At 36.9% G+C, this 117,356-nt stretch overlaps 5 protein-coding genes across 6 annotated transcripts in view; 2 read left to right on the forward strand and 3 right to left on the reverse strand.

Moving 5' to 3' along the window:
* Positions 1-21,713: 21,713 nt before the first annotated feature.
* On the reverse strand, positions 21,714-68,096 carry mib1 (MIB E3 ubiquitin protein ligase 1). Its single transcript, XM_042719334.1, has 22 exons — positions 66,811-68,096; positions 65,931-66,102; positions 63,141-63,270; positions 60,906-61,010; positions 60,281-60,347; positions 59,024-59,228; positions 58,397-58,580; positions 56,640-56,784; positions 55,947-56,113; positions 54,182-54,289; positions 52,370-52,567; positions 51,726-51,877; positions 33,469-33,601; positions 32,280-32,366; positions 31,649-31,807; positions 27,379-27,560; positions 27,008-27,197; positions 26,845-26,923; positions 24,839-24,958; positions 23,024-23,095; positions 22,519-22,619; positions 21,714-21,872 (listed from the first exon to the last, which is right to left on the reverse strand). The coding sequence occupies exons 1-22, from the start codon at positions 67,037-67,039 to the stop codon at positions 21,714-21,716; spliced, it is 3,144 nt and encodes a 1,047-aa protein (XP_042575268.1). The 5' UTR covers positions 67,040-68,096.
* Positions 68,097-72,875: 4,779 nt separating this feature from the next.
* Positions 72,876-84,571, forward strand: yme1l1b (YME1-like 1b). Of its 2 annotated transcripts, none has more exons than XM_042717798.1 (18): positions 72,876-73,062; positions 77,870-77,995; positions 78,182-78,362; positions 78,850-78,942; positions 79,070-79,191; positions 79,771-79,921; positions 80,153-80,236; positions 80,484-80,657; positions 80,938-81,090; positions 81,266-81,398; positions 81,479-81,541; positions 81,672-81,784; positions 81,892-82,047; positions 82,981-83,132; positions 83,289-83,415; positions 83,623-83,696; positions 84,123-84,209; positions 84,349-84,571. In XM_042717798.1, the coding sequence occupies exons 1-18, from the start codon at positions 72,895-72,897 to the stop codon at positions 84,490-84,492; spliced, it is 2,301 nt and encodes a 766-aa protein (XP_042573732.1). In that variant the 5' UTR covers positions 72,876-72,894; the 3' UTR covers positions 84,493-84,571. The 2 variants fall into 2 exon arrangements, with proteins under 2 accessions (XP_042573732.1, XP_042573733.1); XM_042717799.1 differs by having other exon boundaries at positions 79,070-79,179.
* A 3,034-nt stretch (positions 84,572-87,605) lies between these two features.
* LOC109061733 (patched domain-containing protein 3) lies at positions 87,606-94,202 on the reverse strand. The gene is given in 5 exon segments (XM_042717800.1): positions 87,606-88,986; positions 88,989-89,210; positions 92,642-92,787; positions 92,877-92,998; positions 93,475-94,202. Coding segments are annotated over 5 exon segments (2,487 nt in total). The 5' UTR covers positions 94,180-94,202; the 3' UTR covers positions 87,606-87,694.
* Positions 94,203-98,074: 3,872 nt separating this feature from the next.
* Positions 98,075-103,787, forward strand: rab18b (RAB18B, member RAS oncogene family). Its single transcript, XM_042717801.1, has 7 exons — positions 98,075-98,256; positions 99,025-99,080; positions 99,289-99,350; positions 99,568-99,640; positions 100,048-100,154; positions 101,584-101,650; positions 102,343-103,787. Exons 1-7 carry the CDS (start codon positions 98,189-98,191, stop codon positions 102,513-102,515), a joined length of 606 nt encoding a protein of 201 aa, XP_042573735.1. The 5' UTR covers positions 98,075-98,188; the 3' UTR covers positions 102,516-103,787.
* A 7,224-nt stretch (positions 103,788-111,011) lies between these two features.
* The window catches only part of mkxb (mohawk homeobox b), a 10,036-nt gene continuing 3,691 nt past the window's right edge, over positions 111,012-117,356 (reverse strand). The window contains exons 3-6 of the mRNA XM_042717802.1: positions 117,232-117,356; positions 116,801-117,124; positions 111,984-112,017; positions 111,012-111,891 (exon numbers count right to left, since the gene is read on the reverse strand). The exon at positions 117,232-117,356 is cut by the window's right edge and continues 29 nt beyond it. Of these exons, the coding sequence (XP_042573736.1) occupies positions 111,699-111,891; positions 111,984-112,017; positions 116,801-117,124; positions 117,232-117,356 (676 nt within the window). The 3' untranslated portion in view covers positions 111,012-111,698. The remainder of the gene's footprint in view (positions 111,892-111,983; positions 112,018-116,800; positions 117,125-117,231) is intronic.

Consider the following 117,356-nt stretch of genomic DNA (forward strand, 5'->3'; position numbering starts at 1 on the left):
TAAGATCTCAAGACTTTCAGGATGACACTGGCAGTTAGTTGGTTTTAAATAAAACTTTTTTTTTTTCTACAAAATAGAACACTTGTGTTGCATCTTACATTTGAGTAATTCACTCTCCTTCCCTTTACATTAAAATCTGACCTACTTACTTATGGTTTACAACAAATGTTATGGTTTTATGCCTGGCACTGTCTTCTCCAGTTGAACTAAAAGTCAGAGACTGTCATCTATTGCGAGGGACGGTCAGAGGCATATATTTTGCTGTTTGCAATAGTAGATGATTAAACAAAGAGGTGTAGGGTTGAAATTTTTTTGTTTTTGTTTTTTTATCACTTGGTTGCAAAACTTGTGTGTGTGTGTGTGTGAGTATATATATGGGGGCGAGTGGGAGAGGCCTCGATGGTAAACGTGTTAACAACCTTCTCACAGATCTTCGGTCACACCCTGTTGGAGTCATGTGATTCACTACTGTGACAACTGCATTTCTCTTGCTCTTGCTCTCAACATAAGAGTAATTCAGTAGAAATACAGAAGCACTGTAGAGGAAGTTCAAAAGAACAATGTTGTATGTCTTTTGAGTCCTTTGGCAGGTTTGTATAATAGTGAATGTAAATAATTTTAAATCACATTAAATTATTTCAAATGATTGTATTCTATATAATTTTCTGTTTTATAAAAAATCATATATAATTATTACACACATGGTTTTTAAAATCGAATTGTTACTATATCTAATATGCTACTAAAGGGTTAGTTCCTATTCTGTCATCATTTATTTATTCATTATCATGTCATTCCAAAACTATGGCTTGCTTTCTTCAGTGAAAAAAATAAATAAAAAAAAATAATAAATAAACAAACCTTGTAAAAGTGCTATATTCAAACTCTTCTAGCTAAACAAAAAGTAGATATTTCACTGAAAACATTGGTGGGCACTCTTTTGCAGGTATGCAATGACTGAAAAAAATAAATACTTGTAGAACAATACAAGAGAAATACTTGTACTTGTAAATACTGTAGAATTTACTTCCGAAAAACAAATGCCACTCCGAAATTTCTAGTAAATATCACAAATAATTACACAGAAACAGCAAGTAACATATTGAATTAAATGTGAGATTAGTAAAGTAGACAGTTTACTCATCTTTTTTTGTAAAATATACTCCAATAATCTTGAAATAGATTACCGCAATTAACATGTGATGCGATTAATGTGTGTGCGATTTCACTAAGTCACACAAACCGGCTTGACTGCCCAGATCTCAAGCCTGAGTGATGGAGCACGAGGCAGAATAGACATCAGATAGCGTTCACTGCCACTAAAACAGCTGATTCAGGGAAAAGCCGCAGTCTGTACCACAAAACTGACCTTCCCCCCTAGACAAAACACAGCCACAGCCCAACAGGATGGAGGCTGATTGGATGGTGTATGGAAAAAACAACTTGGCCCAAAGAGTGTTAACTTCATCGCGTTTTGTTTTTGGAGGGCAGCAGTAGTAGTGGATACAGACAGTAGTTGGTTAAGTAACATATTGGTTTAATTATTTTGTCTTTGTGGTGTTTTTGAAGGTTTAGAAGGTACTGAAATGTAGCACAGTGTAGTGTAGTATGAGAACAACTTGCTCATCCTGTTCATACAAAAGGGCAAGATGCTCCAGAACCCGTCAGTATGGTTTCATGTGAATCCAAGTAATCAGTTTTCAAAGACTAGAATAAAAAGCAATACAGCAAAGAAACTTGTAAAAACAATGTCAGTGTTTGTAATGATACTAAACTTGAATATATATATGTGAATAACTGATATTGTACCAGTATAAAACAAAAAAGTCATCATTGTGATATGTATTCAACAGTAACAATTTTATTTTATTTAGTTTTATTATATTTTATTTTATTACATTCTCCAAATGGCTTTTCCTAAGATGCTGGGGATGCTATTATTGATAATATTTACAATTTGTAATATTATTTCAGAATTATTTTTATTATATTATTTTGTGATATAGTGTTTTGTTGCTGTTCCTTATAAAACGCATGTACTTCTCCTAATAAAGTTTTATGATGTTAAATTCTATTAGTAGTAATAGTAGTAGTTTTATCTTTAATTATTAATCAACAGAACTCTTTCTGAAAACAGTCATCATTAAATCTGGAGTATTTAGAGAATAGACCCTATCAACTATCATGTGCAGCTCTAATAGTTTCTTAAACACTTGAATCAAATGACTAATGACTGGGACTCTTATCTGTAATCCTAGCTCATCTTTCATAGGTCCTCTATTGTGCTTGACTGCTCTTTGCTCTTCACTGCCTAACAACCCATGGAAAACTGTTTGGATTCTGACTCTCTCTCTCTCTCTCTCTCTCTCTCTCTCTCTCTGTATGTGTGTGTGTTTCTTATTGTTAAGCGTTAATTTTGTAAATCTACTGTAACTATGCTCTTACATTATTTTCACATATAATTTTTGTTGTTATTATTAATTTTTATTATTATTATTATTTTGCTGTTTCAAATGAGTGAGGCATCTCACAGAGAGCCTAATAGTTCAATATTAATAGTAAAATCCATACTGTAAATTTGCCTGGTTAATAACAACATTTTCAAATGTGACAACCTTTTCATTTTAAAAATTGTTAAAAAGAGGATTGCTTTGAGATCTTTCATTTTTTTAAATGACTTTACCTTTCACCTCTACACTGTAAAAATTTGGTAAACTGCAATTAAAAGGCTATTTATACCCGATTTAACCCATACAAATAATTTTTGTTGGTATAAATGAACATTAGCAACATTAAATAATATTTTATATTTGAATAAAATCAGTTTTTTTTTTTTTTCAGGTTACCTTTTTTTTTTCAGTGTACATGGAAAAATGTTGCCATGCCTCAGACAGTTTTCTTTCCATTTCTTTGTCTGGCAAACAAAGCTGTGCACTTTAGTTACGATAAGATCTCCCTCTGCTCTAATGGAGTGAGGTCTGAAGAAACATGAGCACCATGATATGGCACTGTTTCTCCTGTACAAATTCTTCTTGTCCTCTTGACCTCCATATACACACACACAGCACACAATCCTGGTGTTGGTCTTACTGTAAGAGCCATGAACTTAAACATGCTCCACATGTTTGAAAACATACACACAATAGAGGTGAGCCTAGTTTCTGTGGCATGACCACGGTTTGTTTAGGCAGAAAATACATAAGCATTCTACATTCTCAATTATGTTTTTATCAGGTCATCAAACAGTCAAATGGAGATCATTCTTTCAGTTTCAGCGCAGTACCAGGCACAAGAGAAGGACTCACTACTGTTTAAGTGAGTCTGGATCTGCTCTCTGCTTTGGAAAAAAGAAAGAGAGAATGAAAGCTGTAATACTTTATAACACTGAAAATGATGTGTCACTCCTTCTAATAACTTGCAGACTTATTGGTTTTTAATTTTTGTTCCTTCAGCTCTCTCTCTGTCCTATTTAAAAAAAAAAAAGTGCCCAGACCGCAGTGCTGCTGGGTTTTGTTTTTGTCCAAGGTCTTGAAGAAGCGGAACTTCAGAAAAGGAGTGGTATCAGGCAGATCTGCTGTATATAATGCTAACATTGTGAAGTGGTTTTGAGAGGCGTGGGAGATCAGAGTTCTGTGCTGCAGACAGATATACAGCACTTCCATGTAATGTCTTTACAGCACGTATGCAGACTGCTAGAACGGTCACTCTTTAAAACAGGGTATTTTTTAAAATCAATACCTTGATTTTAGCACGTACACAGCCTGAGGTAGGGGAGAATATAAAAGTGAAAACATTTTCACACAACACAAAAGGAAAAGTTGAATAGAATGTTCTTTTCCACACAATGCATCAGTTACCTTGAGCTGCAAAACTCTTAAAATGGAGAAAAGACAAACTTGTCCATATCAGTCGTGCATTATATATTGCACAAGATTAAAACCATATGACCAAAACCATATGCTTTGTTTGATGAAAAGATCGAAATTTAAGTCAACATTTGGTGAAAGTCTGCTATAGATCTCAGTTCCCTTCTCATTCATGCATGTTTATATTGCATGCTTGTTTAAAATTTGGTGCTTGAAGACAATTTTAAATAACATGAGGGTGAGCAAATATTTGGGTGAATTTTCCTTTTTTAAATTAAAAGGGTAAGTATTGTTTTTTTATGTTTACATTTTTTAAATTTAACAGATAAACCAAAAAAAAAAAAAAAAAAAAAACCTCAACTTATGGAATTTCGGGCAGAAAAAAAAATCTGATTAAAAAGTCTGTTAGCTAATATATGATCATAGTCTTTATTCAAGTAAATAAAGTCATTATTGAGTGCAAATCTGCTATAGCTCCCAGATTTCATTCAGGTTTGTTTATAACTTGATTCTTGAAGACAATTTAGAACAACATGTACAAGAAAATGACCATATTTTGGGGTGAATTGTCTTTTTAAGAGATCCTCTTATTATCTTATTAAGAGCATAGTACTTTTTTTGTTTACAAATTATTAAACAAAAAATTATTACAAATTATTGACATAAACTATACTAGACTTTATAAAACTATATAACTTATATAAATTACAAACACTAAAGAAGTCTTTTTTTTCAGTTTCAAGTCAATTAAAACATATTATCATTTCAGAAAGAAATCTGGCCAAAATTTATAAGGAGCTTTGGGGTTCATTATGGTGGTTCAAAATGGCTTGTCATTGAAAGCTTTGCACCGGCTGTTAAACACCTTTGAAATGCTATTGGTTTGTGATTGTTGGGAGAACTCTGGGGCTCCATGTTCATGGAAGTGAAAATGTTTTGAGGTTCATTTCTTCACTCATCTAAACATTGCTCCCAGTAGCATGCGTCATGATGTTCACCAACAGAAGACCATTGCTCAGGTGTTTCTTCTGTTTACCACTGAACAAAGAATTGCAAGTGTCTTGAATCATTTTCATATAGTAGTACAATTATTAATCATTAAATTACAATTACAATGTTTCAGGGGGAAAATATTTATTTTTAATAATGCAAATTATACTTTGTACAGCAGTGGAGACTTTCCTATATGATCAGCCTCATGATAGCTGTCAGTCAAAATCCCCAAAGAGTGCCAAAGAGTTAACGAGGAACCAGCACGATCTACTCCTCCCACCCCATCAATGACCCCCTAATGCCCTAAACCTACTCTCTCTAGCCTCTAAACTCTCTTCATTACTCCCCCTTGTCAGCTTTGTGGCCTATTTGTTTTGATAGGTTGATGCATAGCTGTGAGGCCTGGTCCCATTGGAGATTCATGTTTGGGGAGAACAACAAGATGCAGACTGAATAAGAAGTCTGAAGAAAGAAGCAGGGGTTCTCTAAACCTTCGATAAAGAGATTTCAGAAACAAGATATGCGTTGAGAATATAGGATACAGCTAGAGGAGTCGTATCTGCTTTGTTGTGACCTGCTCTGGCCTTGATCATTCAAATTATGATGCTAAGATGGTATATGATGTATTAGATTGAATGTTCTTATACGTCATCTTTGACACTATCTAATCATAAGTGGAAATGCTCTGATATGATTTTGACTTTTTAAATTTGGATACATTAAGGCACACTGGGAAGCTAAGCCACAGCTCCAACATATTTAACAGTTCTATAGAGTCACTAAAGCAAATTCCTCGGATGTGCAAACATACCTGGCGATAAAGCTGATTCTTATATATTTGCAGGCATGCACAATTTTTGGTATGAACCATTAGCTAAGACTTCTTTCAAAGTTTTGTCATCTGAACCAAAACGAAACATGAACTGGAACTCTACTGACGTTTCATTTTTGCCATTTCACAATGTTCCCATGTCTCCATGTTTTCTCATTCTTTAGAAGAGGGCTCACATTATCCTGTTAGAAGTTGATAGAGAAATCCTGACATAAAACATTGACCAGACGTTGTTGATTTGTTTAGTTTGAAAAAATTTTTTATGAGGTGTTGACAAACAACAGCACTGAAGCAGTTCCGTGTACCTGTGTTTACCTTTGGTCTGCAAGCCAAGCCAACAGTGGAATTCAAAGGGCACGAGCTGTAGAGCGCTCACTCTCCCTGTTACCATTGTGTAAAGCGCCCCCCACCACTAACCCACCATTAAAAGACAAAGGGCTCACTAGATAAGCAAATGTAACGCTCACCCCAAGCAACCTGAGAAGACAATATGTGATGCTGCCATAGCCTTTCGGTCTGTATGTTGAAACCAGTCATGTATGAAAAAAAATATTTCTAATACATCTATGTAACTGGAACAAAAATTCTCTTAGCAAGTATAACTTATGCTCATTTTTTGGTGAGAGGCTTATACCTTAAACTTGTTAATAATATTAATTGTTATGTTTGTGTGTATATATATATATATATATATATATATATATATATATATATATATATATATATATATATATATACAGACATCAATATGCCATTCTGTACCTGAAATATTGTCAGCATATTTTTTATGATGAAAATCTGAAAACCACAGCTACAGGAATTTTTTTTTTGTACAGTAAGTTTGTTTGTATCTAACTCTAATTTGGTTGCAACACTAGTTCTTAGATATGCAGCAAAATCTATTTTAGCTCTATGTAAGTTTAGAAGGAGTTACACCGCACTCACGATCACCAAGGTGCCAGACAAACAAGACTGAAAATCTCAAAATCTCTTTTTTGAGCTCTATGTAAGTTACATTATATAGTCAAAATAGTGGTTTTATAGAATAAATGTTCATGAACTGTATCTAAAATTATCCAGGCTATATAAATAAATATGAATACACCAAAATGGAATATGTGTTTCTGTTATAATGACTCTAGGTGATGGGGAAAGTGCATAGAAGTGCTGAGAGGTCATTTACTCTGTATATACACTGTATAAAATATGAGTTCAAATGAGTGCTGTCAATCGATTAATCGCCATGAATCCCTTCCAAATAAACGTTTTTGTTTACATAATATATGTGCGTGTTCTGTGCTATATTTATTATGTATGTATACACTCATACAGTAAATATTTTGAAAATATTTACATGTACTTTATAATTTACATATATTTCATATAAATATATTTTATATATAAACATAATTTTTTTCTTAAATATATACATGCATGTGTGTATTTATATATACATAATAAATATACACAGTACACGCACATATATTATGTAAACAAAAACGTATTAATCAGTATTTTGGGATTAATCGTTTATTAATTGTGATTAATCGGTTGACAGTACTAGTTTAAATGTCAACATCATATGTATGTTTCTGATAAAATGGGTTTAAAAAAATGATTCTGTCCCTTGAAAATCTAAGAACAAAATGGAATCCAATGGCACATTACACTTTTTGTAGGCCATGTAGAGAGAAGCTGTGAAGAGACAGGTCTGAAGAAGCTACAACGGATGGCAGTGTGTTCTCAAGACATTTGAAACATTGTCTACGGATAAGAAAACACCTGTAGAGGACAAGGCCCGGGTCGCCATGCATCTTTCAAGAACATGAGGTGTCAATCAGTAACGTGGTTATATGGGCTTGTTAATATTTAACTGGACCCCAGATTTGTGGCTCCCTAATAGAGTTGAACTGACACGGGCCTGCTGGTGGTGATTGCGGAGTGGTCTATGAGAAGAACATGAGGTGTCAAGCTATGAGAAAGCACAAAAGCATATCGTCAAGTGAATCTGAGTCTGTTGAGGGTGGGGTTGTTTGTCGATGACGGATATGGAATTTTCAGACGGGGAGTGGAGATTTTATTGGTATAAATATGGCTTTTATGAGCATTCAGGTGCAACTGTTGCTCATTTAGCCAAAAGGTAAGGAGTTACGGCACCGCCTCCCTTGCCAGGGTCAGGGGAACACGATTAAGGACTATCTATCTCCCCCATAATGGCCTTGTGGCTCCAGGCAGAGGGTGAGCAGCGCCATCCTTGACAGACACCTTCAGTAAGCTCTTCCATCCCCCCACCAACAGCCCCGTACTCCCCTGCTTGCCTGCCGGCGTGACTCCTGCCTCGGTGCTTTGATAAACACTGCCAGCGGGACTCAAACATGGGTCAGGATAACCTCCTGATGACCCAAAGGCTCCGTCTCCTGTTGTGACACACACTGCTGACCAGGTCATCTCTACTCGATGCGCCACTTCACTGTTCTTATCAAGGTTCGCAATTCAACAGTGGAGCTCTTTGCTTGAAAATACCGCTGTGTGATTGTTAATTGGTGGAAGGTGACTTTTACTAGCAGTTGATTTGTGGGCTTCACTTAGAACTGTAGAACTGGTCTTTAAAGGGATGGTTCACCCAGAAATTAACCTGTTTGACTATTTTTTCTGCTGTGGAACACATATTTATCTATACAATGAAATTCAATAGCCCCCACAACAGCACTAATCCCCACTGATTTTCATTTTAGGAATGAATAGAGTTTAAAAATTCAGTCCCACTTTATATTAAGTGGCCTAAACTACTATGTACTTGCATCAAAAAAAGTACAATGTACTTATTGTGTTCATACTGTATTGCAAAACACTTTTTGCTGCTATTGAGGGGGAATATGGGTAAGGTTAGGGACAGGTTTGGTGGTATGGGTAGGTTTAAGGGTGGGTTAAGGTGTAAGGAATGGGTAGGGATTTTAATTATAAATGTAATAACAGAAATTAATTACAGATGTAATTGGTTAAGGTGTAAGGAATGGGTCAACAGTGATGTAAAAACATGTATGTACACAATAAGTACATTGTACAAAATGATTAATTAAAATGTAAGTACATAGTAGTTAAGGCCACTTAATATAAAGTGGGACCAAAATGATTAATTAAAATGTAAGTACATAGTAGTTAAGGCCACTTAATATAAAGTGGGACCAAAAAAGCAAACAAACAAGCTAACCTAACCAGTTTAATTTTTGTGTGAATTACCAAAAGCTGAATTATGTACTTGTCAATATATCCTAAAGGATTTCAATAAAGAAAACTGTACAGGATTCTATTTATAAATTTATTTATAATTTTATCATAAAATTGATACAATTTACTTTATCATATTTTTGGGGCCATTCCATACACACACACACACACACACACACACACACACACACACACAACACACACACACATATATATATATATATATATATATATATATATTATATATAGTGTGTTAAGTCTTATAAGAATCACACTGGAATGGTTCAAAATTATGATTACAACTATTTCTCATTGGAATCCTTTTTTGACAGCTCTAATGAGGTAAATATTAGGTCTGAATATAGTCTAGAAGTTTTGTATGAATGTAGTGGATTTTAGAACAGCAGATGGACTTTTTGTATGTGGTGGATCTCAGAACAGCATATGGATGATGCATGGAGTGTGTAAACAGAACTCTTTCTATGTATGTGGTGCTGTGTTTAAAGGCCTATTCTATCTTACTACTTAAAGGCTTTTTAACTCTGGAATGTATTGTACAATTAGGAAATTAGATTTTTATTCCAGGTACTGAAAATGAGTTTCGTCTTTTAAATTTTGATAATTTTATACACAGTCTTCAAGTGCTAAGGAAGCATCGCCACAATGACAACATAAAGATAAATGACCCTTTCCATTCTTAAAGGGTTAGTTCACCCAAAAATGAAAATTTTGCCTGTGTTTTACTCACCCTCAAAGCATCCTAGGTGTATGTGACTTTCTCTTTCAGATGAATCTGATCGGAGTTTATATAAAAAAATTGTCCTGGCCCCTCCAAGTCTTTCAAATGGGGGTTAGCGGGTGTTTTAGAAAAAGAAAGTCGTGACATTTGTCAAGTATGGGTAACCCATACTCGAAATGGTGCTCTGCATTTAACCCAGCCAAGTGCACACACACAGCAGTGAGAAGTGAACACACCGTGAACACACACAGCTATATATCCAGCGCCCGGGGAGCAACTGGGGGTTCAGTGCCTTGCTCAAGGGCACTTCAGCCATGGGTATTGAGGGTGGAAGAGAGCGCTGTTTATTCATCCGACTCCCCCACCCACCTACAACTCCTGCCAGCACCGAAACTCGAACCTGCGACCTTCTGGTTACAAGTCCAAATCTCTAACCGTTAGGTTCAGAAGACATGAAATAAAGTGCGCGCATCCCTAATAAAATGTCCCTCACATGGCTCCGGGGGGTGAATAAAGGCCTCATGCAGCGAATCCATGCATTTTTGTAAGATAAATATCCATATTTCAAACGCAATAAAAAAAAAATTCTCTCTTCCGTTGACTGTCATACGCGGAAGCCATTCCGGCGGATGACATTAAAATGTCGGCGTTGCGTGATTAGTGACAAACACAGAGACAAAAACAAAACTCCGGTCACAAATTAGAAGCACAAAATGAGGATTTGGTAAAAAAAATGTCGGAGGATTTCGATATAAGCTAAGAGCAGACCGGTCTTCCTTTGCTAATTAAGGAAACTTTGCTTCCTCCTTTGCTCTTGCATATCTCAGAGGCGCGTGCACGATGCAGATGTCCTATGTCATCCGCCTGCATGACTTCCGCGTATGACAGTGTCGTGGAATTGAGAAAAATTGGTTTATTACGTTTTAATGATAGATTTTTATCTTACAAACATGCATGGATTCACTACAGGACGCCTTTATTCACCCACCGGAGCCGTGTGAAGGACTTTTTAGTGATTATTAGATCAGTGTCATTTATATATTCACTTCTTTGGACTGTTGACAAACCAACATGCCGCTTACACCCCCGGAAAGTCTTGGAGGGGAACGCAAAACGCGACAGATATATGTAATATCACGATCCGACTGGATTCCGTCCTGAAGAAAAAGTTCCCATACAGCCTAGAATGCTTTGAGGCTTGAGTAAACAACGGGCTTATTTTCATTTGTTCTGGTGAACTACACTCTTTAACTCTTTCTTTGGAAGAATCACTTTCAAACCATTCCAAAGGTTCAGCCTAAAAACTGTCGAGTATATTAATAGTATGTGTAAATTGACATTATCAAAACAGTGTCAAAGTTTTTGTGAATTGCACAACGTTGCAAGAGAAATATATCAATCCATAGCAAAAATGTACAGGTAACATTGAGCTCTGAGTACAAACCTTATTGGCGTCTGGAAAACTGATGACAAAGTCCTATAAAGGAAGTACAACAATACATAAATCTGTAATACAGAGAATCACACAATGCGCCTGGTCTACGTTGGACTTGCTAAAGATATTAACAAACGACTGCTACAAACTTCTTATAATTCTTCTTTTTTTCTTTCTTTATATTCTTTGTTGGGTAAAGTTGTGTGTGGTGCCGGACTTTGTTTTCTGCCTCTTAAAGCAAAATACATTATGGGACGTTTGAGTAAGGTGTGCAAACAAGATATTCCACAAAGAAGTTTTTTGATTAGCTCTAAAATAATGGGTATTAAAAAATACAAATCTCAGTAATCTTTTCCATATTATAATACCAAAGTTTGTCTAGCAGTAGTTATATAATTTGGTAAACATGTTTTTGTATGTATATATAATTTTTCTGCAATGAATGCCGACTGAAATCAAGATAGATTAGCATTTAGCACGAAAAACCAAATGTCCCCTTAAATAAACATAGAAATAATCAAGTATCATACAAGCTTTTTTGAGAATAGCATGTGCCCGAGCTAATTGACCTACATTCCATTCACACAAAATGCTTTAATAAATTAGTGGTATAAGATTCACAGCACTGGTGTTCTTTTTGGAGAGTTCCTGAAAAATATTTCTTTGTCTACTCTTATATGCTTTTTTCCTTAACCTTCAGAAGTTTGTTGTCTTTTGTCCTTTTATGTCACATTAGGGTCCTCGATTAGATCACATATAATCGCATTATCTGAGCGGGCAGCAGCAGCTTCATTGTCTCCAGAGCTGAAACCCACACACACACACACACACACACCACACACACACACACACACAGAAGGGCTGACAACCACACACCACACACCACACGACACACACACATAAAACGCTACACACACATATAATTGCATTATCTGAGGAGCAGCTTCATTGTCTCCAGAGCTAAAACACACACAGGTATTAGCAGTTAATGCTTTAGGTTGTTTTTTTTATATTACATATATCTGCTGTCTAACTAATATAATCATTATTCAGTATTAACATGCTACAGTGTTAATGCAAACTAGCACAATGCACCACAAGGGCGAATCAACTTAAATATAGTTTGATTTCTTGTATGAAAAAAAGTAGTGTTTTTGAAGGACAGGATTTTAAAAGAAACAGAAAGGACTCAAGAGCAGCAGCCGTAGGTGACAGCTTGATTCTCAGCCATTTTCCAGTCTGACCAACAGACAGCACTGAAACCAGGTGTTTCATTCCCACGCAGTGCAATAACCTTGACATTAGTACCGAGTTGCCTAAACTTCTCATGAATCACCAATGAACTACATTCACACTTGCTTAGAAAGAATGCAATAACAGGGAAATAAATCAATAGCTTGATTTTAAAATAAATGTACATTTTGATTTGAGAAATTTGGAATTACTATGTAATTTTAGAAATTGAAGTCAGATTTATTTATATAGCACTTTATAAAATACAGACTGTGCTAAAGCAGCTTCACAATAATAACAGGAAAACAACAGTGTTAATGTTCATCAGTTATGAAACTAATTCAATTTAAGCTGTATAGCAGCTCTACAGAAGATAATAGACCATTTCAATGCGGTGATGTCACTGACCAATGAACATTTCCTGCTTCTCATCAAACTATTTCAAAATGGTAACAGGAGGTGTTTCAGTTGTGAATAACATTAACACGGCTGTCATCAAAATAAGGATGTTTTAGGATTCTCAGAAGTTATGAAATTTAAATGTAAAACTGGAAATGCACTGGGACCATTGCATTTTATTTTTTATTGTTTAGATCCTTAAAAATGGCAAACATTGTCATTATTCAGCTCAGATCAGTGTTGATTCGGTTTAGTTCAATAACAGTCAAAGTCGCAAAGTGCATTTTATTTTTTAGTTAATCGTTTATGAGTTATGAGCTAGTTTATTTCATAAGTAGGTATAAAGATCTGAAGAACTTGATTGGGAGGAAGAATAAGTTCATTCATGTTAATTTAATGTAGTTTAATAACAGTGTTGACGTTATAAAGTTAGTGTCATTATCCAGCTCAAATTTTGTTCTTTTGTGAAAATGTCAGTGCAGTTGAATAATATTAATTTCAAATATTAATGTCTTTTCACATATTTAATCATTCACTAAAGTTTACTTATTATTTATAATTAAACATTTTAACTATATACAGTAATCTAATTATTTAAAATGAAGTATTATTCATTTAGTTTAATGACTGAAGTGATACACTCTAAATGTGCTAAGCTATGCTCCACATAAAACTGAAACACTCACTTGTTAAACTTTCAGAAGATACTCTGTGCAAGGTCTCTTTACACAAAAGAGGGTTCAAAAGGAATACAAAGACCCTTCAGACAAGAACCAAAACAAGACTGCATCTGTCAGGTGTTGCTAGCCAAATGCCAGCAACCTTGAAGGGAGTAGACCGGAATGCAGGGGCACTATCTCACCGCAGAAGTAGAATTTAAAGCCAAGTTTTCTTATTTTCTTTTCTCTTAGGGTGAGAGAATGGGTAGAGTAGAAATCAATATTCCAGAGTCCATCTTTTTTTTTTCTTCTTCTTCTTTTTTTGTGTACCTATGTGAAACTTGCAGCGTGACCCCTGCCTCAAGTTAATGGCTAACTGTGTTATCTCTCTTTTACAGGCCGGGGTTGAACCCCAAATCAATAGATGATGCACAAATATTCCAGCACTTACCGTGCTCTCACCACATTTTAGATCGTAAAATGCTACTAAGTTAAAGAAACTCTGAAATGCTTATGCTTTCATTAACATTTCACTTTTATTACATAAAAGTTTTATTTTCTTTCTTGTTAATTTAATAAAAAAATGCATGCAATCTGGGACTTTTTTTAATGCATTTGTTTTCTCTACTAAAATGTCTTTGCAAATAAGGGAATGACTATTCTAACCCCAAATCCATAAATAGTCTGTGGGATGTCACAACAGTGTTTAAGCATTTGCTAGTGATTGACACTAAATATATCAAATTGAGTCACTACTATCACAGCTTATCGTCTGTGTGATTACAGTATGTACACTGAGTCGAGAAAATGGAGGAGAACTGAGAGGAAGTTTTGATGAATGACATGCTGTTCAATGCAAAAATAAAAGCATCGTCTTCAATCTAGAAATCAAAAGTACTTCCACCAGTTTACTACCCAGGCAAAGGTTGAGCTCAAGGAGGTTTTATAGAATTATTAAGTAAGCAATTATGATAACCTGGCATTTTAAAGATAATAGAATGATAAGATTCTGCTGGAGGCGCATTATCACTCACCCCCTCGCGTCAGAAGTCAATATGTTGTTCTTGTTTTGCTTTTTTTCTTCGATCAAATCAGCGAATGTTATGTCTGCTGGGCAAATTTGTCTTCATTTGTGGCGAACGTCAGAAGCTCATGTGGACCACAGCCGAACTGAAGGAGGGTTAGCATGACCCTGCTAAGCTAGTGGTTATTTTTATCAAAGCTCATAAACCTTGAATGACTATATATTGATAAAGACTGTTTAAAGTGTGATTCGAACGATAACATTTGCACTGTAAATGCGTCCCCGGAGGCTCCAGCTCCAGCCGAGGCCCACTGATAAGCACACTGGCTCGATTCCTCACGGCATCCCCGGCAACAACAATATCCAAACCTCGACCCGAGTTTATTTACTGGGTTCAGATTCTGCCATGGCTCGAGCTGCTCATTGTGCAAGGGTGTTTTCATGATAAAAACACTAATACACTGAAATGCTTTTTTGAGATTATAGTGGAATGCAAAACCTTTTTTGATTTTAAAACGGTAAGTTACAATTATTGCCATGAAAAGTGTCACCAACTTATTTATTTATTGAGTGAGAATTGTTAGTACTATTTTTACTATTATTATTATTTCCCTTATTTAACAAGGAAAATATTCTATTGAGATACAACATCTCTTCGTCCAGGGAGTCCTGGTCAAGACGGCACCAACAACGTTAACATTTAAACATTAATGTTTCATTCAGATGAAAAATATGCGTAGTGTTAATTGAGTAGTGTTAATTTATAACCATTTTGGTTTGTTTTGTGGTGAGTCAAATTCCATAGAAAAAAAAAAACATGTATCATACTCCCACTGAACTCAGAAGTGGGCAGAATTTATGAATGTGCAGAGTGAGTGTACACTACTTCACCTCACCTCCCTCAACAACTCACTGCTGTTGAATCTGTGACAGCAAAAATTTAATCTTTACATGAAATAGAAATAAAATGAGGTCAACATAAACAGCTTTAGCTTTTACACTAATAATGCCAATAATTTTTACATTCCAGATATATTTACGAAGGTAAAATAGCCAACCTGATCAAAAGATTTTTGAACAGGTTGATGTAGTACTCTTTTAATAAATAAATAAATAAATAAATAAATAAATAAATAAATAAACTGTCTTACTTTAGATCTGCATTTTATTAATCTGTGCATTATATGGTCCTTTTCTAAAAAAATTTTTTTGCATGAAATAATTAATTTACAGATTCTAAAAGAAAGATAAATATTATATTTAAATTTAAATTAACATATTTGGTAATAATATTTATAATAATATTTGGTATAATATTTATATTTGGTAACATTGTATAAATTACTTGGGTAATTATAGCAAGCATTGTATTGTAAAATAATATTAATAATAAAAAATAAAATAAAATAAAATAAAATAAAATAAAATAAAATAAATACATTGGTTTTGTCAACACAAGTTTGTTGGGGGGAAAAAGATGTAAAACGGTAATATGTGTTGACAAAAACATATAAGATCAAGTCAAAAATACAATGCAGTATGTTAACATTGTGTTGCAAAGATGTACGCTTTCAAAGGAATGCTGGACATATTGAAGAGAAGCGTCCTTTGTGAAACTTTGGCATGAGTGCTCTGCTGAAGGTGTTTGTGCAGCGAGGCGCTTGCGAAATCCAGTGATCAAACTGTGAATGGGGAACAGGTCAGCAGTACTACTATACAGCGTGTTTATTCAGCCTATCTTTTTGACTATTTAATCTTTCTGTGCTGCGTGTCTTGGGCAGAGGTGAGGCAGACACATTTGGCCGACCTGTGTCTACACAACAAATCGCAGAATCAGAGACCTGAGACAGTATAGGGAGGAGAAATCATGGCCTCTTTATGACTCAACAGTGAGGAGTAGGGTCCGAACTCCAGAGCCCTGTGGCCTGCACGCTCTCAGCACACCCAGAAGAGTCTGTCCAGACCTAACGGCCTTTGCCCGTGCCTGTCATTAACGCCAAGCCATAAATATCCCCTGCTGCCATGAGCGAGGTGACGTGTGAGGACCTTCAGACACAAGAATCAATGTCTTCCAAACAAACAGGCACAAAAAGCTAAAGCGGGTGTGGCATCTGAAACGTTCTCAGGTAGTTCTTTTATTGGTAGCTGATGTATTGGTTCGGTCAGTCTAAATAAGGATCTTTTTTGTCTTTTGTTTGTCTGTCAAGAATCCAATGATCCTAAGTCTCCAAAAGTGAAAAAAAAAAGAACAGAAAAATAAATTATATATATAATATCCTAAAAATCAAATGTAGTCTTGGATAATTTGTGTCTTTAAGAGAGAGAGAGAGAGAGAGAGAAAAAGAGTCATATTTCTAAGGGACTATATTATTAATAATTCTAATTTCTATATATAAAATGGTGCCTAAAGAAAGGTTTCATCTGAAACTTTTGACGTTTTCAGGTGGATTCGTTTATTGGTTTATTCAGTCCAAACAAGGATATTTTTTTTTTATTATTGTGAAGAATTCAGTGTTTTCTAAAATGTAAAAATAAATAAATATTTTATTCTAAATATTAAATATTTCATATTACATCAATCAGTCATATTGCCATGTACCCAATTTATTAATTACCATATTTTCTATAGATAGCAATTATAATACTACAAATCAAAATTTGAGGGTGAGCAAGATTATTATTATTATTATTATTATTATTATTATTATTTTAATTAAAGAAACTAATATTTTTACTCAGTGAGGATGCAATACAATTTATTACAATTTACAATTTATCAAACGTTTCAGTAAAGACATTCAGTAATGTTACAATAATTTATTTTACAAATAAATGCTGCTCTTTCTATTCATCAAAGAATCCAAAAAAAAAAGAAATAAAAAAATAAAAAATAAAGTTTTCAACACTGATAATAAGTCATGTTTCTTGAGCACTAAATCAGTATATAGCTATGACAAAGCGTTTAATCTCTAAAAGAGGAATCAGACCACCAGCTACAAACTCTTAAAGCAGTGACTCTAATATGAGGCGAGAGCGGGCACTGCCACCTTGTGGTGGCTTCTGATACTTTCACTTCAGGATCACAATCAATCACTCAGACACCTCTGTCTGTAATAGCTGTCTATAGCAGGCAGCCGAGCAGAGGTGTGATCTCTGTAAAGATACAGTGAGGGGCCCGGTTCCCCCTGAAGCCGTTATCTGGCTCTCGTACCCCACAGTCTGGTGTCAGTCACTCTCAGCGGGAGACTCCGTCTGTGTCTGATGCCGAAGGAGAGAGTGACGGGCCCCAGCATTCACTCTGTCTCCCTCAGTCACTCTTTCACAAACCGAAGGCCTGGTAACCGCTGAGAAGATAATTGCTTCTAATCTACAGCACTGTCTCGGCTAACACACAACACAGTGGGGGTGGTAAGCGTTGAGTATATAATTGCTTCTAATCTACACTTGGAAACTGTGCACACAACACTCATATATTCAAAACAGAGAAATTATTTTACAGTGAGACACATATGATAAAACTGAGAAATACTGTTATTATTTATGTTTTATTCAATTTATCAAAGTCTAACAACAGGTTGGTGGATCGATCCACACTACTGACTAAAAGTTTTTTTTTTTAAAAGATGTTTTGAAAAAAAAAAAAAAAAGCTCACTTAAAGTTGCATATATTTGATCAAAAATACAGTAAAAAAAAGTAATATTGTGAAATATTATTTCAAAGAACATTTTTCTATTTTAATAAAAAAAAAAAAAAATCATATTACATGACGGCAAAGCTAAATTGTAACCATTACTCCAGTCTTCAGTGTCACATGATCTCCATTCTAATTGTTATAGAATTTTTTATTGCCAGTAATGGAAATAGTTTTGCTGCTTAATATTTTTGTTGTGATACATTACAAAATCATGATACATTAATTCAAAAGTTTGGAGTTAGAACAAAATAGGAAAAAGAAATTCATATATATACAGTATATTTTCAGCAAGGACGCATGATCAAAAGTGGCAGAAAAGACACTGTTTTATAATGTTCAAAAAGATTTCTATTTACAGAACATGCTGTTCATTGAGCTTTCTATTCATCAATGAATCCTGAAGAAAAAAAAACCCCACCAAATATTAATAAGCATTATTATTGATCACCAAATCAGCACATTAGAATGATTTCTGAATGATACTGCATAAAAGAAATCTCAAGTCGTCATCAGTCATATTTCATATTTAACTAATTTGGAATAGCCTAATTGCAGAGGTGCTGGTTCGTTCAGTGAAAAAACTATCTTTTTATAAAGCTCAGTTTAATTTTTTTTAACACTTTGCTGTTATTATTTATTTTGATGCAGGAATTATGCTACTATTCAAAAGTTTAGTATTTTTTTCCCCCAATGAAATTAATATTTTACTCCGCAAAGAACTGATCAAAAGTGACAGTGAAGACAATTATAAATCTATTACAAATAATTTGCTGCTCATTTGAACTTAATATTTATCAAAGAACCTTGAAAATAAAGTACTGAACCCTGAAAAAAAAGTAGGAGGCCTGGGGCCCAGCTTCTCCTCCTCCTCCTGTGAGAGCTCTCCGGCTGCTGCCACAATGCCAGGGCCCAAAACAAACTGATAGCAGCTCTTAGAGATATGTGTTGGGTCCCCGCTATAATAGCAGCAACCATTCACAAACTTGTCTTGTCTACTGTAGTTTCCATAAAAATGCTTAGCTGCATAACAGTTTTCAACATGGATAAAGTATAAGAATTATATCTGCAGGATAATGTTACATTGAAGACTGGAGTAACAGCCGCTGAAAATTACATTTTAATAATAATAAAAAAAAAACTAATATTGTTATATTTTAATATTACTATTGTCACTGTATTTTTTTATAGGAAAAGGGAGCCTTGGTGAGCATGAGAGATGTAGGCTATTTTAATTGTACTTTATTAATTTTAGTGACCCCCAAACGTTTGATAGTCAGAATAAATTCCGCCTCAGAGGTGTCAATACAATTCCACATCCTAAACAAAACAAACACTGTTGATGATGCAATGACCACAAGCTTGTGGATGACAGATGGCCAGCAAATCCCCCCGAGGCCCATTTCTGTAATCGGCCCCATTAAACTCTTTTCTCAGCCCAAAACGCTCTGATGACTCGTTCGGACGCAGCGCAGCTCAAAACACACTTGTGCAGCACGGGGGACATTACGGGAAGATGAGGGCCAAGAATGAAATTTCAGATGTTACAAATCCACCACTAATGCACTCTGTCAGAATCAAGGATCCGCAGGTTTTTGGAAGAAACATTGGCGCTAGCTGAGTGGTTTATGGATCTTCCCCGGTAAAAGGCCACTCCTTCCATCAGAAGATGAAAAGTCGTGGTTATGAATGAATCGGTCGATACACAGAATGTAAAAGCTCTCAGTAACGACCACATCAATGCTCAAGAGATGTGTCGTGCTGCTCTTTGGATGAGTTGAGTTTAATCTTCAAATGATTTCACACATGACCACACTGGCCCTCTTCGTTTCATCTAATTGGATTATTTCATATACACAAGACCCTAGTCTACAGAGACCCCAGCCGGCCTATATTGTGTTGTGTAGGTTCGTTTGTTGTATTTTGTTTTGTATGTTATTATGAGGAATAGAAATTAAGTTTTGTATTGATAATTCTGATATTCTGAAGTGACTTGAGTCTTGAAACAAAAGGCGTAAAGTACTCCGCTCCATTTTGTTAGGTCTTTATTCGGCAATACATTTTCAAAGCAAATTGCAATACAGGGCAAAAAGAATTTCTCCTATGATAAATGTTGCACATCATACATTAAACATTCATTCAACAACAAAAGAAAAAATGTGTTTCTTAAGCCAGGGCAGTTTTTTGCGTACTGAAAATAAGGTACAAAACAGACTGTTTGAGTAACCATGAGAATACAAGTCTACCATAAGGTATATTAGTGCATCTAGTTTTTAATGTTAAAATGATCACAAAAAGACTAATACTGGAAAAGAAAAACCATAAAACATGTGAGATACAAATCTTTAAAAGGTAAAGTATGAAACTACTTTTGCTTCCAGTAAAAATGTTGAGTCACACTGAAATGAATCAACTGTAGACGTATGTTTAGGTATCTTTAGTGATGTTAAATGGTTGGAGAAGGAAAAAGGAAAAAATATAAAATAATCTTTGAAATATATTTTGACAAGCACAGAAAGATACCAAATTGTTCATGAAAGGCTTTGATGAACAGTCCTCAACTACAAATTCTTTTTGGTCAGGCGTTCATGTGTTTGGCAGTATTTTACATTTACAGCTTACAGGTGACATTCTATAGTATATTCCAAGTCTTTCAGATTTAGAAGAAAAAGGACAAAATACATAAATTAACTAGTATGGTAAAGATAAACAGCACCTTTTTCCCAAAAGGTAATGAAATGTTTTCATGTTCTTGGAAGAACGGCACAAGACCATCAATTTCTATTCAGATCTTTTTTGCATTAAATATCTGGCAAGACAACATGGTGCATAAAGTAAAGTAGGACTGCTGGAGAACAATCCAATAATGATAGTTGTATAATAAATGAATATCCTTTTAAAGACAACAAGGATCAGTTGCATCATTTGTTGGTTGGCGGGCTATTATATTGGGTTTCGGGTTTATAATTAATGTTTTTTATGTAGTGTAGTAGAGAATGAAGTGAGGGGAGTGAAATGTTATGTTATATTAACAGTACTGCTAAAAGATGAATGTTTTATTTCACTGTTTGAACAGGACATACTTTCTTCTGTCAGTAAATGCAGATGCTTTACATTTACACTTGAACATTTAAAACTGAATGCTACGTCACACACAATGAGACTTTAAAATGAATTTCCAAAGATTCAGTGGGACAGAGTTCAGTCATGTTCTACATCTCACCATGCTGTATCGTGACTGTAGATACAACTGTTTGCATCGGGATATATGAGCATAATACACTGACATAATAAAATATGAAACATTAGCAGACCCTGACAGTGTCAGTTCATGTCTATCAGGTGTTGCTGAACTGCTCATGGCAGAAAAAAGTGGGCACTTGCATGAACAAAATGAAAAGATGGAGTAGTTTAAGCAATATTCTTCCTCTTCTTGTTGAACATAATCCAAGAAAACTGAAGTTAACTGAACAAATATCGAGCCTAAAAGATCATATAAAGATGATGTAACACTGATGAATCTTAGCTTAGCGTGGACACAGAGAGCCTTGCGGATACAGGAAAGGTGCTTATGAGAGCAGCAGCACACTCTGTGGCTGGATAGGAGGGGTGTTTATATGGGCAGGAGATATAGTAAAGTGGGTTGTGAAGTTAGATGGCGTTGTGGTAAATCGGGGCACTCGCTCATTCTGTCTCCACAGAGCTGACAAGTGCCATGACCGCACATGAAGATCATATTCTTTATGCGATCCAGACACACGGGGCACATAGTCTGAGTGGAAGGCAAACATGTTAAATGAGCAATTGCTGCATAAAATTGCATATGCAGAAAACTATTAGAATTAGGGGTTTGAATATTTGGTAAGACAGTAAATCGATTTAATTCATAGGTTTAAGCAAATTCAGAACATTTTAATTCGATAAGTCAGTCATAGAGATACTAGGAAAAAAACCACTGAATAGCCTTCACTTTAATCAATTAAACAACCACTGATTCTTATTAAAGAGCAATTGATTGCTTTTTGTTTGATTAATGTTAAGAACATACAGTAGGCAGCAGCAGGTATATTAGGCTGCTGTCACTTTAAGACCTAATGCACATTTAAGTTCACTTAAGACAACCCACTGTGTGAATACTTATCAACACAGTTATTTATTTATTTTTTATTATTCTGAGTTGTGCAAATGACACTGCACTCATCTCTATTAATTTGTGCATATTACTTATGTTCATATATTTTAAAATATTGTATAAAACATTACAGAAATGCGATTCATTCAATTTTTTACATTTTTAATAATTATTGACCAAGAATGATTATTTAAAATCCACATCAAATGCATCGGCAGAATTTGTAACCGATGCATCAAGTAAACCAGTGAATCGTTACATCCCTACTATAAACTGCAATGCTCACCTGCTCTTTGATATCCTGCAGCTGCTGTTGTAACTTCTGTACATCTGCATTGACATTAGTGTTGTCTTTGTCCCTCTGCAAGGCTGGGATATTTCCGCTGGCTGAAAGGCAAAGCAGGGACCACTGAGAGAAGTATCACCAGTTCAATAGCCACTCATGCAGTTGTTGAATTTGGAGCCCTGGGCCTCAGCATTTTTTTAAGATCCCAGAGCCTTCTAACTTGTCAAATATTTACAGAGGAATTACTTGATGATTCTAGAAGTTCTGTGCCTGTTCTGACACTTTGCATGGTTTATATGGGGGACCCTGGTGCGGAATCAACCCGCAGTACTGAATCGCAGCAGGCCGCAAGCAGGCCTACGGTCCCACTTGACAGCCTCTCCTATTTGTGTAGTGCAGGCCAGAGAGAATGACGTATGCTGGGGTGGAGATACGGACTTTGAGCCCAAAGGAGCAGGAAGGAGTTGAGGCAGGAAGAACTTGGGGTGAGGAATAGAATACTTACACCAACTTAGTGCCAGATTGTTGGGCTGGAGAAGATCCTGCGACCCCCCTGCCACTGAGTTAGAGCCCCCTGCTGAGAAGCAACCAGTCACAGTGTTATGTAATGCATGCACCCCTGCTGTTGCCTCGGGGGCCAATCCAGCCTGGCCTTTGGCATATTCTAGTTATAAATATTCTTAAGAGGAAGCAAAGGGAAGAGCAAGTTAATGTAAGTTTTTGACACAGCTGTTGTGGAAGGGAGGCCTTGTTCATCAAGGTATCCATCATTTAGGGCTGCGGAAGTGACTTTAAGTAGGGATGCACTGATATTAAAATTCTGGCTCATGTTAATAAGCCCACAAATACGTATCTATTGCCACCTAATATATATCCAATTTTGAAATGTAAACATCTCCAACAACAGCCAATAATCAATATGGTATTAATATATTGTGCATCCCTAATTTACAGTTTTCCTTCAGTGAAAAAACAAACAAAAAAACATTTACAGCAAAGATTTTAGAGGCCGCAAGAGATTTTTATGATGGATTAGTATGAAAGAAGATGACAGACTGGTTAATTTTAAGCCCGACAAGTTAAAGAAAAAATTAGATGGATATTCACTAAGGGGGAAATTTATGGCGGCATATTGAGAGACATTTCTTGGCCTCAGGGGTCGGCTAACAAGACTGGATCATTTCCACTAGGTCATTTAACAGTCCCCCAATCATAATTTCCAAAAATGATGTAGAATCTGTCTGACAGCATCATTAGTGGATGTTTCCTGTGTTCATATTCAAGTTCTCCTCAGTGGAAATAAAGTTCTAGGCCCACGTGATTGACCACAGCCTTCTGATGCCAGTTTATCACGTCCTCTTTTAGAGTGAGGAGCCTCTTGTATGTGGGGACTAAAGTGCTCTAGTCTTTAAAGTGACTGAAGCAGAAGAGAATCCCATCTATGGTGGCATTTCTCTCTCATTGCTCCGTCTACATGGAGAAAGGGGGAGTGTGTTAGGTCTACACGGGATGCTGCTTTGGTTTTGTGTGTGTGGAAAAGTGGCGCCTTACAACAAACAGAGCTCAGGCACTAAAGACAGACTGAGATAAGAGCTAAAGGCTACATTCCTCTGTTGGCTGGACTGAGTGCGAGTGTGTGTGTGTTTGTGTGGATCAGCATGTCTGTAGGTCAGCAGAGATGTCAGCGTGGATGGATGTGTTAGACATCTAAGCGAGGCTAAAAAGAAACAGATCCTCCTCTCTATAAATAAACACTGTGTACAAAAAAAAAAAAAAGTGAACTTACACCAGTATCCCTTTGAACTCAAACTAAACCAACATAAAGAACATGGGCAGTGTCATGATCACATACAAAAGGAACAAAGTTGTAACAGAGCGGTGAATCACAACTCAAAATAATATGGGACTAAAATAAATCTTGGATAGCCCCTTTGTCTTGTCCAATTATAGAAATATTCTATGTGTTCTGTGAAAAATGAATTCGGGGGATTCATTTTCACTAGTCTGTGTGGAGTGACTTCCTAAAAATCCTTATAAATTCTAGTCCATGTCACGAAGACATTCCAGAGCAGTTACAAAGCTCATTCCAGGGTGTTGATATTATGTATTAAGAGGAGGGGCTACATGTCTGATTTGAGTCATGAAAACACATTTGGGAAATAACAGATTAGTCATAACAATGGGGAGAGAAGAGCGTGGGCAATAGAAACAGAGAAGCACCAACTAAAGCCAACATAAATATTAAACATGAGAGACATGAGAACCAAGGCAGAGAGAGGAAAGAGAAATAAAAAACGGGAACGTGTGGAAGTTCACTCACTAAGGTCCTCATCATCAGTGGTATCCTCCATACCTTTCCCTCCACAGCACAAAACGAAGGGAGTGCGGCGCTCCACCACGGCCCGACACTGTACACACTTTTTCATCAGGCTGGCACAGTCTGCAGGAACACACACAAATGCAAACACACGAAGTACAGTGTTAACTTCCAATCCTATATCTGTCTCCTCTATATGTATATATATTTGACTCGCGCCTGGCGCTGAAGTGAAGTTGGAGCACCCGTCTGAAACGTCTCTGGTTTGATGTGGTCATAAAGACGTTCTGTGTTTAAATAAATGATGGTTCTTGTCAGGGTGTTGGGTGTTGAAAAATTGTTCTATAAGAAAGATGTGTTCACTGTTATAGTTTTTATTAATAACCATTCCTATATAGCTGATAAAACTGTCTAGTGCTCTTATGAATGTTTTTAGGATGATTTGTGAAAATTTAACTACTATACTGAATGCCACAGCATACACTTCATGGTTTTTGCGTATTTCATTTCATTTTGTAACCTACTTGTTCTACTGATCTGTGTACTAGTGTTAAAAGCTACTATTTTTGACAGCGTTGATACCGTTTCTTACAGATAATATCATGATTTTTTTTTCTCGTTTGCCCTATCGAATGTGGTTTCCTGTCAGCAATAAACCTGTTGTGGGCTTTTTTGATTACTGTCAGTTTAAGTGCCGGCGATGCAGTGTTGTCAGATAATGCTATTAAAAGAAAGTTTTATTATTTCAAATCTCTTGCAAATAAGATCATATAAAGATATTGCTTCCAGTAACACTTTATTTTGATAGTCCACATTAGACATGCTACTAACAGTAAATACATTTTTAACTACTGTACATGCACCAAACATACATAATTTTCAAATACCACTTCCCCATATGATTAAGCAAGCTTCTTAAATAGTTAGAAAATGAAGTAAATACTCACAGAACAGGAGGTTGCAGTTTGAGGTTAAGGCAGAAAATGGCAACAAAACCAAACTGAAAGGGAGGGTCTTGCAGACAAGTGATAAATGGTAAAATAGAGAGAATGAAACTGGTAGGAGGGATGATAGCTGAGAGCAAACAATTCACTTAGCTTCAACCTAACCTCTAAGACATTTTCATCACTGTGATGTGCTTCATTTTTTTGTTGGATTTTCCCAAGGTAGAGTTTGTTTGTTTATCCTTTAACACCATGCCAGTTATCATGGCTCTATTTGTGACGAGAAAAAATAAAGATATAGGTTTTTCCTGAAGTTTTTAAAATTGACCTTTAACTTAAAAAAAAAAAAAAAAAAAAAAAAAAAAAAAATTATATATATATATATATATATATATATATATATATATATATATATATCTATATATATATATATATATATATATATATATATATATATATATAATAATTTAAGGTAAAAGTGAATCTTAAATTTATAAAGCATTTGTCCAGGTTGTATACCACTCCAAAATCAATAAAAAAATAAATAAAAAAAAACCCAAGATATTATAATTTTGTACACCGAAAAAGCCTACTTTTAGTTGACTATTTTTGAATTGTGACATGCATGACAAGTGCATTTTAACAATACTCTAATGCATCCAGGCAATTTCCTTAAAATTACTATAATACAATGATTTTTTAATAAAATTACATCAGACAAATCATTTTTTATTTTCATTTTAAGTAATAAAAATGATACAATCTTGCATTACAGCAATACCAATTTTGCTTTTATGTCAAAAAATATTCTCACAATTATTAAAACGGTCCTATAGAGACAATTATGACCAGGGCATGTTCTAGACAAGTTTTGAGAGATTCACCCATAGTCTATGCTCATCCAGTGTGTGAACACCTAGATGTCAGTATCTGTATCAGTCATGTGATGTGTGATATTCTTCCTAGCTAGATGACAGAAAGAGTTTTTTTGTCTAGATGAGAGACAATCACATGGGGTGATGAGAGAAGAGGTGTGGTGTGGGAGAAGCAAGCAAGCTGACTTACTCTCACAGGCGCACATGTGACCACAGGGTTGGAAAAGCACAGCTGCCTTTTTATCAGAGCAAACCACACACTCCTCAATCTGTGAATGAGAAAAATAAGTTTTCACTAGGGCACATGAGAATATGCGCATGCCCAATGAAACTAGTAAGGTGTGTTTCTGTACCTTGGTTCTGGACTGGACCTGTTCCTTACAAATGAGACACTTCTTGACACGAGGCGAGCAGAGAGAGCAGGTAGAGATATGACCACAGGGGCCAAAAAGCGTGTCCCTTTTCATATCCGAGCACACCATGCATTCCTCAAGAGTCTCATTATTACTGTTTAGAGATGGGCTACGGGAGCCAACCTGCCCACTGAAGACAAGAGAGGAAGAGAGAGAGTGAACAAAATTATTGATTGAGATATAAAGAGATAGAAAATTAAAGGGTGAATAGCAAAATTAATAAATAGCAGGAAACACATCATGAAGTCAATTTCAAATGTCTGTAGTGCAAGTTTCAATAGATGCTCTACTGTTTGGGCAGATGTGCATACCTTGTCTTGTCTTTGTGGCATTTAGCAAGGGCCTTGCAGAGGCTGGGGTCGGGGCACAGGTCCAGAGGAGACTGGCCCTTCTTGTTACGGATGGTGAGCTCAGCTCCATTAGCCGCCAGGAAGCAAGCAATAGAAGCTGCACTCTTCTTCTCCGCCCCTTGAGTGCCCAGTCCCATAATTAACTGTGAAGATTCACAACAAACAAAGTCAAATACAGATTATCTATGAAAGTCACAATTACCCATGTTGAAGTTTAATTACGCAATTATAATAAGAACAGTGTAGCATACATATATAAATCTGACATCTCTTCAGAGAGAATTCCATCTTCTATATATCTATTTATAAGGCCTATGAGAATACAAACTAACTTCCTTAACTATATATATATAGGGCTAGTTAGAATAGTCCCTATAAACAGGCCACTACTATGTCTACTTAACAGACACTGTTTTCGTTTCATCACTGAATGAAAATATTTTGATTGAATCCTCAGAGTTTTATGTCCCTCCATTGAAATCCTATGCAACCAAAACTTTGATGCTTTGAAATGTTGAAGACATATAGTAAACAATCTGTATGAATTGAGCGGTTTAATCCAGGTCTTCTGAAGAGACATGATTGCTTTACGATGAACGGATTTCATTTAGGCCTTTATTCACATAAATACACTGATTACTGCACATACATAGAGCTCATCAAATATGGTACTACTTGCTTTACGTGCAACAACAGATCTACTTGGTTGCTTGCGAGACACGAGAGGACAAACCTTATTTGTTCCCATGCACAGGCACATTTGAGCTCAAAAGCAATCATGTCTCTTCCGAAGACTTTAATTAAACAGCTCGAGTCATATGATAGGGGTTGCACGACTACTGATTTCTGCTAGTCGATTACTTATTTAAAAAATACTCGAGTTACTCGACTACTCGTGGTTCATGCTACTGTAAATGAATAGACATTAAATAGTTTTTATCAATAAACGTTTATTAATTAATTAATTAATAGCCTAATGCAACAATTACATAACATACGTAAACTGTCAAAACGTAATAATTATGACATTACATATTTTAATTTTCATGTAACCAGTATTTGTATCTGTAACAAATTATTAGTATCTGTTTTCGGATAAAACCATGTGTCGTACAGTCATTTGATAAGACCGTTATGACTATCTTTTTCCCTCGTAGTTATCACTTTTTTCGTCGCGAACGTTGATCTGCCTTCAAAACACGCTAAAAGAGTCGCGCGATAACGCGCGTCATCACTACGACACGGCATTAGTTCTGGCTTTTGTTCACACAGCGCTGGTTCTGGGACTGAACCCGGCAATGTTACTAGGTCCCTGACCCGGGATTAATCCCGGAATCAATCCCGGGACGTGTTTGCTTTCACACAGAAGTCGACCCGGCAATGTTCCGGCAATTTGCCGGGTCCGACGTGCAGTGTGAAAGGGGCTTATGTAACCCCTATCATATGATTACATTCACTATATCTTAAATTTTGGTTACCTGAATTTTTTTTAATGGAGGGACAGAAAACTCATTTATGAATCTTCATTTGTGTTGAAGATGAATGAAAGTCTTATGGGTTTGAAACAACCCAATAATGTAGTGATGTATGAAGCACTGCTAACGCACAAGTACCTTTCTGTTGGTCAGTGTGACGAATTTGAGTGACCAACTTGAACAAAATTTCGCAAAGCAGATATAGATACAGTTAGCTTTTAATGGTGTTCTGAGTGTTTTTCTGAGTTATCATTTGCAAGTTAAAAAAAAACAAAAGTCAAATCACTTGACTGAAATCTCTGTTAAGCAATATAAGCAACATTAACAGTGATGCTTGTCTTAATAAACATGGCTAAAATAATCATTAATTGACTTTTGCGTAAAGAAACCCCATTCATGTCCATGATGTAATGTTGGTATAACTATTAATCTGGAGTGATGAAATGCTATAGACCATATTGAGCTAATGAAAGTGGAGATTTATGTGCATGATGTTTTGTTGGTTTGAGTGTTTTTATTGGATGGTGAAGTGTTTTCATCTGCTGCATGTGGTAAGTGTGATGGCTTGATAGGGAGAGAGATTTGTCACACTGTTTGTGTTAATAAATGGCTGACTGCTGGCCTGGAAGCAGCCTCCTGTCACACAACGCTTGATTTACGACAGTCGTGGAGAGGCGATGATGTGAACGGGCAGGGCTGGGGTCAAGCTACAAAAGCTGTAAAAGACAGGGTGCACGGGACCAGCATCGTCAGTCTGTCTGGTGTCAGACGTTATGGTGAAGAGTTTCTGACAGCTGATTCAGAGTATATTGATAGCATAATGTGTTAATGAAGATAAAGAAAGGCTGTGGGGATGGGAGGTCACAGATATGTGCTGTGAAACACCTAAGAAACAATGGCACTGATGGAAGAATTCAAGCATAACAGCAGCTGCAGATCAGTTGTTCTGATGTGATCTATTAACCGTACCATGTTTGATTTTTATGATCTTTCTACACACACACACACACACACACACACACACACACACACACACACACACATATATATATATATATATATATATGAGAGGTTGGACGTTTCAAGCTTCAAAAAGAGCACAGAAGTAGAATAAATGTATTATATAAAAGGTCTATTGTTCTTCACTAAAACCATACATTTTGTGATCTGATCTTTTAAAATGTTTAGAGTTCACTGGTTCAGTGATATATTTTCTGTGACTCTGCTGACCGGATTTATAATCTCTACACAGTGGTTAACAGCTCAACTGAAAGTGATATTATCAGTCAGATTCAGTCTGTTCCTCATACAAAACTTAGTAAGGCTTAAGAAAACCTGGGAGTCATAGACTACTTTTAAACTACTGGCCACTAGTGTTAGGCAATATGCTCAATTTTCTTATTGTCCTATAATCAGCCTGTGAGATCGCCGATACACGATACACACCACAGCTAGCTTCGCTCATTTATGTTCTGTATGAAGTGTTCAATCTCAATACTGAGTCACATGTGGCATCATTCACCTGAGAAAAAGGTTTTCATTTCATTTTAAATCTGCTGTGATAGAGTTCTTTCGCTTGGTAATTTGATTGTAAATGTCTTGATTAGGCTGCTGTCTGCCAAAGCTGTCTTCTTTCTGCTTTCTCTCCTCCCACTCAATTTTCCACAAATATATGCAATCCCAAGAATGGTGATGGGATAATCAGTGGAGAATGTCTCACCTGAAGGATTGTGTAGTATATAGGACGCTGGACTGCAGTGGAACTGTGGCTCATTGGGCCGGTTACTCATGTGACAGCAGGGAAATGGCTCTTAAAGCCGAGTATGATCTATCATTGTTAACACAGGGACATGCCGGAGAAAAGCCTTTAAAGTTGCAAAGTATCTACACTGTCTCAGTGTTTTACTACTTGTTACTTAGAGCTCTTTTTTGGGATCTGTGTCACTGTTCGACATAAACGTTTAGTTGTTTGGGTGGTGTGAAAGCGGTTTTGCACATTCAGGAAATTTCAATCAAGTGGTTTGGAATATGGTTAATGCTTCCAATCACACTTACGTCTCTGAGTTAATCATGTTTCATAAAATTATAATGTTCACTGCATGGAACGGTAGATGGATGTTTCCTTTAGGATGCTTAAACTGCAGAGACGCACACAGCATGACAAAATGGATCTGTAGGGTCCAATGATTTGGAGAGATTCGTGGCATCAAATCATAAAAATTTACTTTACAGTACAACGCGGAATGACAAAATTTGGCAAATTTTGGAAGAAATCAAAAGTAGGGCAGTACACTTAATAAAGTCATGATATGGACTAGTGTCTGTGAATATTAAAGTGCAGAAAGACAATTTAAATATGAAATCTGCATATTCTGTGTGTCACAGGGCTCTAAAAAAAGGGATTTTTAGTAAACTTTTAATAAATTGTTAAATTGTATAAATTACATTATATCAATTGATTAGACATATCTTAGGTGTTACTGAAATTAAATTTAATCACTAAACCGGAATATAAAAACCAGAAAAATGGAAAAACAACAGAATTGGAGAAAAATAAAACTGTGTGCTTTCTTTTTTTAATAAAACAAATTATTTAAACTAGTAAACTGTTTCTTGTTGATCAATCCAGTATTTGCGACTTGATCCCGCCACTTCTAATCAAGTACACTGCACTGAAAGTGTTTACTACATGACATTGTTAACCTAAAGCTTTTATTGAGAACACTGGTACTGTTTATATACTTCTCTGTACATACTGTGTTTTTGGAGGGCTCCCAGGGCTCCACTTTGCTGACGTCCTGCATGTCCTGAAGTTGGCGGAGCTGGGACAGAGTGTGGTGACGCAGGGCCTCATGCAGTGGCGTGTCTCCATCCTTGTCTTGCACGTCCAACTTTGCCTCAGCTCGCACCAAGAGCTGGACAGAAACAGAGGATGGAATTTTTACCAGTGTGTTCTCATGCATCCATATGAAAAAATATAAGTGTAATGTATGGGACACAATAAGCATGTTTGTTTGGTTATTACTTGAGAATCCTTCTCAAAAGACTATACCAATACAGATGCTTTGAAAAGAGGAGAGTTGCATTGCTCTTATATGACCACAAGATGGTGCTTTAGCTCCCATTGAGTCCCCTTTTCCACCCCCGTTTCCCATACCTCTCCTGGCGTAGTCCAGATTGCTCAGGACTAAAGTAATTCAATTGGAGGGGATAAATCTGCAGAAGTCTGTGCATTTAAATCTTTAGCTGGAGCACTTAGCTACATTGCTTCATCAATGCGTTTGTGTTGAGTAGGAAGCCAGAATACTAGGTGAGGGGGTACTGTAGATGTCAAACATCGAAAGGAAATTAAAAAAAAAAAAAAAAACAGAAGACAGAACCACTTACTCGCACTATCTGTGTGTGCTGACGTTCTACAGCAAGGTGCAGTGCCGTCTGCTGGTTAACGTTCTGTATGTCCAAATTGGCATTTCCCTATGGAAAGAGCAACACAGAGAAAAAATAAATGCTTTTGACTTTAGCCACTGTGATATTTACATTTTTATAGATACATGATATAATGCCTTACAAAGGAACACAAAAAAGTTATTGTGGGTATCTATTTACATATCACAAACATTTTTGTTTTTAACTGAGGTTCAGCAACGTCTCTCCTCAACTACTGAAGATAAATCGCTGCTCATGAGCATGCCTTCTAGCCCCATAGGTTGTGTTAGGAAATGTGAGCTAATGGTGATTTGTATTCAGATATTCCCTGACTGAAACCCCATAGCAACATCTCTCTGCACTACTGCAGTGCAGCTCTACTGTGGTTCATAGGCTGAGGCTTAAGTCGCTGGTGTGAACTTTTCTTTGTCTCTCCCTCTCTTCCATCATGGCAGGTAGTTGACAAAGGGCTGCCCTGAGCCAGCGCAGCATTCTAAAACTCTGCTGGAATGTTGCAATAACATTGTTACTGTGCCGCAACATAACACTGAGCGACAGAGGTGTGTGAAGGTTAGGTGCTGAACCAGTTTTGCCAAATTCACACATGCAGAACAGAAGAATCTTGGATGTTTAAAACAGTTCAGCTCGAGACCACCGTGTTATTGCAATGCATTGCATCCTATTTGCATTGAATTAAACTAGCCCCGCCCAACAGGGAGTTAAAGTGGAATGACAGGAAATGCCTCTTATTTGGATTTCTACTTCCTAAAATTCAAATGTGAATTCCCCTTCAAAATTCAATAAAAATTCAAAAGGCATTCTTTATTCAGTTTTCAATGATGCAAAGCTCTGCTATCAACATTATATAGAATATTTTGTTTTAAGGGGTTATCTACATGAAATATCCCCAAAAAAACATTCTATTCTCTACCTTAAAGAGTTATTGTGACTGTACAGTGCACCTAGTTCAATGTGAGCTGGGTTACTTTTTCAGCTCTTCTGGGTGCCTAATGACATAAACTGCACCAATTATCTATGTGAATTATTATCTGCACAGGCACTTGATTCTTTCACCCTTTTAGTGGACTGAATAACCTGCTGGAGTACTCCTATGGTGCAATGCATGAGTGTTCGTGTTAGAAGTGCTGACCTGGTGGACTAGGAGCTCTGCCACCTCCACGTGGTTGTTGAGGGCAGCCAGGTGAAGTGCGGTGTAACCATCATCCTTTTTCTCATCCACTATCCATGGTCGTGGCAGTTTGGATAGCAGCACGCGCATGGCACTGCAAAACAAAGATGAGAATACAAATTTCAGCAACTAAAAATATGAACTAATAAACATTTAATAAGTAACAGGCTTTTAAAAAATTGGTGAGGCTATGAATGTCACATGAAGGGACACTGAACTCTGAGATTCAAGGAAGTAACAGAAACACTAGAGTAAGGGTAATGAGGTAAGAGCAATAAAGGGTAAAAGAGCACTTGAACAACAACAAAACATTATTATGAGGAAGAATATTATCAGAATTGACCAAATCCGCCATACTGCCCAACAAACTTGGTGTGTCCTGGCCTTTAAAGAGCCACAAAACGGTTTTTATTGTTTGAGTTTCAAAAAAAATTCAAAGAGCATGGCTATTAAAAACATTTGATCTACAAAGTTGAACGCTGACTTGATGTCTACAAAAAATCTAAAAATTACAGTACATTGATTACACTGATCAATCTGCTACATACTGGCTGCTTTATCTGTCCAGTACTTTGAGTAGCTAAAATGAACATTTAAGTAAATGCACATGAACATAAACATGTATAAAGCAGGTAAAATGAAGACCACAGAGCCCTAGTGACATCAAAATGCCTTGCCACTCAGGAAAATTGACATACCCAAGCAATCATGACGCATCAAGGAAATACCACTTTATGTAGTGCTCATCTGGGTATTCACTGTGCTCAAGAAGAAATGCAGGGTTAGTATTCTCAAATGTCTTTGAGTGTTAAGGGTGTTAAAGTATCACTGGTAAAATGAGCAGAAATAAATGAGGATGCATCTAAAGGACGAGGAAAAAAAAAGAAAGAAACTGATGAATGTAATTTCAGAGAAGAGGTGGATTTGTGGAAGCCTCTAAAGTGCTGCTTTTTGCTGCAGGGTGGATTCTGGTAAACCCAAAGCCAATCTCTAGTTACTTAGGTAGTGCGGAGAGAGAGCATCAGCTCAGTACACATTTGGAGCACTGTGCAGCAAAGCAGCTGTACTGCAGTGCACACGGCATGCACACACGCACAGCCCTGTTACATCTTTACACCTGCAATGCTCATGAAGGCTTGTGGATATGCCCTTTAAATTATGTACAACTGATGCATAGGTTCAAGAAAATGTGATCATCAACAGAGTGAAGAAATTTAAAATGATCACACAATGTATACCAAGGTTTCGATATATCCTGCAACACCCATGAACTTATTTTAGACTGCACCGGCACAGACATCACACTCATGAAAGTAGTAGCCAATATAGAAAATGGTCTGCCAATGGTGCATTCTTGTATTGGCAAGAATGCAATGGATCAGTGGCAGTAAGGCGCTGGCATTGTGAGTGGCAAGCCTTTCTAGATGAGGCTTAGATTGACAGGCTTCCTGCCACGGTGGTGGAAATGGGCAGGCATTAATATTAATGCAGCTCGCTGGCAATACTGCATTGCAGTCAACATTATTCGTTGAGGAGGAGTTCAAAGAACACAAAAAATATGCAATCTGTGGCACAAACCCCTTGCAATTCCTTCCTGGAAATGATTTGTTCCACTGTGAGCAAAGGGAAACTGAGATGATGAATGATTTGTTATTGGTGGCAAATCTTTATAGGGTCTCAATAATCAACTTGATGTAGGTAACAGTCTCCATGTAAGAGGTGAAGAACAAGGCTCTGAAGAAGCAATGAGGCTGAAGTAGCTGTATGAACATGAGGGCAAATGTAAAAGTGAAAGAGAGGAAAAGGCAGGCGGGAGAGGTAAGGTGAAGGAGAAGCACGATGGAACTGGGTCACCCTGTGAGATACAAAGATCCCTCAGGAGCATGCAGACGAGGCCTGTTGTCTCTGGTAGCCAGCCACATGGTAATTTGTCACAGGCCTGAAGCTCACTGTTACTAGGAAGGAAAAGGCGAACACTACCTTACAGTAGCACAAGAGTTAGAGTAGAGTTAAGAGCTCAAATCTTTTCAATGTAGAAAAGATTGAAGCAACTATATGATAGGCCTGGATAAGATAAAACCAGTCAACTCTGGGAACACTGGAATAAGCACCACCTTGTACCATCAAGACTACAAGACTGTAAAGTTGTGAAGTAAGATAGCATGGTGTTCTTGGCATATACAACGGGTGAGAAAACTGACACTTTAAGCTCATAAAAATGAGCACTCCACACAAATAAAAATGGAGTGTGGCTGTACAAGTGGAGTGAAACCTTTTTCCTTGTCTTTATGTAAGCCATACCAAACATGATTATAATTAATAGCCTAATGAGTATAATAATGGCAACGTACCTAGCTTGAAAGAATAAATAGAATGAACAATGGCTGAAATGAGACTGAGTAATTGAAACAATTAAGAACAATCAAGACTGAAAGTGGATCTACATTCAGAGTGAAAAAGTGTTTATTATTAAGCTTGCATAATGCTTTCTTTAAAGTGACTTCCTGGCAACTTTGTCTTTATCGGACATATGGTTGTGAACTGGTTGTGATAAAATCCATTAGCATTAAAAGTGTGGTCAACTACTGAATTTTTACATTGGTTGTAACTGAATTGTCTGATATAGTAAAAGATTTTGCAAAAATGTGAGGAAAAAGGTATTGCAGAACACATTACAAACTTTCATTCAATTTATTTTTTGGTTGTAGCTGAAGTTTTTTGTGTAGTTGAGTGTTCCATCGGCATTGTATTATATGTGTTATATTTATCTATGATGTTTCTAGTGGCATATTGTTTTATCTGTGACGTAAAAAACTTCCAAATCCGGAATATTGCTGCACTCACATGGCAACAAATAATGTGATTTACATGCTACAGGAATAAAGAAACAAAAGAAACATGGTATTTCACTTAGACTATGCATGATATACAGGTGTTATGTATCAAAAAACATTAAATGGAAATACCTCCAGGGATCTAAAAAGCATAATAAAGGGAAATTGACATTTGACAGAGTTAACATTGAAAATTTTCTTCTTTGTGTAGTGAAGGAAAATTCTTTGATTGGTAGCTGACTCACTTATGGGAGTGGTAGACATCACTGCTATAAATCTTAGGCTTTAAATGACTCCAACCCCAAACTGTTTGCTTGAGGTGGTTAAATTCAATCCACCAAAGTAGCTCAGCTGGTGTCCAAGCTCTTCAGAAACAAGCAGCAAAGAAACACTAAACTAACAAGCCAGCAGACAGATGTCTAATAAGAATGTATTAAGGATACAGTTGGGTGTACTTGAAGTTAGATTCCCATTAACAGCAGGATGATGCATCGCTGACAGGTTGATTCAATGATCTGCATTGGGGTTCTATTTACTGCTTGCTCAAGTATTACGGTCACAAAATGCATGTAAAATATCTATAGGTCTTTCCAAGTAAAGAGCATTAATATTGTAGTCTAGGAGTCTGACCAAAATCTTATATCATGCTATAAATTATTTTGGTAACATTTTATTTTAAGGTCCAATTCTTACTATAAACTAGTTGCTTATTAGCATCCATATTACTAGCATATTGGCTTTTTATTAGTACTAACAAAGCACATATTAATGCCTTTTTCTGGCATGACCATATTCTAGATCCCTTAATACATAAACTTGATGACTACCTTACTATTAATAAGCAGCAAATTAGGAGTTTATTGAGGGAAGGCTCTTAGTTAATAGTGAATATGATCCCTATCTAAAGTGTTAAATTTTTTTTTTTTATTTTTTTTTTTTTTAATCACAGGAACTGCATGACATGGTTAATTTTGATGGACAATTTTGCATTATATAACCATAAATTAAATGAATGGGATGAATTATTTTTTTAACTATATAAGTTAAATATATAGTTATATACTAAATGCTATAAAGTATCATAAATTATTCTATTGCTTCACTTACTTTCTATACCCACCTCCTTTACTGCTAATCATATCATCATCCACAGTCATGTCTCCTACCATTGTGACACCAACTATGACAACTATTGGCTCAGAATAATGACTTGGCCAACCCCCAGAACAAGAGCAAGTGGTTTGATTGGGCAAAAGGCAGTTTGGCTTGTGTCAGTTTGTCCTTGGATAGTCTGGCTTGATTGATTACAGTCCTTTACCCCAGTGGAGGTGGACATATGCATGTGGGGGAAAGGTTGTAATGTGCAGTGTCCAAATAGTTTTCCATTTTTGGTAGCAATGACACCAGCAGATCGTTCTGTAGGTGATTTGTGGAAAAGTGGAATATAAAGATTTAGACATTTTGAAATCCATCCAGACAATTTAAGTTATTAATATGGCAGAGCTAGCCACCACTCCTATCTTATTAACATTAAGAACTACACAGTGAAGTCACTGTTCCTTGTCTATTAACCACACGCTTGTTTCAAACTACCTTTTCTTTGTTTACAAACATGACTCAACCACGCAAAGACACAAGTCATGAAACTGACATTTCCTGGTTGGAGCTGAGGCTATGTTTACACGACAACGGTGTTGTCAAAAACTGAAAACTTTTTCCCTTGTGTTTTTAAAAATTTCACGTATACACGACAACATTTTCAAAATGATTCACGTTTACACATATCCACGAAAACGGCCAAAAACGCTGTATTACGTATGCCAGGCCAGTAGTTGGCACTGTCACCTTGTTAGTTAACAGTACCTGTAGGAAAGTGACGATTATATGTTGTATATGATGCATCTTCACTGTTGGTTGTAATATTGGTGAAGTAAATCCACACTTTGCTGAAGAAGCGTTAGCAAACTCTTGAGCAGCAACAACAGTACCATGTACTCCGCCATTGTTATGTATGTTTGTTCGCGCTTGCCTTTAAAATCGACATGTACTCTGCACGTCTACATACCTGACACGTACTACGCACGTGCATGGTGTCACCGTTTCCAAAGATTTCCATATTGGGTGTTTACACGGAAACGCACTTTGAAACCTGTTTTCAGTCCCCAAAATGCCATGGTTGTGTAAACGAACAGTTAAAGCGCATAAAAAGTTTCCTGTTTTTGGCTGAAAACGTTGTCGTGTAAACAGCCCCTGAGGTGAGAGTTTAGAGGGGAGCAGTGGTACAGCTGAGTGGGGCTGAGTGGAACAATGGCCAAGAGCTGAGAGACCGGCTGCCACAGGCTTCCTCCGACAGCACTCAGTTCGGCCCTTCATAAATCACTTTTATGCCGTCTGCCGCTCAGCAGCTTTACCTGCTTCATGATGGAATGCTTAAAGGGCTGAGGATCGGGGAGAGAGAAATAGACCCTTGGAAAGGGTGGAGGATCTAGTGTTATAATCATGTACACTGAATATAGAGAGTGTGTTTCATCATGAAAGAACAAAACCAAATGTCTTGATTCATCCACCTACCTTAAAGTTGCATTACAACTCCAATTAAGAAATCAAATTTTGCTCTCTAGACAGGTCTGTTGTATGTAATCAATCCCATCTAGACAAAACTAATCAGACAAATAACATTAAAAAAGTAATTTGTCTTTTTGTGCAGACCCCAAGGCCCACAGTAATTAAAACCCCTGCTTAACTCAATACTTATTACCATTCCGTCAGTCAGGTACTGGTGTGATTGATGAGATCTCCTGTTACAGGGGTACCTGAACTCAGCACTTCCGGGACAACTTTCAAAACTACAGAGAATTACCCATGGGTGGTGCACCCAGTCAAAGCACTAAGTGTCAGAGTGAAGCTGAGTCAAAGTTCTCAGACCGTGTCTGGAAATTTGAGCTGTGCAACATTTGCACTGAACTGTAACTTAAACATTAATCCAGGAGGTTGAACCAGGACCTCTGTGATGGACACAGCTTCAATAACTTTTTTTTCCCAACTTGTTTTAAACTGAAGAAGAGAAGTAAAATACAACAAAGTAATTAATTATTGGCCTGCTTTCTCTGATCAATAAACGGCTCAACTAAACATTCACAATTTATGACCTGAAGGAGGAAATTAGATTGTGCATTTGTATGGTATATGCATTTTGAATATACCATACAAATGACCTTCTCCGAAGATTAATTTCATAAGGTCTCAGGTGTTGGGGTTGATGTTTTTATCAATTGATGTCAATTATCTTGAATGAGTGGTTCACTGACTGCTAGTTTTTGCAGCCCCACAAACTATAAAATGTCTTTTTTAAGGTGCTGTTTGGCTAAGGGTTGGGCCTCATGCTGATGCATTACTCAGAGTGCATTACACCTGGCATATAGTCAATTTTCGTAATGCCCATAAATACAGAGAGCATTTGAATGCCAATACGTTAGACTGTGGACACATTAATTGAATTGTACTTCACAATAATAAAAGATTCTTGCAAGCATTACACAATCTTAAGGATTTTACATCTTTTCCAGAGATGTTTTTTTTTAGTAATCTAATGCAAGTTAGAAACCTATTTTTGTAATCCTCAAAGGTTTGCCCAACACTGCCGCGAGCTATTAAAAGGTGGGAGAGGAGAAGCCTCAGGACAATTACCAACTAGAGATTTACATTATTTAACAGAGACATTACACTAAACGATGTGAAAACATTACTTTGAGAGATTAGATAGTGCCTTGAGCGCTGTAATTATCTCCGTGTGGGGGTGGGCGGACTGCAGAGGTAGCATTGTTACTGCAGGTAGAGAGACGCAGCAGTGGAGGACAAAGCTGCGAGATGACAGAGGACATTGCTGGCTAAAACCAGCTCTCCACACTGAATGATGGGACCTCCTAATTAAACATTTCTGTGGTTGTGCCTCAGGAAGCCTGAACGTGGCTCTTGAAAATTAATGAAAAGCTCAAGAGGGAAGAACAAAACTTGAACCCCTGGGGAAATTCTAGCGTGTCCCAGAACCAAGATAAATCATATGCTCAATACGAGTTTGACAGCTGCAGACAGATAGGCAAGCAAGTGTCCTTTGAAATACAGTAACAGGTTTGATCCAAATTGCACTCTAGTACTCTATAGACTTTTCATAAACCTTCAAGCACTATTCGCTCCCCCTTTTCTCTCTCACACGTAACTGCATATGTTACTAAGTATAGTGACAAGGAGAGGCAAGATCTACCATATGCAGCATGTTCTGGCACTATTTAAAAGAGAACTGAAAGCAGGATGGGGGCTGTTTAGATGGAGAGTTGGAGAAGGGGGTGGAGAGGTTGGGTGTTATAAAAGCAGGGGAGGGGAAACGAGTGAGGGAAATAAAAGTGGAACCATGAGAGACCACTTTATTTGGCGCTACTAAAAATAACAGCGAATAGCAGGCCGGGAAGCTGGTGCTTCGCTAACACAGGCTAGCTACTTGCCTTGCTGGACACACAATCGATAGGTGGAACACTGGATGGGAGACTTCCCAGAGCTTGCAGGGGGACAGCTGCCTTGGTGCAAGGAGGGGGGTTATTTTTTGCACTGGTTGACTAAATATGGTCACAGGGAGGTGAGCGAGATACCAAAGAGGAGCTAGTTCTAAAATGCTTCTCCTGCTAAAAAGTGCTAATGATTTAACTTTCTGAGATGCAACAGCTGGCTCCTTTTGTGGCTAGTGGCTTTTTGTTCACTTTCAAGAACACCAACGATGGGTCCCTGAAATCAGATGGGGCTATAAATGATAAGTCACCTCCAGTCACCTTAGGGTTTACCAAGAAAAGGTAAAACGGTTGACAACAAAAAGTTATCTGCAAGCTTCAGATAAGCAACAATGCATACTTGACAGACTGTTGCTGTACTCTGGTTTTCAAATTGAAATGGCTATATATAAAATTTGCTGGTGAAGCACAAAAAAAAATAGCATTACAGATGGCAGCGGCTTGAGGGATAAAACTGCGGTTTTCAAATGATGTTGATCAGAAATAAACTAGCCAACCACTAAAGCGCTAGAGAGATCTCGAGCAGTCATGCACATCTTCACAGAATTCACTGAGAATGCACATGTTAGAGATGGGAGGGAGGAGGGGGTGAAAGTGCTGCAGTTTTTTCTGCCTGTTTTTAGAGCAGCAGCGACAGCTCCTCGTGTCAGCATGATGTCTATCCCTGCCTTAATGTATGCTTTCTTCACCCGGCTCCACCCCTCCCGCTTAAACACTCTTGTTCCTTCTCCACAACACTCGTTCACTATCTCCCCACCCACACCCACCTCTTCGTCAGAGAAGCTGAATCAGCGAGTCGGGCATGCGATGGCTGCAGCAGCTGGAGAACTCCGGAGGTCATTATGGCTCTTCATACACAGGAGAGAAGAAAGAGGGAGGAGCAGAGAGCAGAGGAAACTGAGCTGACAGGTAATATATGCTCCCTGTGCCTTCCTCGCTCCGGACGGGAGTTTGCCCACCATGCCGGCTGGTCCGCACTGACGTCTCTGCTTTTTTCTTCTCTGTTCCGGATGCAATGGGGGTTAAGCGCATGGACGGTCAGCCGTGGTGTGCGGTGTGGTCGCTTGGAGGGAGTGGAATTTACAGCTCTGCAGCAGCATGAGAAAAACTACTTCTCTGGGAAACCTTGTGAAATAATGTAAGTGATTCCCCCCGCAAGGAAAACGGCAGAGATGTGTGAAACAGTGGAAAAGACAGGTGTAGGTGGAACGGGGGAAAGTTGCTGTCATCTGTATGGATTTGCTTGCTTGCTCACTAGAATACGGTTTCCACCTCGCTTGCTCACTCGCTCTTGTGTCCTACCTCACTCTCTCAGTGTCTCTTGCTTTTCCAGTGCTGGTCAGGCAGCTGCAGCACAACACTCTTTGGTTCATTATCTTCTCGTGGCTGCAGCACCATAGACAAGACGTCTCAGAAACTCAGTGTCCCTGAAACGTGCAGCTTTTATCTTGGATCTTTTCACGCAGAGGCACTTTCAGACGGAAAACAACTCTATCGGGATGGTTACACACTTTGGCAACTCTCAATTTTCCAGTGGCCAGTCGTATTTACTGGAGCCACGTTTGGTGTTTCAAGACAGCGGGGGGACAGGTGTATGTTAGCCATTGGTGTCACAGTGGAACGAACGTAAGTTTCAGGCCAGGTGGGGGGTGAATCAGATTAATGTAAAAACAGATGTGCTGGCATACTAATTCTCCAGGGAGGGCGGTTCAGTGGCTGCTGGATATGTTTGTCAATGAGTGAACCCACAACACCCAGGGTAGTAACCCAGTTTCTCTCTGTCTCTCTGCGTGCTTTCCAATCACTAGGCAGGGGCAGGGCTGTAGTGCTGCAGTGCCATCTCCCCCTCTCAACACTCTCATCCCTAAATCTTTACTAACACTGTGGCGCCACAAGAGTCCAGCCATACCTCGCCATCATATCTTACCCTGTCAAGCACCACAAACTCATCCAGGATTTCCACCCCTGCCCAGAATAGCCTGTCTAAGTGTCCTTCTGTTATGTTTCCACCCCTGCACCTCTCCTTTTGGCCTGGTATTGGATAGGCTCCTGAGAGGAGGGGGATGAGACAGGGCGGCGTTGACTTGTGGAATGTGTGGAGCTGAAGCAAAGATTCATTAGAGTGCTACTGAACATTTTATGCTGCCATGCAAACAGTTATTGATCTGTAGCACACAGCATCTGAGTTCTAGAGAAGCTTCTAGAATAAACACACCCAGGTCAACTCTGGGGAAAAAAGGGGGGTTCGAAGGAAAAAAAGAAAGGGTTAAAAAAGAAGAAAAAAGAAATGGGAAAGGAAAATCAGCACACTCGTTATAAATCACTATTGCTGAGTGGGCATTAGCTCTTGCATGTGACCTCTGGCCTGGTCTGTGTGGCTAAAGCCCAAATCCTGCTCACAATAGCTTCCTGTTCCACTTGGATCAACCTCATTTTTGGACCTCAGCAACCAGTCTGACATACAACTGAGAATGTAGTTAAACAAGGGAGAAGCAGATAGAAAACGGGTGGAAAGGAGATGCATACCATGTTCAGGACACTGTTACACTAGAAATGTGTCTTTTTTTTCCCTAAAGAGTCCTTTGAACTTTCGTGGATAAGAAGAAATCCAGGCAACAAGGACAACACAGGAACAACTTCCTCTATTTTTCAACAACATATTTTTACAGATTTCAGAAAAAAAAAAAAAACTATATGGCACTACTCTTTTCCAGATTCCCGATGGATACCCCAAATTCTCTTGAGGACGGCCAAGGTCAACAGACACACAGGGAACACTGTTGGGATAAGGCAAAAGAAAAAAGCGTGAAGTAAAGAATCTGTGACAGTCACCTTACGTATAATCCACAGCATTCTGCAGGATGGTAAAAAACAAAAAAAAAAAAAACTGATCTACCGACGTGATTAAATGTGTTTGGTTTAAATAAGGGTTATGTTAACCAAACATCATATCAGAGAAGGTAAGGAAACTCAGCTGTGTCTGGGGCTGCCTACTTGGTGTACATACTTCTTTATGTGCCCATATGAACATATGACAGCTATGGAATGTAAAGAAGTATGTATTCTTGGTCAGGTGCTGATCCTCAGTTTATAAAATGTGCTATGACTCTCTGCATCACTGAATATGGATACATGGAAACAGTGTGATGGATTTTGTAACTGGGATGCAGAAACTTACTGCAGCAGTGGATTCTGAGAGAAGTTGCTGCTCTTTCGGTGACTTCACCAGCAGTCCACACCGCCTCTCTCTAATTCAGCAATTGCCATGTTAGATAGTTCATTCTGATAGATTGTCATACTATAGTTTATTTCTGCAGGTAGACTAATATTAAAATAACAGGTTGTAGTGCCCACTTTCTTGGTGATAGAAAGAGTTCAGTCACTGCTACCTAAAAGATCCAATAACGGCCCGAGACAGCCCCATAGGAACAGAAGCTCCTTTCATTATTGGAGAGTTTGCTGCATTCTAAGCTTTGAATTGTGGCCAGCTGCAACTAAGATCCTGTTTCTGCAGGAGCGACATGCACCAGAACCATTAATACCTTAATCTTTTTAAACTTGCCTAGAGAGGGTAAGTTTAGGACAATTTCACTTATTTTTTTGTCCCTTAAAAGTTAGAACTTGCTACAGAGAAGCTGCTGAGGTAACAGTTCCATAAAGGTGAGCAGAGCTTGGCTATTAAAAAGGAAGCTTCTCTCACATTGTGGGATAGTACCGTTGTCTGTTTCACCCTGCCACCCGTTTCTGCCCCCATTGTTCATGTTTGCTAGGCTTGCCAAATGCTTTGCTGGACCACAGAGTAGTCAGATTAGAGCATGGAAAAGTGACAATGCAGGATCAGAGTTGGGCCTGCCTGTCAGCTGATTCCAATTGTCCTCTACAAAAGGTAAATTGGAGCCTTTAGAAGAGGACCTCTTTTTCATTTTTGGTCTACTAGTGTGCAGAAAGAATTTTTGTGAAAACAGTAGAATGAATGTACAAGTAGAACAAATGTATTATACAATGTTGAGATCAACAGGTGATGAAAACGGTCATGTAATAGAGGACAGTTATACTTTTAGGGGTTTGAATGCTTACCTACACGGAAACACCATGTCATATATCTACAGAGGTAATATTTTAATTATGGTGATGACTGAGGTCAGAGCATTACTGCAATCCTCATCACTTGTGCTACCGATCAAGAAAAATAAAAAGTATGCATTGTGTGCAAGTATACAGTAATTTTTGGTCATGACTGGAGCCTGGGAGAGCTTGTGGCCCATTTTTTTGAATGTCAGACACTCCCGTCTGTCCTCTGTAGGGCTGTGCTCTTTCCATTTTTGTGCACTGCTTGCTGTAGGGTTCTCTCCTGTCAGTCGTGTGGCTGTGTTCCCTCTTTCTCGCCTTCAACTCCAGACTGAGTGACACCCACAGCAGATGCTGACATTATCAAATGTTCAGCTGCTGTCCCTGGCTTTTGCCCTCTTATGGCCAGTGTATTTGTGGGCCGAACTTTGTCCAGAATGCCGTAAGCGAGTGGCTGTGTAGCGCAGGGAGGGGGATCTGTGGTGTAAATAGCACTTTACTGACCCCACTTTAATGAGCACCATATTGAGCAGCAATGATCCCTTATGCTTACACTCTCAGCTGGCCACCTGCTAAGGAGCTAAAGAGGCTTTTTGGTTCCATCTAAGCTGATGGACACTCGACTGCATCTTACAAAACAACACATGCTCACTGTGCATCTCTGAATTGTTTTGTGGAGTTGCTTCTGCCTCGGACTGTGACTGACATGTGGTACAAATATCTTTATTAGTCATTTCAACATTACCACATTAGCAGACTCAATCCACACTCCCTTATTGGATTAAGTGGGCAAATTAACCCTACAATTTAGCCAAGTATGACTGAATCTTTAAGAAAGTGACAACTTCAGACAGCAGCACATGCTGACATCTTGATCACCCAAGAAACACTCTGCCCTCGGCAGGCTTAATCCATCAGCTGCTGTAATTGCTACAAGACTTGCGGACACTTGACTCGAGTGCACCAGGATGGATTATTATCTTTTTCGCTGAGGACATTTCTCTTTTTTAACAAAGAGAAAGAAAACCTTTGGAGCGCAATGAAACATTTTTTGATAGTTAGAGAGAATCTAAAATCTGAAAAGATCCCATGCAACATTTAATGTCAAGTTTCACAAATTCAAGTTTTATTGCTTAAACAGTGTCAAATAAGCAGTTTTTTTATCAGTCTCATTAACACCAAACCACAATGCTTTGCTAAAGCTGGTAAAATGGAACCAAATCACCTCTTCAATGGATTTGGTCCCCTTCAACCAGCTGTAGCTATGCTTTGATGACAACATAAATGGTTTCTATCTTGCATTTTTTTGCTTTTGCAGGAACTGAGATTATATCTTCATTAATGGACAAGTTTCTTAAATAAATGTTATTACAAAGTATTGTGATTGCCTTTTCTACAAGCTGAAAACATAACTTAATAGAAAAAAGTGGGTTAAGATATAAATGCATTAGTCATCATTTGTTAAATTGTATTAAATTGGGCTAAGACAGCTGACTGACATCCACACATGGAAACGGAGAGCAAAAGTAAGTTGAGGGAGAGGGGAGAAGAACAGTTGCAGCACAAGCTCACTGCGACATGCGGGAACGGTAGCCTGCGTGCCTCTCGGTAACCCTTCTCTGCCTGCATACAGGGGAGTGGAGATATAAACCAGATGCTTCTAAGTGTGGGGGGTTTGTACACACTAATCATACACAGAAAGAGTCCACCAATTATGGCCCCCGGCACACTGACGCAGCGCAGGCATGTGGTGTGAACCTCCCTCTCCTCTGCATCAGAGCAGCATCCTTCCTTCAGTCACATGGATCGCAACGCTGCATCATAATTTCACCCATAATTACGCTGATCTGCCACCATGTCATGCTGAACCTGAGCTGCACCTCCATTCATATCACGTATCAGCTTATATATAGAGATAGTTGGCATATCTCATCCATACATTTTTTTCACATCAAGATTTTAGGTTAAAATGTATATGGTTTATGTTTTAACTGCTGGAACAGGTCACTATTTCTACTAAGATTTTCAGTTTTAGCCTCTGTTTAAGAATTGTCCTGTGTGTAACAAATTAAATGAGCTCGAAAAACAGTCAATGACAAATATATACAATAAAAAGGTGAATTAAAAAAAAAAAAAAAAAAAAAAAAAAAACTTATTTTGGTTGTTTATTATGTTTTTAAAAACTGTTCTACCATTTTAAATAAAATGTTAAATTTAATTGTTAAATGTATTAGATTCTAAAAAAAATGCGGAACCAAACAATAACATTCTTACACCTTGAATACTTGTTAGTGTGCCTTTTTAAAACAAATACCACGAATGTTTAATTTATATCAATTAATTCAAGTGATCTTGCTATGTCCAAGTCATCCCTGAAATGGTCAAATATTATATATTCCTGCATAGTCACACCATATAACATAAGAGAAAAGTAGGTAGTAAAGCAGTTAATTTTTTCCCACTAAGAAATAATAGTACAATATAAAGCCTCAAACTACTTGGTTTCTTTGCAAGAATTTCATTTTCCGGAAAACATTAACCGAACAACAACAGTAAAATTACAATACTAATGTTAATGGATTAATTTGGTTTTATTTTGGTGGAAAACTACAGGGAAACCTTAAAGCTTCTCTTTTGCTGACAACATTTATAAATGAGTGTCATTAAAAATTAGATGGTTGCAGCAAGTTTTAGAAGTGACCTAAACTCATAGCAACTGCAGAAATGGAAACATGCAGCACATTAAACTGTATATTCATATAACTATATTGCAGCCAGCATACATAGTTAGAATTCGTTTAAAAAAATAAATACTGGCTAATTGGTGAGTAACTAACATTTATATACCAGCTGTGATGTCCTCAGCATCTCAGCCAGGGTCAGAGTTCCAAACACCAAATAAAAATCAGTGTTGGTGAGTATTCATTATTCATTTTGGACTGGCTGGGATGCTAAGGGTATCCCCAACACCAGCTGCTAAATGGTGCCACTACCCCATTCATTGCCTTCAGAATGCAATGCATAAAAAATATTTGCAATCACAGCATTTTGAAGTTTGCTTAGCAATAAAGGCCATTTCAAAATTTAAATCTTTCCTACAGTGTCCCACCTCATATGGGTCATACTTCTCAGGTTTGAAAATATGGAAAGTGGTATAAATATGAAAGAAAAATCTAATTCCTGATTCTTTAAACAATGATTTTTGTTTTCATTGTGATAAGAACGAAACATCACCATACCATTTTTGACTTGCGCACCTCCTAAAACTTTCCAAACAATTTTAAATTCAGAATTAAGACATGCTCATAGATGTCTATTCAATTCTCTGTATGGCATTTTTAATGGATTTTAAATAAATTAATATTTCCAGATAAAAAATAAAAAAAAAGTAAATGACCCAAAAACCTAATGTCTAATAATTATACAAGTATTACAAAAATATTTTAATATTAATATTTTAATTTATATTGCAGTCACACAAATTATGTTAACTACCATAAATTGAAAAAAGACCAACTAATCTATGGCCCAGGTTAATTTCTATAAATAAATCTACCAAGTGGCTTAAAATCAAGCAGAAAACTTGCAATTCACCTGACAGTACAGCAGAGGCACATACAGCCCATAATAATCTGTGCTGATGGTTTGCTAAACAGCCCATAGTTTTTTATTTGATTTTATATTCAATTATTTGTTTATTAATTTTAATTTGTGCTTTGATCTGTTATTTTGATTAGTTTTAAACTATATTCACTAGATATGACTGCTGGCTAAGGCTTGAACTAATCAGCTGTAGAGCACACATGTACGCTGTAGTGCATCCGAGGGTGAGAGTCCATATGGCGGTTAACAAACAGGTTGGACCATTTGTACAGTAGTAATAGAGGCTGTGCATGGGCTGCCTCTGCAGGGCCCGTTTGTGGACTCTGTTATGAGTCATGGGCTATTAATCGTACTGTTTACAGTGCTGGAGCACAACTGCCTTCCAGCAGCCGTCCAGAGAGCCACTGAGAGGAACCAGTCCTGCTCTCAGCCTGGGACTGTCATAAACACACAGGAAGAAGAAAAAAAAAAAAAATGATGAACACTTTCAACATACCCAACCAAGACGCAAATTCGCAATGTATAGATAAACATGGGGAATGTTCAATAAAATCTTTAAAATAAATAGACAGAATGCATAAGTTCTTTTTTTTTTTTCTCAGATTAACATATTTCAAGGAGTTTAAAAACATTCAAAAGAATAAATTGCATATGCATACCAAGAATGTTTTCTGACTTTCCAACAGGTTCGTTTGATTCGTCTGGCTGTTTAAAATTCCTGTGTAAGGTTACAACTGTACTTACAACAGCCATTATTCAAGAACACCAGTTGAGAGACACATCAATGTGTTAATGACTTTAGGAAAATGTGCAAGGAAGAAAAAAGTAAAATGGTTTTCAATGTGGTATGATGTTTCTGTGATAAAATCTAACTGGTTAAAATGGTGTAAGTGAAGTAGGGGTACTACCTAATGTGTTAAGTCCAAAAAGTAAGACTGATTGCTACTTGGTTAACTGCTAGTTAGTCAATCAAGTTCTTAAGACACAGACACAGTTACTATGTTTTTGCAACCGACCCCTGAGATGTGTGGCATGTGGATTCAACAGGAAATTAAATATTTTAAAGCAGCCAACCAACAAGTTTTTCATGACCTAACCACATACTGAAAAAGGACACAAGCTTAGCACAAGCATTCAGACCTAGTAAATGCATACTCAAGTCTGCACAACAGGAGTGGACTGAAAAGTTTCAGCACAGGAAAGAAAGAGTGCTGCGCAAAGACGACTGCAGCGGTGGGTGCTTATTCGAGTATTAGATGTAGGTGATGAGCTGGAGGAGAGCTATATATCTCTAGGACTTTTTGATGGTGAAGGGACAGGTTCTACTCCCAAGCAAGGCTCTACTGTACAAGCGAGTCATAAATAATAACCCGGGGCAGTTCTTCATCCACATAGTCAATAAAAAGGATCCCCATGTTGCCATTGGAGGATTGATCATTTCACTGAGGCATTTGTAACTTACGCAGCAATTTTCCATGGCACAAAGGTGCAGCAATAATAAAAATCAATTCCCATTTTATTTGCAATGAATAAATAAATAGGTACGGTTACAATTAAAAAATTAAAGGGATAGTTCACCCAAAAATTAAAAATGACCCTATGATTTACTCACCCTCAAGCCATCCTAGGCGTATTTGACTTTCTTCTTTCAGATGAATAGAATCAGAGTTACATAAAAAAAATGTCCAGGCTCTTTTTTTTTTTATAATGGCAGTGAACGGGTGCTGAGATTCTGAAGTCCAATAAAGTGCACCCATCCATCATAAAAGGGGGAGGGGGGGGTGTTAATAAAGGCATTCTGAAGTGAATTTATGCTACGCCTGCGTCCTAAGTCATCTGCTGGAATGGCACTCTCTCATGTACACACATACAACCATTAGCGGAAGCTAGAGATTCCGGTTTATAGTTTTAAATATGGATGTTTTTCTTACATAAATGCATCGATACGCTTGAGGGTGAGTAAATCATAGGTTCATTTTCATTTTTGGGTCCCTTTAATGATTAAATGGTTAACCTGGTTAAGGCATTAATAACATTTTATGTTATATTTATTCATGGACACTTTTTATATTAAGTACTGTGCTTCTGTGCTACTTTTTATAAAGTATTAGATGCTTCACCAAAACAGAAACAATTGAAATGGCTAAAATCCACAGAAAAACTGAGGCAAGTTCTCCATGGTCCTTGCAACAGTAATATGAACAAACTAACTGAAAACGCTGTGTTGAAGTAGATAATCATACACAAATCTCACTGGATTATTACGATATTTGCAAAATGAAGATTTGAAGCCAAAATGTTACACTAGAATTGAAGATGTTTTTAAACTTTTTATATATCAAATCTGAATTTAGCAAAAAAGGTTTGCAGCTCGAAGCTCAACAAGTTTGAAATATATATTAAGGGTATATCAACAGCTACTGGCTGAGGAAAACTGAACATAAGGATGCAATTAGGGCTGCACGATCAGTCGAAATAATCGTATCTTTCAGTGAAGCACAGTTCTGTGATCAGTAGTAAATCTCCATCCGCAGGCCAGAGGGCACTCTCGCGCTGAAACTCCAAATATGCCCCACAGAAGAAAGGTAATGCACATTGTTCCAGGGTTGTGGCTAGAAGGGATACCGCTGCAACGTAATCAATGATGTACATCCGAGTATATCGAGATGGAGGGACGTTTGTGAGTGAAGGACATAAAAAAATGACCTGGAACGAAGACATGTAAAGACGTGTATTTTCTTTCATCTGCGGGGCGTGTTTGGCGTTTCAGTGCAAGAGCACCCTCTGGCCATCGGATGGAGATGTCTACTGATCACAGAACCGTGCTTCATTGAAAGATACACATGACAATCGCAGCCTTTGACTAATTGCTATTTAATTTTGATTAATCGTACAGGCCTAGATGCAATCAGAGTGCCTACTGTAGTTTAAGTTTGTATGCAAGTGGGCATCACCATTCATGAAGCAACAATGGTAAATTCGCCACAGTAAAGAAAAAATAACTTATTTTGACTTTAGGAGCCTCGAATTTGTTCCGCACAGGCCCCAAATATGAAATGAAATCATTCAATAAATTCATTGATGCATAATTCTCATTAATCACAAGCTTAATTCAACCAAAATTATGACACATGCAAATTGAACGTAGCCATACCTGGGGTTCCCTCGCAGAGCTGCATGGTGAAGGGCGTTGAATCCGTTATTGTTGGTAATCGTGACATCTGCACCTGCTTCCTGGAGCACAGAGAGCATGTCATCCCTCTTCTTGCTGATGGCATCATGGAGAGGTGTGTCCCCCTCCGAGTCCTGCAGGGGGCAGCATTAAGTTACAGGCTCTTTAAGTATGTACTGTTTTTTCTACTGAACGCAATACAGCATGATAAAGGTGTGATGTGACTTGATCTACTGTTACCACAGAATAAGCAGAAATATGCTAAATTATACAAATGCTTAGCAAGTATAATAATAAATGCTGGCATTACATGGCAATGTTTCATGGAAATGTTATTTTACATTGTAATGATATTTCACAACATTAATATCTTACTGGATTGTTTTTTTTTATATATATATATAAAATACATGCAGCCTTAAGGAGGATAAGAGGCTCTTTCAAAAGCATTAAAAAAAAAAAAATTATTCCAAAAGTTTGAACTGTAGTGTATAAGAACTACTCACTAACTACCAGCATAAGCTTAGAATGTGTTACCAAAAGTGTCAGTCAATAAAAAGCAAGGAAGTTTTCATTATAAAATGAGAGGTACTGAGACACCAGGGACTGAAACTGAAATAGTTCACCTGCAGACTGGGGTGGCAGCCAAAGTCAAGCAAAGTCTTCACCACCTGTAGATGGCCCTTGTTGACAGCGATGTGCAGAGGCGTTTGTCTGCGTTTGTTTCTGGCATTCAGGTCAGCCCCGCCTCGATGCAGCACCTCAATGACGGAACCTTCGTCCCCGAAGGCTGCATGATGGACGGCTCGGTCTCCATCCTTATCCTGAAAGAGTTGCATGTCAATCACTGTCAGAATCCTCATTTAAACACATCACTGTCTGATTCCACTGTCTGACTATAAAGCTTCTAGAACTATAACTGGCCTAGAAAAAGGAAAAAACTGAGGAGCTGAGTGTTTTTTGTGGAAGTGGTTATTTGTGAAGGTAATTACTTATGATGATGAGTATTTTCTGGTTAAACTGCCTTATAATGATGCAAATCTTCTGGTTACTTGGCCTAATAATCTCTCTGTTCCTCCAGCTGACAGTGGCAAGGCGTACAGTCTGTTTTTCTCCACTGGACCAAAATATTTCATTAAAGATTTCAATATGCTAAATATTTAACATTTACAATAGATGTGCTGACTGCATGCCAATTGCCAACATTAACTTATCCTCAGAATATGGGAATGAGGGGGTTCAGTTAACCTTACCTCAATATGCCTCTGAAGCACCTAAAGCCTTTTCTTTACAAACATACTTCACTTAGCATTCCTATTACAACAATGCAAGTCTAAAACTTGGATCAAAATTTTATTAGTGCAAGTTTCTTGGAAGATCACTCCCATGGGTTAAACCGCTCCTCTCTTTAACCGAAATATCTCTGTCTATATATATGTTTTCTCTCTATATTATGCTGGGATATTATGCTATACTGTCACAACAGTATTTAATGTTACAGGGATGCAAACTAACCATGGGCAAATAAGGTAACAAAGATGCGGGTGTCCGGGGCAATATTATTATTATTATTACTATAATTATGTGCATTTTATTAAATTGTTATCATTATAATTATTTAAAATATATATTTTATTGAATTATAACTATTCAGTAAAAAAAATATCACTGTAGTAATAATACTAATAAAAAACTTGAGTATTTAATAATTATTTTTTTGAGTAAAACAGACAAAAAAAAAAATCCAAAGAGCTTTTATTTTAAAAAAAAAAATCCTATTTTATTGACACTCGAACCAATTTAAAAAAAAAATCTAATAATTATTATTAATATTCCATTTAATCAAAATATTTATTTTATTAAATTATAACAATTCAATAAATTAATAAAGAAATATGTTACTTTTGTTATAATACCATAATGTAAAAAAAAAAACACACACATATTTAATAATGGTACATTTATTTTACAGAAAAATAGTTAAATTAAATCAAACATTAAATCAAAGAGCTCTTATTTTGAGGAAAAAATCACAGATAGAGCTTAAACCACCCCAAGCTTCTCATTTGATGACACTCCAACCAGTTTCAAAAACTGGATTCATTGGATCTACACAAATCACACAAATGAGATATTCTGGAATAGATATGGTGATTTTGGCCCAAAAAGAGACAAGTTTGCATCCCGGACCCAGGTGCATTAAAAATACACAAGGAAACATTTAACTCAATTCAATTAGCTAACTAGCTCCATGAGGTCTCTCTTAAAACAAAAACGTCTGCTTGAGGTGTCTGAACTACAAACAAACAAGGTCCAAGCGGTTTAAGGTCATTAGTCAACCAACAGCATATTATGGTTTGCACTGTTCCAAACACAATAAACTCCAGTTTGGGCTAAAGGTGACAAGATGTGGTTTGGTTGAGGTATGCAGTACATACCTCAGCCTCCAGGTCCACATTATGTTTCAGCAGCAGTTTGAGGACGTCCACATGGCCATTTTGGCTGGCTGCCTGCATGGCAGTGTGTCCTGCACACTGCCCGTTCACCTGGAAATAAAAAGACAGGGTTGATCACATCATGCTATTTGCATTTCAGATTCCATGTTTGTGTCATTCTTTAAAACGGGTTTGTATAAGCACATACACAAGTGTCTATTTGTGATCTGCAGCATTGCGGTAAGTTAAACCAGTGTGCAAAGGCATGAATATTAATGCTGGAGCCCCTGGTGTATTTGCAGGACATGTCTTGTCCTGCCGAGCATATCATTTGGCCAGTCACCCTGTCCAATTTGACTTCCCTTCTTCTCTCTCTGTGCTACAAGAAATTACTTCAGTGAGGGGCGGCAGGGCACAGGGCCAGTCCTGGCACCAACACAAACCAAAAAAGTGGGGGAAAAGAAGACTCAAACTGATCAAATATATTGACGTAAAGTCTCTATCAGGCAAAGTGACAAGCAAATCTAATGCAAATCCAGGCATTTCTAGTCATTTATGATAACTAGGCTTTTTAAAAATCACGAGATTATAAAATTATTTAATAATAACACAACTTAAGTTACACAAAAAAAATAAAGATTGGTTAAAAAAAAAAAAAATGCAAGTTACAATTTTAAAATTCCCTGGCATTTCCAAGTCTTCCATGACTGTGGGAATAATGCTAATACCAAATAACATTGCTATATCATATGTTCATTGTGCACTGCATTCCAGTGTCTAGTCTCTCTATTCCAAACAAAACTTGGATCGACCTCCTTCTCATTTCCTTTAAATTGACATGCTGTGCAATCATTGGCGTAATCAAATTTCCCATTGTTATTGTGGTGAGACCACAATAGTTCATTTTGAAATTTACACAAGCAATGTTCTTCAACTCCTCTCAAAATACTTAAATGAAACAATTGTTTTAGCAGCATGTACAGATGGCTGACAGATTAAACCTTTCTGATTAAAACTGCTTGATTGTTTTGTTCAGTCTTATTCAAAACGACTCATGTGCCCATGTCTTCATACGAACGACTGTTGAATACTTTCAGAATGTTAGAGACTAGACTGAAGCAGTTCCATATTCCATAAACTGAGAGTTTCAGGCTCATAGGAGAAAAAGAAAAAAAAGAGCAAAGGAGGTATCATACATATAAGAGCAGCCATCATTCTTTGATTGTGCGTTTGATCTGATCTGTGAGACTCCAGTTAGAACCAAAAGGTGCAGCAGTTCAAAGTGGTCTTGCTACAAATTAGAACCATTACGATGCTTGATCAAAGTACCACTCGCATAAGTTTCTTCTTTCTGACTTGCACTTTCTAAAATGTAAGAACTGCTACCTATTTGATCAGATCAAATAGTGTCTTGTAACAAGGACTTTTTAAGTCTTTAACTATTCTTTAATTTGGCGAGTTTGTGGAAAAAAAAGAAAAGAAATGGAAAATATCTCACTCATATTGACAGCAAATAAACATTATACTGAAATATTAATTTATACTGACAATTAAAAATATTAACATTGACCAAAATATTAAATAAATATGTAGGGGATGTGTAGAACTTTACGAATAATGAGAATTCTATGGAAATCTGCTGAGATTTTTTGTGGATGTGCAAATTTAGTACAGTGTGTGTGTGTGTGTGTGTGTGTGTGTGTGTGTGTGTGTGTGTGTGTGTGTGTGTGTGTGTGTGTGTGTGTGTGTGTTATGAGAGAACTCTTACATCTACATCAGGTCTCTTCAGGATGTCCTCTACTTTGGCTAGGTCACCATTGGCCGCGGCCTTCACCAGCTCTTCATTAATGTCTCCAGACTCCTGTGTCTCAAAAAGCTTCTTGAGGAGCTGAGACAGGCGCTCTGCAGGCACAGAAGGATTCTCTGTCAACACTGCTATAGTGTCACACAGAGAACACAATAACTGATGAGAAACGGATTGATGCTTGTCTGTGGTTGACTGTGAGCACTACTGAAATATAGGACATTTCCTCCATCTGGCAAATCAATTAATGCCACAATATATTGATATTAGGTCTGTGTAACGAAATAGAACTGAAATCAGAGGCACTCCCTTACAAAATCACCTGAATCATTCTAAAATTAGTATTATTTCCAAACAGAGCTTTTCAAGTCTTCTGGTGAAAATTGCAAAATATATAAAAGAAAAACAAATCATCACAATGTCAGTCTTTTCCAATAATGTGCAGCTCTAACTGAAATGAATAATTTAAACGTGGAAGTAAAATGTCACTCTATCACATTTTTTACATTTTATAAGTCACTAAAACTAGAAAATAACAAAAATGGTGTGCATGGCAATAAGTGAAGTGCCTAAATACATTGTGTGACGGTATAAAAACCATTGCGCTATCCCCATAAATCACATATCCCTGTGTGTGTGTGTGTGTGTGTGTATTACCTCCAGAGGCATTAGTAACAGCAGATCCACCAGGAGCCACTTTAGTGACAGCGGCTGGATTGTATGTCCAGGATGTCCCGCAAACCTCGACTTTGAGGTCACTGTCAGAGTAAATCTGTTGCACTCTTCCCACCTTCCCAAGGGTCTGCACAAGAGAAAACATGGGCATATGTGTGTGTGACTGTCCTAAAAAAAAGTTCTAATGCATTTAACCCATTTTCCTTTCCTCTAAGCTCTGAAACTGCAGGAATGCTAGACAGGTTTGTGTGCAAACTGCATATTACACACAGGTACAAACACCCCTGTGAGGGCAACATCCTAAGTACTGTGGAGGGAGAGAGAGAGATGTGGTCGTCGGAGAAGAAAATCAATAAGTCTAAGGTCTGGCTTTTAAAATTGAGATTGGCTCATTTAAAAAGAGAATACCCAAAGGCTCCTAGACTTGCAGGACCATATCTCATATATATATTGCTCATAACTGAAGCTATTGGAATTCTGTTAAGATTTGTCCATCGAGGACATCAAAAAGAGGGAGATGCCAGAAATATAAACCAGTCGCACAGACTCAATGCCACTCTCAGCATCTCATCCACTGCTTTAGCTTGAAAAAGCCAGTAGATAAAATAAAACAACTGTGCTATTGGTAGTAGGTTGCCAGTGGCTAGAAAGTGAATCCTCATCGGCCACTTTAAACTCAAGCACACTGGGTCTTTATTACAAAGATAGGGTCTCATCAATGGCTGGTTTTATTGGTCATTTCATTTGCAGCCAAAACAGAGAAATTTAACACGTTTTGAAAAAGTAAATGTATTTTCACTCTGGAAGTCACTCCTGCATAACTGAAAAGGGCACTGTCGATTAGTCTCTAGATTTTTTTGTGCATACTAGAGCCAGATGTCTTAGTATGGAAAAAAGCAATTATTTGATTAGATAAATCCATTACACTGTACTATAAAATAACAAAATCATTACAGAGCTCTGGCCTAGTGCTTAGTGTCGCAATGGTAACCATATGTGTGAATCCGCTTTAAATCCTGCAACTTTTTCTGATCCTGTTCCCCCTCTCTCTCTCTCTCTCTCATTTTTCAGTCTGCTCTTTTACAAAATAAAATAAATGTAAAAATCCATGTTGGTATAACAGCCAAAGTGTAATATTCATCTAATCATTCATAGAAACGGTGTCATGCAATCATTAAAGGGATAGTTCAGCTAAAAATGTTAATTCTGTCATCTTTTATTTTACCACACATTGTTCCAAACCTGTATTATTTTCAGTCTAAAAAGATATTTTGAAGAATGTTGATAACCAAACCGTTTTGGGAACTGTTGACTTCTATTATAAAAACATATGTGGTAACACTTTACTTTGATGGTCCACTTTAGACATGATAATAACTAGCAAACTTTGAAACTATGTACATGTCAACTAGCAGTCATTAGAGTATTAGCAGATTGTCTGCTTAATATATGCTAACACTTTATTTGCATGGTGCCCAGCAGACATTATACTCTAAACTAAAAGCCTACTAATACTCTAATGAGAATTAGTTGATATGTAGTTGCCAATTAATCAGAGTTAGTTCACATGGAGTTGCAAAGCTACTTATATTTAGTAGAATGGCTATGAATGTCTAGAAGTGGACTATTAAAATAAAGTGTAGCCACATAGATTTGAATGACATAAGGGTAAGTAAATGAAAACAGAATAAAATTTTTGGTTGAACTGTCCCTTTAAGGATGAGGTAGGTGATGCTCACTGGCAGCATAGCTTCAGCCCACTCTCCATGTCCTCTCTGGAGTAGTTTGATGCGGTCAATGTCATAGCAGATCTGGACCAAGTCTCCCACCATGAACTGAGAACTGCCTCCCTCAGCACCAGCCGCCACCTCTCCACTACGTACAACATTTGCCTTTGTGAGCACCGCTGGGTTAAATGTCCACCTAGAACACAGAGAAAGGTTCTGTGTTCAATTCAGTTCAAAAGTAAAGTCACAGACCTTCAACAACAGTAGTTAATATTGTTACATTTCAAAAGAAAATTATTTTCCTGATTATTATTTCAAATGTCAGGCTTTACATGGTTAATATTGTTATACTGCTTACTTTGTGGTTTTGTTTAAGCAGTTTTTAGACTACTAAGAGGACTAATGGGAATGTTACGGTCTTATGTAATATCAATTTAGGTCTTGATACACGTTCAGAAACACAGCTTCTTTTGGATTTGTAGACTGATTATATCCAAAGCTGAAATTTTTATGTATATTCTATTAATCAACATTAATATGTATAATGATTTGTCATAATTGTGAAGACTGTGACTGTCGTGCACTGAAACGAAGACAAAAAAAAACAACATTTAAGATAATATATAAAGTGTGACTGACCTGTTTCCACTGGGATACTGCACAACAATGTCATGGTCTTCATCAATGCCGCACACAGTGCCTGTGGTGGTGAGCGTTTCAAACATGCCATCAGTCCAGCCTCCGTGCCCATGCTGCAGCGACTGAACGATCTCCAGGTCCAAATCAATGTTGACCAAGTCTCCAATCTGCAGGCCTCCTGGGTTCCTGTTTCCATTCTGCTCCCCTACAGACAGTCACAGGTTAAAATATGAGATGATCTAGCGAGCAATAGAATGACTTCTCGCGATCATTATCATCTTGAGAACAACATATTCTATTGCGCTAACCATTTTTCAATGCAAACACTCAGAAATAAAATAAGAAAAAACAAACAAGCAATAGTGCAAGAAGACAAAAAAAAGAGAACTCAATTTAGTGTTCATGTGTTGTCTGAAATGAGGTTCTCTGTGCGAGATCTACTTTCCTGCAGAGTTTAGCTCTAACCCTAATCAATTACACCTGAGTATGCTAATAAATGTCTTCAGGATCATTAGAAAATCTGAGGTAGGTGAGTTTGATCACGGTTGGAGCTAAACTCTGCAGTGTATTGGCCCTCCAGGACAAGATTTGAAGAACCCTGGTTTAAACTGACAAGACTTAAAAAACAAGTCCTTATTGTCAGGCCTGGTTTCATATACAGCCTTAAAGCCTCTTCATAAACACAACTGTTTCCAAGGGTTTTCCAGTACTTAAATTTCAAAAACCTTGTAAATATAAATTGATGTTGTATATTTTTATATCATACACCAACCCCCTCAATATGCTTTGACTTAAGCTTTGTATGCATTTGTCTGCATTACAGTGCATTCAGAGTTAGAGTTAAGTGAACTTCAACAGATAGCCCTTGTTTAGTGAGTATGGAGCAGTAAACACTGTGTAGGGAGGGACTCTCTAAATTGTAAAGCACAAGACGTTGTTTTTTTTGGGAACATTTCTTAAGGTTTCAAGAGTAATTAATTTAAGTTGACCATTCTTGTATAGAACCTAACAGTATTGGCTTGGATAGTAAGGAGTCAATTATGGACTGGGGCCAAAAGAGCTTTTAAACAGGAATGTGTCATGTTTTAAGATCAGCCTCACCATACCATCTAGTGCTGACACCTAGTGGAGGCATCTCATACAATTAAGATGCAACAGAGGACCACTTGACCTACGAGGCTTAAACCCCTTTACAACTCAAATATATTCATGTAAAATATTATAAGCCTACTAGTATGATGCATCTGGAAAGCTTACCCAACACTGGACAGTGGTCTCTGTAAAAAGTGCCTCCTTTGGCATCTTGCACACACTTCAAATCCGACTAAAAAAAAGAAAAAAGACAATTAATTATAACAGTTAATCCCTAACCACAAAAGTCTAAACATTGAAACAGTCTCTGATACAACTGTCTGCATTTTATCCAAATCTAATTAATAATTCCAGTGGCAGATGGCTGCGCACACCCTCCGGATATATTGCAATCACAGACAAAAGCCGCTGCCCAACCACAAAATGATTGGCTAAAATTCAGAAGTCGCAGAATTTCGAACAGCCAATGAGTGAGCGGCCTAGCACTTCAATAACTGAGGCACGCTTTCTGCAGACCACACCCCCTGCTCTCTTTGCCTTTGGTCTTCATGTTGAATATCGCTCTCTTGTGAAGAGACAGAAAGGGAACAGACTTCTTTTATCATGCAGATAGCTCATCCAGCTGCCCCTTACAATGGCTGCCCTGCACATGGCTCTTATAAAGAAGGCCAGCTTATAGGATGACTTGTTTGTGTGTGGTGCAGTGCGTGTAGAAGGGGGGTGGGTAGCAACACAAAGGCCAGTTAACTGCAGTCTTTTGTGTATGTGTATAGTGATGGGGGTGGCTCACCATGCCCTCGAATCCCACTCGGTAGAGGTTCTTGGCCCCGTTGTCCCAAAGGACGTAGGCTGCGCTGTGGGGGCTGGCAGCACTCCAGTCCTGGATCTCTGTCACCTGAAACATAGGAGGATGGTGAGGAAGACTTACTGAACATCTTTCACTTTAGTCACATAACTGAAGCACTCTACATTTGGATTAATTCAGCTAATAAACACAATATTGAAGGGCACAAGAGTTTAGGGACCACAGACATCCCAATAAACCTTGTGTGAAACAAAAAAATTGCATTATAAAAACTAATTAACATCTTAAAGGTCAGTCCTTTGCAAAAAATAAATAAAAAAAAGTTTGCCACTGAATGGTACGTATATAGTTAGTCAGAGTGGCTTGTCTTGGACTAGACTTTAAAGTCTAGATGAAACGGTAGTAACAAAGTGGCGGCAGTTAAATGCAAGCTTGCAGGGGCCGGGTTTGTCACCAGAGTCTGCCGTTTAAACAATATGAGATGAAAACTTTTTTTTTTTTTTTTATGGAAACACATGAACAAAAGAATTGTTAACATTAAGATCTATAAGCTGCATTTAAAAAATGAAAACGATTAATTGAAAGTGAATTTTAATTTCAATCCAACTTTAAGCTTTCAGCTTGAAACAGTAACAATTCAAAGATCATCTGTGTTAATAATTAATATAAGATTTCCTCTACAACAATGTACCACATGTAATTCCAGTCACACAATAAACAAGATTTGTAAAGGTAAAAACATTGAACAAGCAGCAAACGCACTGAGAATCCCAAGAGAGTGAATGTTTTCACCACCAGACACACCAATCAACATGCCAACCGCAGTGGCAGGATGCCGCTTTAATTACGACTGGTAGATTTAACGCTCAAACTCAACGTTTAGGTTGAAGTAGGCACTTTCTCTGAAAGAAGTGTGCTTGAAAGTGCTCTTTAAATACACTTAACTGGAGTGCCCTCAGACAATTCAAAGGCCAAATGAATAGTTGACTTGTACAGTACCCTCTGGCATCACTCTTCGCTCAAATCACAGCATTAAAAATACCGGTGTTGAACTTATGGGGAAGATTAGAGAGCAGCAAACTGCCTTAATGTATACAAAAATAGTTTCTTAGTAGGACAAAATTTAAATAAATTTTTAAAATGCTGTTCCCTTTTTGTTTTGCAGGTAAGTCAATACGCAAAAGAGAAGCAGTGATTTCTTTTTCTTCAGCAATAGAGCACTATATAAATTGATTTGGCTAAAGGCTAAATACGAACAGTGATTAGCCTCATACAACACTAGAATACAATACATGTGAATAGACATCTAGTCAATTCAGATAACACTGAATAGGCTAAAAAAGCAGGGACTATAGGTAGGGTAAACACTTATTAAATTGCTGTTAAACAGCACAAGTGTGTCAATAACTGGCAAGTGGCAACTCATTTTCATTTATTTGAATGTCGCATAATTGGGGCTTTGCATCAAAAGTGTAAAAACTGGAATCAAACCAGCAGTCTTTGCACTTGTGGTGTAGGCCCTATTTGAAATTATAATGCTACATTTCTTATTTTTAATAATGTCAGTTTATAATAATGTAGCTTTAAAAGGTTTGTATATAACGTGGTTACAAGGCAATTTTCACTGTTACTGTTTCACAGCACTTTTAAAAGGAGTAGTTCACTTTCAGAATGAAATTTCTGTTGTCATTTACTCACCCCCTACTTGTTCCAAACCTGTATGAGTTTCTTTCATCTGTTGAACACAAAAGAAGATATTTTGCAAAATGTTGGGAACCGAACAGTTGATGAGCACCATTGACTTTCATAGTAGGAAAAAAAATTAAAAAATACTATGGAAGTTAATAGTGTTCATCAACTGTTCAGATCCCAACATTTTTCAAAATAACTTCTTTTGTGTTCAACAGATGAAAGAAACTCATACAGGTTTGGAACAAGTAGGGGGTGAGTAAATGACGACAGAATTTTCATTCTGAAAGTGAACTACTCCTTTAAGTTACTGCTAATGTAAGATGGATCACTTATGTTGCATGATGCAAGTTAGATGAATGCGTGTGAAATAATAATGCCTTGGCGCCATCTAATTTTGCTTCAGTGAACAGTCTTTCATGAACATGAAAGAGCATGACATAGCTGTATCTACATGATAGGTGAGTGTTTTTCATCTGATAAATGATGAGTAAAGAAAAGTGAGCAAAACCAAACATGTTGAGGCACTACCTTCCCTCTTCTTCCATTCCCGCCATCCTGATCCTCCCACTGCCAATCCACTCCTCGCACCACCCGTCCTCCTGCAAATATGCCCCGGGCGGTGATCTTCTTTGACTTGCGTCGAGATTCCAAAAGAACTCTGTGCAAACACAAAAGCAATTTCAGATGATATGCTTTGGAATATAAAAGTATAAGCTTTTCAAAAAGAAAAAGTTGTATTAAAAAATTATTGCTAAATATTAGAGGTGGAGAAGTAACTTCCTGAAACGCTGTAGCTAACAAACAAGAACCCACTGTAGGCTTGTCATCATTTATATTGCTTAGCTCAATTTTCTTTGAAACTCAAAGGTTACGCAAAACCTGCAGAATAAAAAGGATAATCCTGGATCATTTTTCTTTAATCGCTTATTGTTTGTTTCTAGAGGAGAAGCTTGTCTCCCATCTGGAAGCTGCCCCATGCTGAACCACAGCAGTTAGTTTCTGATCCTCCAGCTTTGCTGACATGTGTTCATTTTTCTTCTCTGTGCTCCCCTAACTAACTGCTTATCTCAATACAAAACATGACATTCCCAAAACATATTTCTGTTATGCAGGCTGTGTTTGAGATTGCAAACTTCTGTTAAAAAAATCTTTAAAATGCTAAAAAACTTAAAAGAATTGTGCATAAAATGATTATGTGTACCCTAAAGCAGCTGGAAACCACAGCAGGAGACAGCAGCTGCCAAGGGAAAAAGGCCTGGCTTCATCACTGTCTTTGTGTGTTGTACTTCACTAACCATTCTCACTAGGGAAATAGAGTCACACTTAGTTAAAAGGAGACCAGCTGTTGTGCTGACCTATTGTTTCTTTGAGCTCATGTTGAGGGCAGTTATGGGCGGATGCCACGAGAGACGTCTAAACAACTGCTAGACTTCTTAATAGCCTTACCATATGGAGACAGTGAAGGAGACGTTAGTCAAGCCAGTAAAAAGTAACAGAACGCAAACAAAACAGCAGCTCTATTTTCATATTCCATACAAGACCAGCTGTATTACCAATTCATGTATACCTTATAAACTCTGTCTGGTAACTAGTAAACATGTCTAATATATTTTGGTCAGACCCACATTAACCACAGATCATATGAAGCAGAAATAGAAGAGCACATATTTCCTAATAAAAGACAATTCAATGAACATTGATGCATCTTTGCATATATTTTGTAGAAAGAAACAGGCCATTTTATATTATGACCACAGCCAAGCCAATATTCAGAACAGCACAAATGACCTTACATCAACGATTAGCTACTGTACCATGCCCACTCTTAAAACTTTTGTCATAAAACAAACCATTGTCACAAACGCAGCTCGCTGATGTAGCATCACACAACAGAAAGCACATTTTTGTATCAGGGTGTTATTTTGAAACTAAATATAAAGTTGGGACAAGAAAATAGTGAAATCCCAAGGAAAGATCTACCCACGTATCAAAGAGTCAGACAGTTCAAATGTAATAAATATTGACAAATAACTGACAGCAAGGAAAATGTGTAATTGATGTTGGGTCTTTTTTTGGGTTTTTAAATAAAGCATATATGTAGTCTCTGTAATTAATAGAGAAAACAAAACAGAAGTGTGTCATTGTCAAAAGAAACAAGCCCTATTTTAAACAATTATTCCCCTTTCTAAAAAAACCCACCATACTGCATTCTACTATTGCTTTTCTTTGAGCAAACAGGGAAATAGTTTGCTTCTGGATGATTATAAAAAATTTCCAAGTGTATTTGTTCATGTGGTCTACCGCAGGGTCTGATCCAACGCTTGCATTATTCAAGATTACTGGCTTGTTTCAGGAACAAAATGAACAAAACTCTATTCACTAGCCTTTCTGCCATAACACCTTTTTACCATAATGTTTACTAAGTTAACAACAAACAGTTTACTAAGTTTGATGAACAAAACAGTGGATAACAACAAGGCTTATCAGTGCATCAATTTGACTGGATATTTGGGCTGTCAATCATTCATTTGTCATATGGTCAATTGCTAATTATATTGCTATACAACAGCCGACAAGTAAATATTATAGAGTAACTTGTACATCACACAAAAAGGGGCCAGTTAGTTCATATACATCTCCATCAAACAAGTTGTATCGCCTTTTAAATTCAACAAACTACAGCAAGAGGAAACAAGAACATGCTAAAAAACCAAACAAGCATGTTAGAAACTAGGGTCAAGTTGTTCAAAAGAAATTTGACCAGATTAGACATAAGATACTATTAAAAAAAAAAAAAAAAAAAGTAGGATATCCATTAAGCCATTAAGTACAGGGCAGAAATAAATAACCAATGTTTCTCTGAGAAACAAAAAAAAAAACAGCACAAAAGTAAGAAGATCATGGACTGCTAAACACAGGACTTCCAAATTTAAATACATTTTTTTGTTCAAACTAGGTACAGGTAGATGTGACAAAGCACAAAATCCCTAAATTTAAAAACTAAATAAAACAAGACCAGTGGACCAGCTTTAAAGTCATCCACTATGCAATTCAAATCTACAGTAGCTTGTATTTACACAGACATAAATCGCCCACATTGAGGGACATGGTGACCAATGATACAAACTGCTCTATACTATTACAGGCTGGTATTCCCACCGAGCTCCAGACAGCAGAGGAGTGGTCCACCTGTCACCAGGCAACAACATCCCATAACTGAAGGATATGTTACATGATGGGTCTGAAACTGGCCAGAGAACTACCTTAACCACAGAGGGAATAATGGCAAGGAGTCAAGACCACAGGGAGAAAACTCACCTCTCACTACCAGGAGTGGTGATGCGGTAGAACCTGTGACGCAGGTGGTGCTTATCACCATGGTAACAGGTGGTGCAGAGGTCATAGTTGGTGCACTCGGCACATTTCCATCGGATCCCAATGATGGGCTGCTGCCGACAGGTGTCACACATGGTGCCATCATGCTTGATTCCTGTAACATGGTAATTACACACATATGACACAGGAGTTGACGTCCACCTGCATTGCTTCAACTAAAGTTTGCTCTCTCTCTCTCTCTCTCTCTCTCTCTATATATATATATATATATATATGATAGACAGATAGATAGATGGATATACTCATACACATATGTGACCCTGGACCACAAAACCAGTCATAAGTAGCATTTGCATATTTGTAGCAATAGCCAACAATACACTGTATTTTTATTTTAAGCCAAAATCATTAAGTAAAGATCATGTTCCATTAAGATATTTTGTAAAAAATATCAAAACTTAGTTTTTGATTAGTAATATACATTGCTAAGAATAACTTTAAAGTTGATTTTGTCAATATTTAGGATTTTTTTTGTACCCTCAGATTCCAGATTTTCAAAAGTTTTATCTCAGCCAAATATTGTCTTATCCTAACAAACTATACATCCGTGGAAAGTGTATTTATCAGCTTTCAGATGATATATAAATCTCAATTTAGAAAAACTGACCTTTATGACTGGTTTTGCTGTCCAGGGTCACACTTATACACTCAGATATAATAAACTTTCATGACCTGAACCTGTTTTTTTTTTTTTTTTTTAGATAATAATCAAGAGCTGATGTTCAGTAATTAATGCTATTTAAAGTATCACCAAATGTATGTTCGACCTAAACAAGCTCGGTCTTGTTTTAAAGAGTCTCACCTGTGGGCGCACTGTCTAGAATCCTCACGTCATAAGCCCCGGAGCAGCGGTAATTGGCGGCGGTGCCGTTATCCCACACTACCACCACCTCCTCTGGGCTCTCAAAACTCCTGACGGTGCCGAGGTGCCCTTCTCCGCCGTCCTGTTTACCCCACTTCCAGTCAGGCCCGCGGATAACTCGAGCACCCACTCCTTCCATCATGACTCTGTTATTCCTACCGGTGGTCATTTACGAGCAAATGTTGCAATAAAAGTAACTTTTAGCTAGCCGTCAAGCCAGCTCAGAAAACGTGAGGTTTTAAATTAACCGATACGTCTTGTCTTAACTTACATCTGGGTCAACGACAAGTGAAGGAGGGCAATTTAGCTGTACGGACAAGTAAAGGGATGACCTAGTTTTCTTAAGTCATACAATTAATTGTCTATTGATATCCTGACGACAGAATTTAACTGAAGTATTAAGAACTGTGCAAGTTTGCAACAAATAAATGTAACGCTAAGTAGTTTTCGTGAAATATCTCTTACGGAGAAGTGTAACGCAAATTTAGGTTGTAATTATAATTTATTCTGGACACAATTTTAAGGTAAATTTGGCAAGCGGTTCATTTCAGTCTCTAACGGCTGGTTTTTAGCAAAGGCCAGTTAGCAAGTCTAGGCTAACCAGCTATAGCTAGCCTTACTAAAGTTGTAAGCTGTTACTTGACGATAGCAAAATGGCAACAAAAACTTTCGATTTAGAAAACACAACCGTCGTTTTTATCGCGAGATGTAAAAAAAGATTGGTGAACTTTGCTGTGCGTTCAACAGATGGTCCAACTTTGCGTGACGCGATTCAGAATGTCTGCGCGAGCTTCTGTTCGTGAAAAGCTTCTGCAAAAAAAGCAGCTCAAGCTTCCTGTGCAACTAAGCCAGTTTCAACAAAGCGTCCCGGTTTATAATAAATGGCGGTGTAATATCTGAATGAATGGCTGTAGATAAAGTAATCGCAGTTCTTCATGCCCGAAACAAATGCACGCACGGGTCTGTAAACAGCAGCCACTTCGCCACGGATGAGAAGACCTTTGTTAGTGCTTTCCCAAGAATTCCACCAGCAAAACTTAAAATTTCCTCGCCAAAAAAGATTCGGAGATCATTTCTGAAAGAAATCCTTAAAGCCTAAGCCCAGGTAATATCAAAGAGTTGGTGAAAATACGGTCTTCAGCAATGTTTCATTGAGGTGCAACTCAAGACGAACGCGTCGCCATTATTGTCAATCAGAGGAGCTCGAGCCAGTGGAGGTGGGACTGTTTGGGATCCAAGCAGTTTCCGTGGCGTAAAATGACGTCACGCCAGGATTTAAAGTGAGCAGAGCCCAGACACAAACTATTTTGTGAAATCTGGCTGTATTATGTCTTTTGTATTGTATCACTCATATTCTTTACTATGTATCTCAATATTTGTCATGAATTATATATATATATATATGTATATAAATATATATATATATATATATTTATATATATATATATATGTATATAATTCATGACAAAACATACTCAAAAAATGTTGTTATTTACATTTACATTTAATCATTTAGTAGAAGCTTTTATCAAAATGAGAATAATAGAGGCAATCAGACCAACCGGCTGCCCGTGACAAGTCTTAGTTAGTCTAGCACAGTACACATAGGGACGTTTTTTAAATTAATAAATTTAAAGAAATAGAATAGAATAGAATAGAATAGAATAGAATAGAATAGAATAGAATAGAATAGGTGAGTGCTAGGTCACGTTTTATGTTCTGTATGGAACATTTTTAAAATTATATATTAAGCCAAGCTTATAAGCAATTATTAAGAATGAATAAAGATAAAAATATTTATTTATTTATTTGTTTAATTTCTGAAGGCTTGGACCGCCAATTCTTCTCAAAGTATTAAAAGTAATAAAAAGGTTCTGCAGCACTGAGAGGACTATTAGGACCTCAATGTTATAGTTTGTCTTTTTATTATTATTATTACATTTATGCATTTTACATTTATGCATTTAGCAGACGCTTTTATCCAAAGCGACTTACAGTGCAGTCAGGCTAACATTTTTTACCTAATGTGTTCCCTGGGAATCAAACCCACAACATTTGCACTGCTAAAGCAATGCTCTACCACTGAGCCACAGGAACATTATTATTATTATTATTATTATTTATTTATTTATTTATTTTTATCCACCTTATTTTTATCCACCAACTCACTTGGATGAACTGTTCTCATTGAGCATGAGAAAGCATCCCCACCCCTTGTGCTCTCCCATTTCCTTCCTCCTAGGAGACAAAACATGGTCAGAGTCAGAGGACTGAGCAGACGGGTCCGAGTGAGTTCACGCCAGCACACATCCCACATCCCTCACTCTTCCCTACAGTGAGGGGATTCCCTAGTTCTCTTCTCTCATGAAGATCAGTGCCCCTCATAAAGACTGCTCGTCTTTTCTCTTTTGGAGGATCCAAGGAGGATGTTTCTAATGGCTTCTGATGTGTAGGAATGGTTGTGCTCCATGGAGGACCCTGGCCCCTTCTGCCAAGAGAACCAGGTGATGTCAGGCCCAGTGTGGAGAGCGACTTTATTTCAGTGTAGTGAAGTATTTCCTGCTGAAACTGAGTATAATAGAGGGTGTGGTTTTATATTTTTGTGCTCCCCCTCTCTGTCTCTCACTCACAGAAAATTAATGGTTGGAGGGGCGTGGTTAAGAATATTCTGCCAAAGCCATCAAACTGAAATCATCAAAGGAGGAATGCCATTCCAGAGCGGAAGCAAATGTTCAGATTTTGATTAAAGATTACCAAGACAAACCATTTTTTTCAGCAGATTAACGTGCAAGGATTAATTGTTCACCTCATAACTAGCAATGTGAATTAATAAAATAAATAAAGTCCATTTTGATTGCATGAGGAATTTAACCCATCCACACAGTAGTGAGAGCAGTGGGCAGCCATATTGCTGCAGAACCTCGGGAGCAGTTGGGGGTTTGGTGCCTTGCTCAAGGGTCTCACCTTAGTCGTGGTATTGAGGGTGGAAGAGAGTGCTGGTTATTCACTCCCCCACCAACAATCCCTGCCGGTATCAAGACTCAAACCCGAAAACCTTTGGGTTACAAATCCAACTCTCTAACCATAGACTGCTTCTCAGTCACTTGAAATGCCAGGGGCTCAGGATCAATTCAGCCAAGAGCTCCCTGTCTCCCAGCCAGTGAATCACTTTCCTGGGAGCAGTTCTTGACTCTGCTCTTTGAAAATTCAGAGGACTGCGGCATCATTCAAAGTAGGGCTCTCTCTTCCTATCAGGACATTCCAGAGAATGCTGGGCCTGATGGCAGCTGCCTCCTCTGTAGTTCCAATGAGCCTGCCCCACATGTGGACCCTTAAATATTTGCTGAAAGCTTGCATTCCATCCCATGATTGGCATCTGGGATGCATCCACTTCAAGGTAACCTGCAGCTGAAGGCTCCTCGGCTGTATCAGACCGGTACTCAGCTGGGTTAAACTAGGGAGTGGACATGGTCCTGGGGTGTAGTGTCTACGGGGAATGGGAACTCTACCCTTAGATGGTTTAAATGATCTGCAATGTCTTCTGGAAGGCAGAGGTTGACTTCTTCTGATTGCTGTGCTTCCTCAAGTCATCAGTCAAGTAAGGTAGGACAGATGCTCGGTCCTTCTGGTGGCCCCATTCCGGCACAACCAATGTTCCCAGGTTCCCTGGGATGGTACAGCCACTTGATCGATTCTGTAGAGGAAGGACCTCCTCTCTCAGGCAAAGGGAACATTTTGGCGCCCTCAACTTGAGTTGTGGAGCCTACATCTATGGACCCTCAATGAGTGTCTCTGCAGCTTCCCATAAGGGTCATCAACAACGTCACATTACAAATGTTAAAGAGTGCTTTTGACATCTGTATCTTTCTCTCCTTATTTATGTTCCAGCAGCAAGTGCTGTCCAGCTTTTCTTGAGTTTGGCAAGTGTCTCGGCACTGTCCCATTTGATGTTGAGTGCCTTCAAGTCTTGAACAAACATTCCCCTCCATGAGTATCCTCTTTGGCATTTGGCAAGGGGAGATAACCATGTCATTGCTGTCTTCGGGATTTAATTGTTCTGCATTTGAAGAACATGTCCAGCCAGTTTAAATCTTCTTCGGGCAACAATGATGTGGAGTTGGCATGTGCCATTCCTTCGAAGTACTTCTACAATAGTTATTATGATCATAATATCAGATTCTTTTTTAGGATTTGTTGTAGACTTCTCTACTGGAAGATGTTAAACTTCTTGTTGATACTCGCTGATGCCTTCCAGGTCTCATTGGCATATGTGGCTGTCAGGTTCACGATGGTAAATGAATGGTAATTACTAAATTTTATTCATCTTCTAGAAGATGGCTTCTGTCTTCCAGATGCATTAAATATGCTTCTGAGAGATTACACTATCCCAACCACTACCCCCTTCTCAATGCTTATCCTTCGGCCAATTTTATAGAGTAGTGGGAATAGAATGCAGCGTTGCTTGCCCCCAGTAGCAATTTTAAAACATCTGAACTGCATGATGATGTGTAATTGTTTTTGTTGTGTTTAAATATCTTTTTTTTTTCATTTAGCATTTTTGCCATTCATTTTTTTTTCATTTTTGTCGTTCAAAAGTTGCAGACGATGCTTACAAAATAAGAACAATTGATCATTTTCAAACAGTTCAAACAGTTAACATTTAATGCATTGTGTCTGAGCATCACTTAATGTTTGTGCTCTTTCTAATAGTTGTTTGTGTATGAGTCCATCAGGTGTCTTAAAAAATAGATCTTTTTGTTGACTTCACAGTTTTGACCAGCAGGCCTCATCAGATTGCAGTGTTTCAAGTGCTTCAAAACGGTGAATCATTTTGCAAAGCAATTGGTTTAATTAACTTTAAGTTTCGAAAAGGTTGTTTGTTTTGTCACATCACTATAGTTAACCACCCAATTCCAAAAAGTTAATGTTTTCTTGCCACTGCTGTACCTAGGTTTTACACTTCAAAACTTGACACATAAACTTCAATAATGGTGACAAATCAACAAATGATGAACACGACAAATAAATGAAATAACAATAATGTTAAAACAATAACGCAAGCTCGAAAAGTCAGCAAATAGTACAATAATTCGGTAACAGTAAATAATTTATTCATGGTGGGAACTCAAATATCTTTAAGAGGATCACTCAAAAATTATCAACCGTCATCATTTAATCACCCTCATGTTGTTCCAAACCTGTGTGAGTTTCCTTCCTCTGTTGAACACAAATTAAGATATTTTGAAGAATGTTCCAAACAGTAACCAAACAGTTAACAGAAGCCTTTGACTTCCATATAATGATAATACAATGTATTCCATATAATGATAATACACCTCTATTTCCTTATGTAAGCAATGCATTTTACCGTAAAGTTCCCTTTAACTTGTACATATTCTAATATATGAAAAGTACTTTCCAACCTACAACTCAGCTAGACTGTCATTGATACAATCAACTGTCCCATTATTTATAAAAGTTTTAATATTAATTTTGGTATTACTGTTAATTAAGTGTGTGTTTTTTTTTTTTTTTTTTTTTTTTTTAATGTGCTACTTTAATTGTACCTTTACTTTTACTTAAGTGTGAGGATTATATGTTTTATACACTGCAGTCATGATATGAGATACAGTGAGCAGTCTGATTCTGGTCTGTGTCCCCAACACAATTTATTATTGCTCTTTCTCATCACATTATTAAAATAATTACTTTTTTTTTTTTACTTTACTTGTAATTTCATTATATACTCTATTGTCATCCATTTTCAATTACACTGTTTTCTTTGTTATATTATATATATTATATTATATTATATTATATTATATTATATTATATTATATTATATTATATTATATTATATTATATTATATTATATTATATTATATTATAATTTTGCGCTATTTTGGAAATATGATTGTAAAAAAATATGTTACATGCAGTAATATGGCATTATTTACACCTGACTGACAGAAATGTTAAGGACTTTTATTTGGTCATCATCTAAGCCGGATGTTGTAGATAGATATGTTGATGAGTCTTCGCGGTATCAGCCCAGCAAGACTAGTTGAGCGGAATAAGACACTGGTGGAGGGCATTACATGTAACTTCAAATTAATAAACTCCCGCTGTCTTCAAGAGTTTGTCATCAACTTATCGGAAATGTTTTCTCTTTCGACTTCCCTTCAACCACAGGTATCAAATCACTGTCTTTATAGGACAGCGGGTTTCATAACTTAACATGCGCAGGCTAGCTGGTTAGCTAGCATATGTAACAAGCAGCACTTAAGGTTTGAGCGAATAGTTTTCGAACATCATCCATAAAAGGCAATGTCATGTTATATTAGTCTAGTCGTAGTTGTTATAGCTCACTTGACTGCAGTGTTATTGACGGTTTGTGTTTATAAAAATGCTGTTTTAAGACTGATTTGCGTTGATACCAATGTAAAAACATGCATCACAGCAGATTTTATTTTTTATCTCCCTTAAAGTCATGAACATTCAATCCACCACAGTATTTCAAGTGTGATTAATTATTTATTATTGTTTAATAGCTTTAGTTTTGAAAATTATGTTTTAATGGTCGACTTAACGTCAGTGATATTTTGCTAAGAATACGTTCATAGCTTTTATTCATGTATCCTAAAAACAGTCTGACAATAAAAACAAAAACAGGGCCCTCGTTTATCAACAGTGCTTAAAAAAGGTTCTATATTTTGTCCTTATATTTACACACATTCCTACATATACAGGTGCTTCTCAATAAATTAGAATATAGTGGAAAAGTTCATTTATTTCAGTAATTCGACTCAAATTGTGAAACTTGTGTATTAAATAAAATAGAGTTTAAATCTTTGGTTCTTTTAATTGTGATGATTTTGGATCACATTTAACAAAAACCCACCAATTCACTATTTCAACAAATTATAATACTTAAGACCAATTAAAAAAAAAAAAACTTTTTTAGTGAACTGTTGGCCTTCTGGAAAGTATGTTAATTTACTGTACACGTACTCATAGGGATTGGAAATGTTTGAATATAATTATTTTCTAGCGTATAATTTTTTTCAATAACGGTGATATGGTTTTTTAAACACATTATCGATATTTCGATATACCAGTGTTTCCCATGCATTGATTTATTTGTGGTGTTTGACTTTGTTGAATAAATATGAGCACTGCACGTTTCAAAATCAAAACACGTCGCGGGTGTTTTTCAGAAAAGTTTCGAAGGCATTTTCATTTTATCTGATAAAGAAGCGTTCATAAGCGCAGCTCCTTTGATTATAGCCGTTACTGGAGAAACCGCTGGGTCTACCGCACTCACAGCGCCTCCTGCTGGCAGACAATCAGTTTGCATTTAAGCCCGGCTCCAGCAACATGCTTTTTTTTTCCCTGCAGCAACTCAAGAGCACTCTTAATACTCTTCATACTCATATACTGACTAAAGCACATTTGTTTCAATCTATATCCAAAGTACTGCAAAAACAGTTAAATTTTGAAATATTTCAATATTAAAATAACTGTTTTATTTTAAAATGTAGTTTATTCCTGTGATCAAAGCTGAATTTTCAGCATCATTACTCCAGTCTTGACATGATCTTCAGAAATCATTCTATTATGCTGATTTGCTGATTATCAATATTTAAGAGAGTTGAGTACTTTTTTTCAGGATTCTTTGATGAGTAGAAAGATCCAAAGATCAGTATTTATCTGAAACAAAGCTTTTGTAACATTACATTTTGATTACATTTGATTTGATTACACTATTCCATTCAAAAGCTTTGAGTCAGCATCATTTCTTTCTTCCTTTCTTTTTTTGGAAAGAAATTATAGAAATTTTTATTTAGCAGAGATGCTTTAAATTGATCAAAAGTGATGATAAAGACATTTATAATGTTAAAAATATTTCTATTTCAAATAAATGTTCTTCTAAACTTTCTATTCATCAAGAAACCTACTCAGCTGATTTCAACAAATTATTTTTGAGCAGCAAATCAGAATATAAGAATGATTTCTGAAGGATCATGTAATCAGAGTAATGATGCTAAAAATATAGCTTTGAAATCACAGGAATAAATTACATTTTAAAATATTTCCAAATATAGATTTGTTATTTTAGATATTAAAAATATTTCAAAATGTTACTTTTCTTGCTGTATTTTGGATCAAATAAATGCAGGCTTGGTGAGCAGAAGAGAATTCTTTAAAAACATTAAAAATATCTTACTGTTCAAAAGCTTTTGACTGGTAGTAGATATTAGCCTACAGTTTGAAGTTAAAGATATTAATTTTAATTAGGTGAGACTGAAATGATTTTTTGACAGTGATTTCACATTTATTGTTTGTATGAAGGCTAAATACAAAAAAATGTTTTTTTTTTTTTTTTCAAAAAATATTAAATGGTTTTAAATGAGGTGTCAGACTTGGCAAATTAATTTTTCATAAATTTATATACACTGACATCTGTTGTGGGCATCTTGGCAGTTTTTACGAGGCTTTTTATAGTGTTCATATCGATATCGGAATTATATCGTATCGACCGAAATTAAGAAATATATCGTGATATAAATTTTGGCCATATCGTCCAGCCCTACGTACTCAATACTTGGTGGGGGCTCCTTTTGCTTTAATTGGTGCCTCAATTCAGCGTGGCATGGAGGTGATCAGTTTGTGGCACTGCTGAGGTGGTATGGAACACCAGGTTTCTGTGACAGTGGCCTTCAGTTCATCTGCATTGTTTGGTCTCTTGTTTCTCATTTTCCTCTTGACAATACCCCATATATTCTCTCTGGGGTTCAGGTCAAGCACACCAACACCATGGTCATTTAACCAACTTTTGGTGCTTTTGGCAGTGTGGGCAGGTGCCAAATCCTGCTGGAAAATGAAATCAGCATCTTCAAAAAGCTGGTCAGCAGAAGGAAGCATGAAGTGCCCCAAAATTTCTTGGTAAACGGGTGCAGTGACTTTGGTTTTCAAAAAACAATGAACCAACACCAGCAGATGACATTGCACCCCAAATCATCACAGACTGTGGAAACTTAACACTGGACTTCAAGCAACTTGGGTTATGAGCTTCTCCACCCTTCCTCCAGACTCTAGGACCTTGGTTTCTAAATGAAATACAAAACTTGCTCTCATTTGAAAAGAGGACTTTGGACCACTGGGCAACAGTGCAGTTCTTCTTCTCCTTAGCCCAGGTAAAATGCCTCAGGAGTGGTTTAACAAGAGGTATATGACAACTGTAGCCAAATTCCAGACACATCTGTGTGTGGTGGCTCTTGCTGCCTTGACCCCAGCCTCAGTCCATTCTTTGTGAAGTTCACTCAAATTCTTGAATCGATTTTGCTTGACAATCCTCATAAGGCTGCGGTTCTCTCGGTTGGTTGTGCATTTTTTTCCCCACACTTTTTCCTTCCACTCAACTTCCTGTTAACATGCTTGGATACAGCACTCTGTGAACAGCGAGCTTCTTTGGCAATGAATGTTTGTGGCTTACCCCTCCTTGTGAAGGGTGTCAATGTTTGTCTTCTGGACAACTGTCAGATCAGCAGTCTTCCCCATGATTGTGTAGCCTAGTGAACCAAACTGAGAGACCATTTTGAAGGCTCAGGAAACCTTTGCAGGTGTTTTGAGTTGATTAGCTGATTGGCATGCCACCATATTCTAATTTGTTGAGATTGGTGGGTTGAATTGGTGGGTTTTTGTTAAGTGTGTGCCAAAATCATCACAATTAAGGCTACGTCTACATTAATCCGGATACATTTGACAACGGCATTTTCGTTTTAAAATGCTCTCTGTCCACACTAGCATTTTCAAGCGTTTTCCAAAAGTGTCTCATCCACACAGAAACATCAGAAAAAGTTAAATTCGCTTTCTGCACATGCGTAAAGCCTCAAAAAAAGCTCACTGCAGATTATACACATGGAACAGACATGAAATGTTTTCATGCAGTTTTTCTGAAAGAAAATTTTATATATTTTATTTACAAAAAGAGCTCACCATTCACTGACGTGTCCAGGTCGCACACACTCACGATTGTACGTCTGATCTATAACACAACTCGCGATGGGGTGTAAATTTGCTTTCATCTTTGCAGGACTGTGACATGAAGAGTTTACAAAGTAACACATCTATAGCAATAGTGTGAAAGTGCATAGCACATAACGTGCACAATACCAGTATAAACACGGATATCTATTGGTATAATGTACGTCACATGAGTAAACTTGCATCATCGTTTTCGAAAGCCTCCGTTTTCACAGTCCACACTACAACACGAAAACGGCATTTTCAAATTTATCCACTTTGGAGAACGTTTTTAAAAAGCTCCGTTTTCCTTGACTAAAACGCCGTCTCAGTGTGGACGGAAGGCCAAAACGGAGAGAAAAATATATGTTTTCGTTTGAAAACGCATTAGTGTAGACATGGCCTAAAAGAACCAAAGACTTAAACTACTTCATTTTGTGTGCATTGAATTTATTTAATACAAAAGTTTCACAATTTGAGTTGAATTACAGAAATGAATGAACTTTTCCACAACATTCTAATTTATTGAGAATCACCTGTAAGTACAAGTTGGTAGATCACACTCATTACACACTGTTGATAAATGAGGGCCCAGGTTTGTGGAAAGTTAAAATATTTTTCATAAGTGAATTTTCCCCCACATATCACATATGTCTAATATTTTACAGACATTTCAGTCTGTTTTACTGATACTATTGCCTCCCTTGATAAATGAGTACACCAACTTTAGATAAAACTTTCATTATGGGCAAAAATGGACAGTTTAATGAGCTTTTTTTTTTTTTTTTAGAAATGTATAAATCGTTTTCACACAATCAAAAAATACTCATTGATGCATTATTTGCATTGTGGAATTTCAAATTTTGAGAGAACACCCCAATATAAATTGTATGTTTTAATTAAAGCTGTTATGAAAATATAATTCTCAAGACGCAAAAGAAGAAAACCTTGGTTTGGCTGTTTTTCTCCACAGGTAACGGTCCAGCTGAGTCACCTCATCAATGCCCTGCACTCTCTGAAGGGTTCAGTGAGCAGCACTACTTCAGTCAATCTCAAACACAGAGAGAACGCATCAGAACAAGATCTCAACTGCACAGAGGTAATTACATTCATTTGTACGCTGATAAATACTGTACCCTCCCTTTGTCCCCTCTTGTCATTTATTGGAAATGTGTTTATAAAATTGAGCAGTTGAAGGTTAGCAGCTTTTAAATGAATGATGCTCTTCTGAATCCTAACCATGTTTTTCCTCTTTAAATTCTGCATCTGTGGTGTTGTGCTGGGGCCATCACTGACCCTCCGGGATTTAGGATTGACAGATCTCGGGGTTGGCCAGCTAGATGAGCTGGTGCAGAAGCTTCTGCCCTGTGTAACTCAGCGGGATTCGCTCTCACAACTGAGGAGTGTGCCAAATATCTGGAGGACTTCCCATCTTTCCTCAGATTCATTCTTTTACAACAAACATGGTGAGGCAAAAAATTGATTTCCCTTCATTTTCTTGATACCTGACATAAATCATAAACTTTGTTAATTTTCTTTAATTTTGTAATCTTGTTTTATTGATTTCAAATAATAAAGCATGCTATATGGAATTTTGATGATTCCGTCTCATTGAAATTTGATGAAGCTGTCACTGAAGGATCCATGTCAATGTTGTTGTTTCTTTAGCACTTTTTCATCGTTTTCCTGTGCCACAAAGAAATGTCAATAATGAAATGCACTTCTGTGAATGACACTACTTAAACCTCCTTCATTAGGACTGTTTTTTTGTTACGATAGTTTAAAGAACTTTTATTTGCGTTTATGCACTCAACAGTTCACTCAGTAGTTAATTGCTGCAGCCATCCATTACGGTAATCTTGATTATTATATAATTGATTGTGCAGATTTCTCATATTGTAAGGCTAAATTTACCAGATGTATTAACTGTTTAATTTCTGCTTTCCTGTTCAGGGTTTTCAAGAATGGGCGGTGTTACTCCTGTGTTCTCTAAGCCGAACAAGTCACCTCTCCAAACATTATGTACAGATCTCAAATATTTGCCATGTAAAGTGTACAGTATTTTATTATTCAGTTGTCACACAGTAAACATGCAACTTCATTTGACATGATCAGTGTTTTTTCCAGCTGATAATCATCAAATATTAATCTTTTTTCTTTTTTTTTTCTTCAGTGATGATCCCAAATCGTGGCTTTAAAACTCTGAAGTCCAGAACACGCCGTCTACAGGGAGGCTTTGACAGTTCAGGGGAGCCGGAGGGATTTACACCATCATTTATGAAGGTCACCCATACAGTAATACAGTGCTTTCTTTTAAATAATGTTACCCTAATGTAGTGTTTATTTACTGTACTTAGATTATTATAGCACAAACAGATAGTTCACCCAAAAATTTACTCTGTCTCATCCTCATGTCCTTCCAAGCCTGAATGATTTTCTCTTCTGTAGAACACAAAACAAGATATTTTAACTAGATAAGACTCATTTTGGTGCTGACACCTCTATGCGTTAAAGGTGATGATGACTTGCATATGAAAATGGCCTGGCCAGATCAGTGCACAGAAAATTTAGGCTTGGTTAACTATATTTGAAGAACCTGTATGTGCAATGATCGGTATTTATATGTGAATAAGAGTTGGTTTCCCTTAGTCTATTTAACAGCATAAGGAAAACAGTATTTGCATTTAAATTAATTTCCGAACTGAAACATGGGAGTAATTTGTTTTCTTAAGTGCATGTGCATTTTTGTGCAAGTGCATTGTTCAATAGCCCACAGAAAACATTATATAAACTATCCAAATAATTAATAATATAATAATTAAGCTTTAAGGTTTTTATGGCCATTTTAATGTTATTTATGTTTTTGTCCCCCAGGGTTTCCTTACACGAGACAAAGGGCCAGATGTTGAAACATTGGACAAGCTCCTTAAAAACAAAAACATTCCTGATGGTCAGCATGAGGCTTTTAAGACTGGTTTTGCAGAGGGATTCCTAAAAGCACAGGCCTTAACACAGAGAACCCAAGGCAAGTTTTCTTAAGGCTTTCAGTAGACAAAAGCTCCATAAAACAATCTGTGTGACCTTCATACAGTAATGTAAATACCGTAAGTCTGTCTTTCACAGCCTTGTTTTTGCCCTAACTAAGGTCTATTGAATGGAGAAAGTTTCTCAACCTGATATAATTGTTTCTTTTCTCACTTTATTATTGTATTTAAAAAAACAAGCAAAAAAACCATTATATTTTCATCTCCAATAGAATCATTAAGGAGAACACGACTGATACTATTGGTGCTTTTGCTGGTGGGCTTATATGGACTCTCAAAAACACCTTTCTTATCAGGTAAATATTATTTAGAATATTCAGCATGTATGATTTGTCTCCCTAAATTCAGTATAGCTTATGCCCTGTGTCATGTCATTAGTAAATCATTAGTTAAAGCTTTGGCTTTGATTGAAAACCATTAATGCTCTCTTGGCAGGCTTGCCCCTTTTTATGCCCCTTTTGTGGCTTTGAGCAAGCTTTGTGTAGTGCTTTGTGTGTGTGTGTGTGTTTGGAGTGTGAACTATAATGTTACCTTTCTGGACAGTGCGATTCCGAGCCACATCAGGCCTGGACTCAGCAGTGGACCCTGTCCAGATGAAGAACGTCACCTTTGAGCATGTGAAGGGTGTGGAGGAGGCCAAGAATGAGCTGCAGGAAGTGGTGGAGTTCCTCCGGAACCCACAGAAGTTCACTGCTTTGGGAGGAAAGCTGCCAAAAGGCAAGAACACACTTTTGCTGAAAGTCTCCAAGCCAGAACCATTCAAATTAATAGTTATATTTAAATTCTACTGTTGTTTGCTCACCGTCATGTTTTAGCAAACTGTATGATTTTTCTTTTTTTTTTTTATCTGTTGAATACATTTTTGAAAAATACTTACAACTACATCTACCTTCTTTACCATCCAGTAGTAGTTCATAGTGACCACGTGTCTCAAGCTTCAAAAAGGATAAAGGACACCATAACAGTAGTCCATATTTACTTTTTTTTTTTTCCATAGGAATCTTGTTGGTTGGGCCTCCAGGTACAGGAAAGACCCTGTTGGCCCGTGCTGTGGCAGGTGAGGCAGATGTGCCATTCTACTACGCATCTGGCTCAGAGTTCGATGAGATGTTTGTTGGTGTTGGTGCTAGTCGAATCAGAAACCTTTTCAGTAAGTGCCTTGGTTGCATAAAAAATCATAATTCAAGCCTGATTGTTTATAGTCGAGGACATACTATGTGCCTGATTCTAAGTTCAGTGAAAGTCAAAAGCCAAAAGCTCTCTCCTGTGCCTAATTAGTGAATTAATGCATGTATTAAAGCAGTTCTCCTGCATTTGTTCTCTAGGGGAAGCTAAAGCTAATGCTCCTTGTGTTATCTTCATTGATGAGCTGGATAGTGTTGGAGGAAAAAGGATTGAGTCCCCCATGCACCCCTATTCTAGACAGACAATCAATCAGCTTCTAGCAGAGATGGATGGGTGAGCCGTGCTACTCAGTGACTTCAATGCAGTCTGTGCTTGAGTTTCCTTCACTAACTTTTGGTTTTTAACATATGCAGGTTTAAGCCAAATGAAGGTGTCATCATAATTGGAGCAACAAACTTCCCTGAAGCTTTGGATAAGTATGTATATATCTAAAGACTAAAGTCTGCTTATTTTACAATATGCTAAAATACAATAAGATGTATGTGTTATTATGAGTTATAATATAATGTTGTTGATTGGTCAGAAAATCTGAATCTTGTTCCTCAGTGCTCTGATCCGGCCAGGCCGTTTTGATATGCAGGTCACTGTGCCCAGACCAGATGTGAAGGGCCGCACTGAAATCCTCAAGTGGTACCTTAAAAAAATTAAAGTAGACAGTGGTAAGTGGTCTGTGAAAGACTCATTTCTTAATGTTGTGAGGTAATAAAAACATTTTACAGAAGTGAAGTAATTGTTCTTAAGCATTATTGTATTTTCTGGACATTAGCTGTGGAGGCTGAGGTCATTGCCAGAGGAACGGTGGGGTTCTCTGGAGCCGAGCTGGAGAATCTAGTTAATCAGGCTGCACTAAAGGCAGCTGTGGATGGCAAAGACATGGTGACCATGAAGGAGTTGGAGTTTGCTAAGGACAAAATACTGATGGGTTGGTACCTCTGACTTGTGCTGCATGAAGTCAATTTTGTTTCTCGTATTGGTTGCATTTACCCCTAAATTTCAGATAATGACATTTTTTCCATAGTTCACCGGAAATCATTTTTTGTAGAAACACCAATACCAAGAATAAAGTTTTAGTAATTAAATTTGGGCAGCTGAACTCTGTATTCTGTTCAGGGTGTCATATACTATCCTAGTGTGCATAGGATGTCATAGTAAAGCTGTTTGGCAACAAGACGCCTTTTGATATTTCAGCCGAACAGATTTGACATATGACTGGTTTTGTGGTCCAGGGTCACTTAAGTAGCACGGGTATATTTGTAGCAATAGCTAACAATACGTTGTATGGGTCATAATTATCGATTTTTCTTTTATGCCAAAAATCATTAGGATCATGTTCCATGAAGATCTTCTGTAAATTTCCTACCGTAAATTTATCAAAACTTAAGTAAAATGCATTGCTTAGAATTCATTTGGACAACTTTAAAGGTGATTTTCTCAATATTTTTTGCACCTTCAGATTCCATATTTTTAAACCGTTGTATCTCTGCATATATTGCAAAACATTGTCCTATCACAACAAACCATACATTGACAGAGAGCTCATTTTTTTTCAATTTATTCACAAAAAAAATGGAACCTTATGACTGGTTTTGTGGTCCAGGGTCACATATTGCTATTCTAGTATCAGTTTTGGTCCTGAAGAAGTCTGTCCTTGCTGACAAGTTTACCTGTTGCAGCTTATTTACATTGTGTGCATAAAATAGATGCTGACACCATTAGAGAAGCACAAATTTTGGGCCCATTAAATCCATTTTGGGTGAAACTGAAAATTTCATTTTTCTGCTGTTTCGGTTGAATATTTTCATTGGCTGAAATTTTGGTGCATCCCTTGTTTTCAAATGACTTTTCCTTTCTGCAGGGCCGGAACGCAGGAGCGCAGAGATTGACAAGAAGAATAAAGAGATCACAGCGTACCATGAGTCAGGCCATGCTATTATTGCATACTACACCAAAGATGCCATGCCCATAAATAAAGCCACTATTATGCCGAGAGGCCCCACTTTGGGTCATGTGAGTACATTTTAATTGATTATAAGAGTTTCTACTTTGAAAGGGCTCATCTCTTCATTTTAGGTTGAAACTGTAAAGTCAGCGTTAGAATTTTTGTGTTGTTGTGAGACAGTCTGCCTTGATTTAGTGCCAGTATTTTTGTTTTCCTCTCTATAGGTGTCCATGCTCCCAGAGAATGACCGCTGGAGTGAAACTCGTTCTCAACTTCTGGCCCAGATGGATGTCAGCATGGGCGGCCGAGTGGCTGAGGAGCTCATCTTTGGCAGTGAGAACATCACCACTGGTACGTTGCAGTACTGTTTGCTCTGGGGTTGCAGTATCATTCAATATATTTTGTATTATTTATGATTATTATATTATAGAGTGACCTTGCTGTAAGTGTGTTTATTATGCTTAACGTTTGCAAATATGCATGAATAGTAAATACCTCAAAGTGATGCGAATCACTTATTTCTGTTCATCTGTGTAATGTTTTGTTATTTTTATTTAGGAGCATCAAGTGATTTTGACAGTGCTACAAAAATAGCCAGAATGATGGTGACCAGATTTGGCATGAGTGAAAAGGTTTGTCATATTTAGCTAATTATTTTTGCTTAGTGAATATGCATATATATGGATGTTATTGCGAGATCTATTTTTTTGAAGGAGTTCAAATGAATTCAAATTTATTGATGCCAAATGTCATTAACTCTTGCATATTTCATGCATAAAGACTTTGTTGTCTAAGGAAAAATATTAAGCAGGAAATAAATGTTATGACATAAATTGCATGTTATTTCCCAAGTTAAATAATTTACTTATTTTTACACTTGTACTAAAACTAAAAGGTATTAAGTAGACCCTTTTACCTCTATTGTTTCCATGACAGTTAGAATTCAATAGAAAGCAAGCCAGCTCACTAGTTTAAAAAAATATAAATTGTTTGATTTCTTTTTTCTTTTTAGAGCTATTGACTCTTTGATTTTTGTGTCATTCTTTTTTTGTTAATAGTTGGGTGTCATGACATATGCTGACCTCACCAAGCAGAGCCCAGAAACTCAGGCAGCCATTGAACATGAAGTCAGGATACTTCTGAGGGTAAACTTTGTTCTGATCTAATTCGATCCTCAAATCAGTACCTTTTTTTTAGCACTCAACAGCCTGCTGTTAATATTTCTTGAGACCAGCTACTATTTTTTCCCGTTTTTGGCTTACATGTTTGTTTGAATTCTCCTAGGATTCCTACGAGCGTGCTAAAGCGCTCCTGAAGTCTCGTTCCAAGGAACACAAAAATCTTGCTGAGGCTTTACTGCGGTATGAGACATTGGATGCCAAAGAGATCCAGCTGGTCTTAGAGGGAAAGACAATAGGCAGCAGATGAGGGCTCACCTGAAATTTCAGGCAACAGGGAAAGGACAATGGAACCCTAAAAGACATGAATGTAAATATGCAACCAAGAGCTTGGTAGGCCAACACTTCCCATTGGTGAAGAGGTTTTTTTTTTTTTATATCTTCTTTTGTTTTTTGTTTTCTGAGCCAGATCTCTAAAAATGTTTCAGTTTTACATGCTTGGGATTTTCTTCCAAAGAAATTGTTAATGTGAGAATTGAACTCATTAAGTATCTATTTCAGTGTTTTTCTGTCCCATTGACTGTAGGTGCTGCCTTATTTGTAGTGGAGCAGAAGCTGATTTTGAATAAATCATTAAGCTGTAAGCAACAGTCCAGTTTACTAAAAAGTTAGGAACAAATTGCTGTTCACTATTTCTGACAGAGTTGTCTGAGCCAGGCTGAGCATATGTAGCATGGTGGCCTTTGAGAAACAGAAGGCAGGGCTCCAGACTAACATTTGAGAACAGTGGCACCAGTGCCACTAAGTTCTACAGATGGTGGCGCCAGGAGCAGTTTTGGTAGCGCTGGGGGTGGTGTGTGGGGGTATTCAAAATAAAGATCATTTAATCTTAAAATTACTATTGTTTTGCATTAATAAGTGCAGTTACTAATAACATTTCATGTTCATTTCTTGTTTCTTTTTCTTTTGTTTATTGTTTATATAGATTTGACAGTAAAGCACTAAGCTTGAGTTAAGATGCATACAAAATTTACTTTTATTAACAACACTAACAGGTGCAAAATCTACTTTTTATATACAGAAAATGTATATATTCCACTCTTATTAAATGTACCATTATTCTTTTAGCATATGAAACTGACCAAGTTCCCTGATTATGTGTGATTTAGTAGCAAATTAAATAAAAGTTTGAGACTTTTCTTACTTCATACACAAAAAAGTATAAAATTCTGACAAAATCTGATTTTTTTGATGATTTGTTATTTTATAATAGTGATTTTATAATTTCAAAATATAGAGAAAAAGCATAAATGAATGACTAATAAGCCAATAAGTGCTCCTCTGCTGTGATTTGTGATTTGATGTATTTTTTTAAATTTTACATAAATGTTTGCTTACCACAAAGTATATTTTTTTTCATCCCATTAAAAATAACATTCAAACTGGATTATTTTAGAGCTTTAAAGTGCTGGAAACAGTTGTGTGAAATGCTTGAAAGTCAGTGAAAAGTGTCTCTCAAAAGGTTGTACAAACCCTGAAATGAATTATGTAATACATTAGACTATTGCTACCACAAAACCATAGTTACCGCTTCTGGTTCCCTGGCGTATGTCAGCGCTGTTTATAACAGATTTCTGTGCAGAATTTGAATGCTTCTCAGTAAATCTCGCAGCAACCTTATTATTGTGCAGCGAATTCAAACGCTTCTCACTGGATCTCGCAGCACTGTTGCATCTGTGCAGTAATAACAGTCACAAAATTAACTTTGGCTCCCGAGTAAAGCTGTTCTGAGTTCGGACAAGAAACGTTCTGTTGCATTTGAGAGACATCAAATGACAAACGAAGTGAAACTAAATGTTTCTCAAATGCAACAGAAATGGCAGCGCTTATGAGTTGGGCAATGCGGTGGTCGGGTGCTAGTGCGCACCGGCAGAAAAAATGGTCACAGTCTGGAGCCCTGGAGGGGAATGTATTTTTCTCTGAGGGTGTGTGGAATGTTTCAAAGCACTTTGGTACTGGGACATTTGTATTATTTGTGTGATGCAAAATCATATTGTCTGCTTGTGAAAATGCTGCTTCAAAATACCTTAATAGTCACAGTAAGTTAATACATCATAACCCCAGTATGCTAAGAAAATCCAAGTGGCCCAGTAATCAATAAGCTTATGTAGTTTGAGCTCTATTTCACAAGACTATTTTTATACCATTATACCATCTGGGATATCACGTTCCATGTTATAGGTTTAAATACTTACTCTCTTGCATCAGTTTGATCATACATGGCAATCATAAAACAAAATGTGATATTCATTTAAATTTGATATTATATCTGCATTTCTTGGGTTCCAGTGGTTATTACACTCGGTTTATTCAGCTTTATTCTACATCTTATTTATTCATGTACAGTAGCTCTGCATCTATGAGTTTACCTTGCCTCCATTTAGTTGTGTGTATATATACAGTATATATTTATAATTAATAAAATTAAAAACAAGGACATTGTATCATTGTATATAAGTGTATTAGATTGATTTTAGTCTGAGTTATGCCTGGTTTGTAATTCAAAATTATTTTTCTTTTGAAGCTGTTGCACATTAAATAATGAATGGGAGCTGAACAGAATAAAAGAAACATAATTCTGCATAATTGTTATTTTCATGTACTGTGATAACTTCTGCATTGCAAGAACATTACCATTATACAAGTAAACAAGTCTAAACTTAAATGCTTCATTTTATGAAGAAAATTCAAGTAGTACAAAAGCTGGTGCCAAGTTGGTGAGATCTAGATGGTTGCTGACTGGCCCAAATTATAAGTCTGAGGATTTTCACCCAGTTACGTCTCTTTGCTTTGAAAAGTAATTAGCTTTCCTCTAGAAGCCACACAGTTAAAATGACACCATTTTCATTTTGGATGGAGCTACACATAAAATGCTCACACTTCTGATGTTTCAAGACTTTCGTTCATCTTTGAAACACAAATGAAGATATTTTTAATGAAATCCCAGAATCCTGTCCCTCCATTTTAAAGTCCATTCACACAACATTTTGACAGTTCAAAAGGTTCATAAATAGATTGTAAAAGAAATCCACTTTAATTGAGCAGTTTAATTAACATAAGCTTTATTCACATATTAACGCTAATAAAAGTACATACATAATCACATCAAATATGGTAAACAGACTTTCAGTGGAGGAACAGCAATCACTCGGATTTAATAAAAATGTTGACGTATCAAAATGACAGTCTACATGTTACTGCAATCATATTACAGTTACTCACTATGAATTTCAACTACATTACATTTTGCACATTTCTGGAATGATATATGTTGAAAACATTTGAAAATCTGCCTTCACTATACTTTGAACATGCTTCTAAGTGCTTTAAAAGTAACTACAAGAAATTGTCTTTTTTGTCTTACTTTTTATTTAATAAAATGTTAATTTTACAAGTATATTAAAAAAGAGATGGGACATAATGAAGAAAAATCAGAAGTTTGATTTTCGAATTCAGTGCTGCCATAATTTGTGGCAAAATCCAAAGAAAGTTAGAAATACTGGAATAAAAGCAATGCCATGAAGCAGCCCAAAAGTAATGACTAGGAACACAATGGTGAAGAAGGTTCTGAATATGTAGCTGCTGGAAGCTGAAAGCACAACCACACCCACAATTGTGGACAGAGCCCCCTGAAGTATGGGGTAGCCCAGGTGTGTCATTGCCTCCACAACTCTTTCATTCACATCGGGCTTAGTACTGGACACAAACGTGTAGGAGATATGAGCAGAGAAGTCCACAGAAAAGCCAATGCTAATGACCAGGTTTATCATGGAGATTGAATCAAGACTTACGTTTAGCAGTGCCATAAAACCGGTGACTCCCAAAATGACTGAAGCGATGGCAAAAGCAACCCACAAGGCACAAAGAGGATTTGGAATCAGCACAAGGGAGATGAGCAGCATTACTAGGGTTGCCACAGTGACGGTCTGAAGAGTGATATGCCCTATTACTGTATATTGATCATGGTATATAAACGCTGGATGGTAGACCAACAGTGGACATGGGCAGCTCTCTGCTGTCTTCCGTAGTGAGTTCAATATGCTCCTCTCATTTGAATTCTGAACAATTGTCTGAAGAAACAGACGTGAAGCAGCTATGTTGTTATTGGTTATGTTGACATCCTGTTTGAGCATTGGTTGGTGGTCCAGGAACTCATAAAGATGTCTTTTAAATTGCCCTTCTGAGCTGATGTTATGACTGTGTTCCTCTGCATACTTTTCAAAGGAATGAAGCCAAGATGTCGACAAGTTCTTGACAAAATCCAATTCCTGAAACTGTACAAAACATGACTCCAGTTGATGGCGTTTGTTCTCCTCCCAATATGGAAATGTGCCGTTGATAGCTAACATTACATTTGGACCATAATAATCAAAGTATGTCTTTTCAGCTTCATAGTACTGGATGATGTATGATTTATCAAGTGCTAGGTTCCTGAGATCGATGCCTTCTTTAAGTTGCAGGCAACCATAAACACTAACAGCAATGTATGTTAAGTAAATAAAAATGACTAATGCTTTACTCCAAACTGATGTCAAAAATGGTCCATAATACTTCCTGAAGAACAGTGTCATTGGGTGCTCTTCCTCAGTTCCTGTGTTATGGTCGTAATATCCTCCAACACAGCATAGAGTATAGACTTTAGACCGTCCTGGTGGGACCTCTTCTGGGACCTTCATGCAAGTTAACCAGTGTCTGTTCACCCCCTCCCTTCTGCCATTCAGAGCCAGACAAGCTCCAAAGAAGTATAGCAGAACAAGACAGCCGTGCCTGCATACAGACAGAATGACTGAACAGAGCCAAAAGGGTTACCGTAGCTGAGGTAGAAGGCTAGCACGTCAGTCAGGGTGGTGATAGTAATGGAAACAGCTGCCTCCCTGTAGGTATCAGCCATGCGTTTAGGCACTGTGTCTTGGATGTTTGTTGGTTGCCAGCTGGAGATCATGATAAACATGTCATCAATACCGATTCCTAAAAAACAGTTTCACATCTTGAAATGAAAATCTGTCAGTTGTGGAGAATATGAAATGTAGTGCTCTTTGTGCATTTGGATTTATGCATTTTAAACCATTTATCCAATGCTACCTACAGTGTGTGGGGTAAGATGTGTCACCTCCTTAATCCAGCACCTTTTTTTTTTAATCACATGGCCATTTTTAGAAAACAACCCATCATATATATATTCTATATGGCATTGAAAATCTGTCCATGTCTCAAAATATATATGCATATTGGTCAGTTATACATGTATAAAATCATGTTAATTGTTACATTTACATTTTTTTCTGTCCAAAATGGTAGAAAGAGTTAACCCCTTAATAATTGTCACCATCCTACCTGTGGGACGCTTGGTGCTCTTTTATTTTGTTGTCCTTTTTCTCTATCAAATATTTTAGTAATTATCATAAATTATATATCGTTTGAAAGATTAGAAGCCCAAAACCATTTTAAAACTGGACATTGCATTATCATGGAAATGGTATTTTAAAATCTTTTGGCATACTCCTCCCCCTTAGCGGGCGGTGTCAAGTGTCTTATTACAAAATGCATATTGGTCTTTTACAATCAAAACTTTTTATAATCTTGAAATAAAACATGTCATTGGAAAGGTCTGAGTCGCAGGATTCCATATTTGATGGTTTTGGTGGTATTTTATGATAGAAATAATATTGGCAGAAAAATCTAGACATTTGTATTTGAGAGTATTTGGTTTTGTTTTTTGTTTTTTAATTTTTTATTCTCGAGATTAAAATCATTATATTGCGAGATTAAACTCATTAAATTTTGAGAAAAAAAAGTTGAAATACAATCTTGAGAATAAACTCATTAAATATCGAGAATAAAGTCGTTGTGTTTCGAGATTAAACTCGTTAAATTTCGAGAGAAAAAAAGTCGAAATACAATCTTGAGAATAAACTCATTAAGTATCGAGTATAAAGTCGTTGTGTTTTGAGAAAAAAACTCGTTAAATTTCGAGAAAAAAAGTCGAAATACAATTTTGAGAATAAACTCATTACATTACACGCCGTTAATTACGGAAGAGGATTAGGGCTAAGCAATAATAAAAAAATAAAACCATCTCGAGATTAAAGTCATTATATTGCGAGATTAAACTCGTTAAATTTTGAGAAAAAAAAGTCGAAATACAATCTTGAGAATAAACTCATTAAATTTCGAGAATAAAGTCGTTGTGTTTCGAGAAAAAACTCGTTAAATTTCGAGAAAAAAAGTCGAAATAATCGTGAGAATAAACTCATTTAATTTCGAGAATAAAGTCATTGTGTTTCAAGAAAAAAAGTCGAAATGAAATGTAGAGAATAACGCATTCGATCAGTGTTCATTGCATAGCCTATATCTTTCAGTAGCTAACAAAGAAATACTATCAACTTTAGCTAATTATGACACAATAATAATTAGCACACGAACTTTAAAGAGAATTTGCAAGTGGCTAGGTCTTTTTAGAAGAAAAAAAACAGTCCAATTTGCGCAATGTAGGCTACTCGCTTTTGTCCAACATGAAATGACAACCAGAGGACAAATGCAAGGTTATCGCTGGCTTCACCCAAATGCACTCTGGCACTTGGACAGCTATGATAAATTAAAACCGTACATTGCCATTAATGGCGTGTAATGTAATGCGTTTATTCTCAAGTTTGTATTTCGACTTTTTTTCTCGAAATTTAATGAGTTTTTTTCTCGAAACAACGACTTTATTCTCGATATTTAATGAGTTTATTCTCAAGATTGTATTTCGACTTTTTTTCTCGAAATTTAACGAGTTTAATCTCGAAACACAACGACTTTATTCTCGATATTTCATGAGTTTATTCTCAAGATTGTATTACGACTTTTTTTTTCTCGAAATTTAACGAGTTTAATCTCGCAATATAATGACTTTAATCTCGAGATGGTTTTATTTTTTTTATTATTGCTTGGCCCTAATCCTCTTCCGTAATTAATGGCAATGCCGTACGGTTTTAATTTATCATAGCTGTCCAAGTGCCAGAGTGAATTTGGGTGGTGAAGCCAGCCATAACCTTGCATGTTGGACAAAAGCGAGTAGCCTACATCGCGCAAATTGGACTGATTTTTTTTTCTAAAAAGACCTAGCCGCTTGCAAATTCTCTTTAAAGTTCGTATGCTAATTATGTGTCATAATTAGCTAAAGTTGATAGTATTTCTTTGTTACTGAAAGAAAGTCTAAAATATAGCTTGACTAAGTGATCCAAATCTGCCATGTCCTCTATAGGCTATGCAATGAACACTGATCGAATGCGTTATTCTCTACATTTCATTTCGACTTTTTTTCTCGAAACACGACTTTATTCTTGAAATTAAATGAGTTTATTCTCAAGATTATTTCGACTATTTTTCTCGAAATTTAACGAGTTTTTTTCTCGAAACACAACGACTTTATTCTCGAAATTTAATGAGTTTATTCTCAAGATTGTATTTTTACTTTTTTTCTCGAAATTTAACGAGTTTAATCTCGAAACACAACGACTTTATTCTCGATATTTCATGAGTTTATTCTCAAGATTGTATTTCGACTTTTTTTCTCGAAATCTAACAAGTTTAATCTCGCAATATAATGACTTTAATCTCGAGATGGTTTTATTTTTTTATTATTGCTTGGCCCCAATCCTCTTCCGTACATTTGTGACAGAAAAATGCATAAAAAAATTAAATGGAGTTTGGATGGCACCCAGTGGCTGTTTGTGGTATAACTCCCTAAATAAAATCTCACAGAAACCACTTTTTTTTTGTTTTTTTTTCATATCAACTTCAAATTTGGAACATAACTTATTTAGGCATAATAAAATAATAAAATAAAATATTATTATAATAAAATATAATAAAAATTGTACAGTGCATTTTCTTTACAGTAACTTTAAACTACTATATCTTTTTGATATTTTAATTTTTTCCACTTCTGCTGACTTCTTTAAAAGGAGACCAACCAATTGAATTATAACAATTTAAATTTGGATAGTGCACTTTAATGCCTATTTTAAAAAATGGGGGTTGACAGTTAAGGGGTGTATCAGATGCTGGGCCAGTGGTTCATAAAACTGTGTGATTTGTTAAATTATGTTTTTTCTTTTTCAGTGAATTTTTATATTGTGAGTTTTGCTATTTTTGGGTCTGTTATATAAAATATAGAGCAGCAAAACTTTAGAATGGGATTGTATATTACTTAATAGTTATTTAGGTAACATTTCAGTTTAGGGACCAATTTATTTCTGTTCTATGCAGTGGAGCTTACATCACTATCCCCAGTTATTTTATTTTTTATTAGAAAACCCATAACCTGTGAATCAGATTTGCAGATCCTGTACCAATTGTAGGGCTGAATAAGTTCAAAACAGTAAATAAACATTATCTAAGATACAGTATCTTACCAAGAATAAGGAACGGAGAAGATGCCACAGTAATAACAAATGGCACCTTTATGAGTAACAACAACCCAAAGCTGGACAGCACTGCTTGTGCAGTGGAGAAAACTCCAAGAGAAGCCACCCATGCTTTATTCCTCACGTTATCAAACCTGCAAAATTAAATAATATATAACTATTTACAATTTATATCAGATTTGTAATCTAAATGTTTTTAGTTCATGATCTGTATTACACAAACCTTAGGCAAGATATTATTGAAAATGAGATGGCAAGAAAATAAGTAATAGCAAAAAGTTCAGTGACAGATTGGGTACTCTTCTCAAACTCCTGTTGTCTTGACATGGATGTGAAATAAGACACCTGAGAAAAAGAATTATTGTTTAGTCACATACATAAGTCTGATAAGACTAAGAATCACAGTATGAGGTAGGCTACAGAAACCCCCCTAAATATAATGCATGAATGCTCAAACCATTTGGAATTTATTATAAAGATAGCTCACCACAAAACATTTCATGAAATGCTTGCAAATGGCATGTTATGTCTTAACTGTGGCTGAAGTGTCTACATCTTGAAGCCACTGAATATGCAAATGGTTAAGCACTCTTATATGAAGTGCAAAAATATTATGCAACATTAATGTGTTCCATAATTTAGAAAACTGGCAGAGTTAAAATGTAATTGTGATTGAGCTCATGCCATTTTAGAGTTCACCAAATTAATCTTTCATGTAGCATTCTTAGTAGTTCTTGAATTTATATGGAATTTATTAGAAGATTCAAAACTGGGAAACAATGGTCATACACAGATTCAGTAGTGACTACAAAGATACTTACTTCAGTTTTAGAGGTCGTTACATTAGAGAGCAAGTCTATAAAATCCTGAAGCCAGGCATCTTCCAGTGTATTATTGCTATCTTGCAGATAATAGAAAAGTCTCATTGCTTTTGCACTTCGAACAACTCCATTGTGATCCACCTCCACCTTACCAATGATATTTCCCATGTGGATACAGTTGAATTCGGAATGACAGTACACAGGATACGTTATGTTGCTGGCATTGTAATCTAGAACATCAAGCATTACGTTAGAGTTGCACGTTCCGTTCACAGTTGCGCAAATATCCGAAAACACAAACTGCTGTGCGTCACGAGCTGATGTGATTCTTCTAACTTCTCCATCTATGCGGATGATCTCCTCTAGTGCGGCAGCACTGAGTATGTTTGTTTGACAGGAGAATATCAAAGATGCAAAAACCCCGTCACTGTTCAATCGTATAATGGAGAATTGGGAGTCAATTTGTGGAAAGGTTTCTTGAAAGAATCGCCTCTCCACTTTAGCGCGGCCGTTTTTCGGTGTAAACTGCTCCACTATGTCGTTGGATTTCAGGTCATTCAAAAAGTAAAATCCTCCTCCGAGACCTGCGGACACCGCCAGCGGTAAAGTGACAAACCACCACGGGTGAAGCCCTACGAACTTACCGACACTTTCAAAACAAACCCGGATGGGCTTTTCAATGCAGTCTGTGATGCAGGACACCATGACTACTGCAGAGATGTGCACTGATCTGTGCGGATTATATATGCCTCATTTGAATATGTAACACCATATTTTGTTACTGTATGTAGCCGATTGTAAGTGTATTTGCATGCCCTCTCCTTTTGGGGTGGAGCATGCATAATTGTGCTTGAATGTTAGATATTTCCCCCAAAATGTAAATAAATACTTTATGATGTTATATATGTTGTTTTCCATATAGTCCATTCAGCTTTAATTGCAGTACTAATTCAGTGGGATTTTTGTACGTAATTTGTATGACCATGACAGCATAAATTCACATCTGGGATTACATGAAGAGGCAAAAGTTTCAAACACCTGGAATATTTTTCATGTATTTTATATAGGCTACTCAAATAATTCTAATATCGTCTTAAAATTATGAGAAATTGTTACTGGATAATGAACCATTGGTGGGAAATATTTGAACTTGAATACAAACCCATATTTAATGTAATGATGGACATGGTACTTGTGGGGAATGACTTACATCGGTGGTAAAATGCTCATTTATGGAAATTTGCAAGTGATGTCAAAAAGACAAAAAGAATATAAAAAGCAGGTCATATCTCATCTCTCCAGAGTGTGCTGGCACAATGGATCTCTTTAGACTTTGTCTTTTGTTATCTTGGTAACTATTCCCATTAGGATTGCCTATCAAACCTATAATCAAAAGGTTAAACTTCTTCTGAGAGGAAACTATTTTCTGAAGCAGTGATCCAGGTGACTCCTGTAGGTGTGGAGCAATTAGCTCCCAGCGAAACAATGGACCTCTGAAGTCACAGACAATGGGAAAATTCTTTAGAAAATTGGCAAAGATTCTGAGATCTTTAGACAGAAATTGGAGAGGGATCTTAAGAAATTACAAACCTCACCATAAATGGACATCTTTTAGGACCTAATAAAGCGTGTTTTTAACGAAAAATATGGCCAAATATAAGATCATTTTAACTGGGTGTTTAAATAATAGTTTGGGCATGCAATGTATACATACAAATTAATACATTTACAGATTCGGTTATTTTTGTCTTTGTATATCAGGAAAAAGTTTATAGATGGATTAAAAATAAAAGATCTCTCTGGTGAAGAAGAAGCAGCAGCATTTTTCCTCCTTGCTGATATGACAGTGGAATAAGTCCGAGCATCACAAAAACTGGAACTGGTAACCCAAGAGTGTCACATGCATACTCACTCCTGTACCTCAACATTGCTAGACACATAAAGATCCATACTGTATTGTGTTCAGGTTAAAGGCCCAGGGGTCAAATGTCAATAATTAGAGAGAAAGAAAAATGGAGTCTGGTCACCATGACCTGAGCTCTGCAGTGAATAGCAACTATATACCCTTGTGAAAAAGAAGCAGACTTTGGCATACAAATAAAAAAGTAAGGAAAACATATACTTTAAAAGAATATACTTTAGTGCAAATTGAATGTGATAATTTGGGATAATTGCATGCTATTTGGAATTAAATTAAAATGTATTATATTTCTTGTCTTTGGAAAATGGTTAAAGTATAGTGTTGAATGTACAGATAAGCATTTATGGTTTTAAATTTAACTAAAAAATTAAAGGCATTCCTGTGGAAACTTGTATGTCATCTATTTTAAAATATTTGTAAATACACATTTGTAAAGAAGTTGCAATTTAGCACACTCAAAATCACATACTTTGCAATTTCTTCATTTCTGCAATCAGTAATAAAAACTGTATCACATCTATATTAGTGCCTGTATATACGTTTATTTATTTATATATTTATGTGTCATTGTTGTTAAACTGGAACTGTTATTAACAGTATTTAACTAGTGTTAAAGTGTTTATAATCAAAACACTGACAATGGCGATAAAGTTAACATGCTGGAAAAATTTTGAATTTACTTTATTATTATTGTTGTTGTTTTAATTCATTTTAAATATAGCTTTAAAATGGCGCTATCACAGACACACTGCTGGTATGTTAATTGATCTGTATTTGAACATTCTACTATTATAACGTCATATAAAACAGTAGTGTTGCTCTAATCTTTTGTTAGTGTGCGACTAGGACGTACAAAGTGCAGTATTTCTCTTCCCTTGAACATAAATCTCTACAGAATTACATAAAGTAATCCTTATCTTATGTTGATTTTCATTTTGCAAAAACATATTTCTGAAAATTGCCTTCCTGATATTGTTCGGGGCTCAGACACACTCTCTGTCTAAATCTGGATCCAGTTATATCTGATCAGAGGAACATTATCATTCCTTTGCTTGAAAAGTTATGAACAGCAGCTACACTAATTATTCTCTCTCTTGCTTTTTTGTTTCTGCCACAGGATGGGCATCCCAAGGTAACTAGAGATTACACAAACTGGATCCAGCCTCTTTTGAAGATTTGAGATGATGCCAACCCCTCAGAGAACATCAGATGAGGCCAACCCTGAACCAACATACAAAACTACCAAACTTTCCTTACATTACTACATTATTTTTGATCTCAATAAATAATCACTGCTGTTAATCATGTTCACCATTTCTGTTTGAATACGTCATTAATTAACTGCATGATTTTTACTATCCTAGAACTGTACAGGGTGACATCACCTTGACATAGTTACCATTGATGATACAGCAGGATCTGTTAGAAAATCATTTGTGCTGTATAGTTGTGTTCTGGACTCAGCGTGGAACTGTTACACTGGAGAAATGGTGAGCTCCTGAAATTTTAACAAGTAAGTGTAGAAGTTGAAATTTGTGTGTCTGAACACTATAATAAACATCATGTAAAGAGCAGTAGTTAACTTAAAAATAAGCAAGTTTTGCCACGAGGCATTAACACTATGCTTGCTTTTAACATGATTTTAGTGTGACAAAATGGCATTTTCTGTGTACATTTTTTATATCCAGTGTTACAACTTTGTTGCCATAGTAAACTTAACCCAAGTAAAAAGCAAGTTTTAACAGAAGTGCTGTTATTTATGATACATTGCACTATGGGCGCCCCAAGTCCTGGCTTGTGGACATTTCCTGATCTCTTTTCCCGATCCGTTAATTTACATATTGTTTATTAAACTGTTGTTTAAAATGAATATCACACTAGCAATCATGCTGATATTGGGGAAAAAAGCCCATGTGATATTGTTTAACTATTCTGTTATAAACACAAAAATGAAAAGTCCATAGCAAATTCACTATAGTTCATATCTTGAATTTCAGATTTGAAGATTTTGATGTAATTTCTGATCTTGCATGATGCTTAAGTTACACCAATGCCAGACTAGCTTGTTTCTTGTTAGGCTTAATGGAGGGTTAAGTTAGGCAGGCTGTACTGAGATGTTTTAATAGTGGCAGTGTCACCACTGAGGTCAGGCTGTGGTGGATGCACAGTGTGCACTTGTGATGATGTCAAAGAGTGGGAGAGGCCTGAAAACAATGCTGTGAAAGATAGACTTACAATCTTTGCAATAGCACGCACTGTACAGTAAAGCCCTAGATCATGAAATTTTCAGCAAATCACAGCTTTCAAAAATGTTTTATGGCGTTTTTTGTCTACTGAGTGTTTTTTGGAAAGACGTTTCGTCAGCTGTATGCTGTTAAACAACAGTAAAGTAAAATGCTGTTAATAGAATGTCAAAAGTGGGCTATGGAAATAAAGTGCAACCAAACGTTCTAACAGGGCACACAACAAGCTATTTTAATGGACATTTATCTCACGTTTCTTTGTGATCAAATGTTTACTGACAAAATATGTTGAGATATGGGAGTTTTGGGCTTTATTTTGTTAGTCAATTCCTCATCGTGAGTAGTTATTCCACTTCTTATCTTCTTATGAACCATTTATGAAATCTTTATAAGTAGCCCCAGTGTCCTCAGTCAAAATTTCTTTCAACAGTATGGCTTGGATTTACGCAACATCTAACATGATACTCGTGACGTCACGCTCCAGTCGGAAGTTCCAGCGCAGCAGCAGTGAACACCGAGTTCAACCAGCTTTAGGGTAAACAGCCAAACCATGGACGACGACGTGTTAACGACTTTAAAGATTTTAATTATCGGTGAGAGTGGTGTAGGTAAATCAAGGTAAGGGCTGAATCTGCTGTTTTTGTGTCGTTAGTCTTTCCCGTACAGTAGGATGAGTTGCGTTAGCCTCGTCTGAACGAGCAACAAGCTCCGCTAAACTAATGTTAACTGTCGCCTGTGGCCAGATTTTGCCAGTTTTATTCAGACATTAAACTTAACTTTTAAATGTTGTTTTGGCCTCAAGAACGAAATGAAATGCGCTATATTGTGCCCCTCGTGGTATTTTTAGGCCTTCAGATGTGTTTGTCTTCAAAGCACCGTCGATTGTTAGCTTAATAATTATAAATCCATGGACATTTAGTTCTGGTAACGTTAATTCATATTCTGGTAATGAATACTTTGTATACTGTTATGGTTGTCGCATCTATTTAAATATTTAATAAGAGCAGACAACAGTGTTAGCTGGCAGCTGTTCGTGTAGCAGTCATGCTATATATTGTATATGTTGTTGCGTTTTTTTAGTTGTTTTAAATGTACAGGCCTTAGAGTTTATAGAGGGGTCAAATACTTAACATAAACAGACTTAAACGTGCTTTACACACGTCTACTTATGATGACAAAGGGATTTAGCTAAATTAGTGTTAAAGTAATTTTTCAAAGACCTTCCTCATCCACTCGGGCAAGTGAAAGAGTTCTTCATAACTGAATATGTTGTCATGTTTACAGAAACGAAAGTGTAATTTTATAAGAAAACAATGTGAGGAAATATGATTTAATTATAACAATTATTAATACTGATTTTCTTATATTTATCCATTATGTCCCCAGTTTGCTCCTACGCTTCACAGATGACACATTCGACCCAGAATTAGCTGCGACCATTGGTGAGTCATGTATTTGTGAATATTACGGGTAGTAACCAGACATTATTAACAGGCCTGTAATCAGTTAATGCTCAAAACCAATGAGAAACTTACTGAGCAATGAAGTCTTGTTGTTAAAATATTTAGTTTTACCTCCTTAAATATACTTTTAATGCTTGTGTATTTTAAAGTATGCTCCATTTCTGTTTTTCATTGGTTATTTATTTAGGCGTGGATTTTAAAGTGAAAACTATTGCAATAGATGGCAACAGAGCAAAGCTGGCCATATGGGTAAGTGCTGTAGGGCAGTCAAGTCTTTTATACATGCTCAACAATATTGATGTCAAGAGTGTAGTGTTTGATATGTGTGTATTATTTTGGATTATGATCATGTCCACTACGCTTACAACTGTCGTGTTCCACTAGATGTCACTATTGCGCTTTGCAGAATTAAGTGATGTAGTTCTGGTTAGAAAGCCGCTGAAATCCTCATGAACTTCTGTTTTAGGACACGGCTGGTCAGGAGAGGTTCAGAACTCTAACGCCAAGCTACTACAGAGGAGCCCAGGGTGTCATTCTGGGTAAGTGTTTTTGAATACTTGATTTCATTATTTATTACACAGTTCTTTGGAATATTTGATTCTGATTGGTCAGTCAGGAGTTCTGCAAACAGATATTTTTTATAATGTCCAATAATTTTATGATTGTCTCAGACACAGCTACATGGCTGTGCGAGTTTCGTGCGTCTCAGATCATTCTGAGGTGTATCTATTTATTTAATGTCTTTATTAATTTAGTGATTAGACATAATATGTAGAATAATTTACAGTTGGCCAAATGTTGTCACAAGACAAGACTTTATATTAATTTTCAAATTCAATCAAATTCTTATACTAGTTGTTGAATGTAAAATTGAAATGGTTATCGTTTTCTCTCTCTTTTTTTTTTTTTTTTTTTTTTTTTTTTTTTTTTTTTGTGTTTCTTGTAGTATTTTCTCTTCCGTTCACAAAGCTTGAGAACTGGCTTAATGAGCTGGAGACGTACTGTACACGCAATGACCTGGTAAAAATGCTAGTTGGGAACAAAATTGACAAGGTTTGTTTGTTTAATGTTATTTTGAATGTAAAGCTGCTTGATACAATGTTTTAGTGTATAGCTGTGAAGGTTGTTTTAGATTAACAGAGTCTTGAAGGGATGGTTCACCCAAAAATTCACTCCCAAAATTATCATACTCACCCTTATTAATGGCTTTCTTTTGTAGACCACAGAAAGGGTATTTACTCTGTATATCTGAAATTTAAACATTAGCTGTGATGTCACTTTGGTTAATGCAAATTACGGAAGATAAGGTGCTATTAAATTAGAAATAAAAGATGGTGGATTTTTGTTGCTGTTGAATTCTAGGCAAATAAGGACTATAGAGGACTATTCAGGGCAATTTTAAGAAATTTGGCAGTCACTGTGTGTGGGTGAAAACGCAAAGAGTCATGCATGATTTGCAAATGTGTTTGGATTGTCCATATGTCCACATATGGCAAACGCAATTGAAAATACAATTTCCAGTTCCTTTTGAAAATTGTATTGAATATTTTTCCATAAAGGACTAATGTTCGGTCTAGAATTTCAAGTCTAGCCTCAATTTTAGAAAACTCAAATCTTTAAGTAATGATGAAAGGGGTTCAGTCAGGAGCGTATAATTAGATAGAGACATGTCCCTACCAATATCCAGTGACTACCAAATTGTACCTAGCAATAATTTTGATCAAATGATTAATTATGTATGTTTTTGTCATTTGGGAGACATCTGAAGTAGGCTATGTTATATCACTGATATTACATAAGAAGGTGAAGTATCCTAAATATGTTACAAAACTGTGCGCTTTCAAGGACGCACATTTAATACATGGGTGGAACTTAAAGGTAGTCACCTGTGCTGTTATATCCCGTCATGTCCCTACCAATGTCAAAAGCAAAACTATGTCCTTGGCTTCAGTTAAATGTTCAGTTTGGCTTTGAAGTCTTTAAATCTTACTAACAGATTATAGATAATTATTTTACGGACACTTCCAGCTCTGGATGCTGATTTTTTCAGTCATTCCAGACATACAAAAATACGAAATACTGTGTGCCAGGGTCTATTTGGCACTTCATGAGTTTCTTTCTTTCTTTGCTGTTTTTTTTTTTTTTTTTTTTTTTTAACTCAAACAATCATTCAGAATAAGGACAAAAAAAAAGTAAATTAAAATGTATACTTTCCTCAAGAAAATAAAAGCGCAGATTTTAAACTGTTCTCTCTGGTTTATTGAAACAAGTTAGAAACCGTTGTTTACAAATGATTTAAATAGAAACATGAGCTCCTGTATTTTTGGTAAGGAAAGTTGCCAAAAAAGTAATGGGATGTGACCTTAAAGACAAGTGTTGAAGTTATTTATGCTGACATTGGGAGTTTCCTAGAACTAACTTTTTTAGTTGCTTTGTCTGGGGGTGACTCAGCATTATAATTCGAAAGACCTATCTGTTTCAGGACAACCGTGAAGTAGACCGGAACGAAGGCTTGAAGTTTGCACGAAAACACTCTATGCTTTTTATTGGTATGTTTCCTCTTTATCATCATTCATTTTGTTTTCAGTTAGATTGGATGTTTTGGATAGTCCTACCTGGATCTTAAGCTAATTCGGTTTTTTGGCAGTAAAGTCTCCTGTTAGCCATCAGAGGATGTGAATGAGCATGATGGTCTGCCTTTGTCCAGACAATCTTGTCTTGCCAGGATTTTCTTTATATTTTCCAGGCTCTTTGAAATAAAGTTACAAATGTCAGAATGGTTTTCAGTTATAAAAAAGTGAATTTGTATTAAACATATGCTTTTATAAAAGCAATGTGCTTTTGTTCCTGAAGAGATCATGGAACACCAGAACAATAAGTCTTTTTCTGCCATAGCACTACTCTGTGATCGCTTATTTCTGATATAATTCATATTTTTTTATACTTATGTAGTTACCCCCCCACCCAACACCTGTTTGATCTCAAGTGTCAAAAGATTGCACATTCTTTACAAAAACTTGCAGTTTGCAAGGAAGGAACTGGTTTGGGCACCGCTGATTTTGGTTGTTGTGTCTTTTTTTTTTTTTCAACAATTGGTTATCTTTAAGGTTGTCAGTTAATGTTTGTACTCTTAAACTTTGACTGCATCACACATTTTTTCTTCTTTTTTTTACTTTACAAGTCTCCTTACTGTGTTTTTCCCTCTGTTGTCCTTCCTTAACCCATGTGGTTCCATTATCAGAGGCTAGCGCAAAGACGCGGGACGGAGTTCAGTGTGCCTTTGAAGAACTGGTTGAAAAGATCCTGCAGACGCCGGGGCTCTGGGAGAGCAGCATCCAAAACCACGGTGTCCAGCTGTCTGATCATAAACAGCAGCATCAGGGTGCCTGTGGGGGTTACTGCTCTCTGGTTTAACATCCTCACCTCGAACCAAGAACCACAAACTGAGATGGAAAGCACCGTTTTCTTTCTTCTGAATGAGAGCTTCCTCTGAGGGGGAATGGTCTGTTCCCTTAGAGCTGGTCAAAGGGACCTTTGCTGTTTGCACACTCTTTGTCACTCTATGTTGTTTTATTCTGTCCCAGTATTCTGCCATGTTACTCTCGATTATTGTCTCTCAGTGCTATATTTCCTGTGTAAACAGTTCTTATGAAAAATAAGTCCTTTTGAAGATTACAACTTGAGCATGTTGAAATATGCCAGATATAATGCTCTCCCCCACCCACAGCAGGGTGGCAGAGTTGACACGCTTCCCCCTGAATGGGAGTGCTGCCTTTGACCTGATGTGTGTAGACCAATAGGATTCTAGGAGGGGAGGGACCTAGAAACTGATCAGTGTAAAGAACTCATTCAACTTGATGTTATCAAATGTCCTTTGTACCCGTATTACATTTCATCTGCTTAACATATTCTCTGCTGCTCTCATTTTAATCTCCAGCTTTTTATTTAAATTTAGTTTTCTTATGTTATTTTTATAATATTTGGCCTTAGAGATATTGCTTCGCATGATACTACCTTCTTGAAGAGTTTAAAATATTTTGTAAATAATACGTCTTCAGTAGCTGTTCTGAATCATAATTCACACAGTAATCTATGAAATTGTGTTTAGCTCCAGCTCTCATGAGTTGAGATACATTAAGCATGTTTAAATAATGTAATCTATGATGACTTTTGTCTGAATAACACACGAGATGATCCATTTTACTCCACTGTGTTTTAATCTTTGACTTAATTTTTGTTTTCTAGTTAAATGTGAATGGATACCAAAAATAACTTCTGTATTCAAGTTCATTCATCACAAAGCCGTCTTCTGACTTGATATTGATTCTCTTCACATATATAGTGATTTGAAATGGAAGATTTGGTCATGCCTTAATACTTATTAGATCTGCATGTGTAACACGATCTGCACTACAGGCTTTCACTGTGAATGTAGAGAGAGTGTGTTATTGTAGCCAGTCAAAATGGCCAGTGGTACATGGGTAAAGTGGTAATTTCATTTAATTATAAACATATCTTGGTCATAAGGTATGAGTGATAATATGTTTGACCTATTCCTGTGTGCTTGTTCTGCTGCTGAGAGATTTATTCAGTCATTGGAAGAATGGCTTATGACTTCCTGTAGCCGCAAAACCATACACTAACCACCACCCTAATAAGGATTTCTTATTAAATTCACATACAGCAGTTCTGTTTCCATAAATTCTTTATTCTCAATTTTGTAGATGCTTGCTTTCATTTTGGCTATTGTCCTTCAACAGCAATGCCATTTTCCACTATGAAGTGGGAATTTATGAGAAATGATATATCTTACATTCTTTTTGCATTAAAATATCTAACTTGCAAAAGTGTTCATACCCTGAACTGCCACAGAATAGTGTCTTCTGTTAAAGTCTGTGTGAATGTGTTTAAAATGATATATTAATTACAGAGGTGGAAAGAGTACAAAAATATTCTACTCAAGTAAAAGTACCATTACATTAATGAAATTTTACTTAAGTACAAGTAAAAGTACCAGTCTAAAAATCTACTCAAGTAAAAGTAAAAAGTAGCTCATTTATAATTTACTCAGAGTAAAAATTACTTAGTTACATTTTAACAGTGGGAGGGAAGCAAAAATGGGACACGCCAAGGGTGTCGAACTCAGTTCCTGGAGGGCCACAGTCCTGCACAGTTTAGATATAACCTTAATTAAACACACCTGACCCAGCTAATATAATCATTTAGGTTTATTTGAAAACTACATGATATGTGTGCTGGAGCAGGGTTGGAACTAAACTCTGCAGGGCTACGGCCCTGACAGCCCTGGGATAGGCCTATTAATCTCAAACTAGTTGTTTTTAATTAAAGGAATCAGTTATTTAGAATAATAAGACATTTGGGCTGTTACCAGGCAAATCAGTATCAACAGACTCATCTTTTCAATGCAGATGAAATGCAGAAGCTTCATCGGAAGTGGCATTTAGATGTATTTACACACTGTTTAGTGCAGGACAAGAATGCATTTAACCTGCAGTTACACATGCATGAATTTTGATATACAAGACATAAAATGTTGAATACTCATTTGAAATTATAAGAAATTAATTATTAAAAAAAAAAATCAAAAGATACTTTAAATGTGAAATTAAAATGGCCAGTATGTGTCAGCAAGTCACTGTTAATAAGTGAGTCATTGAGATTGAACCGAATCATTTAAACGGTTGATTCATTCAGGAACGAAAAACTGTCATGTTGCTCAGAGACGCAAAACTGTGCTTTGGTGGCTGTTTGGAATTATTTTTTTGTTGTAGAAATAGAGCAAAAACAGGCAATATGGTGTCTAAAACGCAAGTCTCTTAATTAACTTGTTTACTGACCTGTTGTAATATATATATATGTAATCATGATAATTTTTTGGAGGAAAAGACGGCATTCTTTGTGTGATTTTGATTTAATATATGAAATGATATAAATATGTAAATTTTCTGCCCCTATATCTTCAATTTTGTGATCATTCTAAATGCATTTTAGCAGACTGAATCACACAGTGAAAGAACGCACTATAAATGCGCGCGCGCACATCATTAAAACAACAATTATGATATTATCGCAGACGATATATATCACACACTCCGCACCAGTCTTTTTGGCTAATTTGTGCAAAACCTCTTGCTAAAATGTCAAAGCTTCATTTTAACCACCATTGCAACGATGCAGGTTATTTAGCTTACCTCTACATGCTTGCGAAGGGTTGATGTCTTGTCGAGATTTCTATAAGCTGCTAGTTTGGTCTCCCTAGGCAAGCACAGCTTACACTGCATAATAAAGCATAAATATGGCCAGGGGTTCACTTTATTTCCTTCGAGTTCAACTTCAGAATATGACTGGGTTTCGTTTTCAGCGGTGTCTGCACCACTAACGCCTGTTTTGTCCGTCTGCATCTTTCTTGTGATTTTAGCGCCAGTTTGCCCTCCTGCCCATTATTTACTGACGTAGTTTCCAGGGAGCGTTTTTTTTTTTTTTTTTTTTTTTTTTACTCAGTAATTAATGTGTTTTAAAATGTAGCGAAGTACAATACTTCAAACAAAATATAGTTAAGTAAAAGTAAAATTACAGATTTTAAAAATTACTTTTAAAAGTAGAAGTACACAGAAAAGCTACTCAATTACAGTAACGCGAGTAAATGTAATTCGTTACTTTCCACCTCTGATTAATTTTTAGTATGTAAATTGTGGTAAATTAATTATTGGTGTGTATTTTGTTGTTATGAAGTTCAGATGGGGATAGGGATTTTTTGAATTTGGTTCCATATTGTTTGAACAGGCCATATACTGTGAAGCATTTCTATACTGTGCACTACATACACAGACTCTGGAATATACAACGAACATGCTAATCACAACAAAGTAATGTCATGCGTTTTCAAACTGAAGTGGCACCTCAGGTCATTTAATGAAACTGTAGGCCTAAGACATCAATCTCTCATTTCATTGAAAGGTTAGCTCTGATTACACAGATGTCTGATTGTCAGTTATAAAAAAAATATCCTAAACACAAAAGCATGCTGTGCTGCTCAATTGTGTGTGATATTGCTTTTATGCAACAGTTCAATAAAGAAGATAAGGTTGACAAATTTTAGATACAAAAAGTGCGAGTAACTAAGCTAAAATAAATGTCAGAACTTTGTCAGAGCTTTTTAGCCAAATATAAATAAACATAGGCTACAGTATATTCATTTTTGTAAGAAGTTTTGAATTAAGTGTTTACATGCTTTTTTCCCCTATTGATTTGATGGTCACACTTTAATTTAAGAGTCTTTGTTACAGTGTAATTAGACATTCAAGTACTAAGTAATTAACTGCATTATGGTTAGGGTTAGCATCAGGGTTTGGTTTAGGGTTATTTGCATGTAAATGTTATTATAATAGTAAGTAGGTAGGTTATAACGTTTAACAAGGACACCATAAATTGTTACCAATTGGATTTTTTTATGATCTACACTACACGTTACAATCAAAATTTCATTTAGGTCTTTATAATTTCAGCCAAAATCTCGACACTATTGGATGAGAACAAAACCTGAACTGACTAGAGCTGGATGATGACACTGCTGTCTTCTGTAAAGCTATTTATAGTGAAATTGAGCTAATTTCATAATTAATGAACTTCACAGAGTTATTGAGTTGAGCTGAACAAATACTGAACTGACTTGAGAGATACTTTTTAATGACACTATTCATAGTTTTATGTCCCGCGACTGGTATGAAGACTTGGAGGACAAAGCATCCACAGAACTGCAGCAAAAATCTGTCAATTTCCTGTCTGGTTGCAATCCACAAATATTTAGATCACCTCTTAAAATAATAAAACAGATATTTGAACAAAATGCAAGTTTTGGCCAATTGCTATCCATATAAAGCATCCGCCGCAATATTTAGACAAGCAGAGCCCGGAACATGCGCTAAATGGTTGTGTTTTCTGTAGAATGGTTTTCTATAGGAAAACTTTTAATGTGAAATGTGTGTATTGCGTTTATATTCTGGGTTCATCTGCTTGCCTGTACAAAGTATGCATCATTGTAAAAATAACTGGAATAACATGAAAACTATGAATTGTCTTGTTAGAGCTTACAACAGAATATTAATTTGTCTAATATTTGATCGAATTTGCATCTTTGATTTGGTTTTTTTCATATTTATTACTGCAGCTTTGAAACTGAAAACCTCTTCTATAAAGCGCTATATAAATGAAGGTGACTTGACTTGACTGAAGTGTATACACAAAGACTTTTCAGTCCCATTAAGCCATCAGTCTGATCATTTGGATTTTTTGGTTGCATTTAAACTGTAGAAAGAGTCACCATAAACACAGACAAGCACAGTGATAAAAACAGTGAGGTCTTATAGTGCTGTTATGTTTTAAATCAGCATGAAATGGAATTTGTTCTTGTTATTGTTATTCTCTATTGTGACATATGTTCGAATGAAACCGCTTCTCGAATGAGAAAACATTGGGTAGGATTTGTTCCCTTTCGATACTCCACTCTTACTGCGTTTTGCTTAAGACCCTACGGGAAAAAGCCTTTTTTCTCCTGAACTGAAGCCTTTTTTCAATGATGCAGTGATGCTTCATGGCCATTAGTTCGTGCAATGTATGAAAAAACAAACCAATGGTTTGGCAGCGGAGCTGCATGGGCCTATGGCAACGAAGCCCGCCAGAATGGGGGGCTGACCTGCTTCTCTGCCGCTTCAGTAACACAGCAGTTCTGGTCCTTTTTCCCTGCCGCCATCCACCAATACTAAAAGAGCTACTAAAATAGCTTGGTGTTGTGGCAAATGCCACACCGTTACTGCGGTTTGTGCGGGTCTCACTTGCACGCCAATGATGGCCATCAGAGTCGTTTGCCTGCGTGGGGAAAACACATGCGGAAAGTGCCCCCAGGGAACTATTTGTTCTCATTGCAATAACTTCAGTCTTGCCTATCTCGGCTCATGGATTGCTTTCTTTTCAGAGAGCGGCTCCGCCCCTCGCGCCCTCACGTTTTCTTCTTCCTAGGGACCTGTGAGCAAAAAACAGCGAAGCAGAGGGCTCACTTCGGCCTAGTGCCTCGCTCTCGCCCCAGAGAGAGTGTTCTCCCCTACTTTTCTCCCAGTCTGATCACAGTCCCTCTGCTGGTGCGAGTGACCTGATCTCATTTGTGAAGTGAGGACGAGCTGCATCGGACGCAGAGGAGCTGTTGGCTTCGGTGACTGACCCCACCCCCTCGCCATCGTCTGCACCCAGCGCCACCAAAGACAGGATGGATGCTGAGCTTCTCCGTATCATCTCCAGTGCGGTCAAAGAGCTGGGTTTAGAGTGGTCTAGCCAGAGGAGCCCTCCCACACTCATCTGGATGAGTGGTTCTTGCCGGGGTGCCACCAGGCCCCTCGTCAGCGTTCCTCTCCATACTTCTCTGAGGTCCATGACGAGCTCAACAGATCATGGAGCACACCCTATTCCACCTGCCTCCGTACTGCTTCTTCAACCACCCTCACTTCCATCGATGGTGCTGAAGAAAAAGAGAATGATAAACCTCCTCCCCTAGATGAGTCAGTGGCCGCGCACCTCTGCCAGCCCACGGCCATCGGCTGGTGAGCAAAGGCCACTCACCCGTCCAAGCTGGGTAGGACCACTTCAGCTCTCGCTGGACGTGCCTACACTTCAGCTGGACAGGTGGCGCTTCGCATCCTCTGATGGGTCTGGCCTGGACCCTGCGACCCTCAGGGAGCTGAGGAGCACAACCGACCTGGCTCTGCGCGCCACCAAGACCACCCCTCAGGTTATCAGGAGATCGATGGCCAGCCTTGTGGAGCTCAAGTGCCATTTGTGGCTGACGCTAACAGAGATCAAGGATGCTGATAAAATTCCCTTCCTCGATGCTCCAGTCTCTCCCAATTGTCTCTTCGGACTGACGGTCAAAGGATTCGCAGAGTGCTTCACGGAGGCACAGAAATTGTCCCAAGCTATGCAACATTTCCTGCCTAAGCACTCCAGCCCCTCTGCTTCCTCTGCTTGCCCTAAGCCTGTGCTGACTCAGCAGCCCGGGAAGCCAGCACCTGCTAAGGCGCAGCAGACGTGGGGACGCTCTCGCTCGGCCAAATGCTACCCTCTTCCTAAGTGTCTGGGACCCCTACCAAAGATTGCGACCAAAGGACCTGGCAACAATGTCCCCTCAGGGGAGTGGACACTCCATCCGCAGACGGTTCAGAGGATCTGGGAAATCTTCGGCGAGGCCGAGGTGGACCTCTTCACCTCAGAAGACAACTCTCACTGCCCAATTTATTTCTCAAAGATGAAGGACACATTGGCCCAAGACTGTTAACTTCTCTATGGGTATTGGTTGCTTATGGAAGTTTGATACTTTTAGTAATTCCACTACATTAGCACGGCGTGATTGTTCTGTGTTCCCATAGTGTCTTAAGCAAGACGCAGTACGAGTGAACAAACGTAACCTCGATTCCCTGAGATATGGGAATGAGTACTGCGTTGCTTGCCGTGCTTATGTAGCTGCACGACTCAGTCGTCGCTTCAGTCAAAGTAACCTGAGAATCCTGTGGCTTAAATAGCTTATATAGCCAGATGCCCCACCCATTATGGCAGGCTTCGTCGCCATAGGCTTGTGCAGCTCTGCTGCCCAGCCATGGGTTCGTTTTTAATAAACTGCACAAACCAATGGCCGTGCAGTTTCACTGCGTGATTGAAAAAAGGCTTCAGTTCAGGAGAAAAAAGGCTTTTACCATAGCGTCTTAACCTCTGCAAGATGCAGTACTCGTTCCCGATTTCTTGAAACGTTATAATTTTCATGATTTTTCTCCATTTTTTTTCTTTTTGTTTTTATTTTTGTATTTGGTTTTTTGTTTTTTTACTGTTTGTGTTGTTGTCTTTTTGTTGATTCTGGGTGTGGGGTAGGCCAGAATAATGGTGAATATTATGTTTTAGTCTTCCTTGAAGCATGGGTGGGGGGAAAGAAGACTTGAGAGCAAAACAAAAAGCATGTGGTCAGGACTGTAAGAAGATATACTGTAGGGTAGACCATCCCGTATGTTCAATTCCAAATTCTTACTGCTGCCTGAACCGTTTTAAAGTGTCCAGCAAGACTGAAACATATCGGACTGTTCAAACAGCTTATCTAGAAGACCTATCAGGTACATAACTGAAATGCAAATGCTTATCCAGTATGGCCTAGTACAAGAAGCTGAGCTCTGTGCAGATGTCAAGCGTAATTGTTTTGACATGGGTAGTGCTATTTCTTTATCAGATTGAAGTTTTAGTTGCCTTTACCAAAATGTTGCTTCAACTCTCTATATTCACCACTGAGAAAAAAAAAATATGGAGGGCTGTTATTTTTAACTAAAACTAAAACTAATAAAAAGTTTTTGTTAATTGAAATAAAGATAAAATTAAAGAAAATATAAATATTGCCTTATATTGCCTTGGCAACTAACTGAATAAAATTACTTTAGGTTGAAGTACTAAAATTACTAAAACTCTTAAATAAAAAATGAATTTAAGCTAAACAGAAATATAAAAAAATAATATATATAAAATGACAAAAACTAAAACTTTAAAATTAAAATTAAAACTGAAGGACCAAGAATAAGTTAACTCAAAATATTAATATAAACTGTAACAGTATAGAAATAATACTAATATAGCACTTCATCTCTCAGGAGTGATTTTATACCTTGAAGTTGTGATTTTGTTTCTCGCATTATTTTTTAAAACTACAATCTTTGTTTCTTGTAACTGTGCCTTTATATGCAATTGTGACTTTACCATTTATCTTACAAGTGCAACTTTATTACTTGTAGATGTTATTTCATATCATGCAATCACAAGTTCACTTCTGATAATTGTAACTTTATATAACACAGTGTGCTTACATATCCCTTAATGTGACTGTATTTCTTATTTAAGTTTTATCTCACAGTTACGTCTTTCTATTTTTTTTTACTTTGAGGGAATGAAAGGAGCAAATTTCATCAAAGCACAACTGTATTCTATTTAAAAAACTTTATTAGCTCTCATCTGACAATGCAATGGCCCAAATCAACTTAAAAGCTATCCAATAACAAACCAAAAGGTTTGTTTCCAAAAAGTTTTTTCACTCATAGATAGAATATTAAAAAAAAAGAAAGAAAAAGAAACTTCCTCTATATGCCATACTTAAACACAAGAATCCACATGTATATGCCATTGCCATAGGATGACAATAATCCTGTGTCAATTAAAAATAAAATTAACATAACTTAGAAAAATTGAATATATATATGAATATATTACATTTTAGCCACTGACAAAAATTGTATTTCAGAAATGATTACAGGCTAAATCAGTACGAGAATTTTTGTGCTTCTGTGTTTAGTTGTAGTGATCATCCATACTTCAAACTTTCTTCACTAAAAAAAAGAAAAAAAAAATAGGCACGTTGGTCAGTCAACATGTATTTTTCCTCCTAGAAAAGGCTGTTGTGGATCATTTTCAACAAAAGTATTGCATGTAGTACATACTCAAGTGTTCAGGTAGTCTTTTAGCAATTATGACCTAGTAACAGACCGCTGTCCAGTCTGTTAGCCACTAATGTCGGGGTTGTATGGGCACTTTGACAGTCTTAATCTCTGCTATATGGGAAGACTTCTGGATGATACAGCTGGTGGTTCCCAGCGTTGAGCTCTCCTTCCCTTGGGCCAGGTTGGTCAGGGCCATGGCAGCATGGAGCTCTTTCCAGTAGGTCTCGTTATTTCCTCCTCCGCCACCTTTGCGAGCACCGCTGTTGCCAAAATGGAGAGGAAATGGTTAATGAGGAGTTTTTAGAAGTACTTAAAAACCTTATGATTCATTAGGCAACAGCATTCTTCTTACCTCTCGCTTTGGCATGTGCCACAGTCCAACGTCACTGAAAATACAGTTTGGTGAAATGAGTTATAAACTGGATATTCAAACTGTATTTTAGAATATAGCCACATAAGCTACTTGGCCAAAAGCTGGCACATCATTTATGCTGCTAATGAAATATCCCTGAGCTACTCTCTCCTCATATTGATGGAAGCGATGAGTAAACATGTTTTCACATGTGCATGTGTGTACATGGGTGAGTAAGTGGGTGTTTGTTGAGCTCAGGGAGATTTAAGTGTAGCTCTGCAGGCTGTTCCTACAGCCACATTCATGCGCTCCAGCCAAAACAAATGCAATTATGCTTCCCCTGCGCTCACGAGATGGAAAAAGCATATCTGCTCTGTGTCAGAAACAGACACTTTGTTCCACTACTCTGCAACTTATTTGCATTTTTTAAATTATTACACCTTTTCTTTTGACTAATGACTACTTAAATGGTCATGGCGCTGCGTTAAAGGAACAGTCTACCCAACATGAAAACTTTATCATAATTTACTAACTCTCATGTCATCCCAAACCCATGTGACTTTCTTTCTTCTGTGGAATACAAAAGGAGACATTTTGTCCAAGCAATCACAGGAGATTTAAATTTTTTAAGCTCCAAAAAGAATGTAAAAGCAGCATAAAAGTAGTTCATACAACTTGTGCAGTCACACTTGAGTTTGGGAACCAATTCTCAAAAATAACTAACTATTAACTACTTGTTTGCTGCTTATTAATAGTAAGTAAGGTAGTCATTAAGTTTAGGTATTGGGTAGGATTACAGGATTTAAAATATGGTCTTGCAGAATAAGGCATTAATATGTACTAATAAACAGCCAATATATTATTAATATGCATGCTAATAAACAAGTTAATAGTGAGAATTAGTCCTTATTCTAAGGCATATGATGTCTGATTTGTGAATGAATCAGTTTTGTGAACCAGATTAAATTCGATTTGTTCCTCAGATAAAGCTTCAAAAGATGTGGAATATAGGGCATGATTGATATTTATCACACAAACTTTCTGAAACTTGAAAGCTCAATTCCCTTTGTTTGCAATTGAAACAGAATGATCGGTAACCTACATTCTTCAAAATTTCTCCTTTTGTGAAACATGAAAAAAAAAGGAAAAAAAAGAGTGAGTAAATGACGACAGAATATTGACAAAGCAATTACTAGCATTCAACATTTTCTTTGCAGTTAAACTATATCATATAAGTTCATATGCTGTCTTCACAACCATTTGGAAGATGAACACTTACACACTATTTGATATTGCCGGCAGTGTGAAATAAATGACAGGAAACATCATGTTTGGTTAGATGAGGGAGGACAGCTCAAACAAATTGAGGTCCATCCATTAAACATTTACTGACATTATAAATTTATTTTCAAAGTCATCTTTTGGAATGGGTTTAAATAACGTCCTTTATTCGGTATCTTCATAAATCGGTTTATAATACTAAAGCTGCTTCTCTTTTCTGCTGAAAGCATTGAGATCAGTAAAGAAAAATCTCTCTTATGGGAGCTATGAGGGGGAAAATTGGACGACAGGCATGAGCACACAAAATGCTATTTTCAATATTCTTTGCCTAAAACATCTCCAACTCGGATTTCTTAAACAGTATTTGTGCCAAGAACTACTATAAACCATTAATAAATCATTTGGCTCTGGTTCCTTAGTGCTACTGAATGTCTCTCATCTTTTTAACTTCATTTCTATTGTCCACAGATGCTTTAGATCGACTTAACCTGTAAAATACACCAATTCCTCTGGATAAAGACAGGAGGGCTCTATTAAGCAAAATCAAATTAGCTATAAACAGAGATCATATAAAACAAATCTAGAAAATAGAGAGATAAAACTGGGCTGTGTTTCTTAACAAATGTGTTTTAATTTTAACTGGGCCAAAAAAAAAAAAAAAAAAAAAAAAACAATCATCTTAAATTGCAAAATATTTAGGTTATGTGGCGAGGAAATCTGTGTGCCACATGGTGGTTTTATTCTGGAAAATTCAACAAACTAACATTAAAAGTCACCATAAATAGCTGTTCACAGCTCATTTTACTTCTGTAATGTGATATATTTTCAAGTAAAACAGAATATTCAATGAGAGAGAAAAAAAGTAGCCTGGATTAAATGCAAAAGCCTGAATGAATGCCTGCCTGAGTCACTGTTTTGCTCTGACGCTTACAAGACAACAATGTGCTGAAAATGGAAAACCTTTGTCCTTTGCACATTTTGTGTTTCATTACATTTTAATTAAAGATTACAGAGCTAATACACCACAAACCATTCATAATAAGACCAGGAACATGCATTAAGAAAGTAATGACACTCACATATTCTTTTAATTTGACTTTAACATTTGAAACAAAATGCAATTCCAACTAAAATCTCTCACTGCAACTCCAGCTTAAAAGACATAAACAAGCCTGATATTGCTAATTTCCACACAATAAAAAAATGCTTCAACATATTTTACTGAATTCACTGATACCTCTGTATGACTCACAGTGGCCAAAAGTCGTGAAGTCGGGAAGTCGTGGCCTAATGGTTAGAGAGTCGGACTCCCAATCGAAGGGTTGTGAGTTCGAGTCTCGGGCCGGCAGGAATTGTGGGTGGGGGGAGTGCATGTACAGTTCTCTCTCCACCTTCAATACCATGACTTAGGTGCCCTTGAGCAAGGCATCGAACCCCCAACTGCTCCCCGGGCCCCGCAGCATAAAAAATGGCTGCCCACTGCTCCGGGTGTGTGTTCACAGTGTGTGTGTGTGTTCACTGCTCTGTGTGTGTGCACTTCGGATGGGTTAAATGCAGAGCACGAATTCTGAGTATGGGTCACCATACTTGGCTGAATGTCACGTCACTTTCAAAAGACTTGTAAATGTTCCCTCGTCTCCTTTAAAATTCTATCACAAGCTTTTGAGCACCATTCTCACAGCTATCAGCAGCTGAGCATATGATCCATTCTGAACTACAGAATGGGATTATTATGTGAAAATATTGACCTTTTTGTTTTATGATATTTTTGTGGAAAACAAGTGGTTTTTCATCTAAGGTGTGTCTCGAGGTCACAGGCACGCTTCAGTTAAACAATGACATTTCAGCATTGGCTGATTCGTTGTAACCACAACAGGCAAAATCAATGAAGAAAATATTTACAGCTAATCATCTTTTTGATGGCAATGACGACATCACAATGGAACAAATCTACAAGCAAGAAAAATTTAACAGCTGCCAGCTGTTTTTTTCATATCCTGACATTCTCTCTTTTTACAATGGGTTTGAGTGAACTACTACCAAATTAATAAACTGTATTTTTTTAAAAATACAAAAGAAAATGTCAGGCAGGATTGTCACACAGCATGAGAAAAAGGCTGAATTTTTTTTTTGTGAATAATAATGAAATATACATTTCATTTTTATAAATAATCAATTTCAGTCTGTTCCTCATGCAAAGTTATGTGGTAGAAGACTTATAATAGTTGAAAATATTGTATGAGTACTATTATGGTTCTTTATTCTTATTTTATAATTAATTTATTATTATTATAATAATAATTATTTCATTAATTATAGCAGCCACCACTGATTATATATATATATTTAAATCTGTGGCGGCTGCTGGTCAATGTATGGAAAAACACAGCTTGGTCATTTTCCTTAATATCTCTTCTTCATGAAACATTCTTAAATGTCTTTAAATGAGATGTTGCTCTATGTATTTTACTGTCAATATTAATGTCCTTGTCATGTTTTTGCAAAAATCACAAATGGACAATGAAGCAAAGAGAGACAGTTCTTCTGAACAGGCCAAACTGAGTAAATTACAACCACATAAAACGTAAATTGAATGTCTCAAATGTTGTAAAAATATGTATTATCTGTAGTAGCACATAACTGCGGATAAAATTGTTATAGATTGCATCGTTCCATTGCTTGCTTTCATCACAAACACCTGCATGTTTTTATGGACTCATACTTCATAATAAAAAAATTTAAAAAAAGCAGAGCATTCCTTAATTTTCCCAAAATGAGACCACTCCAAAAGGGCACAGGAGCAAAATAAACAGAAAAGTAGAACATTTTGAAATGTTGAGGTGGAATTATGTTAATGATGAATTAGACTCAACTCCTTTGGCAACACTAAAGCATTTTCTTTCATGAGGCATCAGCAGGTGTTCCTATAACCTATGAGTCCAGGAACGTTCCACTCACATATGAAACCACAGCTTTACATTCAGTTTAATTATTAATTCTACTTGGATTCAGGAAATCTTTCGTTGTGTTTGTCTCCATTTTTTTTGTTCACTAGTTTGACAAGCTCGTCAGAGCAAGCTACGCTGTTCAAAACCTGTGTGGTTTTGTTGTTTTCGCAGAACACAAAAAGAAGTTTAGCTGAATGTTGATCAGGGATTGTTATGCTTGAAAAAAACACCATGTAAGTTCCATGAAACTTGTCATATATCTGTAGTGTATTCAAAGTCCCCTGAAGTCATAAAATAGCTTTGTCTAGGAAACAGCCCTAAGTATACAGCATGAGCCTAATTATATGGTGCATAAAAAGAGAAGTGTGAATATAAATTTTCTTTTGAAAGTCATGCAGGTTTGCAAAGATGAATTCAGAAATTACAATTCACTGGGTTTCATTAATCTAATATTTTCTAAAACAACGCTGTTTTGAAGACCTCTGATGAAATGCACAGCGACAAGCATCAAAATGTTTGAAGTTTTCTTGACAATATCCTCTTTATTTATTACATTTTTGAAACTTGAAAGGTTGTGGCAGCTCTTACCTGTACGGTAGGTGAAGTTTGCCTCAGCTTCTGATGATGGTGAGAGAAAATCATCCTCATACTCGTTGGAGCTAAACGATCCAGAGTGGTTCCTCTTCCGAGAGTCCATAACTTTTTCGGAGGCCATTACATGCCGAAGGGAATCATTTAGATAGCGGTTTAGCAAGCTGTTCTTGTATTTTGGTGGAGACACATAATCATCACAAACTGAGGGGTCTGTGCTTCGCCCCACACCTTTGCCTCTGCTGTCCTGAATATCGCTTTTGTGCGTAGGTCTCTTATAGTCTGATTCGCTGGCCTGAATCTGTAAAGGATTCTCCCCATCTGTGGAACACAAAAAGATAGAAAATCATTTTCATGGTTTTAGTGTTGGCACAATTAATACATTTTGTCTTTGCAGGCCAGAAAAGGTAAATGCCCTTAATCCGTACCATCTGATGTTGTGTCATCACTGCTAATGCTGAGTCTCTCAGCATTGCCTTGCACATATTTGTTGTACAGCTTTATACGTAGGGCCCAGCTCAAGTCAGGCTGTCGAACTGTGTTCTTGAGCCTA

The sequence above is a fragment of the Cyprinus carpio genome, chromosome B2 (genome assembly GCF_018340385.1).
Source record: "Cyprinus carpio isolate SPL01 chromosome B2, ASM1834038v1, whole genome shotgun sequence".
Lineage (NCBI taxonomy): Eukaryota > Metazoa > Chordata > Actinopteri > Cypriniformes > Cyprinidae > Cyprinus > Cyprinus carpio.

What these genes read in the sequence shown, in the direction of transcription:
- mib1 (XM_042719334.1), bottom strand. Translation starts at nt 67,039, where the DNA reads ATGACCACCGGTAGGAATAACAGAGTCATGATGGAAGGAGTGGGTGCT. An exon ending in AGCACACACAGATAGTGCGA is followed by an intron (nt 31,808 to 32,279) that starts GTAAGTGGTTCT and finishes GTTTCTGTCCAG; the next exon opens with CTCTTGGTGCGAGCTGAGGC. An exon ending in GGGAGCCCTCCAAAAACACA is followed by an intron (nt 27,561 to 31,648) that starts GTATGTACAGAG and finishes GAATCTTCACAG; the next exon opens with TTAATTATGGGACTGGGCAC.
- yme1l1b (XM_042717798.1), top strand. Translation starts at nt 72,895, where the DNA reads ATGTTGATGAGTCTTCGCGGTATCAGCCCAGCAAGACTAGTTGAGCGG. An exon ending in AGATCTCAAATATTTGCCAT is followed by an intron (nt 78,943 to 79,069) that starts GTAAAGTGTACA and finishes TTTTTTCTTCAG; the next exon opens with TGATGATCCCAAATCGTGGC. An exon ending in AAGTCAGGATACTTCTGAGG is followed by an intron (nt 84,210 to 84,348) that starts GTAAACTTTGTT and finishes GAATTCTCCTAG; the next exon opens with GATTCCTACGAGCGTGCTAA.
- rab18b (XM_042717801.1), top strand. Translation starts at nt 98,189, where the DNA reads ATGGACGACGACGTGTTAACGACTTTAAAGATTTTAATTATCGGTGAG. An exon ending in AGTGGTGTAGGTAAATCAAG is followed by an intron (nt 98,257 to 99,024) that starts GTAAGGGCTGAA and finishes TTATGTCCCCAG; the next exon opens with TTTGCTCCTACGCTTCACAG. An exon ending in AGAATTAGCTGCGACCATTG is followed by an intron (nt 99,081 to 99,288) that starts GTGAGTCATGTA and finishes TTATTTATTTAG; the next exon opens with GCGTGGATTTTAAAGTGAAA.